At 44.5% G+C, this 144,179-nt stretch overlaps 1 protein-coding gene and 2 long non-coding RNA genes across 5 annotated transcripts; 1 reads left to right on the top strand and 2 right to left on the bottom strand.

Annotated features, from left to right (window-relative positions):
• Nucleotides 1-34,841: 34,841 nt before the first annotated feature.
• LOC120998085 lies at nucleotides 34,842-35,352 on the bottom strand. Its single transcript, XR_005778295.1, has 3 exons — nucleotides 35,262-35,352; nucleotides 35,112-35,177; nucleotides 34,842-34,890 (listed from the first exon to the last, which is right to left on the bottom strand). It is a non-coding gene; the product is annotated as an uncharacterized LOC120998085 (long non-coding RNA).
• Nucleotides 35,353-39,991: 4,639 nt separating this feature from the next.
• On the bottom strand, nucleotides 39,992-47,836 carry LOC120999938. The gene is made up of 3 exons (XR_005778692.1): nucleotides 47,794-47,836; nucleotides 46,509-46,561; nucleotides 39,992-40,063 (listed from the first exon to the last, which is right to left on the bottom strand). It is a non-coding gene; the product is annotated as an uncharacterized LOC120999938 (long non-coding RNA).
• A 3,148-nt stretch (nucleotides 47,837-50,984) lies between these two features.
• On the top strand, nucleotides 50,985-120,153 carry LOC120997373 (WD repeat and coiled coil containing). 3 transcript variants are annotated; one of them, XM_040427426.1, is made up of 5 exons: nucleotides 67,647-68,466; nucleotides 68,515-68,527; nucleotides 97,822-99,719; nucleotides 111,172-111,286; nucleotides 119,438-120,153. In XM_040427426.1, exons 3-5 carry the CDS (start codon nucleotides 97,842-97,844, stop codon nucleotides 119,599-119,601), a joined length of 2,157 nt encoding a protein of 718 aa, XP_040283360.1. In that variant the 5' UTR covers nucleotides 67,647-68,466; nucleotides 68,515-68,527; nucleotides 97,822-97,841; the 3' UTR covers nucleotides 119,602-120,153. The 3 variants fall into 3 exon arrangements, with proteins under 3 accessions (XP_040283358.1, XP_040283360.1, XP_040283359.1); XM_040427425.1 differs by lacking the exon at nucleotides 68,515-68,527 and adding an exon at nucleotides 90,549-90,553 and having other exon boundaries at nucleotides 67,647-68,472; nucleotides 97,820-99,719; XM_040427424.1 differs by lacking the exons at nucleotides 67,647-68,466; nucleotides 68,515-68,527 and adding an exon at nucleotides 50,985-51,117.
• The last annotated feature ends 24,026 nt before the right edge of the window (nucleotides 120,154-144,179 follow it).

The raw sequence follows: 144,179 nt of genomic DNA, 5'->3' as shown, positions 1-144,179 counted from the left end.
TCCAATATAATCAATTTTTTCCAGGAGTAAAACAAGGGTTAACTGCCAAACAACACTCAAAATGGGTTGCCCTGATTCTGTAGTTTGCAAAAACACCCCATATGTGGTCGTAAACTACTGTTTGGCCGAACGGTAGCACATAGAAGGAGGGGAACGCCATATGGGTTTTGGAAGGCAGATTTGGCAGGACTGGTTTTGTTTATACCATGTCCCATTTGAAGCCCCCTGTTGCACCCCTAGAATAGAAATTTCAAAAAAGTGACTCCATCTAAGAAAGTACACCCCTCAAGGTATTCAAAACTGGGTTTACAAACTTTGTTAACCCTTTAGGTGTTCCACAAGAGTTAATGGCAGATGGAGAAACAATTTTGAAATTTCTATTTTTTGGAAAAGTTTCCAATATAATCAATTTTTTCCAGGAGTAAAACAAGGGTTAACTGCCAAACAACACTCAAAATGGGTTGCCCTGATTCTGTAGTTTGCAAAAACACCCCATATGTGGTCGTAAACTACTGTTTGGCCGAACGGTAGCACATAGAAGGAGGGGAACGCCATATGGGTTTTGGAAGGCAGATTTGGCAGGACTGGTTTTGTTTATACCATGTCCCATTTGAAGCCCCCTGTTGCACCCCTAGAATAGAAATTTCAAAAAAGTGACTCCATCTAAGAAAGTACACCCCTCAAGGTATTCAAAACTGGGTTTACAAACTTTGTTAACCCTTTAGGTGTTCCACAAGAGTTAATGGCAGATGGAGAAACAATTTTGAAATTTCTATTTTTTGGAAAAGTTTCCAATATAATACATTTTTTCCAGGAGTAAAACAAGGGTTAACTGCCAAACAACACTCAAAATGGGTTGCCCTGATTCTGTAGTTTGCAAAAACACCCCATATGTGGTCGTAAACTACTGTTTGGCTAAACGGCAGGACATAGAAGAAGGGGAATGTCATATGGTTTTTGGAAGGCAGATTTTGCTGGACTGGTTTATTGACACCATGTACCCTTTCAAGCCCCCTGATGCACCCCTAGAGTAGAAACTCCATAAAAGTGACCCCATCTAGGAAACTATGGGATAAGGTGGTTGTTGTTTTGGGACTATTTTAGGGGTAAATTAGATTTTTGGTTGCTCTATATTACTCTTTTTGAGGCAATGTAACAAAAAAATTAAATTCTAAAATTGTTTCTACATTCGCTATTTAGTTTTGTGGAACACCTAAAGGGTTAACGTAGTTTGTAAAGTAACTTTTGAATACCTTGAGGGGTGTAGTTTCTTAGATGGGGTCACTTTTTTGGAGTTTCTAGTCTAGGCTACATCAGGGGGGGCTTCTAATGGGACATGGTGTCAAAAAAAAAACTGTCCATCAAAATCTGCCTTCCAGAAACCATATGGAGTTCCCTTCGTTCTATGCCCTGCCGTGCGGCTATATAGCCATTTACGACCACATATGGGGTGTTTCTGCAAACTACAGAATCAGGGCCATAAATATTGAGTTTTGTTTGGCTGTTAACCCTAGCTTTATTACCGGCAAAAAGGATTCAAATGGAAATTTTGCCCAAAAATGGGTGTTTTGGCACCGTTTTTATTTTATATTTTTAACACCGTTCATCCGAGGCGTTTGGGCAAAAGTTATTTTTATAGCGACGACTTTTACGCACGCGACGATGCCCAATATGTATGGCTCTCAGACTTTGGAGACACTAAGCAGGCATCCTAAAAACTGCGGCCCTCCAGATGTTGTAAAACTACAATTCCCACCATGCCCTGCTGATGGCTGTAGGTTGTCTGGGCATGCTGGGAGTTATAGTTTTACAACATCTGGAGGGCCGCAGTTTGAGGATGCCTGCACTAAAACTAATATTTTTTTGGGGAAAAAAAAATGTTTCCGTGTCTCCAAAGTCTGAGAGCCATAGTTTTTTATGTTCTCTAGTGGACTGTTGGGGATTATAAAAATTTAGTACTCCATGGAAGTGTGATACTCCCTGAAGCAATCGATAATGCAGAGGCCCGGATGATCGGGGCACGTGTCACACTGAGTGGTGGTGTCCTTCCGTATCCCCCTCTTGTGACACACTCTGCACTTTTTTTGGGTTCGTCCCTTCTTTCCAGTATGGGGGACCACACCTGGAAAGTGTTGGCCAGGGACGATCCGGGCGCCTCCATTTCCCGAGGTACTCCGGCCTGCTCTTTCCCGGTCCGAAAAGATCAGGGCCTTGAGGACTGCCTCATAGAATTGGAGGAATGTCCCTGTGCTGCCAGCGCTTCGGGATAGTACAAAAGAGTTGTACATGGCAACCTGTACCAAGTAGACCGCAACTTTTTTGTACCATGCCCGGGTTTTGCGCATGGCGTTATATGGCTTGAGGACTTGATCAGAGAGATCAACTCCTCCCATATACCGATTGTAGTCGACGATACAATCGGGCTTGAGGACCGTTGCCGCGGTACCTCGCACAGGGACTGGGGTGGTGCTGTTACTGTGGATTGTGGACAGCATAAGGACATCCCTCTTGTCCTTATACCTGACCAGCAACAGGTTTCCACTGGTAAGGGCACAGGTCTCACCCCTGGGGATAGGTACCTGGAGGGGGTAGGCAGGGAGGCCGCGTTGATTTTTCCGCACGGTCCCACAAGCGAACGTGGATCTGGCGGCAAGGGACCTGAACAAGGGGATACTGGTATAAAAGTTGTCCACGTACAAGTGGTAACCGTTATCCAGCAGTGGGTACATAAGGTCCCACACGAGTTTCCCGGTAACACCCAGAGTGGGGGGACATTCTGGGGGTTGAATACGGGAATCTCGCCCCTCGTACACACGAAATTTGTAAGTGTACCCTGAGGTACTCTCACAAATTTTGTATAGCTTCACGCCATACCTCGCCCGCTTTGTGGGAATGTATTGGCGGAAACTGAGTCTCCCCTTGAACGCAACGAGAGACTCATCAACCGCGACCTCCCTTCCAGGTACGTAGGCCTCCATGAATTTGGCCCCAAATTGATCGATGACCGGCCGTATCTTATACAGCCGGTCATAGGCAGGATCACCTCGGGGTGTACATGCTGCATTATCGGAATAATGCAGACATTTCCGGACGGCCTCAAACCGGGAGCGTGTCATGACCATACTGTACAGTGGGGTCTGGTATAGGACGTCCCCACTCCAGTATTGCCTGACACTGGGTTTTTGGACTAGACCCATATGCAGCACGAGGCCCCAAAATGTCCTCATCTCGGCTGCACTGACCGGCGTCCAGCCACCGGGTCTAGCCAAAAATGAGCCTGGGTTTTGAGCGACAAACTGTTGGGCGTACAGATTCGTCTGCTCCACCATCAGATTCACCAGTGGGTTACTGAAAAAAAAACTAAAATAGTCAATTTCAGTAAACCCCACTGTGGGAATCTGGATTCCAGGATTGCCAGCAAAATCCGGAATCTCAGGCTCAAAGTCCACTGGGGGACACCAACTAAGTTCATCGGCAGGGGGCTCCGGTGGACTTATTTGGTGGGCCGGGAAACCAGTACGAACCCCAGGGCGGCTCGTACTAGGGTGGGCCACAGGATCCCTAGCATGTGGGGCCCCTGGCTCCGCCTGGCGGCGTCTCCGCCGCCTCGGTGGCTCATCATCATCCGATGATGATGAGGAGGATGCGGATGACAAAAGGAACGTGGGGCCATCCTCATCCTCACTGGGGCTCTCAGAGTCGGAGGCAATCTGGGCGTATGCCTCCTCGGCCGAGAACATCCGGCGGGCCATGGGTGTGTGTGCGTGTAAGTGTGCGTGTGTGGAAACCTTTATTATATGTGCGTGTGTGTGGGGGCAACGGGTGTTCACGTACTAAAAAAGGCAAAAAAAGAAAGGGCAAGTGTTAGGAAAAAAAAGTTCAAATTTGCTGATCAGCGGTACAACGCTGATCAGCGGTCGGTGGGGTGGTGCGGTGGTGGGGTGGGCGATGCGCTAACAGTGGACGGACGCTAAAAAGTGCCGTCCAGTCAGCGCACGCAGAAAAAAAAAAAAAAGTGGTGGTGAGGGGAAGGGGGGCTGGTGGGGGGTGGGGGGGCTGGTGGGGGGTGGGGGGGCTGGTGGGGGAAGGGGGGCTGGTGGGGGGTGGGGGGCTGGTGGGGGTGGGGGGGGTGCGGGGCTGGTGGGGGAGTCTGGGGTCTGATGGATCAAAAAAAGTTTTGAAATAAAAGAACTTTTTTTTTTTTTCTAACTTTTCCCTAACTTTTCCCTTCTTTCCCTGCCTAACGGTGCCTCTCCCTCACTGACCCTAACCTACCTGGGTGGCGATGGGTGCAGGAGGGTGATGGATGGCGATTAGGGAGACGCAGGAGCGGGTGCCGAACGGTGCTGCACGGTCAGGGTGCTGGACAGGAAGAGGAGGGGAGAGAGGAGCGCAGGAAGTTTGAATCTCGCGCCTCTCTCCCCTGCTCCAATCAGCACCCTGGACAGCGGCGTTCAGCACCAGGGCCAGCAACGCCTCTCCAAATCCTCGGACTGCGATAGGTGGTGTATAATTACGCCACCGATCGCAGTCTTTTTCCGGTTCATCGGGTCACAGGACACCCGAATGGACCGGAAACGCAGAAAACCGCAGGTCTGAATTGACCTGCGGTTTTCTGCGATCGTCGATACGGGGGGGTCAAATGACCCCCCCCTGCATTGTTACGGGATGCCGGCTGAATGATTTCAGCCGGCATCCCGTTCCGATTAACCCCCGCGGCGCCGGAATGCCGATTTTAAGTCAGGACGTACCGGTACGTCCTGTGTCCTTAAGGACTCGGGAAATAGGGCGTACCGGTACGTCCTATGTCCTTAAGGGGTTAATGGCAAAACTTACAGATAAAGGAGACTGGCCACACAGCTTCTGGAAGAAGGATACCCCTGCTAATATTTTAGAGATATGAGACGCAGAAACATTCTTAACTAAAAAAGAAGAAACAAACCTAAACTCCTCACTATGATCCATAGAACTAATAAAACTTAGCCAGCTATCCCATGCAGATGCATAAGCAGCCCTTGTTCTGGGAGCCAAGGAATTCCATAAACTGTCCACAATTAATCCACAACCAGGTCCCATAAATGCGGGGGACAAGGTACACCCACTTCTTCTGCTGCAGGAGCCAACTCCCGAAACCTGAGCCACTGAAATCGAGACAGAGAGTCGGCTATAACGTTAGATTTACCTTCTATGTACTTTGCCTTTAACCAAATATTAAATGATAAACAACACAAAACCAAATGTTTTAATAAATGAACCGTCCTCTCACATTTCGACGACAGCGTATTAATTGCAAATACAACCCCCTTATTATCAGAAAAAATAAGAATTCTTTTGTTCTTGAAAAATTTACCCCAAACAACCATAGCCACCAAAACAAGAAACAATTCCAATAATACAATATTCACTGTAAAACCACCTTCAATCCAAAATGACGGCCTTTTTTCTGCACACCACTTGCCCCAAAACGCACCAAATCCACAACTACCTGCAGCATCCGTGTACAACCTGAGCGCATCTGAGTCTTAAAATTCCTCCTGCCAGCAGCTTCTCCCATAAAATTTTGACAAAAACTCTAACCACATTACCAAATCATCCCTTGTAACCTAATGTGTGCTTTAGGAGATTTCAGACCCCTTCGCAAAATACAGCCTTTTAGAGAATACTTGACCCATTGGTATAATTCTACATGAAAAATTTTAATGATCCCAAATCTGATTGCAACTCTTTTAACGTACATTTAACTTTAGCTAATAATGACACTAAACTAAACCTTAGTGATTCTAGCTTAGCCTCTGATAGACGAAATTCCATCCTTCCACTAGCTATAACAATACCTAAAAACTCTAATGATGAACACGGAAAAAAGTTTTTTTCAACTGCAAACCAAAAACAGATGACATATTAATGAAACCATCTAACAATTCTAAACACAAACCAGAAACCAGCATGACCTATAAACAAAAAATCATCTAGATAATGTAACACTCCACCCTCTGGAACTGAAACCTGCACAAGACTTAAAAAAAAAACACGGGCAAACATTTATCAAAACAGAACTTATTCTCAAAATAAAAACCTAAAGAATTAAAAGCAACTGGATTAACCGGCAACAATCTAAAAGCAGCTTTAATATCGACTTTCGCCAACAAAGCGCCCTGACCGTATTTTCTCAATTAATCTACTGCCTGTTAAAAGGAAGCATAAGCTACAGACGCCTCCTCCTTACTAATGTCATCATTAAGGGAGTTATCTTTAGGGAAAGACAAATGGTGAATTAACATAAATTCACCAGGCTCTTTCTTTTGTACAATGCCAAGCGGGGACACCCTAAAATTTTTAAACGGTGCTCATTCAAACTGACCTGCAATCCTTCCGCTAGCTAATTCCTTATTAATCTTATCACAAACCAAACTAGGAAACATATCAACTGATTTTAAATTCTTAACCAACAAACAACCCTTGGCTTTAAATTCTGGGACAGGAAAACCTACAAAAAATTTACCTAGCTGTCTCCCTGTCTGGATATATTTCATCTTCTTTTTCTTTGGTAAGGGAGCAGTCTTTCCAGCCCTACTGGCGTCAATGCTTTTTGAAAGCTGCTCCCTGGTTGATGGAAAGTTCCCACTACGTTTAAAGCTTTTGGACATTGGGGGCACACCTCCACAAAAGGAACACTTGTGCTTATACCTACAATTCGCTAACCATTTATAGGTATTTTCATTAAAGGCGAAGCAGACTCCTTTCCTCAAATTCTGAGAAGGAGTCTGCTTGACCGGTTTAGATCTCTGAGTAAGGATTAGGTTAATCCACAACCCAATGTCCTTGGTACCCCATTTTAAGGAAGGGTGAATGGCCAACTTCTGTCTGAACATTTCGTCATAACTAAACCATGCCATTCCACCAAAATTCCTATAAGCTTCCAGGATTATATCCAAGTGTTGGCTTGCCTGGAAACTTCCCCCCAAGAACTGCCGCATATATACAGAAAGCCTGCAGCCAATTATTAAACGACCGCAGCTGGCTACGCTTCCTAACATCTTCAACTTTTTCTTCCTTCCTATCCGTAACAATCTGATCCTTAGAAGAAGGCAATAAGGACATCAAATCAATGAATTCCATACGCCAAATATGCTCCTTAATATGTAGTGGTAAATGAAAGAAGTGAGAGAGTCTCCTAGACTTGGGACCATTGATCTTGATCACTTGGGGCAGTCATGTTGGTGACGAACAATCCAAGAGGACATGCTCACTCTCCTGGAACCCATGAAGTCCATTCTGCCCAGCCAGGACAATTTAAAGTTCAAAACCACAGTGTCTCATCTTGACTGGAACAAGCATGCCTTAAAGAATTATACGGGACCCGTGTGTCGTCAAAAGTGGATTGAGATCTCAACTGAGGTGAGGAAGTTCCGCACTCTCTCAGAACTAATTTAAACTGCAGAAGAACATGTGAAGAACCCATATAAAGGGGAAAAAACTAAAGAAACACCCTGAATTCCCCAAGAAGCCCCCCAGAAGAAAAACAGAAGAGGGTTCTTGCAGAAGAAAAGATGGTGGGGCTGAACAATAAGCCCTCCCAAGCATCAAGAGTGACTGCTCAGGATTCTACGAAGTCAAAGAGCAAAGCAGAGAAGAAGGCTCCAGATGAGCGGGGGAATCTCCCAGAAACGCCATAAACAGCTGAAGAAATCTGGCAGCAGAGTGTAATTGGTGACTACCTGGCCCGGTTTAAGAATAACCGAGCTAAAGATATCAAGTGCATGGAGTCCACTTGGTTGAACATGGAGAAAAAGGAAAAGATCATGTGGATTAAAAAAGCAGAGGACCAGAAAAGATTTGAGGGGTTGCTGCAGCTGGAGCAGAAGTTTCAGGGAGAACCCAAAAAAGCCCCAATGAATGGTTGTCAGACGTTCTCACAGGAGCAAAAAGAGAACATAAACCTGAAACAAATTTTTGCTTACACAATAAATCAGACATTGACTGTGTGTTAATTTTCTCACCCCTAGGTGGCGCCTCCTGTCCGGGAACCGCAGAATGAGGAAACTTCAGCTTGATTTTGCCTGGGAATCCTCCGCTGACTTCAGGGACTCCTGCTTGCGCTCCTGAAGGGGGGTCATCGCTGCTGCTGCCAGGTAAGCTGCCCATCCACAGAATGTCCGGATCAGATGACTCCTCATGTCCAGCCACAGTGCTTGCTCCTGCTGATCCATCACTACATGCCACTGCTGATTGAGCCGAAAAGCCGGAAGATGTATCCCACGTCGGCCACATATGACGCTGCCGGGTAATAGAAGATGACGTGCGGCTCACTTCCGGGCCTTCCCTGCTATGCGCCCGCCTACTGCCAGCCCTGGGAGGCGGAGAAGCCGTGTGCTTGGACCGCTTAGGTGTTTTTGAAGGTAGCGCTGGGAACTCCGCCTCCGCTAGTCTCTCCCTTTCCTGCGCCACTTCCGGAACTTCACTTACTTGAAAGCGCCGCTCCTTTTCCTCCAGCGCCGGCGTAGCTTATTCAGGCTGGGTGAGACATCGCCGCAGCCACTCTTCTCCGCTGGTGCAGAACGGCTTCCATCTCAGCGCAGGTCCCTTTCTTCTTCAAACTACAGCTCCTAACAGCCGATACTTCTTCTTTTATCTTCATAGGATTCCCGCCGCTGATGAACTCTGCCAATCAGCTGATTCAAATATTCCCGCCGCTGGACCGCCGACCAATGGGCATCTCACTTTATGACAGCTTTCAATGTATTCCAGGTAATACCTGAAACATAGAAGAGGGGGGGGGGGGGGGGGGGGGAGAATCAGACGCCAAAACATTAAAACACCTGACAGAAAGTGATCATGTCCTCATGTGTCCCCCAAGCTATCCGCTCTGGGGGACCCCTGCATTTTTACTACTGTCACCGTGTTGCCTGAATAGTCGCAGCGGTCCCTCTCCAGCCATTCCTTCACCTGTAAGAGAACATCAAATAAAATCAGATTAGATGAGGCATCTAAGGTTATCTGTCAGTAGACCGTGATTGGAACGGCAGGTCAGTCAGTCAGAATTGTAATAAGAACCTTACCGTCAGGTTTTAAACGGCAGATGGTTTCCTCAGGTGCTTCAGCATACCCGAGGCCTCCAGGTAATAGCAGGCCAGCATCTTTTCCTTGTCATCTCGCACTTGGCCTACATTTGCCCGAGTGAAGAGGTTGCATACCTGTGACCTTGCCACTTGAAGCACCTTGAGGCACTCTTTTGGGGAGCAGGCTGAAACTTGTGTTTGATAAACAAGAGTTATGTTAAGGCACAAACATATATTCAAAACTGTGCACTACTAAACTTAATAGGACTTACACCCTCTTTGGTCTTTTCGCAGACTTTTCATTGATCTCCCCGATCAGCTAATTCAGACTTTACAAAAAGACCTCGGAAGCCTCTCTGGTGTTCTCCTCGTTCTCATGTGGAAAATCAGCAGACACCATGTACCTCCATGGGATATACAGTTTTTTTACTGTTCCGTGCAATACATTTAAATGTAAAAGAGTGCTTACAAACTGTTTAGTTTTATCAGTGTTTTACAGAATGTCTGGTGTGATCTTCTCGGGATCCATAAAATTAATACAACTTTAAACATTCTCCATCTGAGAGTAAACAGGCAGTGTCAACAGTTGAATAAAATTTATAAATAATACATTAGTAAAAAAATGAAGAAAAAAAAATAACTACCATCTGCTCAATGGTAGGATCGGTGAAACGATCCTTCAAGTAAAGCTTGTAGTTCTCAAACACCTGGCATTCCAGGTCGTGAATGCCAGCTTCTGTCAACTTCTTCCAGAGCAGTGGCGCATGGCTTCCCCTAAAGTAAGAAAAAAGTCCAGTCAGTGTGAATACTACAGAAAGTTCTGTAGTCAAAGCCAAAGTAGGTTTATGAGTAGTTTGAACTTAATGTACTGCATGACTGCTTTCACCCTCATGATGTTCCTCTTCATCTCAAAGTAGCCTAGAGACAGAATTAACATATTATCCTAAATATATATCACACACACATACACATATGCTGGTTACTCCATGGGCCATACACAGAACTCATACAAAAAACAACCAGTAGTCTGGGAGATGCAGTATGGCCAGACTCTGTGAACGCTTCCATAATGATCGGGCAGAGCGCACATACAGGACTTTTTCTGATCAGCGAGAGAGCTGGTAGGGAGTACTGCAGCCGCCATTGGGGAAGCTCAGTGAATAAGAATTAATAAATTACAGTGTTTATCTCATGGGAAGGAAGGTAGGTCCTAGGCTGTACTGAGAGCAAATGAAAACTACAAGTACAGCTTAAGGATCTTTGGTGATGTCATCAATGGGCGGGGCAGAACCAAAAGACTATATAGCTAGCACTAGTGTATGAGTTTTTATCAAAGGTCTGTGTGCGTGCGTGATTGAAATAATAAAAATAGTTCAGAGGAGATCTGGGTAGGCTGTCCATAGGAGGGGACTGATGATGGAGTGTTTTCCTTGAGATAGCGTGTTCATTCATAAGTAGAGCAGGTTATTCCATCGTTATAATGGAGCTCAATGGAGGCAAAGGCACCTGGGGGAGGGAGGGGGGAAGGATGTTTGATTTGGGGGGGGAGGGGAGGGAATTTGAAAGTTTTCAACTGTTGGACACTTTCTACATTGTAAACAATGTGTGATAGAAAAAGAAAGCAAGTAAGACTTTAGATCATTTTCATGCTTTATTTGGTCTTGCTTACAATAAACAAAAATTGTTCTATTCATTGCTCGCCGTCGATATTGCGGTGGCGGGAGTAACGCCAGCTCCTTCCATCCCAGACACTAGAACGCAACGGGATAGGAGACTCTGGAGCCACACCTACTCTCTTCTGCAGTAACCACTCAAGAGTCGGGCCCCTGCCAGTCGGATATCGCTGACCTATCGCGAGGCTAGGATATATATCGATATAGGAAAACGGAAAGCTCCCTTACAATCTCGGTACAGCAAGTCAGTTCTAAAAGAACAATTAAAAGGGTTGTCTCACTTTAGCAAGTGGCATTTATCATGTAGAGAAAGTTAAAAGAAGGCATTTACTAATGTATTGCGATTGAGCATATTGGCCTCCTTTGCTGGCTTGGTTCATTTTTCCATCACATTATATACATGGCTCGTTTCCATGCTTATGATCACCCTGTTATCCAGCAGCGATGGCCATGTTTGTACACTATGAGAAAAAGTGCCGTCCTCTCTGGTGGCCGAAACCGCCGGAGCGCACATAGGTAGGTATTTTTTTTACTATAGTGTGCGAGCACGACGACCACTGATGGATTGTAGGGTGGTTGTAACCATTGAAACGAGAGGTGTATAATGTGATGGAAAAATTAATCTAGCGTAAACAAGCACAGTCAGCAGCACTACATACCCTCCCATGGGGCAAACATCCAATTCTTTCGGTACCAGAATCAATGGTCCAAATGTGGTGCTCTCAGATTGGGGTCCAGGCCAAGGGTCCCTTGATGCAATAGTAGTTTAAAGAGATCCACAACACTCTTCCATTATCAAAATCCTGTTCTTTATTTGTCAAGCAGCATACAATTAGGGTCCATTCACACGTCCGTGTGTGTTTTGTGGATCCGCAAAACACAGACATCGGCAATGTGCGTTCCGCATTTTGCGGACCGCACATCAACGGCACCTAATAGAAAATGCCTATTCTTGTCCGCAATGCACGGACAAGAATAGGACATGTTATATTTTTTTTGCGGGGCCACGGAACGGAGCAACGGATGCGGACAGCACACGGAGTGCTGTCCGCATCTTTGTGTCCTCATTGAAGTGAATGGGTCGGCATTCGAGCCGCCAAAACTGCAGCTCGGATGCGGACCAAAACAACGGCCATGTGCATGAGGCCTTAATCACATTCACTGCATTGTTCCTGGGAGCCAAAATTCCCCGTTCACAAAGCCAAGGATAGTAAACCTCCCTCCCTTGTGCAAATATCTGAGCAATGCCAGGAAATACATTGTCTTTTAAGTCAGCAAGTGATGGAACAACGTTGCAGAATTTTACAGGAAATGACACATTTGCACGTGCACCATTGAGTTGGCCGCTTCCAAGCTGTAGCAACATTTGTGCAAATTGCTGTGCAGTATTGTGGCCAGAAGTAAGGGCACGCATGTTTGTACTGAGTGTAAGCCTCTTAACAAAACGCCAAAGTGGTGAAGCTTTCAGGGAATCATTCAGCTCATCAGCTACTATGCCTCTTTGCATGATTGGCAATGTCTGCCCATAGTCTCCAGACAGTAAAAGCAATACTCCTACCATCAGTTTCCGATTTTGTCTGCAGTCCTGAATTGTTTTGTTCACTGCTTCTAAGCCATGCTTGTGTGCCATAGTGCATTCATCCTAGACATTAAATTTGCATTATCTGAGAACATCGCCCATGGCTGATTCAGCATTTAAATTACAAACAGGTGCTTCATCCCTGGTCAAATCAAGGGGCAACTTAAAAGTGGTGTGTGCAGTCCTGCCACCATTCAGTAAAGTGGCAGCTATGCCAGATGAAGCAGTTGCAAGAGCATTGTCACCAGCACTTCGTACTTTGGCAAGAAGCAGATTAAGAGAGAGAAATGTTTTTCCTGTTCCTTCAGGAAGTAGATGCCTCCGGTGTTTCTTTGAATATCTTGAAGAAGAGTTCCATAAACGTTCTTTTGTACTAGCACATTGTCAAGCATGGGCTCATTTGTAGCAACATATTGTGTTAGTTGGTTAATATCATAAGCGGTTTCTCTGAGGAACTAATAGCTCACTTGTTGATAACCATGTCGTCGTGTTGATTGCAAGTCAAACTGTGACAAACATAAACCAGTCATTTGCAAGACTTTGGTCTTCCAATAAAATCGGCGCCTGATTCTCAATTAGAGGAGTCAACTGCAGTGAATTATAATTTTCTTGTATCTGGGCAAGGTGCAGGACATCTTCAGCCATTTGTTGTTTGTATTGTTCCCAGAGCTCCTGAGGTTTGAAAGGATGGCAGCATGTAAGAATGTTAGGATCCCGTATATGACAATATGTCGGGATCCTCATGGGATTATGAGCATCCCAGGTTAGATGGCTATTCGTTTTGGCGGGAATTTTTCCCGCCGAAAGTGGATGGCTAAAAATAGCCATTGTATCCAGGGTAGGGAAGGTGAAGCCGGATTGGACGATATACACTCACCTAAAGAATTATTAGGAACACCATACTAATACGGTGTTGGACCCCCTTTTGCCTTCAGAACTGCCTTAATTCTACGTGGCATTGATTCGACAAGGTGCTGATAGCATTCTTTAGAAATGTTGGCCCATATTGATAGGATAGCATCTTGCAGTTGATGGAGATTTGAGGGATGCCAGGGCACGAAGCTCCCGTTCCACCACATCCCAAAGATGCTCTATTGGGTTGAGATCTGGTGACTGTGGGGGCCATTTTAGTACAGTGAACTCATTGTCATGTTCAAGAAACCAATTTGAAATGATTCAAGCTTTGTGACATGGTGCATTATCCTGCTGGAAGTAGCCATCAGAGGATGGGTACATGGTGGTCATGAAGGGATGGACATGGTTAGAAACAATGCTCAGGTAGCCCGTGGCATTTAAACGATGCCCAATTGGCACTAAGGGGCCTAAAGTGTGCCCAAAAAACATCCCCCACACCATTACACCACCACCACCAGCCTGCACAGTGGTAACAAGGCATGATGAATACATGTTCTCATTCTGTTTACGCCAAATTTGGACTCTACCATTTGAATGTCTCAACAGAAATCTAGACTCATCAGACCAGGCAACATTTTTCCAGTCTTCAACAGTCCAATTTTGATGAGCTTGTGCAAATTGTAGCCTCTTTTTCCTATTTGTAGTGGAGATGAGTGGTACCCGGTGGGGTCTTCTGCTGTTGTAGCCCATCCGCCTCACGGTTGTGCGTGTTGTGGCTTCACAAATGCTTTGCTGCATACCTCGGTTGTAACGAGTGGTTATTTCAGTCAACGTTGCTCTTCTATCAGCTTGAATCAGTCGGCCCATTCTCCTCTGACCTCTAGCATCCACAAGGCATTTTTTCCCACAGGACTGCCGCATACTGGATTTTTTTCCCTTTTCACACCATTCTTTGTAAACCCTAGAAATGGTTGTGCGTGAAAATCCCAGTAACTGAGCAGATGGTGCCAGACGGGCCGGTCTGAGTATTTCACAAACAACCATGCCACGCTCAAAATTGCTTAAATCACCTTTCTTTCCCATTCTGACATTCAGTTTGGAGTTCAGGAGATTGTCTTGACCAGGACCACCCCCCTAAATGCATTGAAGCAACTGCCATGTGATTGGTTGACTAGATAATTGCATTAATGAGAAATAGAACAGGTGTTCCTAATAATTCTTTAGGTGAGTGTATACTGTATAGGGACAGTGAAGGGTATTGAGTGACAATATATGAATAGTATGCTGAAGCAAATGGGTGAACAAAAATATATATCCATGAGGGCTGTTATATCATAGATTGCAAGCCCAAAATGTGAGAATGAGTGCATGGTTTGAAAGGTAAGGGGTGTGTGTGTAAGGAATATATAATATGTAATAATATATAACTATGTGGAGAATGTGACTAATAATATATCAAAAAGATGATACCAAAAAGGTATATATTCTGTGTGACAGGCCTGTAACAACAATTCATAGATCATAACAGTAGGCACAGCGCCATGTACACCTGCGGGTATAGTAGAAGATTAAAAAACGTCTATATGTAAAAGAGATATTGCGAGAAAAATCTCAGGGATAGCTTAAACAACATAATATTTAATATACAGTACAGACCAAAAGTTTGAACACACCTCATTCAAAGAGTTTTCTTCATTTTCATGACTATGAAAATTGTAGATTCACACTGAAGGCATCAAATCTATGAATTAACACATGTGGAATTATATACATAACAAACAAGTGTGAAACAACTGAAAATATGTCATATTCTAGGTTCTTCAAAGTAGCCACCTTTTGCTTTGATTACTGCTTTGCACACTCTTGGCATTCTCTTGATGAGCTTCAAGAGGTAGTCCCCTGAAATGGTTTTCACTTCACAGGTGTGCCCTGTCAGGTTTAATAAGTGGGATTTCTTGCCTTATAAATGGGGTTGGGACCTTAGTTGCGTTGAGGAGAAGTCAGGTGGATACACAGCTGATAGTTCTACTGAATAGACTATTAGAATTTGTATTATGGCAAGAAAAAAGCAGCTGAGTAAAGAAAAACGAGTGGCCATCATTACTTTAAGAAATGAAGGTCAGTCAGTCAGCCGAAAAATTGGGAAAACTTTGAAAGTAAGGGCTATTCGACCATGAAGGAGAGTGATAGGGTGCTGTGCCAGATGACCTGGCCTCCACAGTCACCGGACCTGAACCCAATCTACATGGTTTGGGGTGAGCTGGACCGCAGAGTGAAGGCAAAAGGGCCAACAAGTGCTAAGCATCTCAGGGAACTCCTTCAAGACTGTTGGAAGACCATTTCAGGGGACTACCTCTTGAAGCTCATCAAGAGAATGCCAAGAGTGTGCAAAGCAGTAATCAAAGCAAAAGGTGGCTACTTTGAAGAACCTAGAATATGACATATTTTCAGTTGTTTCACACTTGTTTGTTATGTATATAATTCCACATGTGTTAATTCATAGTTTTGATGCCTTCATATTCATGACAATAAAGAAAACTCTTTGAATGAGAAGGTGTGTCCAAACTTTTGGTCTGTACTGTACATGTAGTAATATGGTAGTGATGTAACATCAAGGGATCCAGGATCCGAAATGGGCCATAGTATGCTTCTAAGGCCCCATTGCGCCAAGCATCTATGGATAAGGTAAACGGCACCAAACAGCAACTTCACTAGTACATGGCCAAGGGCTGAAAAATCATGTTAAAATATGTTAAAATCATAACAGAAAACGTTAAAAAAGGTAATGGAGATACCCCACAGTGATGGTCCTGGTGATCATAGAAATGACAAGAACCCCAAATTCTCATTGAGTCCCCTTGGACGTAAAGTTCCAAGGGACCATATCCACCTGCTCTCTTTTTGGGCTATTTTTTAAATATTACCGGCTCTTAGGTTGGGCCTTATGCAGTCAATCCCTTTCACTTTTAGCAGATTGGGATTGCATGCATGATATTCTTTGAAATGCCGGGCTATGGGTTTTTGGTCCATATTGCTCTGTGTGTCAGCTGCTGAAATGATGTCTTTCACGTGTTCGCGTACCCGAACGTTCAGCTCACGAGTAGTCAGTCCTACATAGATTTTCTTACAGGGACATGAAGCGTAGTAAACCACCTTGGAACTGGAACAAGTGAGATTGTGTCGAATTTGAAATGTCCGTTCACCGGATGAGTTCACAAAATCACTTGGCCGTTCCATGTTCGGGCATGCAACGCATTTCCCGCATGGTTTAAAGCCATGGGTTGGTCTTCCCAGACCAGGAAACAAAGGTACAATTTCTGGCTCAAGGTAGCTTTCAACCAGAATGTCACGTAAGGTATCTGCTCTGCGCTCTGTAATGAAAGGCCTTGGGGGAACAAATTTGCCCTAAACTGAATCAGTGAGAAGGACAGACCAATGTCGGTTCACAGACCTCCTCATTTCCTCCCAACGTGAGTGATATTTTGTCACGTACCTGATGTTATTGTCTCCAGACTTTTCCTTCCTAGGCTGCAGTAAGTCCATCTGTTGATGGCTCTTAGCCCTTTGGTATGCTTTTTTTATTGAACGGTGGCTATATCCCCTTTTTCGGAGACGGTCCCATAGGTCCATAGCCTGTGTTTCGAAGGCTGCATCTGTAGAACAGATTCTGCGTATCCTTAAAAATTGCCCGATTGGTATGGCATTAACCGTGCTCCTAGGATGTGAAGAAGATGCATGTAGGTAAGCGTTGACTGCGGTTTCCTTACGATGCACATCAGTCTCAATATGGCCATCCCTCGTCCTACTTATAGACACATCCAAAAAATCTATGTGATCCCTATTGTACGTGTCCATCTGACATGAATAGGTCCCTCTCCCACAGCCCCAGGAACAGGTTGGCATATGAGGGCACGCAAGCCGCCCCCATTGCTGTCCCCTGGAGCTGCAGGAAAAAGGACCCGTTGAAGGTGAAAAAGTTTTTAATCAACACAAACCTGAGTAGTTGCAATTGGAAAGAAGCTGTTTCCTGGTTGACGTTATTGGCCCTCAGGAAAAACTCTACTGCCTGGAGTCCGTCTGAATGTCGAATGCTGGTATACAAGGACTCTACGTCACATGTTACCAATAAAGTATCCTCTTCCAAACATATACCATGGAATTTCTGCAATAAATCTGATGTATCCCGTGTATATGAGGGTAATAGTTCCACCATTGGTTTTAGGTGATGGTCTATGAATTTACAGATATTCTCTACCATACTTCCCTGACCAGAGATTATTGGCCTACCTGGTGGTATACGTGGGTTTTTGTGAACTTTGGGAAGTAGGTATAATGTTGGGATGGTCGGCTCCCGAATGCTGAGGACATCATGTAATTCCTTGGAGATGATGTTCTTTTCCAAGGCTGTCCCCAAAATCTTCGTTAGTTCATCTCTGAAGGATAATAGAGGATTATAGGTTAGCTTCTGATAGCATGTGTTGTTATTCAGCTGTTTGTACGCCTCTGTCAAATACATTTTACGATGCCATATAACAAGATTTCCACCTTTATCGGCGGGCTTGTATATGTCGTCAGGCATGCTCTTTAATTTCTCCAAGCTTAATCGTTGTGTTTTTGTGAGGTTATCATTACGGACCACCCTAGATATTTTTTCAAAGTCATTACTGACCAGTTTGACAAATGTGTCAATCGATGGGCATAATGATAGAGAAGGGAATTTGTGGGACCTGGGTTTCAGAGTGGGGAGTACATCACCTTTTGTCCCACCATCCTGTTCCAACAGCAGGTCCTCTAAAGTACGTAGGGCCAGTTGTTCAGAAGGTGTGGTAAAGACCTCAGGGTGCTGATCTTTGTGATGCCATCTTTTCATCATCAAAGAGCGTCCAAACAAGTGTAAGTCTTTTATGGCCGTAAATTGATCGAACTGGGGACTTGGTGCGTATGATAGCCCTTTTTCCAATAAGGTAATATCTGAAAGAGAGAAGTCATGCTTAGATAGATTAATTACCTTAAGGTCCTTAGTAGGTTCCATGTTGGCATTTCTCCGATCTTGTGACCTTTTGTTTCCTTGACCGGGTCCGTAGTCCATCCTTCCTTTATTACGGGAAAACCTAGTGGATTGGGCCACATATGTCTGCACCTCATCCATAGAGGCCTGTGAAGATATTGAGAATGATCTGCTTAAAGGTCTTGCTGCCTCCCTGTTTCTCCATCTATATACCCTTTTTTGTTGGGCATCCGTGCTATCCCTAATGAATTTCTTCATCTTGGAAGTCCTGAATTTCCTTTTCCCAGGTACCATATTTCAAGTCTGTTTCTTCTTGGAATTTTTTCAAATTCTCCGCGCTGCAATCCCTAGTAAGTTTCGTCTGCAAGAGGTCGATTTCTGCATCCCTCTGCCCCAGGCTTTTCTTGTTAAGATCAATCAATAGCTCCATGAATTTCATAGAGCTATTGGTGCACGTCTCCTCCCACTGGGAGGTGAAAGATTCATCCTCCACATGGAAGGAAGGAAAGACCTGGATTCTAAGGCCACGTGGTATCAGGCCCCTCTGGAGATATTTCTCCAGAAACGCCTTATTCCACCATATCCGTGTTCTTTTGTGTAAGAGCCTTTGCAATGAGTTTTGGGTCTCCCTAATCATCTCCCCATCACCAGGACCACCAGCTGCTCCCTCAGCCTTGAAGACAGCATCCAATTGAAGAAGCCAGGATTGTTCCCTGGCTTTGTAATCCATGATGGGAATAGGTTGTGAAAATCTGTGAAGAAACCACAGCACAGGCATAAAATAAAAAACAACCATGGGTGTCAATAGCCAATTAATTATGCACACAGTGGTGCGGCTTTCTATAGAAAAAAGACTTCCCAATATTCCAGTGTAACTGGCTTGTCCAAAGAACTGAAAGCTCTTAGATGTCCAATGGTGAAAAAATAGTATGCTTTATTGAAAATTCAAGCAGTGGATGATAAAATGCCATAAAACAGGGGAAGAGGGAGCACAGACGCCATCCCAGCTCTGCAGTGTCGACAAGAGAAGTCACAACAATACATAAACATTGATACAGTTAATATGAGTCCAAATGTAAGGCATGGCAGTACCTGAGATAATATAAATATGGTGGGTAGTGACCAGAAGGTAATCCACACATAAACACAACCCATGGAACAGGCGGTGGTGTAAACCTGCTGGACCTATATCACACTAATGTAAGTAAAGGGACTCACCACAAGTAAATGCAACCTGGATGTCTGGGATGGCATTACCCCGACGCGGGTTTCGGCGTACCTTCGTCAGGGGGTAACGACTGTGGGATTGGCTATTTAACAGCCCCTTGGCCAATCGTATCCCAAGTTTTGATTCTCCCAGCTGAGCATACGTTGGCGCACAGAGCGCAGCGGTCAGGGCTCCGTAATCCTGCCCATGGGCGTCACGCCATGACGCGGCGAGTCACATGACAAACCGAGCCGGCGTAGAGACGCCCAGGGGCAGGACACAGAGTGCGACCCCGCAGCACTGCGCGCACCATGTCAGCCAGGGGAATCGGACACAATATGTATATGAAAATTTAACCATGAATAAGATAATATCTTCTCAATAGATCAGCGCTGCTTCCGCCACTGCATATGTTATTATTGTATATAAGAATATAACAGTACCATAAAATATCTAATTAGATTCATTTTTATCTTACATATCTATATTTAGTGTTATAAATAATCACGTTTTTGTGGCTGTCAAAACTGTCGTCATGTCAATAAATAGTTGGATACAATAAATTAAATTGAGATAAACAATATCATTAAAAGACAGTCATAGGCTCCACAATAGACCGTATACACAGACCAGCAATAACACAGATACGTGATATACAATGGTATAAAACCATGATTGTTAGAAAGCAAGAAAAAACATGATAATAATCTTGCCAAATCAATATGATGTATATCATGTAGGCGAGAGGCATGATTGAGGGGATAAGGTGAAGCATGATAATAAAATTTCCAATATACGAATAGTACCATAATAAAAGGGCATGATAATATGAACAAGAAAAAATAATGATGATAAGGGATGTGAACAACATAATGTGAGAGTGAAAAAAATAACTAACTAGGTAAAGTTACAATCCAACAGAATACTTAGGCGCTAACCTATAGAAGCAATTTAGGGGTTCTTACAGAGAAGATTCCAAAGTATATTGGGGGGGGGGGGGGGGGAAGGAGAGGGAGTACAGAAGTGTAGGAGAAACATGAACAACCAAAAATGGCACAGGCATACAGATTGTTTTTAGGTATTACTCAGTACTGACCAGTATTATGTAGTCAGAGTTACTTAGACTTTAACATATATAACAACCTCTGGTGGTCCACATACTTTTTTGGGGTCAACAGTTTTTACAGAGTGGTTCATATCATTATATTCTTCCCACACAATGTTTTTTCTTTTACAGTAGGACACATAGTGGCATCCTTGAGCATGTATTATAACTGCTCCTAGTGCATAAAGTGTATCGGATATTGTTATTTCACTTGGAAATTCAGAGAGAAAATATTTTGTTAAAGGTAAACCAACACGTGGCTCAATTATTAGATGTGGGCCCGGCCTACTGATGATTGTAGCATGTTGGCCGCAGGTGGGTGAACATGGTCTATTGATGATCATAGGCAAAGGGGGTCATGATCATGCCCCCCCAGCACAACCCCCCCTCTGGCAACGAGCATAATGGGGGTCATTATCATGGACCCCCACCCCACAGGCAGACAGCAATAAGGGGGTCATGATCATAACCCCCCCAGCACAACCCCCCCCCTCTGTTTTTCGAGCATTATGGGGGTCATGATGATGGACCCCCACCCCACAGGCAGACACCAATAAGGGGCTCATGATCATAACCCCCCCCAGCACAACTCCCCCCCCCCTCTGGCAACGAGCATTATGGGGGTCATGATCATGGACCCCCACCCCCACAGGCAGACAGCAATAACATGTAACAGCGTTTTACAACAGTGAGCACTACCTCAAAAATTCACTACATGATTCTACTATAGTTCTGCTATTACAAAAAAAATTAATTGATAAGATGCATTTATTAAAAAAAAAAATATTTTTCTCAGATATGAGAATGGATAATTCGTCAGATGAATTCCCACCAAGTGTTTTTGCGGCAAGATCAGAAAAAGTAAATTCACTAATAAAAAAAATGTTGATAATCATGTATTATCATCCTATCAGGTGGTCATTGTTTATCCAATTATTATTTTATTTTTTTAGAACTTTTTCAAATCAGCGTTTAGTCCTCCGTTCGGCTTTCCGTTATGACTTGCGTCCGTTTCAAAATTGAAACGGATTCATTCATAACGGAACGGACATATTTTGCTACATTTTTAATAGGATACCGTCTAATGGATACGTTAATAAACGGATTAAAAATGTCAGTTAAATGTCCGTTCAATCCGTTTAGTTACTCAGGTAACGGATCCGTTTTCCTTTTTTTTTTCAGTTGTCCCTCCCCTATCTGCATGCTATATAAAAATGGTGCTATATTGTGACATCCAATTGCTGGAAGAGGTACAATGCTGCCCGCTTATGTCCTTTTTTCTGTGGACTATATGATATGGAAACTTCGAAAGATGCGAATGTCATCCATGAAAAGGAGACGGCGATATTGGGTGCATCCCATTACATCATGCCGAATGACACGAGGTGTTTATTCGACCCTTTATCAAGAACTCAGAAAACACCCTGTCAAATTTGCAGAATATCTCCGTGTAAGTGTCGCAAGCTTTGATGACCTTTCCCAACGTTTACATCGCCGATTGAGACGGAAGGATATGAAATTTAATCGAAGTGTAACTCCAGAAGAACGACTCATGGTCACTCTGCAGTATGTATGGTGCAACTTTCCATTATTGCTTCTACTGTGTTTCAGAGCCTTTTTGTTTTGATTATTATTGTGAGTATATGATTAATTTCAAGAGACAACTTTTTATATATAGTAGTTACCTAAAATATGTAAATGCATCCAAATTTTATACCATTTTCCGTTCAACCGCTAGGTAATGTTGATCTGTTTGCTGTGAAGGATCTTGAATTAATGCTTGTGGGACAATCCGAAAAGTTGTTTTGCTGCAGTTTTTTTCTTGCGAATAGTATTTGTGTAACAATTATGTTAAATTTTATTTTATTTTTTTTGTAGGTTTCTGGCTAGTGGTGAAAGTTTTTCTAGTCTTCATTTTCAATTTCGACTAGGAAAATTTACAATATCTTACATTGTTAAAGATACCTGCCGGGCAATTTGGAATCTTCTGTGGGAAGAATTTCTTCCCCATCCTACTTGCCAACAGTGGATCAGCATAGCCGACAAGTTTTATGAGGTGACACAGTTTCCCAATTGTATTGGTGCAGTGGATGGGAAGCATGTGAGGGTCTTGAAGCCCCCACGTAGTGGATCCTCGTTTTTTAACTATAAAAAGTATTTTTCTGTGATCCTCATGGCAATTGTTGATGCAAATTACAAATTTGTGGCTGTTGATATTGGAGCTTTTGGACGAACAAATGACTCACGTGTTTTTATAAATTCTAATATGGGAAGAAGGCTGTACTCCGGAAACTTTGGTATACCAGAGCCCAGGCCTTTACTAGGTACTTCAAACCCTGCTCTTCCATTTGTTCTAGTCGGAGATGAAGCTTTCCAAATGTGTGGAAATTTACTGAAACCATATGCCAGCCGTGGTCTAGACTATCGCAAAAGAGTGTTCAATTACAGACTGACTCGCGCGAGAAGAATGATCGAGTGTGCTTTTGGCATATTGACTGCAAAATGGCAAATATTCACTCGTGCAATACAATTGAAAACAGATACTGTGGACGATGTCATAAAAGCATGTGTTGTGTTGCACAATTATGTACTGACCAAAGAGCCTTTGCCTACGGAGCCACTGTCATTAACCACCTCCCGACCGCCTAACGCACGGATGCGTCCGGAAGGTGGTTGATTCATTCCTCCTGGACGCATCCGTGCGTCATCTCGCGAGACGCGAGATTTCGGGTATTGCCGGCCCGCGCATGCGCATCGCGGGCCGGCAAAAGTTAAAGAACAATTTCGTCACCAGCCTGCCAGCAACGATCATTGGCTGGCAGGCTGGCGATTTTCAAAAAATCCAATCACAAGCCATATAACAGATCATATTAGTAAATATGATCTGTTATATGGCTTGTCTGCTCCTGTGCTGGTCCTTTTCGTCGGTTGGATCCAGCACAGGAGCAGACTGAACTGTGAGTACACCAAACACTACACCTTAGCCCCAGATCACCCCCCTGCACCCCAATTAACCCTTTGATCACCCCTTTGATCGCCCCTGTCAATCACTAGTGAAAGGAAAAAAAGTGATCAGTGTAAACTGTCACTTTTTTTTTTCCACTAGTATTGGCTGTTAGGTTTTAGGGATAGTTTAGGCCCCTTGGTTAGGTAGTTAGCGTCAGTTAGCGCCCAGCCCACTGCACCGCAGTCACTTTTATTCGCTGATTAGCGTATCGCTAATCAGCATTTGTACTTTTATAGTATCTGTAAGTGATCAAAACTGATCACTGTCAGATCTATACTTGTATTAGTGTCACCTTAGCTCGCCCTCCACCCAAAACGCAGTGTTTGCCCGATCAGGCCTGATCGGTCGCCCACACGTGCGTTCACCCACGCCCGCCCCGCCGCAGTGACAAAAAATTTTTTGTTTTTTGATCACTGCACATTCACTGTACACGCACTGCGGCGATAAAAAAATCAGTTTTGATATTTTTTATCAACCGCAGCGGCCTCCGGTACTTCGCTAGCCTCCCCTTTGTAAGACAGGTTTGCTTTTTTTCTTGGGTAGTCTCAGGGAATACCCCTAAATTTAGTAGTCCAAAATGTCAAACAGGGGGTATTCTTCTGAAGAGGCCTACAGGATTCTGACCCAGTCGGATGAGGAGTGGGAACCCTCATCTGACGAATCTAGCGGGTCAGAATATGAACCTGTGGAAAGCAGTGGCTCTCTGACCCAAAGTTCGGACGAGGAGGCTGAGGTCCCTGATAGCACCAGGCGTACCCGGCCCCGTGTCGCTAGACCACAGGTTACGCAGGATCCGCTTCAAGAGCAGCAGAGTGGGGCTGTCGCTGCCGGATCACGTGGTGAGGCATACACCAGCAGCGCAGCCCTTCCTGGACCTAGTACCAGCACTGCCGTACAACATGGTGAAGTAGCGAGCACCAGAAGGGCAGTTGAAGCTGGTACGGTGGCACGTGCAGTAGTTACCCCGTCGCAGCCACCGCACAGACAGGCCCGTAGAGCCCCTAGAGTCCCTGAGGTGCTGGCAAACCCTGATTGGCAGTCACCAACTTCAGCCGCACCTGTAGTTCCCCCTTTCACCGCCCAGTCTGGAGTTCGGGTTGAGACGGCTCAAATCGGTTCGGCCCTGGGATTTTTTGAGCTGTTCTTGACTGCGGAGCTCTTGGACTTAGTCGTGGCAGAGACAAACCGGTATGCCACACAATTTATAACCGCAAACCCGGGAAGCTTTTATGCCCAGCCTTTCCGGTGGAAACCAGTCCAAGTTTCCGAAATTAAAATTTTTCTGGGCCTTCTCCTCAACATGGGTCTAACTAAAAAGCATGAATTGCGGTCATATTGGTCCACGAACCCAATTCATCACATGCCCATGTTCTCTGCTGCTATGTCCAGGACACGATTTGAGACCATCCTCCGTTTTCTGCATTTTAGCGACAACACCACCTCCCGTCCCAGAGGCCACCCAGCTTTTGACCGGCTCCACAAAATTCGGCCCCTCATAGACCATTTCAACCAGAAATTTGCAGATTTGTATACCCCCGAGCAAAACATCTGCATAGACGAGTCCCTAATACATTTTACCGGGCGCCTTGGCTTCAAACAATACATCCCAAGCAAGCGTGCCCGGTATGGGGTCAAATTGTATAAGCTCTGTGAAAGGGCCACAGGCTATACCCACAAATTTCGTGTCTATGAGGGAAAAGATCAGACCCTGGAGCCGGTCGGTTGCCCTGACTACCTGGGGAGCAGTGGGAAGACAGTCTGGGACTTGGTGTCACCCTTATTCGGCAAGGGGTACCATCTTTATGTGGACAATTTCTACACAAGTGTGGCCCTCTTTAGGCATTTGTTTCTAGAACGGATTTGCGCCTGTGGCACCGTGCGACCTAGTCGCCGGGGCTTCCCCCAACGGCTTGTTACCACCCGTCTTGCAAGGGGGGAGAGGGCTGCCTTGTGTAATGAAGAACTGCTCGCGGTGAAATGGAGAGACAAGCGTGACGTTTACATGCTCTCCTCCATTCACGCAGACACGACAATCCAAATTGAGCGAGCAACCCGTGTCATTGAAAAGCCCCTCTCAGTCCACGACTATAATTTGCTCATGGGAGGGGTGGACTTCAATGACCAGATGTTGTCTCCGTATTTAGTTTCCCGCAGAACCAGACGCTGGTATAAGAAGGTGTCTGTATATTTGATTCAATTGGCGCTGTATAATAGTTTTGTTCTCTACAGTAAGGCTGGGAGAACACGATCCTTCCTCAAATTCCAGGAAGAGATCATCGAGAACCTCCTGTATCCAGAAGGTTCCGTGGCCCCATCCACCAGTGTAGTTAGCCGTCTACACGAGCGACATTTCCCCAATGTCGTTGCTGGTACCTCAATCCAACCGTCACCCCGAAAAAGATGTCGTGTCTGTAGCAGGAGTGGAATAAGGCGTGACACCCGCTATTTCTGTCCTGACTGCCCTGACCACCCTGCCCTATGCTTAGGAGAGTGTTTCCGGAAGTACCACACACAGGTACACCTAGCATAGGGATCACATCTCACCAGGACAGGCACACAGGGCTATTAGGGCCCATTCACTCACAGCTGCTGCAAACGTCTCCTTTCACATGGGACAAAGTGCATAACGTACTTCGCCACATCTTTGGGCGATTTGCGCTTTGCACATTGACCCATGGGGAAGGAGAGGTTTGTTCTATAAAGGTAAAAAAAAAACAAAAAAAAAAAAAACACCAGTAAGCAAAAAGGTTAATGTTCAGTTCAAAAAGTTAAAGTTTCTATGTTCTCTTCCAAAGTTAATAAAATTATTGTGTTGCGGCCTGGTTTTTTCTCTTTTTTTTTTTTTTTTTTACCTTCCAGGTGGACCAACCGATCGACTAGCTGCAGCACTGATGTGCATTCGGACAGAAGCATTGCGCTGCTGTCAGATTACACGCAAGTCGGTGTATGCGGCGCTGCAAGACGAGATTTCTCCTCTGCAGTAAAAGATACGTTTGCCGAGGCATATGAGCTGAGGAGGTGGCGGTGTTCATATACTTTGGCAAACACTTTGTATATATAAAAAAAAAAATCCCGGCAATGATTTATTCATCCACATCGATTGATGTGAATGGAGAAATCGGGTTTGCCAGGGCATACGAGCTAAGTGGGCATGGATGTTGGGCGGAGCTCCTATGTCCTGGCAGACGCCTTTCCCCTCCTTTTTCTTTTTTTGGCAGAGATTTTTTCATCCACATTGATCGATGCGAATGAAGAAATCTGTGCTGTTCATTTTTTTCTTTCAGCCCAGCGGCTGAACGGAAAAAAAAAATCTCATTACCTGTATGCTCAATATAAGGAGAATAGCAGAAACTCCTAATGCTGGGCATACATGTAATGATTGCGGAGACCCTCAAATGCCAGGGCAGTACAAACACCCCACAAATAACACCATTTTGGAAAGAAGACACCCCAAGGTATTCGCTGAGGGGCATATTGAGTCCATGAAAGATTGAAATTTTTGTCCCAAGTTAGCGGAAAGGGAGACTTTGTGAGAACAAAATCCAAAAAATCAATTTCCGCTAACTTGTGCCAAAATTTTTTTTTTTCAATGAACTCGCCATGCCCCTCATTGAATACCTTGGGGTGTCTTCTTTCCAAAATGGGGTCACATGTGGGGTATTTATACTGCCCTGGCATTTTAGGGGCCCCAAAGCGTGAGAAGAAGTCTGGTATCCAAATGTCTAAAAATGCCCTCCTAAAAGGAATTTGGGCCCCTTTGCCCACCTAGGCTGCAAAAAAGTGTCACACATATGGTATCTCCGTATTCAGCAGAAGTTGGGGAATATGTTTTGGGGTGTCATTTTACATATACACATGCTGGGTGAGATAAATATCTTGGTCAAATGCCAACTTTGTATAAAAAAAATGGGAAAAGTTGTCTTTTGCCAAGATATTTCTCTCACCCAGCATGGGTATATGTAAAATGACACCCCAAAACACATTCCCCACCTTCTCCTGAGTACGGAGATACCAGATGTGTGACACTTTTTTGCAGCCTAGGTGGGCAAAGGGGCCCACATTCCAAAGAGCACCTTTCAGATTTCACAGGTCATTTACCTACTTACCAGACATTAGGGCCCCTGGAAAATGCCAGGGCAGTATAACTACCCCACAAGTGACCCCATTTTGGAAAGAAGACACCCCAAGGTATTCCGTGAGGGGCATGGCAAGTTCCTAGAATTTTTTATTTTTTGTCACAAGTTAGTGGAAAATGATGATTTTTTTTTTTTTTTTTTTTTTCATACAAAGTCTCCTATTCCACTAACTTGTGACAAAAAAAAAAAAATTCCATGAACTCACTATGCCCATCAGCGAATACCTTGGGGTCTCTTCTTTCCAAAATGGGGTCACTTGTGGGGTAGTTATACTGCCCTGGCATTCTAGGGGCCCAAATGTGTGGTAAGGAGTTTGAAATCAAATTCTGTAAAAAATGACGAGTGAAATCCGAAAGGTGCTCTTTGGAATATGGGCCCCTTTGCCCACCTAGGCTGCAAAAAAGTGTCACACATCTGGTATCTCCGTACTCAGGAGAAGGTGGGGAATGTGTTTTGGGGTGTCATTTTATATATACCCATGCTGGGTGAGAGAAATATCTTGGCAAAAGACAACTTTTCCCATTTTTTTATACAAAGTTGTCATTTGACCAAGATATTTATCTCACCCAGCATGGGTATATGTAAAATGACACCCCAAAACACATTCCTCAACTTCTCCTGAGTACGGGGATACCAGATGTGTGACACTTTTTTGCAGCCTAGGTGGGCAAAGGGGCCCATATTCCAAAGAGCACCTTTCGGATTTCACAGGTCATTTTTCACTGAATTTGATTTCAAACTCCTTACCACACATTTGGGCCCCTAGAATGCCAGGGCAGTATAACTACCCCACAAGTGACCCCATTTTGGAAAGAAGAGACCCCAAGGTATTCGCTGATGGGCAAAGTGAGTTCATGGAAGTTTTTATTTTTTGTCACAAGTTAGTGGAATATGAGACTTTGTATGAAAAAAAAAAAAAAAAAAAAAATCATCATTTTCCACTAACTTGTGACAAAAAATAAAAAATTCTAGGAACTCGCCATGCCCCTCACGGAATACCTTGGGGTGTCTTCTTTCCAAAATGGGGTCACTTGTGGGGTAGTTATACTGCCCTGGCATTCTAGGGGCCCAAATGTGTGGTAAGGAGTTTGAAATCAAATTCAGTAAAAAATGACGAGTGAAATCCGAAAGGTGCTCTTTGGAATATGGGCCCCTTTGCCCACCTAGGCTGCAAAAAAGTGTCACACATCTGGTATCTCCGTACTCAGGAGAAGGTGGGGAATGTGTTTTGGGGTGTCATTTTATATATACCCATGCTGGGTGAGAGAAATATCTTGGCAAAAGACAACTTTTCCCATTTTTTTATACAAAGTTGTCATTTGACCAAGATATTTATCTCACCCAGCATGGGTATATGTAAAATGACACCCCAAAACACATTCCTCAACTTCTCCTGAGTACGGGGATACCAGATGTGTGACACTTTTTTGCAGCCTAGGTGGGCAAAGGGGCCCATATTCCAAAGAGCACCTTTCGGATTTCACAGGTCATTTTTCACTGAATTTGATTTCAAACTCCTTACCACACATTTGGGCCCCTAGAATGCCAGGGCAGTATAACTACCCCACAAGTGACCCCATTTTGGAAAGAAGAGACCCCAAGGTATTCGCTGATGGGCATAGTGAGTTCATGGAAGTTTTTATTTTTTGTCACAAGTTAGTGGAATATGAGACTTTGTATGAAAAAAAAAAAAAAAAAAAAAATCATCATTTTCCACTAACTTGTGACAAAAAATAAAAAATTCTAGGAACTCGCCATGCCCCTCACGGAATACCTTGGGGTGTCTTCTTTCCAAAATGGGGTCACTTGTGGGGTAGTTATACTGCCCTGGTATTCTAGGGGCCCAAATGTGTGGTAAGGAGTTTGAAATCAAATTCAGTAAAAAATGACGAGTGAAATCCGAAAGGTGCTCTTTGGAATATGGGCCCCTTTGCCCACCTAGGCTGCAAAAAAGTGTCACACATCTGGTATCTCCGTACTCAGGAGAAGGTGGGGAATGTGTTTTGGGGTGTCATTTTATATATACCCATGCTGGGTGAGAGAAATATCTTGGCAAAAGACAACTTTTCCCATTTTTTTATACAAAGTTGTCATTTGACCAAGATATTTATCTCACCCAGCATGGGTATATGTAAAATGACACCCCAAAACACATTCCTCAACTTCTCCTGAGTACGGGGATACCAGATGTGTGACACTTTTTTGCAGCCTAGGTGGGCAAAGGGGCCCATATTCCAAAGAGCACCTTTCGGATTTCACAGGTCATTTTTCACTGAATTTGATTTCAAACTCCTTACCACACATTTGGGCCCCTAGAATGCCAGGGCAGTATAACTACCCCACAAGTGACCCCATTTTGGAAAGAAGAGACCCTAAGGTATTCGCTGATGGGCATAGTGAGTTCATAGAACTTTTTATTTTTTGTCACAAGTTAGTGGAATATGAGACTTTGTAAGAAAAAAAAAAAAAAAAAAAAAATCATCATTTTCCGCTAACTTGTGACAAAAAATAAAAAGTTCTATGAACTCACTATGCCCATCAGCGAATACCTTAGGGTGTGTACTTTCCGAAATGGGGTCATTTGTGGGGTGTTTGTACTGTCTGGCCATTGTAGAACCTCAGGAAACATGACAGGTGCTCAGAAAGTCAGAGCTGCTTCAAAAAGCGGAAATTCACATTTTTGTACCATAGTTTGTAAACGCTATAACTTTTACCCAAACCATTTTTTTTCTACCCAAACATTTTTTTTTTATCAAAGACATGTAGAACTATAAATTTAGAGCAAAATTTCTATATGGATGTCGTTTTTTTTGCAAAATTTTACAACTGAAAGTGAAAAATGTCATTTTTTTGCAAAAAAATCGTTAAATTTCGATTAATAACAAAAAAAGTAAAAATGTCAGCAGCAATGAAATACCACCAAATGAAAGCTCTATTAGTGAGAAGAAAAGGAGGTAAAATTCATTTGGGTGGTAAGTTGCATGACCGAGCAATAAACGGTGAAAGTAGTGTAGGTCAGAAGTGTAAAAAGTGGCCTGGTCTTTCAGGGTGTTTAAGCACTGGGGGCTGAGGTGGTTAAATCCACCAGGAGATCACATAGAAACTGGCCCAAGATGAACAGTTGCTGTGAGTCGCATGCACGATCAATTTGCAGAATATTTCATTTCTTCAGCTGGATCTGTGCTTTGGCAGGATGAACATATTTGAACTTATATATTCTTGCGATGTTCTTGCAAAAAAAAAAATATTCTCTATTGTTTGTTACTGTTTGTTTATTAAATATGTACAGTTGAAGGTTGTAATTTGTTATATACATAATAGTTTATTTTATTGTTTGTTCTTAATATATTGTTGTTTATTGTTGAGTCAACCATGATGCATCGGTCTACCTACATTTATTGCCTTAATTCAGCAAAAGGTAAGCTATGCCTCTCCAACCATCTCCATATCCCTTGTTTGTCGTTTTGAGTCTTGACTGTATTAAAACCACTGACAAAGTATATTTAAAATAATAAAAGTATTTATTTAGATAAATACTTTTTTTTAAAATATATTTTTATATTTTAATTATCATTTGCATAAGTTTACAAATAAACTTCCATAAAAGCACGTAGCTCAACACAATGGAAGTAGAATTCACATAAGAAAAGGATAAGATAAGCTCTACCGTACATGTAGGAATAACAAAATGTCCATTGTGAAAAGGTTGTTCTGTCTGTGACTGTGATCCTCCTTTTTACCTGATGCAAGTGTACACCATTTTCACGATTGCACATGCTATGTGATAGCATCATCATACCAAGTTCAGAATCATCACACTACAGTATGCACCGCGAGACATGTCTTCCTTGAGCGGGCCAGAAGTTATATGGTGACATGGAACATGCAAATGGAAGTGCACATTATCAGTTATTTCAATGCTGCTATGCATGTCTTACCAAACACAGGGCTACTGTGCATCATCAATATGATGTAAAAAGTGCTAGACTACAGCCATGTGGGTGGCACAACATGCAAAGAATCAGTGTAATCACTGATGGTGTGTCCTCCAGTACCCCTTTAAATTACATCAGCAGGTACAATTTTTTTTTTTACAAACGCCATGTCTCTGAGTGTTCAGTCTTGTGCTTGAGACATTATATCAAAGAATAAAGTAATGACATATGCCATTTCTATTCTTGTATTTGCATAGTTTTCAAGAAAGTGTACAATGGAGGATCACGATAGCGAGACAATAGCAATGGAACAACAACAGGTGGGAGACTGAAAAAGTCATCAGCTTTGTGCAGACCACGCAAGGTGCTGAATAAGTGACAGTATATGGATTTGTGTACTGTGTCACTCACTCACAAGTGGTAAACAAGAACTATCATCATAATCATTGCAGTCCATTACCGTAAAAGAGTTGAACCAACCTGAGTCTAGTCATGGTAGCTAATCTCTGTGTCTCTGACCCATGTACTGATGAATGGCATTTTTCTATGAGAGGTACTTATTTATAAACTTCAAAAAATTGACACAGTGGTCAATATAAACCTTGTGAGGTACTCATTTATAAACTTCAAGAAAACATAATATATATTTTGGTAACTAGGGTGGTGGTTGAGTGAATTGAGCCTTTCCTGGGGCTGCAGTTGGGAACCCATCATCTTCTGCACTTTGGTCTAGGAGTGATTGCATGAACGAATGTTGCAGTCTGACATTTTCACCCTGTTGTGGAGTATGAAGGGAATATGAATCAGTACCAGATTGGTATGGAACAGATTTGTTTGAGAAAGGGGTATTAAAAGTGGTGGGAGTGGGAAAAACGGAGGTGGAAACACCTTCGTTTATGGAGATTTTATTTGGAGTTGACATAGAAATCACATCTGGACTTGGTGTCTGTAGACGTGTTTGAGAACTTCCAGTGCTTTTGGATTGGAAAGGTGTTTGTGCAGAGATATAGGAAGGTAGCTGTGATTGAGATTGGCTTAAAGTCTCTTGAAAGGTTGATGCAGGTTGATATCTGAGGGATATGCTATGGCTGTGAGACGTTGGGTATTGGTGGGATGTAGGTTGTCTTTGGGACGGTGGATGGCTTTGGGATGGAATAAAGTTGTGGGATGTTGATGGAAAGTTCTGTAAAGCTGGAAAGTTTTGTGCAGTGCCTACGTTTTGGGCCTGTGGGAAGTTGTGGTACGGAGGTAAAGTGTTGGATGGGGGAAAGTTTTGGGACTGGCTAAAGTTTTGTGAATGGGGAAAGTTTTGTGATTGTTGAAAGTTTTGGGATAGGGGTAAGTTTTGGGAGCGATATGTGGCTCAGAGTATGAGTGAGCAGGTGGAGAAGTCATGGATGTTGGGTTGGAGGTGGCTGGGGGATACGACTGAGCCAGAGGAACAAATTGAGAGGGTGCTGGGTGTTTAATATTCCAAACAGTTTTGATCAATGTCACTCGACAATCACAATTCTGCTCTGGACTCATGTTGTCCATCCAATGACTTAACGTTAAGAGAAACTGCTGAATATGGTTAAGGGGTTCTGGACGACAAACTACCTCGACATGATTGATCATGGAAGTTAACTCTTGCTTATACCAAGTTTGCTCCTCCTCTATTTTTAATAAACAATCTCGAAAGATCAGTGCAAGATCCTCAAAGACTCTATGTGGTCTTCGAAGTGGCCTCGGCCTACTTAAAACTCTGTCAAAGGCAGAAGAAATGAACTGTCGAGTATCTTCAATCTGAGCACATGTCTCAGTTTGGCGGCCGCGCGACTCCAGAGCAGAATCCTGTGACTGAGATGGTAACGAAGTTTGATCGGTAGATCGTCCAGACAATTGTTCGGTTGATTCCTCATGTTCAAGAGGTTCTGCTTCAGGAGGGAGTGTGCTTGAATGAGTCCTAAAATAGATAGGGAAATAAAAGGTATAATTTCTATATTCATAATTTTATTTTTTTTACTTCTCTTTAGGATATTTAACTCACGTGCGCTGCTGAAAACAACGTTGAAGAAATTGAAGATGTGGTGCATATTGGTAAGCTTTCCTCCGAGAAGGACCCGAACCACTTGGCGCCGTTCGTTCATGATTGAGGTCACACATAAACCTATCGCGTATTGACCTCCAGCGTGTTGATATTTCAGCTAGAAAATAAAGAACAATTATAATAACGGTATATAATGCTATATATATTCTTTTCTGTTGACATCGGATTGCCCCAGGCAGTCCAACATTCAGCATTGTATTTAACTGTTATTTTGCCCGGCACCTGAATTGGCTGTATCAGTTGTTGAAACCAAGTTTTCCGAACAGAAAACTTATGCTCACTACACTATTCTTCCAACTAGAAACATCACTATCAAATCTTCTAAAACCAAATGATTTAACAAAAGGAATGAAATTAATGTACCACAATTATTTTGAGCCTGACGGCTCAAATCGTTCCATGTGGGAACCACATTGGCATAGACCTCTTGCCATTGTCGACGAGTCGTGTTGTGGTCCGAGTGTTTGGGGTCTGTTTTGTCCCATAGAGCTGGCCTTGCTTCTACTAGCTGTATTAGCAGCTCACAGTTTATGATTTGATAGAAATTGCCTATCTTCCTCGTCCAATTCTTGCTGTCTACCCTATTTGGTTTAATCATTACCTTAAAAAGCTACCTGCAATTCCAACTGCACTTAAGTTTTTTTGTTAAAACTTGTATAGCGAATATGTTGCATGTGCCACCACTGCCCACTGCATCTTTGGTTTTAATAAAAAAATTGTTGGTTTCCTTGTATTTGGTCTTTGGGTGTGAACGGCTATAAAGATATAGACTTGGCGAGCGGGTCATTGCTTTTAATTTAATAAGAGAGTAGCCCCTGTTCATGGTATGTCCATTATGGGATAAGCAACACTTACATTTTTGTTTGGGTAAAACAAATGTCTCCAATCCTCACGGTCATTTGTTCTAATAATAAAAAAAAATTGAGGTAGGATGGCCACGTTATCTTATAGGTGATATAAGATACTGTATACTGGGGGCAGTGTGGACAGCTCACAGCACATGTGCCTACACGTCCACGACGACTGCCACGACCACGTTGTCCGCGACCACCACGCCTGGAAGTTCTTGTTTGAACAGGTGATGGATTTTCACTTTGCCTGTTTGTGTCCTAATAAATAATATAGTTATCACAAAAGACAATTGATTACTTTAGAGAACCTAAGTATAGATACTCACATCCTCGTCATTATGACGTCTACTTCGCAGATTTTCAATGGAATGTGTACCCTCCTGTGTCTGAAAAACAAACACAGTTTTGTATTCATTGAAAATTGCCGTCTGCCTGCCCTGCAGCAACCAAAATGCCATATACACTTTTTCAAATCTTGTTGCCAATACATTGGCCTATCTATCCTTTTGCGGTGTTGGCAAATCATGTACCTTTCGAGTTTATATCCATTGTACCAATTATGGATGTGTAGAAACCAAAAAATCTAAATATAACATTCCACACTTACTGACTCCATTGGTTCAGGAGAAAAACGCAATTCCTCGCCAGCAGAGGATTCAGTGTCGGAGTGTCCCTGAAATATATAAATATGTATTGTGGTTCAAACATATTTATTATTTGGATCATTAATAATTTATTTTAATTTAAAGATTTTTACCTGCATGTGAAAGGATGGAGTACTTCGACTGCCAACCGAAGGAGAAGGCGAAGACATCTGAAAACGTTACAGAACCATTATAGACAAGAGCTTATAGACATTTCAACATATACATTGGCACAAGATACAACAAGGGTTAAAACAGGGATTAGTCAAAACACAAAATTGCTCCTCTGGTCCTTAAAATTATATCAACCCCCTATTGCAATTCGACTTTTGCCAACATCAACAGACCAGACTACATTGTGAATGACCCACACAAAATCAGACGGCAGATTAGATCCTCATGACTCTCATCCGGCCCACGGTAGCCTTATAGCATTCTCCAGTAACCTTATAGCATTCCCCAGTAACCTTATAGCATTCCCCAGTAGCCTTATAGCATCCCCCAGTAGCATTACAGCATTCCCCAGTAGCATTATAGCATCCCCCGGTAGCCTTATAGCATCCCCCGGTAGCCTTATCTGAGTTGAAGCATCCGTGAATTTGGAAATTAGAATTTCCACATTCTCAAATACTTGTTGAACTTGCATGCACGAAATGGATACAGTATGACCACGAGATTCTGTTGGTATAGTTGATTCTGATGATGAAGGAGTAACCGACTGATGGGAACCTGTTGGATTCTGAAGTAGTTTTTTCTTGGATTTTTTGGGCTCTAAAACTTTTCTTTCGTAATCAAGAAAATTTTCAAAAATTGAAGGGTTTGCTACTGGGCGAAGCAAATGTCCGCTAGCGTTGACTATAAAACTATCATCAGAAAAATGTAGCGAACAAATATGATACTTATTGTATCTTTTCATTTTGTAACCTAGAATCTCCTCTGCTAGAGAAATAACTTCTAACTCTTCTGAAGGAATTAAGATTCGAAGCCAATCTAATATTCTCTCCCTAAAGTTGGGAAAGCAATGTAATTTGATTTCGTGGCCATTCAGTATACGGCCAGGCTGGAAAAAACAATTTTTTACCCAACATGAGTTCGGCATTTTGTCAATTCCTGTTTTTTAAAAAAAAGAAAATATTAAAATATGCATATTATTTGGATACATGTTATAAGGTAAACTCAAACTTACCATATTAGATGAAAAACATTGAACGTTTATAAATAGATTTTTTAATAAAAAACGATATTCCGATCGAAATAACTTGGTACATCTTCTTTCTTCAACCATTTTTTTAAAAAGGAAATAAAATTAGGTCTTCCATACTTACCCTGCCTGTATACTTACCCTTGTCGATATATCAAAATTATAAATAATATAATGATAGATGATAAAAGGTTGGATGGTTCTCCAATTGGATAGCGTGGGTGTTAGGAGATGGTTCCCAAACCGGATAAATGTAGTATATAAAGACTCCTGTACTCCACTTGAGTTTCAATGCAAAGCTTTTATTTTAGTGCGGTCCAGTCAAAACGTTTTCGGCTGAGAAGCCTTCTTCAGTGCAACTGGAGAGGCATACAAAGTGTCATAGATAAATATATGGTAATCACAAAGGTATAGGATCAATTAGTGCATATAATATCGCAAATAGGTGCGTCACAGACAAATAACAGGTAGTATATCGAATATATTATACACAAAAAGGGGGACGTGTCGATATGGCACGTGAAGAGAGCGTTTGCTGTCATCTGGGGATCCAGCAGGATCATCATCGGAGTGGTCTGTGGTCAGTAGGTGGTTTGAGGTGGTGTGCTTTTTCCATGGTGAGACTGTGGTGCTTCACTGGTTACAGAGTTGGTCAATGGGTAGCAGTAGGTGGGGTTAAGGAACAAAATTTGCGGAGCAGGACAGAGATTGTGCTAATCCCGTAATCTAAGGACTGCATTGTAGAAACCAAAATTGAACGTGGTGTACAAAAACAAGCTTACATATCATTTGCTCTAGGTTAAAGAATGCTTCATCACAAGTGGTTCGACAGTCTAATTACATGCAGAGTCTGCTGGGCAAGGATTTCACAACACATTGTTAAGTCAGACTGGGTATAGAATATACAACATATTAGGACAGGCTATTGTCTCGAAAAGAATATCATATAGAAAAGTAGTTCAGCATGCGCAACTACACTTGAGAAGCTCCGGACGCCATCTTCACTTTACCCGGAAGTGCGTCAGCTAGGACCCGCCCCTCCAACTACGCTGCGCAGCCGGATCCCACATGAGGGGAACGGAGACACAAGCGGCAGCATGGCATTCCGGAATACAGGCCTCAGCCTCCCGGACCGCACGCCAGATAGGGACACAGAGCCCACACAAAAAGCAGCATCCCTGCCAACCACAGAGGAAATTATTCTCATCCAAGCTTTTTTTCGGATTCGATGCGGCAGTAATCCGGGTAAGATACTGACAATGAAAAAGCAGTAACTGAACTACTTTTCTATATGATATTCTTTTCGAGACAATAGCCTGTCCTAATATGTTGTATATTCTATACCCAGTCTGACTTAACAATGTGTTGTGAAATCCTTGCCCAGCAGACTCTGCATGTAATTAGACTGTCGAACCACTTGTGATGAAGCATTCTTTAACCTAGAGCAAATGATATGTAAGCTTGTTTTTGTACACCACGTTTAATTTTGGTTTCTACAATGCAGTCCTTAGATTACGGCATTAGCACAATCTCTGTCCTGCTCCGCAAATTTTGTTCCTTAACCCCACCTACTGCTACCCATTGACCAACTCTGTAACCAGTGAAGCACCACAGTCTCACCATAGAAAAAGCGCACCACCTCAAACCACCTACTGACCACAGACCACTCCGATGATGATCCTGCTGGATCGCAGACCACTCCGATGATGATCCTGCTGGATCCCCAGATGACAGCAAACGCTCTCTTCACGTGCCATATCGACACGTCCCCCTTTTTGTGTATAATATATTCGATATACTACCTGTTATTTGTCTGTGACGCACCTATTTGCGATATTATATGCACTAATTGATCCTATACCTTTGTGATTACCATATATTTATCTATGACACTTTGTATGCCTCTCCAGTTGCACTGAAGAAGGCTTCTCAGCCGAAAACGTTTTGACTGGAACCGCACTAAAATAAAAGCTTTGCATTGAAACTCAAGTGGAGTACAGGAGTCTTTATATACTAATATAATAATAGAACGTAGAACTAGCAAACAACGCAATACAAACGTGTATTGGTTTTTTGAACTGGGAAACTTCACGCAACATGTTTCTTCTTCTTCCGATGATTGTCGGAATACAACTTACCAGTCAGGGTTGCTGCCCTGAATTGACTAACTGAAAATTTACTGTAAAAAATATATAAAAGTTAAAATTTTACATTGAAAGTTATACACTGCTCAAAAAAATAAAGGGAACACTTAAACAACACAATGTAACTCCAAGTCAATCACACTTCTGTGAAATCAAACTGTCCACTTAGGAAGCAACACTGAGTGACAATCAATTTCACATGCTGTTGTGCAAATGGGATAGACAACAGGTGGAAATTATAAGCAATTAGCAAGACACCCCCAATAAAGCAGTGGTTCTGCAGGTGGTGACCACAGACCACTTCTCAGTTCCTATGCTTCCTGGCTGATGTTTTGGTCACTTTTGAATGCTGGCGGTGCTTTCACTCTAGTGGTAGCATGAGACGGAGTCTACAACCCACACAAGTGGCTCAGGTAGTGCAGCTTATCCAGGATGGCACATCAATGCGAGCTGTGTCAAGAAGGTTTGCTGTGTCTGTCAGCGTAGTGTCCAGAGCATGGAGGCGCTACCAGGAGACAGGCCAGTACATCAGGAGACGTGGAGGAGGCCGTAGGAGGGCAAAAACCCAGCAGCAGGACCGCTACCTCCGCCTTTGTGCAAGGAGGAACAGGAGGAGCACTGCCAGAGCCCTGCAAAATGACCTCCCGCAGGCCACAAATGTGCATGTGTCTGCTCAAACGGTCAGAAACAGACTCCATGAGGGTGATATGAGGGCCCGACGTCCACAGGTGGGGGTTGAGCTTACAGCCCAACACCGTGCAGGACGTTTGGCATTTGCCAGAGAATACCAAGATTGGCAAATTCGCCACTGGCGCCCTGTGCTCTTCACAGATGAAAGCAGGTTCACACTCAGCACATGTGACAGACATGACAGAGTCTGGAGACGCCGTGGAGAACGTTCTGCTGCCTGCAACATCCTCCAGCATGGCCGGTTTGGCATTGGGTCAGTAATGGTGTGGGGTGGCATTTCTTTGGAGGGCCGCACACATCATGTCTCGCTCTATCCACCAACGTCATGTTGCACCACAGCTTGTCCAGGAGTTGGCAGATGCTTTAGTCCAGGTCTAGGAGGAGATCCCTCAGGAGACCGTCCGCCACCTCATCAGGAGCATGCACAGGCGTTGTAGGGAGGTCATACAGGCACGTGGAGGCCACACACACTACTGAGCCTCATTTTGACTTGTTTTAAGGACATTACATCAAAGTTGGATCAGCCTGTAGTGTGTTTTTCCACTTTAATTTTGAGTGTGACTCCAAATCCAGACCTCCATGGGTTGAAAAATTTGATTTCCATATTTTTTTGTGTGATTTTGTTGTCAGCACATTCAACTATGTAAAGAACAAAGTATATCAGAAGAATATTTGATTAATTCAGATCTAGGATGTGTTATTTTTGTGTTCCCTTTATTTTTTTGAGCAGTGTACTATCACCTGAAAAAAGTATTTTATATGTATTTTTTTTTTTACCATTCTATTAATTGTTTACTTACCTATAATAATAATAATATAACTATGTATATTATTTTAGTTTTGGGAAATAACAATATGACACTGATTCTGTGTATATATCCTATTAATAGAAAAGAAACAAACGATAGTAACTAGTTTGCCACAGTGTCCATATTGTACAGTGGCAATTTTAACAACACAGTATAGTGGAGGGTGGAGAATTGAAGGGTACACTTCAATAAAGTGTGTTCAATTACTACTCTGTGTGTGGCGAAATCACTTGCAGTGTAATAAATGTAAAGAAACCCCTATATAACAGGGGATAAACTTAGGCTACTTTCACACTTGTAACAGGACGGATCCGACAGGCTGTTCACCATGTCGGATCCGTCCTGCGGCTATTTCGCCGAGCCTGCGGAACGCCGCTCCGTCCCCATTGACTATAATGGGGGCGGAGCTCCGGCGCAGGACGGCAGTGCACGGAGAAAGCCCGCCGGACTAAAATTACTGCATGTCAGGCTTTTTAGTCCGGCGGCTTTCTCCGTGCACCGCCGGAGCTCCACCCCGTCCCCATTATAGTCAATGGTGAACAGCCTGTCGGATCCGTCCTGCCGCAAGTGTGAAAGTAGCCTTAGTCTTCAAATTTCAAAACAACTTTGAAGATTGTGTACAGATTGGAGATACTTCCTACTAAAATAGGAAGCAGTCGCTTGTCTTAGAGGTTGATAAAGGTGGTTTTAAATGTGTTGTGTAACCCACGGCCGAGTATGATAACATAAGGAGTCACCAGGGTTTGTTTGGCAAGATATTATGAGAATAAAAAAACTAAGGTTCCCCCCCCCCCCCTATTTTCATAACCAGTAGATAATGGCCAAGGAGAGAAAAAGGCGCTCATAGGGTAAATAAGTTAAAGGGAACCTGTCACCGGGATTTTGGGTATAGAGCTGAGGACATGGGTTGCTAGATGGCCGCTAGTACATCCGCAATATCCAGTCCCCATAGCTCTGTGTGCTTTTATTGTGTAAAAAAAACCGATTTGATACATATGCAAATTAACCTGAGATGAGTCAGAGCTTGAAAATATGACTCTTCTCTGGTCACACAAGTAAGATATGACTCTTTTATGTTAATTTGCATATGTATCAAATCAGTTTTTTTTACACAATAAAAGCACACAGAGCTATGGGGAGTGGGTATTGCTGATGTGCTAGCGGCCATCTAGCAACCCATGTCCTCAGCTCTATGCACAAAATCCCGGTGACAGGTTCCCTTTAACCACCTCAGCCCCCAGTGCTTAAACACCCTGAAAGACCAGGCCACTTTTTACACTTCTGACCTACACTACTTTCACCATTTATTGCTCGGTCATGCAACTTACCACCCAAATGAATTTTACCTCCTTTTCTTCTCACTAATAGAGCTTTCATTTGGTGGTATTTCATTGCTGCTGACATTTTTACTTTTTTTGTTATTAATCGAAATTTAACGATTTTTTTGCAAAAAAATGACATTTTTCACTTTCAGTTGTAAAATTTTGCAAAAAAAACGACATCCATATAGAAATTTTGCTCTAAATTTATAGTTCTACATGTCTTTGATAAAAAAAAAATGTTTGGGTAAAAAAAAAATGGTTTGGGTAAAAGTTATAGCGTTTACAAACTATGGTACAAAAATGTGAATTTCCGCTTTTTGAAGCAGCTCTGACTTTCTGAGCACCTGTCATGTTTCCTGAGGTTCTATAATGCCCAGACAGTACAAACACCCCACAAATGACCCCATTTCTGAAAGTACACACACTAAGGTATTCACTGATGGGCATAGTGAGTTCATAGAACTTTTTATTTTTTGTCACAAGTTAGCGGAAAATTATGATTTTTTTTTTTTTTTTTTTTTTTTTCTTACAAAGTCTCATATTCCACTAACTTGTGACAAAAAATAAAAAGTTCTATGAACTCACTATGCCCATCAGCGAATACCTTGGGGTCTCTTCTTTCCAAAATGGGGTCACTTGTGGGGAAGTTATACTGCCCTGGCATTCTAGGGGCCCAAATGTGTGGTAAGGAGTTTGAAATCAAATTCTGTAAAAAATGACCAGTGAAATCCGAAAGGTGCTCTTTGGAATATGGGCCCCTTTGCCCACCTAGGCTGCAAAAAAGTGTCACACATCTGGTATCTCCGTACTCAGGAGAAGGTGGGGAATGTGTTTTGGGGTGTCATTTTATATATACCCATGCTGGGTGAGAGAAATATCTTGGCAAAAGACAACTTTTCCCATTTTTTTATACAAAGTTGTCATTTGACCAAGATATTTATCTCACCCAGCATGGGTATATGTAAAAAGACACCCCAAAACACATTCCTCAACTTCTCCTGAGTACGGGGATACCAGATGTGTGACACTTTTTTGCAGCCTAGGTGGGCAAAGGGGCCCATATTCCAAAGAGCACCTTTCGGATTTCACTCCTCATTTTTTCCTGAATTTGATTTCAAACTCCTTACCACACATTTGGGCCCCTAGAATACCAGGGCAGTATAACTACCCCACAAGTGACCCCATTTTGGAAAGAAGACACCCCAAGGTATTCCGTGAGGGGCATGGCGAGTTCCTAGAATTTTTTATTTTTTGTCACAAGTTAGTGGAAAATGATGATTTTTTTTTTTATTTTTTTTTTTCATACAAAGTCTCATATTCCACAAACTTGTGACAAAAAATAAAAACTTCCATGAACTCACTATGCCCATCAGCGAATACCTTGGGGTCTCTTCTTTCCAAAATGGGGTCACTTGTGGGGTAGTTATACTGCCCTGGCATTCTAGGGGCCCAAATGTGTGGTAAGTAGGTAAATGACCTGTGAAATCCGAAAGGTGCTCTTTGGAATGTGGGCCCCTTTGCCCACCTAGGCTGCAAAAAAGTGTCACACATCTGGTATCTCTGTATTCAGGAGAAGTTGAGGAATGTGTTTTGGGGTGTCTTTTTACATATACCCATGCTGGGTGAGATAAATATCTTGGTCAAATGCCAACTTTGTATAAAAAAATGGGAAAAGTTGTCTTTTGCCAAGATATTTCTCTCACCCAGCATGGGTATATGTAAAATGACACCCCAAAACACATTCCCCAACTTCTCCCGATTACGGAGATACCAGATGTGTGACACTTTTTTGCAGCCTAGGTGGGCAAAGGGGCCCATATTCAAAAGAGCACCTTTCGGATTTCACAGGTCATTTTTTACAGAATTTGATTTCAAACTCCTTACCACACATTTGGGCCCCTAGAATGCCAGGGCAGTATAACTACCCCACAAGTGACCCCATTTTGGAAAGAAGAGACCCCAAGGTATTCGCTGATGGGCATAGTGAGTTCATGGAACTTTTTATTTTTTGTCACAAGTTAGTGGAATATGAGACTTTGTATGAAAAAAAAAAAAAAAAAAAAATCATCATTTTCCACTAACTTGTGACAAAAAATAAAAAATTCTAGGAACTCGCCATGCCCCTCACGGAATACCTTGGGGTGTCTTCTTTCCAAAATGGGGTCACTTGTGGGGTAGTTATACTGCCCTGGCATTTTCCAGGGGCCCTAATGTGTGGTAAGTAGGTAAATGACCTGTGAAATCCTAAAGGTGCTCTTTGGAATATGGGCCCCTTTGCCCACCTAGGCTGCAAAAAAGTGTCACACATGTGGTATCGCCGTATTCAGGAGAAGTTGGGGAATGTGTTTTGGGGTGTCATTTTACATATACCCATGCTGGGTGAGAGAAATATCTTGGCAAAAGACAACTTTTCCCATTTTTTTATACAAAGTTGGCATTTGACCAAGATATTTCTCTCACCCAGCATGGGTATATGTAAAATGACACCCCAAAACACATTCCCCAACTTCTCCTGAGTACGGCGATACCAGATGTGTGACACTTTTTTGCAGCCTAGATGCGCAAAGGTGCCCAAATTCCTTTTAGGAGGGCATTTTTAGACATTTGGATACCAGACTTCTTCTCACGCTTTGGGGCCCCTAGAATGCCAGAGCAGTATAAATACCCCACATGTGACCCCATTTTGGAAAGAAGACACCCCAAGGTATTCAATGAGGGGCATGGCGAGTTCATAGAAATTTTTTTTTTTTGGCACAAGTTAGCGGAAATTGATATTTTTAATTTTTTTCTCACAAAGTCTCCCGTTCCGCTAACTTGGGACAAAAATTTCAATCTTTCATGGACTCAATATGCCCCTCACGGAATACCTGGGGGTGTCTTCTTTCCGAAATGGGGTCACATGTGGGGTATTTATACTGCCCTGGCATTCTAGGGGCCCTAAAGCGTGAGAAGAAGTCTGGAATATAAATGTCTAAAAAATTTTACGCATTTGGATTCCGTGAGGGGTATGGTGAGTTCATGTGAGATTTTATTTTTTGACACAAGTTAGTGGAATATGAGACTTTGTAAGAAAAAAAAAAAAAATTCTGCTAACTTGGGCCAAAAAAATATCTGAATGGAGCCTTACAGAGGGGTGATCAATGACAGGGGGGTGATCAATGACAGGGGGGTGATCAATGACAGGGGGGGTGATCAATGACAGGGGGGTTGATCAATGACAGGGGGGTGATCAGGGAGTCTATATGGGGTGATCACCACAGTCATTGATCACGCCCCTGTAAGGCTTCATTCAGACGTCCGGATGCGTTTTGCGGATCCGATCCATCTATCAGTGCATCCGTAAAAATCATGCGGACATCTGAATGGAGCTTTACAGGGGGGTAATCAATGACAGGGGGGTGATCAGGGAGTCTATATGGGGTGATCACCACAGTCATTGATCACTCCCCTGTAAGGCTTCATTCAGACGTCCGGATGCGTTTTGCGGATCCGATCCATCTATCAGTGGATCCGTAAAAATCATGCGGACATCTGAATGGAGCTTTACAGGGGGGTGATCAATGACAGGGGGGTGATCAGGGAGTCTATATGGGGTGATCACCACAGTCATTGATCATGCCCCTGTAAGGCTTCATTCAGACGTCCGGATGCGTTTTGCGGATCGGATCCATCTATCAGTGCATCCGTAAAAATCATGCGGACATCTGAATGGAGCTTTACAGGGGGGTGATCAATGACAGGGGGGTGATCAGGGAGTCTATATGGGGTGATCACCACAGTCATTGATCACGCCCCTGTAAGGCTTCATTCAGACGTCCGGATGCGTTTTGCGGATCGGATCCATCTATCAGTGCATCCGTAAAAATCATGCGGACATCTGAATGGAGCTTTACAGGGGGGTAATCAATGACAGGGGGGTGATCAATGACAGGGGGGTGATCAGGGAGTCTATATGGGGTGATCAGGGGTGATCAGGGGCTAATAAGGGGTTAATAAGTGACGGGGGGGGGGGTGTAGTGTAGTGTAGTGGTGCTTGGTGGGACTTTACTGAGCTACCTGTGTCCTCTGGTGGTCGATCCAAACAAAGGGGACCACCAGAGGACCAGGTAGCAGGTATATTAGACGCTGTTATCAAAACAGCGTCTAATATACCTGTTAGGGGTTAAAAAAAACACATCTCCAGCCTGCCAGCGAACGATCGCCGCTGGCAGGCTGGAGATCAACTCTCTTACCTTCCGTTCCTGTGAGCGCGCGCGCCTGTGTGCGCGCGTTCACAGGAAATCTCGCCCATCGCGAGATGACGCATATATGCGTGACTCTGCGCAGGGCTGCCACCTCCGGAACGCGATCCTGCGTTAGGCGGTCCGGAGGTGGTTAAGAGCCGAGCCTCCAGAGCAACAGAAAGAGTGGTACTGCTCACCTGTTGTTGATGCACCTATTGTTTGGTGCAACTGGACTGGAGGTGGATAGGACTGATTATGTCTCACTGGTGGATGCTGCCGATTCCGTCCGCGTTCCTCTTTGGCGGGGGCCAAGCTGCCGTCTGGGTCGATGAGTAGGATATATTTCCACTGGACCGGGGGTCGAGTGGAGGGGTGGACCGTAGGCGCAAAAACGCAACCAGAGAATTTTTAGAAACCAATGTTTTTTTTATTATTGTTATTATTGTTAACAATAATAAATAAAACATTGGTTTCTAAAAATTCTCTGGTTGCGTTTTTGCACCTACGGTCCACCCCTCCACTCGACCCCCGGTCCAGTGGAAATATATCCTATTTTCATAACCAGCCAAGGGTTAAACCGACAGCTGTGGGCTGGCGTTAGCAGGGTGAGGAGGTCCAATTTTTTTGGGTCCTTCTCATCCTAATAACAACAGCCCACAGCCGCAACAAGAACAAAACCATTTAAAAAAAAATACATTGTTTCATGCTTGTCGGCAACTTGGGACTTCCCGGCACCCAAAGGGCTTTGAGTGCCGGGCTAATTGTTAGGGGTTTTACTGTCAGCATTGTTGACAATATAAATTCAACGGTGGCTGACAGTCATAGTGATGGGAGCCTCTGTAAAGATTCACCCATTACTACCACTGCAAGTTCATAATAACCACAAGTAGAATAGCCGTGTTTGCAATCACTTTATTGAAATGATCACTCCCCGACTCATGCCCTCGTTGGCCAGTTGATTATATAAATACCAATGGATGATTATAAACTCTTTGTGTCGCTGGTGGGTAGTCGGAGAAACAATCTAATAAACAAAGCAAATAAAAAAAATTAGTCAGTGTTGGGTGTTAGATAATTCATGAGAAGAGAAAGACACATGATTAGACAAAAAAACTTCTTTTGTTGAAATGAAAATGGGAAAGGTATTGACAAGCCCCAGCACGCCAGTTTCCTGGGTGGTGTTTGAGAGGTCTTGGACTACAACCCCCATCACGCCGGTTGCCTGGATGTTGTTTTAGGGGGTCTCTATTTGTGACCCCTATAATGCTTGTTACCTTTTTGGCTAGGGTTTCCTTTGGGGGTTGGTACTGATGTTAGGCATGATTATAACCCCCATAATTCCTCATTGCCTGTGGGGGGTTCATGATTACCACCCGCTATAATGCTCGCTACCTGTGGGGGTCCATGATAATGACCCCCATTATGCTCATTGCCAGAGGGGGGGTTGTGCTGGGGGGGGCATGACCCCCTTATTGCTGTCTGCCTGTAGGGGTGGGGGTCCATGATAATGACCCCCATAATGCTCGTTGCCAGAGGGGGGGTTGTGCTGGGGGGGCATGATCATGACCCCCTTATTGCTGTCTGCCTGTGGGGTGGGGGTCCACATCATGACCCCCTTATTGCTGTCTGCCTGTGGGGGTCCATGATCATGACCCCCATAATACTCGTTGCCAGAGGGGGGGTTGTGCTGGGGGGGGGCATGATCATGACCCCCTTATTGCTGTCTGCCTGTGGGGTGGTGTTGGAGGTCCATGATAATGACCCCCATTATGCTCGTTGCCAGAGGGGGGGTTATGCTGGGGGGGCATGATCATGACCCCCTTATTGCTGTCTGCCTGTGGGGGTGGGGGTCCATGATAATGACCCCCATTATGCTCGTTGCCAGAGGGGGGGTTGTGCTGGGGGGGCATGATCATGACCCCCTTATTGCTGTCTGCCGGTGGGGGTCCATGATAATGACCCCCATTATGCTCATTGCCAGAGGGGGGGTTGTGCTGGGGGGGCATGATCATGACCCCCATACTGATTACATGTGGGGGTCCCTGATCATGAACCCCATTATGCTTGTTGCCAGAGGGGGGGTGGATTCTGCTGGGTCCATGATCATGACCCCCATAATGCTCGTTGCCAGAGGGGGGGTGGATTCTGCTGGGTCCATGATCATGACCCCCATAATGCTCGTTGCCAGTGGGGTGCTGTGGCAGCTACTTGATGCGGAGATTTGCTCGATGTCTAGGGGTTGATTTTCATACTTACCCTGCCGCTCGTGCCGCTGCTTCCTCATCCGTCGCGATCCTCGGCCGGGGAATCCGAGATGTCGCTGGAACAGGATGTTAGGAAGCTCAAGTTCTCGCGAGAACTTTAGCTCCTTCTCCCTGGCTGAGAGACGAGCGCTGTGATTGGCTGCGCTCTCAGCCAAGGAGAATAGCAAAGAAACAAGTTTAGCAACGCCTCATACAAAAAAGCGCCTGAGTGACAGGCGCTGCAGCAGAAGAAACGGGGCTATTATTACTACATTCGGGGGTCGATTTAAAAAAAAAAAAAAAAAGGGGGGGAACATCAGTGGATGCCGGACTATTAGGTAGGGGTGTTAGTTAATTAAAATTATATTGATGAAAGGTCCTCTTTAAGTTTACAATTCCACCAGGAATTTGGACACATGAGTAAATCTCTAGTAACAATTGAGCTCTCTGTTTGTAGACATATTGATTAGGACCATTTTCTACAAAATACTTAACAAAATTGAGAAAAGGTTTTGGCAACTAGCTACAAAGTTTCTGTATAACTCATAATCAATGTAGATGGAAGACAAACTGTGCAGCAGAGAATCAAATGGACAAGTGTTATTTAGCTTATATATAGCCTTGCTTAATTTAATGGGGTTTAAAAGATTTCCATTCCTCAGTATGCCTAATGGCTTTCTTGAGCAAGGTTTGTCAATTATTTGAGTTATGTTTGAGGTGTTAAATATGTCTGTCGTTTATTCAATGGGTCTTCAGAATCTTTGAAGTGACATCATTTTTTCCTTGAGAATTACATTCAGTTTTGTAAGGCTTTTTGTTTTTTTCCCCGCTAGGACTCCTTTTCTTGAAGCTCTAGGACATTCTCCTCCATGTGCTTGATTTCTTCTATAGGCTCCAGGATATTTCCCTCCATATACTTGTTTTCTTCTATGAGCTCCAGGGTATTCTTCTTCAATAGGCTCCATGATATTCTCCTCTATATGCGTGTTTTCTTCTATGAGCTTCAGGGAATTCGTCTTCATGTGCTTGGCCTGTGAAGTAGGTCCTTTCAGAAGTTGAGTAGAGTCCTTCAACACGTGTAACTGTGGACTAACCTCTTTTTCTTCTTCCAGAGGTTTGGTTTGTCCAAACTCATTTATGACATCTCCCATAAACGCTTTGGCACTGATTATTGTAGGAATGGGCCCAGCAGCTGCTATTTTAGAATTTCCAGAAAGAGCTGTTAAATGGCATGCAACAAACTCGTCAACTCGGAGTAGTTTTTGATTGTGCTGAAGAATAGCATTCTTCAGGAGGCCAAAATCACCCTCAACTGATGCAGAAGAGGCTGTTTAATTAGGAGATTGAAATGCCGGTTGCATGACTGATGTCCAGATAGGGAAATACTTGATCAAACGCAGTAGTTTCTGAGTGTCAGAGGGGGATGGGGCGCGTGGCTGAAGGGTAGAGACCAAGGAAACGTGAATGGATCCTTACTAGTAGGACAACAACTTCGGAATGGGTGTAACTACCAAGGTAGCGGGCATTGCAGCTGCTATGTGGGCCAGTAACTAAGGGCCCCATCTCCACTCAGACATACAGAATGTCCAGTTTGCATTATTTCTGTGCTGTGACATCACTGATGTATTCTGCACGTCACCATGCATATTATCATACTGTTGTAATATCACTGTGAGCCTTACCCCCAATTGCGCGCATTATGTGACATCATTGTGTGCATTATCCAACAACTATGACATCACTATCTGCATTATCCCATTATTGTGACTTAAAGGGGTTGTCTCACAGACAATGAGGGCATATCACTAGGAAATGTCCCAATTGTCTTATAGGTGCAGTTCCCACCTATATAGTATTGCACAATCCTTAGGGTGCACCCCAACGAGGAACTCGTCCAGGAACATACAAGTGCAGCTAGGCTGCTTAATGGACTTTTGGGGAAAACATCACATTTACTGGATTATTGTTAGACAGTGTTACATTTACTTTTGGTTTATTCTCTGTTAGTGTTGAGCGAACTTGTGTTTTAAGTTCGGCGTCTAAAATTCGGGCTCGGGTTATTGAAGTATTCCGTTATGGCCCGTGGTAGCGGAATCCATAACGGGATACTTTGATAACCCGAGTCTGAACTTAAAACACAAGTTCGCTCAACTCTATTCTCTGTGTACCAATCTGTTTTATATATTCTCAGCTTCTTGTTCATGTACTGTGCTGTAGGATGTGCTTAAGTCCCAGCGCCGTACAAAAAAATCAGCAGCAGACTTATTACTTGCTACATGCAGTACCCAATGCACACAATGGCCGTGTGCATGAGGCCGTAATCTCATTATTCTACCATATTGCCTGGCTTCAAGAACTCCTCCCGTGTCTTCACTGCTGCAGTGCTGTTACAGTTGCATTGCTTTCATTATCACATTGCAGGAATTCCTCCCGTCTCTCCACTGCTGCAGTGCTGTTACAGTTGCATTGCTTTCATTATCACATTGCAGGAATTCATCCCGTGTCTCCACTGCTGCAGTGCTGTTACAATTGCATTGCTTTCATTTTTCGCGAAAACACCTATGCGACAAAATGTTGCGTTTAAGAAGTCGCAAAAAGGGGTCTTGTGACTATTTTTACGCCAAACCCTGGCGTAAATCTGTGTTTTCCTCAACTCCTTTCCACTTTCTCCTGGAAGTCTACATATGGCCACTGGAGCGCAGCACAGACACAGAGAAGATCATAGATTACATTTATACATTCTCCCACAGTTCTAGAATAAAGGGGTCAGCGGGTGGACTATATGTAGCACACCGCCTCAGGTCACATGAGGTGCAGGTGATCTTCCAGTCATCACATCATCCCCTCTGCCTCCTTCATCACTGTGTGGTCCAGCCCTGCCCCCTCTCCTCCTCATGGCTCAGTCCGAAGCTAAACAGCCAGGGGCTTCCTCTGGGGGATTAAAGGGAAACACAAGAACTCCCGGAAAAGGTGACAACTGAGTGACTGTTTACTACGTAGGACAATGCGTATTCCAGCTGCTCCAGGGGCACTGCTGTTACACTGGAGCATCAGCCAATCACAGGAGGAGAGGCAGCCGGCCAATCCCGTCGCTCCTTACAGGGGCCTGCACGAGCAGCAGTTTACTCTGCACATAATCCCCTGTCACTGAGCGATGAGGCTGCAGCCACTGATCCCAGTCACTCAGGAATGGGGCAGAGCGCTCTCCGTCTGAATCCCCTTTGTGTTTGGATATTACGGCACAGTACGCGGCGTAGATAGGAGCCCGCCCTGTGGTGCACATCTGCAAGGAGCTGCTGAGCGTGCCGCTGTGGACGTGCTCAGTGCACAGCAATAGGTATGTGTTCGGCGTCTCATCCCAGTCACTGGCATGCATTATTTATCACCCTGCTCCTCGTGCTTCTGTGCATCCTCTCCTCATGCACCCCTAGGGTGGCCACTGGCTTCTCCTGATACTGCTGGACATCACAGGCCACACCCCTGACTCTGCTAAACCACACCCCTGATTCCACTAAGCCACGCCCCTGGAAGAAGGAAGGTGAGATGGGGGCAGCCGGGGTGCTTCTCTCACCCTCAGTCAGCCACAGAGAGCCATGTCGGAGGACTCTAGTTCCTGACGGAGGGGGAGAGAAGCCTCAGTAGTTGCAGCTCATGCTCAGATAGCACAATGCTACTGTCTGAGCGTGAACTACTGAGAAAGGAGGATATCCCTGCATCCGTCCGGGCCCTGCACCAGACGGAGGAGAGGGAGCCAGGAAACCGGACGTCTGGCCACCCTATGCATCCCCCATACACAGAGTCTGCACCCATGTATTACATCCAGGCTGGGGTGCCCTCATTCAGACACCTGGAACAGATTGCCTACGGAATAAGCCTCATCCCTCATGTTATTCCTCCTCTCAGCCTGCATGCAATATATGCGACAGGGATTTCCATCATCTGCTCCTCACATTCACTTCCCCCCCCCCATGCTACGTGGATACGGTGTTGCAAACAGCTGGCAGGTAAATGGTTAATTGCCAACCTATGGGGAATACCGGACGCCCGCTGTAGGAGGGCCCTGCTCTGACATATAAGGGGTTTCCCCAGCAAAGTCTCCGTTCACATGCGAGAGGAGAGCTCTTCTCATGGATCAGTTTTCTTCAGCACAAATATGCCACCTGGCCTTTTCCCAGGTTGGAGGGGGGTCCAGATGGGAGCCCCCCAATCATGTCCTGTTTACATGTCTTTGGTTGTAAGAATTGTGCCTTGTTGTGACTGGAGCGCTCCTGTCATGCCACCATACCACGATATGTAGAATATCCTCGCTCGTATGTCATTCCTTAGGGCACCAGCGCTATTATAGCCCTGTGTTTGCATGGAGTTTGTATTTTGTCCTCACCATTTGTATTGGTTTCCCCTCGAACTCCAAATACATAGGTAAATTGCACGCCTTTTATAATTAGAGAAGTACCCGAAGATGGGTGTAACAAAGACCCATAGGGCCCCATAGCAAGACTTGGAAAGGGGCCCCACTCCACCACAACCAGATTCAGTAGCAAGTTCAGAACATGAGAAGCTTATGATTGTGTTGTTTTCCCTAATGCACAGGGATAATGCACACAGTGATGTCACAATAGTGGGATAATGTGCACAGTGAAAGGGGTTGTCTGATCACAGACAATGGGGGCATATCGCTGGGACCCGTGAATACAAGTGAATGGGAGCGCACCACACATGACCAGCCATTGCTCCCATTCACTTCTATGGGCCCGACGGAAATAGCCAAGCCAGTCCTATTTATGGCGGCCCCATAGAAAATGAATGGAGGGCGGCTGTGCATGCGCAGTGCACCCTCCAACACTTTCGGGGCTCTGTTCTCGATATAGGTGTTGGTCCCAGCGGTGGGATCCGCACCTATAAGAAAGACAATTAGGGCATTTCCTAGTGATATGCCCTCATTGTCTGTGATGAGACAACCCCTTTAAGTCACAATAGTGGGATAATGTGCACAATGATTTCACAATAGTGGGATAATGCAGATAGTGATGTCATAGTTGTTGGATAATGCACACAATGATGTCACATAATGCGCACAATGGGGGATAACGTACAAAGTGATGTGACGGTACAACAGTATGATAATATGCATGGTGACGTGCAGAATACATCAGTGATGTCACAGCACAGAAATAATGCAAACTGGACATGGGATTATAAATCATACCCAAACTCCATAACCAACACCAATACAAAATACACGCGGACACCTTAAATGGGTGGAATAAATAAGGCCACGGCCACTTTATTAAAGATTAGCTTAAAGTTAATTAACAATAAATCATCATAAAATAACTCATCAATGAATTAACACATCATCAATATCTTATTAACAAACCAATTATTAGACCAGCCATAAGCTCGGCCTAAACTACTGACTCTACTTGTCCGCTGACCTTATCAGTGAGCGACTTTTACCCTCCTTCTAATAAAGCAGCTGTGACAAAATAAAATAAAAAAAGGGAAGGGCGGGTGGGGCAGCAAAACTTCCCTCAGGTACTTGTTTCTGGCAGCACACAGCTCAGACACCTCTTCTTATAACCCTAACCTGGTTCCAGCCTAGAAATCCCACCCAATCCCATACCTGTTGCTGGGCATCCCTACTTCATTCTGCCCAACAACGCAATTCCATAGGTCCCTCCCTGACCCAATCACTGACCTCTCCCACTCTGCCCGGTAACCTACCTATTCCTAGCCTTGAACCTCATTTTCTTGGCAGGAAAAATTCCCGCCAAAAGCTCCTAATGTAAAAACTCTGGGATGATTATAATCCCATGTGGATCAAAAATATAAAATAATATCACCATCTCCTGCACAAGTCATATGTACCCCCAAAATAGTAACTGTGAAAATTACAACTTACCCTGCAAAAAAGGAGGAAAAATATTAGTCATGGTTGTCAGAATGTTGAGACACAAAAACTAAAAATAAATTGATTGTGACGATACCAAGTACGTTATGGTGTTAAGCCGCGGGTGCACGAGATATGGGACTTCCCAGGCCTGAAGCTTGCCCTGAGGTACGGGTACCAGCACCCACACTTTTTGACCCAACTGACAGGTCCTCTCACAAGCATTCTGGTCTTACCATTGCTTCTGGTCGGCCTGTGCCTGCGCCATATTGTCGTGCACCAGCCGCGACAAGGCCTGCATCTTTTCCCAGAAGCACATGACATACTCGATGACTGTCACCCCAGGGGTGGCTACGCCTCTTTCTCAGTGACCCCTAGGTGTCCAGCCATCGGAATCTCATGTGAAACCCGCAACAACAGACAGGGTGCCACTACCTGTCGCAGACATCCCAACCTGCAAAACCTCATTTCAGGGAGGTGCACTTCTCATTTCAGGGAGGTTATCTTTTTTTTTCTTTCACAAACTTTTTATTACATTTTCCAAACATATACAGTATCTGCACACTTTGCTCTATGGTGTGGAGGACGGGGCTCATTACCCTGCCACAAATTATCCTATTTATGTATATAATTAAAGGGATTCTGTCACCACCTTTAAGCCCTGTGAGCTAAACATCTGCTCATGTCCAGGGTAGCATTCTGATTTTTAAGATGGCCTTATAAAAGCTATTTGTGGCTTTATTCTGCGGAAAAACAGGTTTTACTAACCTGTCAATCATTGAATTAAGGTGCCCAAGCAGGGGAGGTCTGTGGATGCATGGTGCTTGGCCGCACGTATCGCCGTTCGTGCCCAGCGCTGCCTTCTAGTCCTCAGTGCCACCTCTCCCTCCCCCTTTGAGATCCCGCGCGTGTGCACAGGCTCAGCCTGATGCGCCGTTGCGGACTGGCATTGGCTTCTTCTTGCACTGTGCGCACGCGCTGAGAATGGGACGCTGCTACAGGTTCCCGGAAAGGTTTACAGTGAGTAAACTAGAGATGGGAAGTTCGGATCTTTCACATGAATCGGTTCATTCACTGAGCCGACAAGAAGCAAGTGAACAGAAGCTTAGGTTGCGCAATGCGCATGCGCGGATGCTTGGATTCACTTGCTGAGTCGGCTCTTGGTCTGAGTCAGGAAGTTCATTCTTTAAAACCCTGTGTGTAATTATCTACCCCACTGTAGGAAAAAAACAAGCATCCAGGAGGGTGTGAATTTAACACTGGGGTAAATAATATAATTAAAATGAAGGTTTAAATGTATTTAAAAAAAATACATCTCTGTCAATAATTCTAGAGCTACTGAATGAGACAGAAGGAGGGATGCCTTTAACATATATATCTTCTTGAGAAGCCAATTTGACCCTAAAGGGTTAATTCAACCTGTAATCTAAACTCTGTGTCCTGTCACTTCTCTTATCTCTCTGCTCTGCTATCTATATTGTCTCACATGCGGGTGTCAGGGAGCCGCTATCTAATAGCGGGAGACTTGAGATCCCTGCTGTCGGTCTCTAGGCCACATCTCCAGTGAGCCCTGCTGGACCATGACCCGCTCCAGCCGCCCTTGGTCCCAGATCACCTGCTCAAGGTCTGAGTCCGAGGGATTCTGTGCTGCCTGCTCCTTGAGGGCTTTCAGCTTGGCGTCAGCCGATAACTCCGCCTGAAATCTCTGACTGGACGTGGCCAGAATAGACGAGACTGCCATGTCCTCTGTCAGTTCCCCGGGACCTGTCTCCTGGCCTCTGTCTGACCCGGCAGCACCTGCTTCCCCTTGGCTTCTGACCAAGTCGCCAGTCCAGACGGACTAACCCGGCCCTCTGACATGCCCGAGACAGCAAGGGATTTCCTGTGCAATAAATCTTGTGGGGCCACTAGTTCAGGCCGTGCTAGTGTCCTGAAGTCCCATGTCCACGGCCTGGCCTTCTGTGATGGGTTGAAAATTATCAAGGGACCCACCCACACACAACACAGTGGACAGTTTCTGGGCTGGGTTCCACTGGCACTGGGGACATATGGCCTTGAAGTTTCCTGGATACTTGCAAAGTCAGGGTTTCCCCACGACTTGAAAAGCGAAGCAGGGGCAGGTGCCCACTACGGGTAGGGGCAGCAGGCACCGCATGCGTCTTACCCCCTCTCCAGCCAACAGGTTTCCGGGCTTTTGAAGTCCTGTTGTTGGTGTTGGACAGCTTTTTAATGGAAAACTGAATAGATCAGGCATCCTCAAACTGCGGCCCTCCAGCTGTTGTAAAACTACAATTCCCACAATGCCCTGCTGTAGGCTGATACCTGTAGGCTGTTAGGGCATGCTGGGAGTTGTAGTTTTGCAACAGCTGGAGGGCCGCAGTTTGAGGATGCCTGGAATAGATGATCGCAAACACTCAAGGCTACTTAGGTCTCTTCTTCAGGCAGGGTACAGGACAATATCTAATGAGTCACATATTTATATAGGAACAGTATAGTAATAAGACAAGTCATTGTGAAACAACTATCACTATGGGGAGAGGAGTAAAGAGTAATACCAGTAAATATTACAGCAGTTCAAAGATAAGGAGTGTTAAAGATTTATTGTACTCTGTCCTACTCACTCACATGGTCGCACATGCTCAGTTCCATTCTTCAACTGCCAGCAGCTGCAGCAGAAAGGACACGTCCTCTGAGCTGGCAGTTTGAAATCAATCTAGCAGAGCAATTGCAGCAATGAATAGGGAGATCTTTGGCTCCATGTGAGGTACAGGGCTGGTTCTAAGTTTGTTAGAAAGAGCCTCTGGTGTACTATATGATATTGGGTTTTTATTTTTTATATTACTCATGGGATAACCCCTTTAAGTAGATCACACTTGGTTTGGTGCAGTGAAGGTAATGGGGATTCTGTATTCCTGGTGTTTCTTGGGAATCTTTATCTTGTCAGTGGTCATTGTGTATGGATAGGCTGAAAGAGGCTCTGTCAGCAGGATCATCCCTATTAAACCTGGCATACTGCCTGGTAATGCTAATTAAAACTACACCTTTCCTTTGTCTGTATGCTAAACAGCTGCAGAGATATCTGTGGTTTTATTCATATACAAATGAGAAAGCACCAGGAGGCGGGCCTGAATCCTTGGAGCACTGGTTTCTTACACCTCCTGTGCTCTGCACACTCCTCCTCTACTTGATTGCTAGGGCTAGACGTAAGCATGCTGAGGGCAGAGCTGCGTCTTAGCATCTACATATCTTATACACTACTTACTGTAGCCTTACCACGTTGTGATAAGCACAATGTATTATTATAAAGACACCAGTATATGTGTCAGCTTTACCAGTATAGAAAAGCCATCCTTCTCTATGTGTAAATCCTATAGTTTAGTGATAAGTGCTAGGTTTTGCATGTAGAGACTCCAGGTTTGAATCTTGGTTTTTTTTCTTACACATTTAACCCATAAAAAAAATTCTATATCCATTAAAGGGAACCTGTCACCGGGATTTTGTGTATAGAGCTGAGGACACGGGTTGCTAGATGGCCGCTAGCACATCTGCAATACCCAGTCCCCATAGCTCTGTGTGCTCTTATTGTGGAGAAAAAACTATTTGATACATATGCAAATTACCTGAGTCCTGTACGTGAGAGGAGTCAGGGACAGGACTCATCTCAGGTTAATTTGCTTATGTATCAAATCGGGATTTTTACACAATAAAAGCACACAGAGCTATGGGGACTGGGTATTGCGGATGTACTAGTGGCCATCTAGCAACCCATGTCCTCAGCTCTATACACAAAATCCCGCTGACAGGTTCCCTTTAAGATATTGAGAATAATGTTTTTAAGCTTAATAAGCTAATAAATATTGCTGGTTTCTTTATAATCATAATTGTGCCTGTGAATAAACCAGTAATACGTTTCAGGTTTCTAAGAAAAAACATTCTCAATACAGTAAGGCCTTTTATTGTTATTATATGATTATAGAATATTTATTATAGCCTTTTATTACAGATTACCGTATTTTTCGCCCTATAAAACGCACCTAGGTTTTAGAGGAGAACCATAAGAAAAAAATATTTTTCATTAGCCCTCAGGTCAGACCCCGAATATTATTCAGACCTCAGCTCAGAGCCCCTATCGGACCGCAATGTGAATGACCCCCAATCAGACCTCAGTTAAGAGCCCCATGCCTCAGAAAACTTAAAATAAAAAAAATCACTTAACTCTCCTGCTTCGCTCCTCACCTACATAGCGATCCTCTTCATCCTGCTGTGAAGGCTGCGCACAGCGTGAAATCACCAAGCACACTCGCGCTGTGCGCAGCCGAGGACCAGGAAGGGGTGAGTACAGAGACTTCACCGCTTCCAAAATGGAAGTGCTTCATTTGTATTCGCCCCATAAGACGCAGGGGCATTTTTTCCCCCACTTTTGCGTCTTATGGGGTGAAAAATTCACCAAAGTAAAAAACAAAAATTATATAGCTTTAACCAATAGGTGATTTTCTGATGACACATTCCCTCTAACAACACCTTCTACACATACTGACATTTGGTCAGTCAGGGCGCCTACACATGGGATGATTTGTCTCCCTCGATTTCCCGGGTGCTGTATAATGTCCCTATTCGTGGACTTTCTGGAAGCCGTCTCGTTGACAGACCAGCAGTAATCTTTTTCAGTACCTTGGTGTATTCCTGTGTAGGGTCGGCCTCCAGCTTTAGGAGTACTGTAGTGTGGGTCTGTCCGTTGTCTTTGTGCTTCCTTCAAGTGGTCCGATGCGTTTATCATGACTACTCCGCCACCTTTGTCTGCTGGATTTATTATAATTTCCTTATTGTTTTTCAAGGATCGTATTCCCGTTCTCTCTCCCGGGTACTGATGTTTCTGATTTGTGTCCCGGATGGTGGATTTTACCATATGTCTAAGGGCCCATTTCTGTCCACATATCTATTCATTTCAGTGGAGCCGCAAAACATGTGGATAGCACACCGTGGGACAGCATGCTATTGGTTCACTATAGCGGAGGTCATGGGTGGCAGAGGACACATCTCATGAAACCATATTAGGCTACTTTCACACCTGCGTTAGGTGCGGATCCGTCTGGTATCTGCACAGACGGATCCGCACCTATAATGCAAACGCTTAGATCCGTTCAGAACGGATCAGTTTGCATTACCATGAACAAAAAAAAATTTTTTTTTTTTTTTTGTTCATGATAATACAAACGGATCCGTTTTGACTTTACATTGAAAGTCAATGGGGGACGGATCCGTTTGAAAATTGAGCCATACTGTGTCAACTTCAAACGGATTCGTCCCCATTGACTTACATTGTAAGTCTGGACGGATCCGTTTGCCTCCGCACGGCCAGGCAGACACCCGAACGCTGCAAGCTGCGTTCAGGTGTCCGCCTGCGGAGCGGAGGACAAACGGTGCCAAACTGATGCATTCTGAGCGGATCCGCATCCACTCAGAATGCATTAAGGCAGTACGGATCCGTTCGGGGCCGCTTGTGAGAGAAAATCCTACAAAACAGCATCATTAACAGAAACCTTACAATTGAAATAAAATAAAATTCAGTGCCCCTGCCACCATGTGTCCCCCAAGCTATACGCTCTGGGGGGGCCCCTTCATTATTCTAACTGGGGAGGGGGCACCAAGAGGGCATTGGTAATACAGGCAGCTTCTTTTTTTTACTGGGGCACATTAAGGGTACTTTCACACTAGAATCCAGAAGGCAGTTCCGGCAAGCCATATACAAACGGATAGCTTTTTTTCCTGGATCCAGTGATAACAGATCTGGTATTCAAATATCAAAAGTAAAACTAGGTCCTGCTATAGCCTGCCACATGCGCAGACCGAAAAACTGATCCGGCTATTTCCAGAACACTTGGTACTAGATCCAGCTAGTGTGAAAATACCCTAAGAGGCCTTTATTAATACTGGGGGCATTAGTACTACTGGGGCAGTATAGACAGGCATTATTACTTCTGGGGCATATTATGGGGGGTTTATTTCTACTGGAGAGTACTATGGTGGGTGTAATTTCTACTTGTGCGCATTTTAATGCTGCTCTAGACACTATAACAGGGGCATATTTACTACTGGCGCAAACTGTGGGGGATGTAATACTACTGGGGGCATTATAACTACTGAAGGACACTGTGGAGCTTTATTTCTACTGGAGGCACAATAGGTGGCCATGGAAAGAAAAAAAAATATATATTTTTTACAAAGTTTTATTTATTATTAAAACACAAGAACAACTTGGTATCGTTGTAATCGAACTGACCCAGAGAATTAAGATAACTTGGTTTTACTACATAAGAAATGCTGTAAAAATAAAACTGGTGGAATTGCGTTTTTTTTCCCCCATTAACACATCATTTGGATTTTTTTCAGCCTTAGGGCTCATGCACACGGCCGTTGAGTGCATTGGGGACTGCAATTTGCTGTCCCCAATGCACGGGCACCATCTGTGCGGCTGCCGCAACGGATCCTGACCCATTCAACTTAAATGGCTCCGTGATCCGTCCGCAGTGCAAAAAAAAAAAATAGAACAAGTTCTATTTTTTGATGGTGTGGAGGCACGGACAGAAACCCCACAGAAGCAATCCGTAGTGCTTCCGTTCCGCACTGACCTTCCGGATTGCTGACCCATTCAAGTAAATGGGTCCGCATCGGCGATGCGGGGTGCACATGGCCGGTGCATTGCAGACTCGCTATACGGGCATGGCTGGGCAACGGCCGTGTGCATGAGCCCTTACACTTCATTGTATGCAATAAAAAATGGGGCCATTAGAAAGCATAACTTGTCCCAAAAATAACAAGCCTCATACGGGTATGTGAACAGAAAAATTAAAAGGTTATGGCGTAAATGACCTCTCAGTATTCATAGAAAACAATTCCTTAAAGAATCTTTGGCTGTTCTTTTTAATTTCGGCAGTATTATACCATTGGAAATTAAACATGAAATATTGCCCTTCTGCAGCAGTGGATAAATAAACCTGTAATATAGAGAGGGAACCCACTGGCAGTTTAATACCGCTGTGAGGGGAAGATTGAAAATCACAGCGAGACATAGAATATTCACATATAGCCTGTCAATATGTGGTAAAAAGGTTGATTGAAGCATCCCTCTAACAATATCAATAATTTCAGTGTTATAGAGGGAGCTCACCTCACTTTCATGGAGGCTCTATGGTGTCCACTATTAGGTATACTGACTTCATACATGTATTCTCCGTATATGTTTCCCATGGCAACACTGCAAGGGGAAGTCACTGATTGGCCACCAGTTATTTCATGCTGGGAGTTGTAGTTTCCCAACAGCTGGAATGTGGGAGGTTATTGACCATTGCTTTAGAGTCTTAGCTCCTTGGGCAAATTATACACCCCTGTAAATCACAGTTTGATTTGATGAGAGCCCCATAGCTGACCCCCCTCCAAATATATAAAGTATATGTTATTCACAGCATAGGAAAATAGCCAAAGGGGGTTGAGTCTGACCCAAGGCAGTGTCACAAGCTGCTACAGTGTAGAAACCATACTGTAACAGAGATGCAAGAAGCTCCCCGCCCCCCGGCATGCCCCCTGTAATTCCTCCCTGGCTGTGTCCACTGCCGGCCTCTCAGTATTGTTCTCAACTTCTCCCCCTCCCCGAGAGGAAAATCCCCAGATGGCCTTAAGAGTTTAAAGCGTCCTTCTTGCTGGGTGATAATGCAACAGACTTATCGCCTGCCATGAGAACCCACCTGTCTGTGACTGCTGGGATAGACCCAACTTATACCTGCAGTGCCGTAATATGTACGGGGAAAAAAACTCACAAAACCATAGTTGGAGTAAAGGGGAGCGGCCACAGCTTTATTTTTTAACTCCGTTAAACCAATACAGTTACCAGTGACTGTCGCTCTCTTTTCCTCCGTTTCTTGCTTGCTAACGACACACTGACCAACAGCGAGCATGTAGGATCCCAGACCAGAACCTTCAGGGGCAACTCCCCGCCAGCTGTGACATCTGGAAAACAAACCAAAAAAAATGGCCAGGCAACCAAAAACATTGCACCAAACAATTGGGAAGTGGTGGGGATGTTTCTCACCCCTATCTGTACCGCTTAAAAAAATGAGCCAGTACGGCTCTTGCATTCGCCCGCTTAACTACCTTATTCAAATTGCTTAATCCCCGCAGTCCCTGCCACCTTCCCTATGCGGTTCAGTGGCCACACTACTGCTGGGATAGACCGAACTTAAACCTGCCATATTTTGGACAAAACAACCACAGAAAAACCATAGTTGGAGCAAACTTACAAAAAGATTGCAACAACATAAAAGACACAGGCCGACGACAATCCCGAGACGTGCTCCTTCCTCCAACATTTGACCACCTGCTGGACAACAAAAGCCTTGGTTACATTGAAGTGACCAATTTTAACGTGAAAGCGATACCAGAGAAAGATTTAACCACAGCCGATGCAGAATACTTAGACATAAATGAGCCGATTAATCCAACGTCACCTGCAAATGACGGGTATCATTGAAGGGGAACTGCGATCTGGCAAAAAGCAACCAACCTTCCCAAGCCTAGCAGTGACTCTTCCACGTAGAGCAGGGGTACTCAACTATTTTTGTTAAAGGTCCACATACCTGGGTCTGCAGTCAGGTGAAGGTCCGAGCTGAACGCCAACAGTAAAGATGCCATGTGATCCATGCGCGTGGGGCGCTCTGAAGTTATAGTGGAGCGCCCCGGATAAGTCCCAGAATTAGTAATGGCCCCATTAGTGCCCCAGTAAGAATAATGTCCCCATTAGTGCCCCCAGTAAGAGTAATGCCCCCATTAGTGCCCCCTTCTCTGCTTTTGCAAAAAAATAATGAGCATTCACCTGGCTGCGGTGAACATTCGCTGCTGACTGCAAGCTCAGGACCGGTGCTCCAACGTGATGACGTCTTGTAGGTCCTGTCCTGAGCTTCTAGTCAGCAGGGAGTGTTCTCCACAGCGTGAGCAAATGGAGGTGGAGGTGCCGTAATTTTATTTATTTCTTTACTAGCACAAGTAGCGGTGGAGGTAAAGGCTGTACTAATGGGCGTTCCATGATGGAAGCGCTCATTAGTAAGGGTACTTTCACACTTGCAGCAGGACGCATCCGACAGGCTGCTCACCCTGTCAGATCCATCTTGCCACTACTTCGCCGTGCCGCTGCTCTGTGCCCATCAACTATAATGGGGATGGGGGCAGAGCTACGGCGCAGCACGGTGAGAGGCCGCCAGACTAAAAGTACTACATGTCCGACTTTTTCGTTTGGCAGCCTCACGCCGTGCACTGCCATGCTGCGCCGTAGCTCCACTCCCGCTATAGTCAATGGGGAGTGGCAGTCCAGCGAAATAGCGGCAGGACGGATCTGACAGGGTGAACAGCCTGTCGGATGCGTCCTGCCGCAAGTGTGAAAGTCGCCTAACAGTCCTTACAGGAAAATTCTGGCACCGGCAAGGGAACTAAAATACCAGCCTTGCTGGTGAACTACTGGCCGGGTGGCAACCCAAGCCACAGAACAGACATATGATAGTTTTGTTCCGCATCCAATTCTCATTGTTGGGGGATTGGATGCGGACCCCTTAATTACAATGGGGCCACAAGAGATGCAGACAGCACACTGTGTGCTGTCTGCATCTTTTTCCGCTCCATTGAAACTAAGGGGTCCGCATCCAATGCCCCAGGTTACCTTTAATTTTAAAGAAGATGCCCCAGGAGAGATGGGAACACGACACTGACTGGAGTCCTTTCCTGCAATCAGTGACGTGTTCCCGCCTCTCTGTAGCCCTCTCCACGCCCCCCTTCCTTCCCAAATGTGACATTTATTTCATTGGTGGCAGTGGTGATGTCCCTCCCCTCTCCAGCAGCACGTAAGTGTCCTCTGGAGCTTGAAGCTCCCTTACGTGCTGCCGCCGCTGCAGGGGAGGAGGGACCTGTGAGCGCACTGAGGGAGAAGGCTCCCTCCACCTGCAGGTGCCGGATGAAAGCGCTGGTGCCTGCATGTGGAGGGAGCCGTCTCTCACTGCGCCCCTGGGGCAGGAAGAAGTGCGCAGGTAAGCTCCTCCTCCTGCACGTACCAGAGTGTGCAGGAGAGGAGGAGCGCTACATGCGGAGGGAGCCCTGTCTCACTGCGCTCTGGGACAGGAGAAAGTGCGCCGGTAAGCTCCTCCTCCTGCACGGTACAGTGTGCAGGAGAGGAGGAGCGCTCTGAAGGATGGCCGGGGTCCGGACAACTGGCGGCCGCGGTCCGTATTTGGACCGCGGTCCGCCAGTTGAGTACCCCTGACGTAGAGAGTGCCACTAAACGCTCAGACTGACAAGTGTGTCTCGACTACCTCCCACAAGTATTCCGGGCAGGATTCTTCTACTGCACGCACTGTTGGATGCAATTCCTGAAACGTAAACTATGTAACACTAAATGACGCAACAAAGCCAGCACTGGCAAAGAACTGGAAGTCAAAGGCCCCTTTCACGCAAGCGAGAATTCTGCGCGGGTGCAACGCGTGATGCAAACGCATTGCGCCCGCATGGAATACGGACCCACTCATTTAAATGGGTCTGTGTACATTAGCGGTGGTTTTCACTCATCACTTTTGCTTGCGATTTTCACGGATGGTTGCGAAGAGATGTTTTTGTAAACGCACGTGCAAGACGCAGTAAATCGCATTGCACCCGTGCGATAAAAACTGAACGTGATCGCATTAAAAACTGAATGGCTTTGTTTGCGAAATTGCATAGTTTTTAATGAACGCATCCGGACATAATCTAGACACGCTCTTCTGCAAAGGGCCAAAGAGTTGATGGCCTGAACAACTGCCAAATTAGGCTACTTTCACACTAGCGTTCGGGTGTCCGCTCGTGCGCTCCGTTTGAAGGGGCTCACGAGCGGCCTCGAACGCATCCGTCTGGCCCCAATGCATTCTCAGTGGAGGCGGATCCACTGAGAATGCATCCGCCTGCCAGCGCTCAGCCTCCGCTCCGCTCAGTGAGCGGACACCTGAACGCTGCTTGCAGCGTTCGGGTGTCCGCCTGGCCGTGCGGAGGCGAGCGGATCCGTCCAGACTTACAATGTAAGTCAATGGGGACGGATCCGCTTGAAGATGACACTATATGGCTCAATCTTCAAGCGGATCCGTTCCCCATTGACTTACAATGTAAAGTCTGAACGGATCCGCTCAGGCTACTTTCATACTTCGAAAATTTTCTAAGTTTTAATGCAGACGGATCCGTTCTGAACGGATGCGAACGTCTGCATTATCGGAGCGGATCCGTCTGATGAAACATCAGACGGATCCGCTCCGAACGCTAGTGTGAAAGTAGCCTTATCCGACCAGAAATGGATACGCTGATTAGCCGTACTAGATCCCCAAAGCTCCACTACAACAATAGGAAACATTTCCAAGAGAGTCAGGTTCTTGGTCGAACCCAACTGAAACCAGCCAAGGGATATAATGCCAGTCGTCCCAAAAAATTAGACCCAAAGCCGACGCTCCCGGCCACATCAGTGAAAAATTCAACGCTAGAAACCTCCATCTCCTGACACACCGCCTGACCGTTGAAAGAAGCCAGAAAAGACTGCCACACTAACAAGTCATCTCGCATACTGTTAGTCACCCTGATAAAATGATGCGGAGACCAAATCCCTTGCGTTGCAAAATGCAAATGTCACGAAAAAACCCGACCTATGGGAATGATCTGACGTGCGAAAAGCAGCTGAAGTTGTTTCAAAGTGATCTTTTTTGCCACCACAACCTGACTGATATTAATCCTCAAACGCTACAAATTTATCAGTCGGAAGATGAAAAACCATATCAGAAGAATCGATCTCAATACTCAAGAAGGACAAACTGGTGCAAGGGCCCTAAGTCTTGTCCTCAGCTACTGGTACACCAAAACGCCCCATCAACCAACGAAAACACTGCAGCGCAGACACCCGTCTTCCGAGGGCCCATGAATAAGAAATCATCCAGATAATGAATAACTGAATGAACCCCCGATTCATAACGCACGACCCACTCCAAAAAGGAACTAAATACTTCAAAGTAACTACAAAAAAATAGAACAGCCCATGGAAGACAGGGGTCTACATAAAACTCCTATCTAAACGACAACCCGACAAATGGAAACAACTATGATAAACTATAGCAAACGGAAGGCAGATTCTATGTCAGATTTGGCCAACAACGCATGATTGTACTACGGACCAACTAATACCGCAACATTGAACGAGGTCTAAGAAACTGCCACAGCATCTTTTGGGATGCAATTATTCACCGATTCCCCTTTGGGAAACGACAATTGATGAATCAATCGAAATTTGCCCTCCTCTTTCTTAGAAACAAGCCCAAGAGGAGAAACACACAGATTAGGATATGGCAGCTCCCTAAAGGGGCCCACCACGCGTCGACACAAAACCTCGTCTCACAACTTTTCTCAATCTCAATATGCTTGTTGTCAGAACGTAATTATCAGATAAAAACCATGCAACTGACGGCTCATGAGGGATAAAAAAAAAAAACACATACTAAACCCTTCACGTAAGAGCCCTGCCTCTCGCTTCCAGGGGTAGACTTTTAACCACGGCTCCATTCCGAGAATGTTCACAGGCGTTCTCTGTCCTATTCATGCCGCCCACTTTGGCAGATTGCCTAGACCGTCAGAAACAACACACAGAGGAGTGAGTGCCTCCACAAATGGAGCACTCGTGTCTAAATTTACAGTTTGCCAAGAATCGGCAATGACCTTCATTGTAGAGCCAGCAGGCTCCATTTGGACGATGGGCCACAGCCCCGGGAGACCCTCCCGAGACCATGGCTCCCGACTTAAAAGGACAGGATGGTTTTTGAGGTAAAATCAACTGCAGCCAGACATCAGTTACCTTGACGCCCAACCAATCTCACGTGACAAAGCCAAACTTCTCCAATACTCCTAGTCATAGCACCAGCATGCAGTGCCACCATGCAGCTTGTGGGCACCAAATATGTTGTCCAGGTAAACAAACAAACCCCCACCTTTTTCCGGAAAACGCTTGCAAATCACATGCGTCAGGGTAGCAAAACCCTGTAACCAGTTACCGAACTTTCCGCTGGCTTCTCTGTCTTATCAGACCCTTTCTCAAAGGAGCGCTCCTTGTCAACAGTCGCCTGGTCAACCGAAATCAAAGACCAGATATGAACAAACTTGTTTTTATAAATCCAATCCCTGATTTCAGGAGACAAGCGAGTACCAAGAGGCGACACACCACAGAACAATGAATCACGAATGGACAATCCGGCGGCAGACGGGGTATTCTTCGTAAGCTGTGGCAAAGCTGAAAGGGGAGGTGAAGGTACCACACCCATACTCCCTTCCAACCACCATTTATAACGCCGACACTAAGGCCTTCTGCACACGAACGTGTGCGCCCCGTAGTCGTGCTGCACTGCACGAACACCGTCCGTGGGGCAGCCGCTGCGGTTCGCGGACCCATTCACTTTAATGGGTCCGCGATCCGGCCATTCTGCAAAAAGATAGGACATGTTCTATCTTTTTGCAGAATGGAAGTACGGTACGAAACCCCACGGAAGCACTCCGTAGTGCTTCCGTTCCGCAACATTCCGCATCTCCAGATTTGCGAACTTATTCAAGTGAATGAGTCCGCATCTGTGATGCGGAATGCCCACGGAACGGCACCCGTGTATTGCGGATCCGCAAATGCGGTCCGCAATATGGCAACAGTACACCAAGCATGTGCACAAGACAACTCACCGACAGATGGCGTCCCTGCGGACTCCAGGGGTACCTCGGCTGAGAAAACGAGGAATGCCAGCCACAGGAAGATTACAGTAGGACTTTGCCAATCGCTGAGCGGCTCCCCGTACTCCACCTTCTCCAATTCCTGCTACTAGAAGCTGAGCCAGAATCTGAAGAAGAGGACGAATCCCCGAACGAAGATGATGGAGACCTCCTGCGAGAAGAACTGTGATGACTTCCACGTCAACACTGCGGGAACTACTATGACGGCTTCTTCTGTGATGACTTCTCTTTTTCTCAGCTCGCTCAGATCCTACAACACAAGAATTGAAAAGGGGACGGGAACTACCTGCGCTGCCTACATCATGGGCACCAGTACCAGTCAGTCCTCCAAGTGAACCAGGCATAACATAAGAATGATTAGCCTGAATTGGTGCAGGGGGGCATGCAATAACCTGTGAGCCAGCAGGGGGCTACCTGGACAGCCTGACTGTGCAGCCACACTTTATCTGAGGCTTCCCAACACAGGCTCCACAGTGGAAAACAGCCCTCCCCCATATGGCTCTGCACAGCTGTTATAACAAGGGTTAATTCCTCGACACGCCCCCCACTGCCCTCAGGGGAAATATCAATCAAAGGAGCTGTGAAGACAGCCTGCACACTGACAGGCAGCGGAGAGCTGGAGATCGGTGTAGGAACAGAGTCACTGAGGTCACTGTGGAGAGGGGGTTGGGCATCACTAGATACAACTGAAAGAGTCTCACAACTTGTTGCACTTACCAGCACAGGCTGCAGCTTGTATCGGGACCTCTCCTGCTGAGCAACCAACCAGCTCTCACAGCAGAGAGCACAGAACCAGAGGAGCTATGTGCTTGCTGCTCCATCTGTGCAGGACGGGCAGGCTTTCCTGAGCACTCTGACCGAGGTTCAGGGCTAGGGCTGAGTCTATCAGGCAGGCGAACAGCCGGTTGTGGCCTACCTTGTTGTGTAGGAAGCAGAGCCATACTAACAGGATCTCCAGCACCTGGCGCTAAGACTTCCTGTACCCACCACTGCCACACGTCTCAGAAGGTCATCTGCCATGAAGCAAGGAGACCACACTGCTGCTGAGGTAAGATGCCCACCCTCTATCTGTACTGCTTTACTGTAACCCGACCTCCATCAAATGAGCCAGTACATCTCTTGCATTCTCGCTCAACTACCACATTCAAATTGCTTAACCCCCGCTGTCCCTGCCACCTTCCTCATGCGGTGCAGTGGCCACCTCTCTCTGCAGCAGCCGGTGTTCTGAGATATTTTCCTACCCGGCGAACTGAGTATGCTCAGTACAAGTGAAGTCCCCGCCCATTCTTCCCCCCCCCCCCCCAATTATATTTGGTAGGAAAATAGCATAGCTATACATGTGGTAAATTGCTGCCTATGATATTTTCCTACACTTACTATATTGGAAGTATACCAATAATCTGAACTTCTTCAGTAGCCTTTTTAATAATGATCTCTACTTTTTTTCATAAGTATAGTAATGATCGCTCGCGATCCGATTCTATTACATGGGTTCCTTTTACGATCGCACCGAGATTTACCAACCGGCCCAATCTCGGTGCGAGAGATTTCTCGCTAAAAGTCAGTCAGATGCAATCGCATGCGATTTTTCTTTTTGCGTTCCGATGCGATTCCATTACATGGGTTCCTATTACGATCGCTCCGAGAGTTACCAACCAGTCCGATCACGGTGCGAACAATTTTTCGCTAAAAGTCTGTCTGATGTGATCGATTGCATCCAACGGCACTTGCCATTTTTCTACGATCGAGCGATTATTCACTGAACTAATCACTCGGTCGCACGGGGAATGTACTGTGTATGACTAGCCTATGTAGTATCCTACCCTGTGATATTTTGCTACCCTATTGTGATATGTTCTTACCCTGTGATGGTGGGGTAGGAAAATATCTTGGCATGTTATATAGATTTCATCCTGTGATATTTTCCTACCCTTATCTCATCCCATGATATGTTCCATGAAAGGTGCATTTCAGTTATCACATCAACTCATAAGTTTTCTACATCCTGCAAAACATTTTATATGATTGAAATTAATTAGGACACATGTATCTATAAACTTTTTCTTTTATTACAAATTCCCATAACAAATAACAAGTTAAAAGTAAAAAATTAGTTTGGCCATGTGCAGAGTCGTCATGATGGGTGGGGGTGTCTTGTAGGGCAAATGTGCCTTCCTTATCTGAGGCAGAGGCATGGAAACTGTCAGAGGGAAGATCTGTTCGCAGAGTCCTGTCCGATTGCGTCCCTTACTGAGGACCATGCATGCCACACCTCAATTACATTTCTCACAAAAGAAGAGATGCTCTGTGTCCTTTAGTGCAGGTGCACATTCAACATGGGTCCATCGATTGCACCTAAGGCCTCTTTCACACTTGCGTTGTTGGGATCCGGCATGCACTTCCGTTGCCGGAGGTGCCTGCCGGATCCGTAACAACGCAAGTGTACTGAAAGCATTTGAAGACGGAACCGTCTTCCAAATGCTTTCAGTGTTACTATGGCACCCAGGACGCTATTAAAGTCCTGGTTGCCATAGTAGGAGCGGGGGAGCGGTATACTTACAGTCCGTGCGGCTCCCCGGGCGCTCCAGAATGACGTCAGAGCGCCCCATGCGCATGGATGACGTGATCCATGTGATCACGTGATCCATGCGCTTGGGGCGCCCTGACGTCACTCTGGAGCGCCCGGGGAGCCGCACGGACGGTAAGTATGCTGCTCCCCTGCTCCCCGCTACACTTACCATGGCTGTCAGGACTTTAGCGTCCCGGCAGCCATGGTAACCACTCTGAAAAAGCTAAATGTCGGGTCCGGCAATGCGCCGAAACGACGTTTAGCTTAAGGCCGGATCCGGATCAATGCCTTTCAATGGGCATTGATCCCGGATCCGGCCTTGCGGCAAGTCTTCAGGATTTTTGGCCGGAGCAAAAAGCGCAGCATGCTGCGGTATTTTCTCCGGCCAAAAAACGTTCCGTACCGGAACTGAAGACATCCTGATGCATCCTGAACGGATTACTCTCCATTCAGAATGCATTAGGATAATCCTGATCAGTATTCTTCCGGCATAGAGTCCCGACGACGGAACTCTATGCCGGAAGACAATAACGCAAGTGTGAAAGAGCCCTAAAATAGAAAAAGGAGATCTATAATAGGCTTTGAAACCATGCACAGACACATTTGTTACATACAAATGCAGCATTGATTTTACAACATTCTCAAATCTTACACTTTAAAAGAAAACAAGTACAACTGTTCATTCTGAGAATTGTTGTGGAGTGATGTGAAGACTAGTAAGTATTTGGTCAAAAGTTGGCATAGCACACAATTAGTTTGAATATATTTACTAAAACAGTGGTTTTAAGTACCCTATCCTCACACATTACACACACTCAAACTTGGTAAGGATCTTTGTATCCTGTTCTGACAGATTGAACACATTCTCTAAAATATACGGGTCATGAATTTATAAACTTTTTTTCACAAGGTTTTAAGTTACCCCCTTTTTTGGATTTTATAAAAACAAAGTTCATTTATGAAAACTGTTTTTGAGTACTCTTTTCCTGGATGATGACTGACAAATGTTTAAATGTGCATGACGGGGGTACTGGTTATTTTCACTCGACCCTTCACCCCCCTTTATCTCAACTCACCCACCCCACTATATCAGCATCCCCACCTTAACACAATAATGACACAGACACCACATTTTGGATTAATTTGGCCACAGCAGCCTTTTATTAACAAACATACAAAAATAACCATTTTACAGATACCAACATTACAAATGTTCAGTCCCCGAGGGGGAGGTCCTTGAAGCCCCAAACCCACTGAATAACCATATTGGGGTGAGCCAACTTACCTCCAGCCGTTGACCGCTGGCTCGGAGGCACCCCTACCGGCTCACCCCAACAATTCAGCCACAGCCGCCCACCAACCAATGGGAGTCCAGCCCCCACCATGGGACCCTCCCATCCTCATCACCTGATAAACTCACCAACTCCAAGGACCTCCCACCGCCACAGACGCACCGGCTTGACCCCTTAAGCCTGTGCGTCCCTCCACACACGCACAGCAATCTCCATTCCCTCCTGCAACGCGAAGCACCACATGTCCAAACCCAGAGCATTAAGATGTACCCCGTCACTACGCCAAAAAACCCCAACTCCTTTCTCAAGCTCCCTGTGTCAAATTGACAAGGCCCCATTCCTAAACATAAACCGACAAACAGCCCTATTAACTTTCACCCTGGCCTTGTTAATACCATCAACAGACCGCGCGCCTCGCCACACCGTTCTCGGAACGATATCCGACCAGACCGTTACCATCTTTGGAAACATCGCCCATAACCGCAGCAAGTCAAATTTCACGTCCCGTACGAGCTCCCTAAACGGCCGGGCAGCCAAATCATTCCCTCCTACATGCAAGACTAATACGTCCGGGGCCCTATCCTGCTTGACATACCTGTGAAATTCCGGTAAGGCCCCACTCCATATCATGCCCCGCGGACCTATGCATCTCACCACTGCCACCCCCCGAGCGAAACCAAGCTGCTGACCATCTGGCCTGACCGCTGCCCTGAGAGCACCCCAAAAAACATATGAGTGTCCTAGAACCCAAATCAACGCCGGCTCTGAACCTGGAACGAGAAAAACACTAGGAGTAAACCCACACTCCACCCCCATAGATAAATAAACATCCCTGACCAACCTTAGTTACTCCCCCCCCCCCCCCCCCCCTCCACCTAACAGCCTCTCTGGCCTGACGTATGACCGGAACCGTACAGATTCCCACCGCCTGTCACGAGGGTGTCAAGAACCACGCCTGACTCCGTTATACCCGGGGTCAGGAAGTCGCAGCGGTTGGCTGTGCGCTCTATGTAAGATAGGGCTGTTTCCTTATGGTAGCTTTCTGAGTTTGCTTTGCAACCCTTTTTGGCTCACTCAGGGATCTGTAGCCCTTTCTCCTCAGCTGTTCCTTGTCCAGCACTCCCAACCTCCTTATATTCCCCTCTCACACTTCTCTGGTTGCCAGATATAGAGCTTCCTGCCTGGACTTCTATTCTGAGCCTCTGGAGCTGTGTTGCTGCGTTCTCTGGTAGTTGGTCCAGAACATTACCCTCCGAATCCCTGTTGGACCTTTGTGGTCTGCTGTGGTCGCCCACCTGGGTGTATGTGTTTGTCTGTATTGTCTGTCTTCTCCCTGGTGTTTCCCTCTTAGTGTCAGTGGTGCGGACTAGCGATCCCACCGGCCCGTTCACTATCTAGGGCTCATTCTAGGGAAAGCCAGGGTTTAGGCACGTGTTCGCCGCACGGGTGAGGAACCCGTCTAGGGACGTCAGGGCAGTCAGGTGCCAGCCGCAAGGTGAGTCAGGGGTCACCACCTTTACCTTTCCCTTTTCCCTCCCTGTGTGTGACGCCGGTCATTACACCGCCCAATCCTCCTGATAACGTCATCTGGCAGCCTCGGTTGCCGCCCCTATTCTAAATGAATGACCCGAGTACCCCTCCCCCCCCCCCATTCCTATTTTATCCAAGCACTGTCTAAACAAAGCTGTAAACTGATAATGCCAGAGGAACGACCCATCCTGATGAACCAACAACGGAGCCCACCCTGTTACCACCTCCGGACAGTACGCCCTCATGCAACGCACCGGACACATTAAACAATCCGGAATCTCAAACAACACTACTCTACGACCTCTCCCTTCCACGTCTGTTTTTGATTGTCTAATCACAAATTCAACCCTGTCCGAAAAAATGTCGTCATCATCTCTCAATAACCCTCCCACTCTATGACCCGAGGGACAAACTATCTCCCCCAACCGCAACGCCCCAAAAAACGCCAACGAGAAAGCCAAGCGAAATAACCTCGCCTCCCTCACTGAACTACAGACCCCGTCCAACTGCTCCCCTAACTGCAACAGTAATGTGAAAGATACCGGCCGCCGATCATCACCTCCCCCTTTATCCCGGCGCCAACCCTTTAAAGCCCTCGCCACCAAGAATTACTTTGTTAAATCCACAAACTTTCTGACCCGAAAACCAAAAGCTAACCCCCCCCCCCATACAGCCATTCATTTTCGCGACAGACCAACCCTCATCCCTACAGTGGCCTATAAACAACAGCGGAGCAATCTCCCCATCCCTCTCACCAGCCCCTAAGCTACCCATCCACTCCTCCCACCGCTGCCAAGCTTTCAAATACAGCTCCCACGTACCAGGCGCCAATGAAGACTGGATAAGACCCGCTACTGTCACTCCGGCACTTCCCAAAGACAGGTTGGACACTCAAGCCCCACTTCCGCTGCCCCCGGAGCCAGCTGACGGAAACGGTCCCACTGCGAACGAGAGAGAGCATCAGCAATGCAGTTGTCAACCCCAGGCACATGAACCGCCACTACCCGTGCGTTAATTGACAAACACTCCAACACTAATTTCTGCAACAATCGAACTACCAATGATGACGAGGCCGACAAACCATTAATCGCTTGCACTACCCCCAGGTTGTCGCAGTGGAACCGAATTTTCTTATTCTCAAACACCTGCCCCCACAACATCACCGCCACCACTATCGGGAACAGCTCTAACAACGCCAAATTTTTAACCCAACCCCTCAGAACCCAACTGTCGGCCACTTCCCCGCACAATAAATCCCAAAGCCACAACCCCCCGCCGCATCTGAAAACAGGTCAAAATCGAACGAATCCACCATTTCGTCCATGAACAAAGAACGGCCATTATATTTTTTCAGAAATGCCCCCCAAACCAACAAGTCCCCCTTTAGCTCCCGCCCCAACCTGAAAATCCTGCCCATGGGCATAATGCGACACGCGAAATTAAGCTTTCCCAGAAGCGACTGAAGCTCCCGCAACTGAATCTTCCGTAACCGCCCTGCCCGTGCCACTTCCTGTTTCAAGTCCACTAACTTATCGAGACGAAGCCTACATTCCATGTGTTTAGTAACAATCTCTATACCGAGAAAGCTCAATTTAGTCGTGGGGCCCACCGTCTTCTCCCTAGCCAAAGGAACCCTGAACAACCCCTCTAACGTATGCAACAAAACCGAACAAACCCTCGACTCTTTAGGGTCGACGCAAAGAAAATCGTCCAGGTAGTGGATAACCGAATCACACTCAGCCGAATCCCTAACCGCCCACTTAAAAAAGGAGCTAAACATCTCAAAATATGCGCAGGACAATGAACAGCCCATCGGTAGACACCTATCCACAAAAAAAAAAAAAACATTCCAAAAACAGCCCAATAGGTGCAGACTATCGGGATGTACAGGCAAAAGCCTAAACGCCGCTTCCATGTCGGTCTTCGCCATTAGCGCTCCCTGACCGAACCGTCTCACCCATGCCACTGCCGTGTCAAACGACGTATAGACCAAATAAAGCCGGGTCAATGCCGTCGTTAACCGACGTTCCCTTAGGGAAGGACAAGTGGTGAATCAGCCGGAACTTATTGACCTCCTTTTTCGGGACCACCCCGAATGGGGACACGCGCAAATCCAACAAGGGGGGGGGGCCCTCAAAAGGGCCAGCCATCCTCCCTAGTCTAACCTCTTATTCCAACTTTTCCGTAACCACCCCCGGGTGCTCAACTGCCGAACGCAATTTTTTTGTAACCAACCAAGCGCCAGACGGAATAAACGGGATCCGAAAACCCAACGCAAATCCCTCCCCTAGCATCTCCGCTGCCTTTCTGTCGGGATACCTATCGAGATATGGCCGAAACGGAGTCTCCCCCTTTTCCAGAACCCTCTCCGCCTCTTTGCCTACCGCTCCTAAAGCACCGTGCAGCCCCATGCAATCCCCCGCAGTTGGAGAATTTGTGCTTAAACTTTCACTTGGACCCAAACTTGCATCCACCCTCATTGAACAAGAAGCACAGTCCTTTTGCGGAAGCTGCCGCAACACCGGACTGTCCTCCGCCCCCGGCCTCCCCCCGAAAGGACTGTCCTGACCTAACCGGTGCCGTCCCTTTCAACCACAAGGCAATATCCTTTTGATCCCATCTGATACCCGGACGCACTGCCTTCCACTGCCTGAATTGCTCATCATATCGCAGCCACGCTAAACCCCCATATACCCTATACGCTTCCCCAACAGCATCCAGGTAGCAAAAAAGAGCGGAACAACATTCCGGCTCTTTTTCCCCTATCACGCTCGCCAGTATCGCGAACGCCTGTAACCAGTTTGCAAACGACCTCAGTATCAGCCCGTGCCTGCGCTTCTCCTCGTCCTCCTTTTTGCTCCCGTCCTTCTGAATTTTATCTAAGTTAAACTTCTCCAAAGGGAGCAAGGAAAAAATATCTACGTACTCCCCCTTCCATATTTTTTCCCTGACCTCCTGCTTAAGATGCGCCCCCAGGGGACCCTCAAAACATACATATACCTCCCCTTTCGCCCTGTCGTCCAACCGCGTTACATCTTCCTGCCCTGCGCACCCCGCCTGCGTCTGGACCGACACCGTGCTGGCCCTCACCGCCGGCACAGTGCCCCCAACACCACCAGAGCCCCCCCAACACCCCACGCCGGTAACGGGGACGCCCCTCCCATGCCCCATCCTGCTACCAAACCAGCTAACCCCCCCAACAACTGCCCCAAACCTTTACTCAGTTCTGTCTGGGGCCCCCCTCCCCCGCTAAGCTAGCACCCCACTGCACTAAAGGTCCCCATTGCTGCTCACCTGGCTGCGTGGGTGCTGTGACCCCACCAGCCGCAGATCCTGTATCCCGACCAGTCCTCTGCCCGGATCCTTCTTGACAGACTTCTCCTATGAGTCCCCTGGTTAGGCTGGAGCCAGGGACGTCAGCCGGCACATCTTCTCCTGCATCTTCAGGGGAGGCGGAGCCAACCCCCTCTTGCATCCTGGCGGTCCTGGACAAGAGCCTGCTGCCTCCTGCCATGCGGCCTGCAGCAGCTCCGACATCTTCTCCTCCTCCTGCGTGCTGAGGGGCCCCAGCCACATCTCCCATGACTGGTCCCGCTAAACCTGGTCCCGACTCCCTGCGCTGCGACACTGGCCAGGCAGACCTGGCACGGCCTGCATGGGGGCTCCGCCTACTAACCGGATTCCTTCCACGCCTGGGCGTTCGGGGAGGAACGGGGCCCGCCGCCTGCAGGCGTGGAGGGTCCCTGTTGGGTTTCTGTCTCCGGCACTGAGCCCGAGGGGGTCCACTGTCTGGGCTAAGGTGCGCCGGCGGAATAGACCTCCGCCGCCCCTCTCAGCAGCTCCTGCACCCGCTCCTGGAGCCATCCCTCGCCACGCTCCGCTGCTGCCGCCCGTAACTCTGCCAGCAAGGCCTCCATCTCCGGTAAGCGCAGTTGTGTCTAGTTGTTCCTGCTTCACAAAATGGCCCCTCTTACCGGCCGCACTCTTCATTTAACCCCATAACTCCTCCCCGACCCCACAAATCCCCCAATCCCCACCCAGGGTCTCCTTAAACCGCCTCCCCCTAGGCTATAGCCCTCAGTCCGGCTTTTCTTGAGACAAACTTGTTTTTACACATTGCTCGCCATATATATTGTGCTTGTTCTTGTTAGCAGTTTTGTGTTGCACTTAGTACTATAGTCTTCAACATTTCATATGAAAGTAAGAGATCAAGTTGATTTTGAAATCATAACATATTTTTCCAGGATATATATATATATATATATATATATATATATATATATATATATATATATATCTCTTATCAATATGGTACTGACCTGTGTATGCCACTAATGTACAGGCAATCTGCATCCTCGCTTCCATGATCTCTTCTGATGTCAAGAAAACATACACAGCCACAAAAAGTGTATTTTCCTCCAAACACAGTTGAAATAGGAAAAGATTGATATTAAGGTTTATGAGGTACAGAAAGTCACGGACACAGGGTATTTGACAGGAAAGTGAAGGAGAGAGGAAGGCAAGATGAAAACAAAAAAAAATACAGAAAGCATTAGTAAAGTAAATTATTGTAAATGCTGCATAATGCACAGACAATAAAGACAATACAGATGAATTAATTTTAATATTTATTACATTTAAAAGCAAGAAGACTTCATTGCCTTTAGTATTAAGACACCACAGCTACTGCCATCTATTTGCAACTCATGCTCCAAAGTATTACCTGTCCATTTCTTCCCCGTGCTTGGACAGCCTCTATTTATTAGAAAGTTCCTGGACAAATCATAAATATTTTAAGCACGTCTAAAATAAAAATTCTACACGGCAAATACAATTTCACTTACCTCCAGTTACAGAGAAATCTCCTCTTGTATTTGTCCTCGTTTCCTATGGGATCCATTAGCAATAACGTTTTCTTTGTTAAAAGAACGATCTGAAGATATAAAGCAGTTCAAGCATGGTTAGATCATGGAAATGTGATTTAGATGCTAAGGTTACATTTTAGAGGCCAAAAAAGAGCAGAAAGAACAGTTTCAGCTAAAGGGAACTTTGTCAGTTCTGTAGGAGATTGTAGACTTAATACAATTATCCAGTGTGCTGTTGTACTAACAGGGCAAATCCAAATGGATTCCTCTGGTAACTTCATCTGAGGGTAGGAATTAACAATTTTCAGATATTTGTCACCTTCACCTTTTTAAGACAATTTTTAGTAGTTAAAAATAAACCTAAATAGATCGATTTATTAAAATAAAATTACTACAGCTCACCTTTCCAAAACACCTGAATTGCCCAGAAAACAATGCGGTCGACACACATGCGCTCATATGGTAGATGGTTTTCTGTGAACGAAAAAGCACAACAAATGTTCAGAAAAGGCATCCTTACTTTGGGTTAGAAAATGCAAAAAATAATTGCAAAAACAATATAGTTAAGTACTGTAAGCCCCCCTCGGTGAAGGGCCTATGGTTGTCATGTTATTTGGGTCACAACGTCATGAAGCCAAACTACGTACAAACAAATTAGGATCATAGGTTGTCTATATATGATTGAACAAAAGATGGGTGATGCAGAGGCCAATACAATATGTCAGACATTGTGCAGTAAGTAAACCAGTATTTGACATGGGTTGTAATTGGAAAACAGAGTGGCATAAAATGCATGTACAGTCGCTGAATCCTGAGACTAGAAGATGTGTGGTATTTTTACGGGTTTTTTCTATTAAATGTGACAGATACCCATCTATCACCTAGGAACAGGTGAAAAAAAAGAAAATAAATCTTCCTCAAAAAAGGCACAGATGCTGAAAACTTTTAATACAGATAAAATATAGGTCTACTGATAATCATACTGTCCGCAATTTAGTGACATTTTACCCTATGATCCTCTTCTCCCACTTCTTTGAAAATTCTCTTGTTATTGAAAAGTATAGCAAAAATACATACTACAACCTTTTGCAGTGAAATAGACACTGGGGTGAAGAGTGTACATTGCATAGAGTATACATAACAGCTTGACAGACTGGATATTAACCTGAGAAGAATTCTGTATACAAATGACAGGACAATAATAATTTCCATTGTTCAGATATAGACAGAGTAAGCATATCCCATTATTCAAGTATTATGCAGAGGTTACGGGTGTACCACTCAAATATACAAAGACCTTGTAGTATGACTAGTGAACATAATGGAGCAGAAATAGAGGAAAAAAGGGAGGTGAAGGATATGGGATGAAGGACAAGGAATAAGAGGGAGGGAAGGAGGGAGAACAAAAACAACAACCCATCCATGACACTCGTTCATATGTAGCATATCAGATAGATAAAGTGCATATTAAAAGTATTTGCATTCACAGGTAGTATTTTGTCATTTACACAGACTTGTTCTATAACACTGGACATTAGTGCGCAGATATCCCATCTAACAATGAGCTCACAATGTACTACTGCTAGAGGTCACGTGTGCCGTCTGATTACTCGGTTGGACATCCCTAAACATGAGTCAGGGTGTCCAAAGCTTCACATTTATTGTGATTCCTGTCCTCCCAACTTGCCAGTTCCTCCATGCGACAGATATGGTCTACTTTGTTCAGCCATGCCTCCACAGTGGGGGGTTCTGTGCGCAACCAGTGCTGTGGGATGAGCAGTCTGGCAGCTTGGAGTAATTGAGTGGTTAAGCATCTTTTTGAGGGAGAGAAAGAGGGAGTCGGGAGCCACAGGAGCACAAGAGTAGGGGGCACCTCTACGGTGACATGCATTATCTTCTGAATAGTGGATAAGACCCCTTCCCAGAATGGACGGATCCTAGGGCAAAACCAGAAGATGTGAGACAGAGTGCCTGTGTCCTCCAGACACCTCCAGCATTTGTCATCCTGTCTCATACCCCTGATAAACATTTGCTTCGGAGTCAGATACCACTGGGTAAGGACTTTGTATGTGTGTTCCTGTATCCTGGTGCACCTAGAGAAACCATGGGAATGCGCATGGATGCGCATGATATCTGTTTCATCCAGCTCCACCTCTAGTTCAGCAGCCCAATGCCTCAGGTATTGCAGTGTTCCAGGGTAGCGGGGACTAACCAATGACAAGTAACACAGGGAGATCAGTTTGCGTGGGATAGACTCAAATGTTAAGAGTTTCTCAAACCAAGACTGGGTATGTCTGTGTCTATTACTCTCTATTAGTGGCCTGGAGACTGAGTTAAGCTCAATCAGTTCCAGAAAATTACACGATTTTATAAGATTGTGTAACGGGTGCTGGTCAGAGAGATCACCAGAGGTTGCCCCTAGGAATTCCTCTGTCTTAAACTTACGTAGTCTAAGCCAGGTCGTAGCTGTTTGTTTGGTATTTGGGCGTGTAGCGAAGGGGAGAAGGTCCGCTGGCATAGATGGGGAGGGGTTATTCAGGATGTTAAGTTTGCCGTTTAACTGCTTAATTACTGAAGCAGTTCCCCTAGGCAGAACTTGCGACCTGAGATTAGAAGTAGTAAGACCCGCCCTCTGAACAGATGAGAGTTGAGCAAGTTCTAAGTCGCTTCCCCAAGTTTGGTATTTAGTGGCATGCAATTGTCATGCCTTACTCTGACGATGTGCGGAGGTCAGCCAGGATTGCAGCACGAGTCTAGTATTTGTTTTGATGCTGTGCTGGATCCGCCTCGCATCAGGTGCACTGGGTGGAGTCATTAGTTTAAATAGTCTCCAGCTAAAGTGCTCTGAGCGGATTATACTCATCATTGTGGTCTTGGAAGCTAGGAAGGAAGGTTGGCTGTTTGTTCCTGCTCTCAGCAGATAAGTGTCTTTTCTTGTTTGGTTGTTTATGTCAACTTACCCATCCAGGTTCTGTGCGAGCTGGCAGCTCCTTTCTCCCCACTTCACCATCTCAGGGAGTTCAGGGTTCTGTTAGTATAGGCTGGTGGACACAGCAAATCTACCATCAAGATTTGTCTGTGGGCTGAGCATTGTAGGGAAAGAGGTCAGGGATAAATTAGGTGACCCTTCCCCTGTCTCTCGTCCAGAGCCTGGTTGGTGTGTTATCTGTTTAACTGTGCACGTCCGCCGTGACAGTAATTGAATCCATCTTTTTAGATGAATCGCTTGATAGTATAGATGTGCGTCTGGTAACCCAAACCCCCCCCCCCCCCGTATTCCTCCTCTGTATCAGCCTGTTATGGGCTAATCTAGTGGACTTCCCACCCCACAGGAACGTTCTAAATAACCTCCTAACCTGGCAAAAGAAGGACATAGGGAGAAAAATGGGCAACATCTGAAGTACATAAAGGAGCCTGGGCATGATGAAGGCCTTTAAAAGGTTCTTTCTGCCCATCCACGAGACATATGGGATTTTAAGAGAATGAAGCTGCCTCTGTACATCGTTCAATAGGGGTTTAAAGTTCAAAATGAAAATTTGGTCCAGATTAGCTGGTAACTTAATCCCCAAATAGGAAAGGTGAGATCCCTGCCAAATGAACGGGGTTGTGCCCTTTAAAAAGGATATCATTTTACTTGTCGCTGAGACGTTCATCGCCTCTGATTTCGTATAATTAACTTTAAAGTTAGAGATCCTCCCATACAATTCGAAAAGGGATAGAAGATGCGGAAAGGCCTTGACAGGGTTTGTGAGCATGACCAGAAGGTCATCAGCATAAGCTGCATTTATAAATTCAGCAGAGCCATCGTTGACTTTGAGGCCCTTTATACCAGGGTGTTCTCTTATAGCTTGCAATAATGTCTCCATTACCATGACATATAATGTGGGTGACAGTGGGCACCCCTGACGAGTCCCGTTTGTAATCGGGAATGGTTGAGATAGTGTACCATTCACCCTTATATGGGCACTAGGTTCATGGTAGAGGGACATGATGGCGGTTTGGAATTGCTCTGGATTGCCAAATTTATGTAGGGTTTTCCTCATATAGCTCCAGCTCACCCTGTCAAAGGCCTTTTCCGCATCCACACCCAAAAGGACCAGTGAGGCCTTCTTTTTCCTAGCTAATTGCATCGCTGAGAGAACCCTACAAGAGTTCTGATTACCTTCTCGTCCGGGCACAAACCCGGCTTGGTCCGGGTGAATTAGTTTCGGCAGAAGGGGAGCAAGGCGGGAAGCCATCAATTTGGCCCATACTTTAACGTCCACGTTGAGAAGTGAAATCGGCCTATAACTGCCAATGCGGTTAGGGTCTTTACCTGCTTTAGGGAGAATTGTAACCGTTGCTTCCAGAGATTGCCTATGGAGAATAGAACCGTTTAAAAGGGAGTTACACCAAGTGGCCATACGAGGGGTTAAGATAGTTGATAACTTTTTATAATACCCCACCGAGAACCCATCAGGTCCAGGGCATTTCCCCATTGGCATAGAGCTCAGTATATTTGCTATTTCTTCTATTGTGACTGAGGCAAGGAGCTGTTCCCTATCCCTGGTCTCCAGTTTGGGTAAATTGAGATTCATCAGGAACTTATCAGCTGCCTCTTCTATGTTTGCTTCTGTATCCCCATCTGGGCATTGGAGACCATAAAGCTGACTATAGAACTTATGGAATTCTCTCGCAATATCTGACGTTTTATGTAATAGCCTGCCATCTTTATTTTGAATTCCGGATATATAGGAAGCGGCTTTTTTCAGTTTAAGGAGCGAAGCCATAAGCCTCGTCCCCTTGTCCCCATGAGCATAAAAACGGAACTGGGCATACTGATAAGACTTGGCCTGGTGATAGTTAAGGTGATCCTTTAATTTTTTCCTAGTCAGTGTTAGTTCTTGTTGGGCTTCTATAGTTTTGGATTTCTTGTGCAGAGATTCTAAAGCAGAGATCTTTTCTAGCAATGAATGAAAGGTTTTTTGTCTTTCTTTTTTTTTCCGACTACCCAGGGCAATCAGCTCGCCCCTGATGACCACCTTATGCGTCTCCCAGACAGTCGTGACAGAGACGTCATCCGTGGTGTTCTCCTTGAAGAAGTGTTGTAGCTTGGCTTCTATGTCTCTCATTCCCTCCACAACATCCAGCAGAATCTCATTTAATCTCCACTGTCGAGATTGCTGAGGCAATTCAGAGAACACCACGGATGTCGTGACAGGAACATGATCTGATACTGTCATAGGATCAATGGTGGAATTATTCACCAGTTCAGCATGGGTATCAGAGATGAAAATATAGTCTAGCCTAGAATAGACATTGTGCGGAGCTGAGAAAAATGTATAATCCAAATCAGTGGGATGAGTCAGGCGCCAAGTGTCTAGTAAATGGGCCCTTGCTAAGTGCTTATTAATCCTGCCAATAGCCGCTTGAGTCAATTGTGAGGAATGATCTGAAGCGTCCAAAAGTGGGTTTAGAGCAACGTTAAGATCACCCCCTACTAACCAAATGCCTTCTGCAAATAAGGTAAGTTTAGACAGTGTAGCCTTCAACCATGAGCCCTGTCCCCGGTTAGGACTATATAGACTTGTCAGCGTCACTAGTACGGTCCCTATCTTGTCCTTTACAAACATAAAACGTCCCTCTGGATCGGTCAGAGATGCAATAAGGGAGAAGGGAACCCTCTTGGATATGGCAATCCCCGCACCCCTGGAAGCCTTGGCATGGGTGCTGATGAACCAGTGTTGAAAGTAGGACTGGGAGAGTTTAGGAACATGTCCTAGTTTAAGATGTAACTCTTGAAAAAAAACAGACATCTGTGCGTCTCTTTTTTTAGAAGTCTTATCACCTATGAACCTTTTTGGGGGGTGTTAAAACCCCGTACGTTAAATGAAGTGCAGTTAACTGCAGCCATCAGTATAGTGATGCACGCATATGCGTGCAGACAATGACATATGTGAGCATGGACAGGGAAACAAACAAGGTAAAGCCTTGCCTTGGACAAGGTCCTTTGATCCCTTTAGCCAAAACCCTGCTAACAAAAGCAATACATGCATTCTTGCAAGCAAAAGGGGGTAAAAGGATATAAAAGAACTCCATGCGGGAGCACAGTAACCACCGGTGGCAAGGTGGGAGCAGGCTGACATACTCGGTGTCAGACAGTACTGCTCCTGGCCACAAATCAGGATTCCATACCCCTACAAAGTGTGCCAAAATTATTATACATGTGTAAACATAGCTACTCTCTTAACCGCCTAAAAGAGTCTAGCTGTCCATAAAAGGGAAGCACAATATACTGTATGCAACTTCAGTATGCCATTATGAGCGAATGCATTACTTAATTAACCTCCATAGTAATTGCCTAGAACACCATTAAGTGAATGCAGCTTCACATCTTTCATACAGAGATCACTGATTTCCCTCATCATAAATGCGCTCCTTAAACATAATAAACATTAATTTAGGAGCCTGCATTCTAACAGCCCACATACGACCTGTGGAAAATGTTCAGGTGATTCTTTGTTTTGCTCCTGAACCTTTTCTTTGTGGCACCTTAGACCATCTGGAACTATCAGGAAGTTCTGGGAGCTGGACGCCAGTGTCCGCCGAGGGCAGCCATGATGTATTATCTTGTGGTGTAGTATTGAGCAGCTCCCACGCCGCCGGCAGATCACTGGGGGTCCGGATCGTGCACCTCTTGCCTTTCTTAGAGAACATAAGGCCAAAGGGGAAAAGCCACTTAAATGGGATCTTGCTCTGGCGCAGTATCTCGGTGACAGGGCGCAGGGCTCTTCTTTTACTAAAGGTTGAGGGCGCGAGATCTTAGAACAGCAGGATCTTGGTTCCATCATACTTTAGATCCCCTTTCTCTCTGGCCGCCTTAAAAATCGCATCGGTATCTACGTACCGAAGAAGTCCACAGACCACATCACGAGGGGGTTCTCCATCCCTGGGTTTAAGCCGCAGGGAGCGATGGATGCGCTCAATTGTGACTGCAGATGCACCTTCAGGGCCCAGCAGGGAAGCGAAAATGGCGGACGCTGCTGCAGGTAGCTCTTCATGCGACACCACTTCTGGCAGACCTCTGAAGCGCACATTCTTTCGTCTGCTTCTGTTTTCCTGATCTTCAATCAGGGCAAATGCGTGATCTAGGGAGGACAGGTAAGCAGAACTATTGTCCCCTATCGTGCGGGCGTAATCCAGAATGTCCCCTTGCGTGTTTTTGAGCCTCTCGACTCTATGGCCAATGTGTTTAATGTCCTCCTTTATTTCAGTGTGCTCCTGCATCACAGGTTTGTAATGCTGACAGGAGCGCCTGTTGTAGGAACCTCTTTAAAATAGGTTCAGAAGCTTCAGCATGCGATCCCTGAGAGCCCTCAGTAGACGGGCTGTCTGCTCTTTCAGCTTCATCAATGCCATCATTAGGGTCCGGCGGTGCCATCTTAGGTCGCTCTGTTACCGGAGCTGCAGACCGCTTGTTGAAATATTTCTCCATTTCGGAGGGTCCCCGATCTTGCTTGAGGGGTTCAGGTCTGTCTTTGGGCAAATATTTGCAGATTTTTCCCATATTTGTGCGGTTAGGACACAAAATAAACCACTTTGTGAGGCAATGGAGAAGAGAGCTCTCTTCACATGCGGCCGGTCAGGACGACGGTCAAGCTCCGCCCCTCTCTCCTCCCACTTCTGCACAGGTACGCACACAATCGCACATAAAACTTGTACATACAAGTTTTATTAATGTCCTCCAGTCTCCACTCCCCTTACCTTCATTATGCGACCCTTAAACAGCAGCTACTCACGAGCACAACCATGTTAGGCTACTTTCACACCTGCTTTAGGTGCGAATCCGTCTGGTATTTGCAGAGATGGATTCGCACCAATAATGCAAACGCTTGTATCCGTTCAGAACGGATCCGTTTGCATTACCATGAACAAAAAACATGATAATGATGTTCATGATAATGCAAACTGATCCGTTTTGACTTACATTAAAAGTCAATGGGAGGCGGATCCGTTTTCAATTGCACCATATTGTGTCAGTGAAAACGGATCCGTCCCCATTGACTTACATTGTAAGTCAGGACGGATCCGTTTGGCTCTGCATCGTCAGGCGGACATCAAAACGCTGCAAGCAGCCTCCAGAGCGGAATGGAGGCTGAACGGAACCAAACTTATCCATTCAGAATGCATTGGGGCTAAACTGATTTGTTTTGGGGCCGCTTGTGAGAGCCCTGAAACGGATCTCACAAGCGGACCCAGAAACGCCAGTGTGAAAGTAGCCTTAATACTAAAAATAACAATATTTATATTAATTTCTTACTTCATTGGTCAACCAGTTGCTGTTTTCAAGGGCTCTAAAAGATTTATCATAGAGCTTATACCGGCAAATTATTGTCTCCAGGCGACCTGTATCTTTCTTGCTCCAAAGACTTTTTACTTTAAAAAAAATATATAATATTAAGTTAGCATTGGAATGCTGTCATGTTCACATCAAATCATTTTCAGGGCCAACACCTAATGCTGTGTACACACGGGCAAAAAATTTGTACGTATTTCTACTTTTGTCTCAAAACTATGTGTTATACAATGTTTATTTTTCTCACCTTACCGAAATTTGTATGCTCAGCTCGTTAAAATTATAGGGTTTGTAAAGAGCGCGTGAAATTCTGCCAAGATTATCAGTGCGCATGCTCACATTATCACTTTACTCAGAAGAGAGAGCTTGTCGTATTCTGGGTACCACATTTCGAAAAGCGGAAGAAACTCGTGCACATTATATTGCCACTATATAGGAAAAGTTTATACGATTCTTTTTCCACACGTGTGTACGAACCATAAGTTCTCTTAAAAAGCAGGGCCAACGGGGCCTCTGTTCATGAAAATAAAACACCTTCGGCTTCTCTCTGGTCACACTGATCCACCAAAGCTTTTTTTTCCTCCATGTCACAAAGAGGTAAAACCTCTTCAAGATTAGTTGACGTTATCTCAGAAGACCTTTCTTTTCTCAACACACCACTTATTTCTTCCAGTTTTTGTTCGGGGATGTCTTTGTCATTCTGGGGCAGTAAACATCTTTTATAGGGTTTCAGATGTGAAATGTTAAATGAAGTCTTCAATTCTTCACCACTTTCATTGCACAGTTTAACAATTTTGCTCTTGATTTCTGTAATTGTATATGAGCCAGAGAAGTCTGCCTCAATTTCTTCCACCCTTTCTCCCCTTCTTCCTCATATTGTAAAGGAATACTTCATCCCCAATTTTGTACATTTAGATTACTATATTTTTTAAGAACCTTCTTTATATGTGCCTCATTTTGTCTTTCTTGGGAATATTGCATATTGTAATCAACTTTGGCCCTGACCTGTTTATTTTGTTCTAATTTTGACTGAACAAAACCTGTATAATCTTGCTCCTTTGGCAAAATAATTGAAGCAAGCTAAAATCAAAGAGAGAGTATTTATGTTTTAAATTGTAGTCAGGACAAAATTAGGGGAAAAAATAAGAATAAAGATCTCCATTACATGTTGCTAAGCACAATAGTTATGAACATTCTGAAGTATACTAAATCTTTTAAGTTCTATTCCAGAAATTGTATATTTTGGATAATAAATAACCTATGGATGGATATACCAACACCTTTCAAAAACCATTCTATATTATCCTTTGTGGATCTTTACTTTGGGCACAATCTGAAAGGACTATCTCCAAAAAAAACTGTGTTTGCATTGAACTGTCCTGATGTGGCACCTTTCCATAACTACTTATGCAAGTGTACAACACCACAGTCCGCTTTCCTTCAGGGTAATCCTGCTGTATGACTTACCCATTAATGTGAATCTGCACTCACCGCATGTTCAATACATCTGGGTCTCCACAGACTTCCCCTATGGCTACTGATTATGCTCGGACTCTGGTGCTTGAACTCTCCTTTAATCCATCTCTCTGTGCATCCCTATAGTCCATACGAAAGTTTCGCACAGAGTTTTGTTAAAGTCTAAAAAGTTTATTATCAAACCATCACATACAACTCCATCTGACTCGGAGGTCCCCTCTTATGCGTTTCACCTACCTGGTGGGCTCAATTGTAGAGCAATACATAATCGTGCGGTAGCTGCATTCTCTCAGAGTGTGGTCTCAATGAGAAAAGGAGGTCCGTGCCTACTATAGCTATGTTTCCTCCAAATAGCAGGGACCAGAAGGTGACTGTTGGCTGGGAGCAGTCCATCCCCTCTCCACAGTGACAGCTGAGTCCGGACAACTTCCATAAGACATCAGAAGTTGATGAAGCCACATTCAGAAGCCCACAACCTGATATCATGTAGGCCATTTCGAGGGGTGGTGGGTGAGAGGGGAAAAATGAGCATGGGTAGGCTTCTGTTAATTGTCATTAACATAGGCCTCTGCTCGTTAACCTTAACAAAGATTAATGAAGCCCCTACAGGATTGGTCAGTGGCCTTGTCCCTTTCTTGCCCTAAGGGAAATCACTTGTTGCCTTGAAGCAGAGAAGGTTTGACTTGCAGGTGCACATCATGGAGAAATAAAAGTTGTAGATGAGAACTCACAGGAAAATAAGGACCTACCCACACATCAAGAACTCAGGACTTGAAAGTACAAATGTGATTATGGTTTTCACCAAAAATAAAAAAAAAGTCTCCTTTATAAAGGTAATTGCTCATAGCAATTACACTAAAATGGGCTATGTTTAAATGTCTTTACCTGAGATCAAAGTCGCAAGGACGAAGGAAAATTTGAATAGAACTATATTTTAAAGAAATATGTCAGAGTCTAGAAGTCGTGTTGTGTTTTTTTTTTTTTTTTTAATAAAAAATGTATTTCTTACCGGAAGTTCAGTTGATACTTCAGAGGGGAATACTGCCTCTCTCCCATAGAGCAGAAAAAATTTACTAAATTTGGTCCCTGTATGGATATTTTGGATCGTAGTGAAAAAAGGGTGGCATCTAGAAACACATCCCAATCATTTTGCTGATTGTTCACTAATTTTAGAATGGCTCTAAAAAGGCAAATAAATATAATCGACTATACTGATGGATAAATAATTTCCAAAGGTTAAGTTAATGTAATATTTTTACCGCTTTATATTATCATTAGTTTTTTCATCCAAGCCATTAGTTTGGGGATGATATGCCGCAGACATACAACGTTCTATTTGCAGAATTTTGCATAATGTAAAATTGATCTGGAAAAGACAAAATGTAGTAAATAACTTTTTGAGGCTCTGAGAGCAGGTTTGAAAAGAACAAATACAATCAGTATTTATGGAAGAACTACAATGTTTCTAGGGCCCTCTCTCCTTCTGTACCAGTTTGTAACTCGTCTTGGTTATGATTAGTGCAATTGTCTGTATTATGTATGTATACCTATTCTCATATGTACAGCGCTATGGAAGGAATGGCGCTTTAATAATAAATAATAATAACCTAAATCCCCCATTCAAAGCAGTAACTTCATTAACAAATTCTCTGCCTTGATCAGATAAAATCGTCTTCGGGCATCCATGCCTATAGAACATACTGCATAAATTCTGAGCCACTTCCACAGCAGATTTAGTTTTTAAAGGATATGCTTCAACCCATTTTGAATAATAATCCGTTGCAGTCAATATGTATTGATTACCATTCGAAGTTACTAGGAAAGTACCTGTTAGATCTATCCCAATAAGTTCCCAAACTTCGGAAACCTGCAATCATAAAACATTTGTATTATCTTTTATAACACTTTAATAATGCAACTAGATCTGCCTTCCAAATTGTCTTAAAGGGCACCTAAAAGTAAAAATAAAACATTATATAACACACACACACACACACATAAAATTCATATAAAACATACCTGCTTGGTCTCTATTTTCCTCTGCCCCCTCCGTACTGTCCGGTCTTCGTGCCCCTGGACGACGCCATCTTGGATCCATCAATGTGTCACTCTCCCGTTGGGGTCGGCCTCTTAGTCTTCAGCTTTTTCCATGGTCACTGCTCACCATTCACTGTGAATGGGCGGGATCGCGAGGTAAACACTCTGCGATCCCGCCCCTTGCCATTCATGGTGAGTGGTAAACCACGGGAAAAGATGAGGAGGCGGGACCCCGACGGGAGATTGACAGGCTCATCTCCCATCGTGCCTTGCAAAGGTTCCCAGAAACCTTTTGAAAGGGCCTAGGCCGCTCGAGATAGAGTGGGTGGGGCCAGCAGCTAAAAAGCTGCATATCTCGATCAGGTAATATTTTTTTTTTTTTTTTATGTATAAATTTTTTGCTTCTATAGCTTTAGGTGCCCTTTAATTTTCACACAGACAAAATGCTACCAAAAACAGAATTTTTTTTTATAGGGACTATCAAAATATTTTGGCACAATATATCTGTGTTTGAAGATAAAACTCTACAATATAATGTAAGTATTATTATAGTATAGTGTTGTTGTAAATTATTTTAAACCTCTTCTCGAGCAAACCATATTAACCGCCTCACGTCCGCCCATAGACTATAAACGTCCTATGGGTGGACGTCTATTTCTGACAGCACGTTTTAAAACGTCCTGTCAGAAATAGCAGCTGCACGCTAATCGTGCAGCTACTGATCGGGTTGCCCGCTGTCAGTGACAGCAGGGCAACCCTAAGACAAGGCAGGGACAGTGCCCAGGTGTCCCTGCCTTCCGGATCGCTGCAGACACAGCGCTCACCGAGCGCTGTGTCTGCAGAGAAGGAAGCGCTATGCGCTTCCTGTTCCGGCCCGGTGGTCATGTGACCGGAGAGTGCAGGAGCTGTGTGAGGTCTCTCAGAGACCTCGATCAGCCCTGCTCTGAGGCTGTACAGCGCTGGATTGCTGCTGTACAGCCTCTATAGGGGTGTATTTGTCCTGTAACTGGGGCTACTATGTCAGCCCCAGTTACAGGAGAAATCAACAGTGAAAAGAAAAAGTGAAGTAAATGTCCCCCAGAGGTCTTGTATGACCTTATGGGGGACGAAAAGTGTAAAAAAAATAAAATTAAAATAAAAGGTTGAAAATAAAAAAATTAAAAGTTTCACATGTAAAAAAAAAAAAAATTCCCCAAGTAAGGAATGAAAAAAAAAAGTTAAAAATAGAAAAAAGTATACATATTAGGTATCGCCGCGTCCGTATAAACCAGCTCTATAAAAATATCACATGACCTAACCCCTCGGGTGAACACCGTAAAAAAAAAAAAAAAAAAAACTGTGTCAAAACAAGCAATTTTTGTCACCTTGCATCACAAAAGGTGCAACACCAAGTGATCAAAAACGCGTATGTCCCACAAAATAGTACCAATAAAACCGTCACCTCATCCCGCAAAAAATGAGCCCCTACATAAGAAAATCTCTCAAAAAATAAAAAAAACTATAGCTCTCAGAACATGGACACATTAAAACATAATTTTTTTGTTTCATAAATGCTATTATTGTGTAAAACTTTAATAAATGAGAAAAAGTATACATATTAGGTATCGCCACGTCCGTAACAATCTGCTCTATAAAAATGTCACTTGACTGAACCCCTCAGGTGAACGCTGTAAAAATAAATAAATAGAAACTGTGCTAAAACAACCAATTTTTTGGTCACCTTGCCCCATAAAGTGTTATAATGAATGATCAAAAAATCATATGTACCCAAAAATAGTACTAATAAAACTGTCACCTTATCCCCTAGTTTCCAAAATGGGGTCACTTCTTGGGAGTTTCTACTGTAAGGGTGCATCAGGGGGCTTCAAATGGGACATGGCATCTAAAAACCATGTGGAGTTCCTTTTCTTCTGCGCCCTGCCGTGTGCCCATACAGCAGTTTATGACCACATGTGGGGTGTTTCTGTAAACCGCAGAATCTGGGTAATAAATATTGAGTTTTGTTTGGCTGTTAACCATCGATGTGTTAAAGAAAAAAATTGATTAAAATGGAAAATCTGCCAAAAAAGTGAAATTTAAAAATTTGATCTCCATTTTCCTTTAATTCTTGTGGAATGCCTAAAGAGTTAACAAAGTTTGTAAAATCGGTTTTGAATACCTTGAGGGGTGTAGTTTCTACAATGGGGTCATTTATGGGGGTATCCACTATGTAGGCCCCACAAAGTGACTTCAGACCTGAACTGGTCCTTATAAAGTGGATTTTGGCAATTTTCTTAAAAATTTGAAGAATTCCTTCTAAACTTCTAAGCCTTCTAACGTCCTAAAAAAATAAAATGACATTTCCAAAATGATGCTAACATAAAGTAGACATATGGGGAATGTTAAATAATAAATATTTTATGAGGTATCACTTTCTGTTTTAAAAGCAGAGAAATTGAAATTTAGAAAATTGCGAATTTTTCAAATTTTTGGGTAAATTTGGGATTTTTTCATAAATAAAGGTGAAATATTTTGACTCAAATTTATGACTATCATGAAGTACAATGTGTCACGAGAAAACAATCTCTGAATGACTTGGATAAATAAAGGCGTTCCAAAGTTATTACCACATAAAGTGAGATATGTCAGTTTTGCAAAATTTGGCCTGGTCAGGAAGGGGGCAAAGGGCCCAGATGGGAAGTGGTTAAAAAAAGCCACAAAAAAAAAAAGTACCCATTTTTTTAATATCCAAAGTCATTAACGGGTGGTTAAAGCTATTGTGGTCTTTGTAACGCCACAGTGTCCACCTATAGGGGATGCATGAAATTCTTTAAACAATTTCATTGCCTCTATTTGGGTTCTTATAACTCTCCTCTTGGATCCATAATGGAGTTCATCCCCTGCATTATGACCGCATACAAATATTGACCATGATTAACAAATACTCACACCCCCAGCCTGTCCACATCTTAAACAAGTAATTGAAATACAGACCTAGGAGGTGAAATTTTGATTCATGACATCTTAGATTCTGTCGCTGTGACTTAAATCCTTGTGGATATGAACCGCTCAGAAGCAGATTGTAAACATCATACTTCTCCATGGCTGCAATATAACAATATTTTTATGACAAATATAAATAGCTAAAGTCAAATCAATTTATTTACGAATACGCAATATATTTTTATGCGTTTGTTTTTTCACTCCCTAAATTACAAACTGTATTTATTGTAGTGCAGTGTTCCTGTGGGTGTGAGGCTATTGTATTTTATATACTAAGCGCCAACATATAACGGAGCGCTGTACAATAAAATGGGGCTTACAATGTAAGAGGTTGGGGAAGAGAGTATACAATGGGTAGGGGAGATAGGACTGGCGAGCTGGTAAAGTTAAGCTCCTCTGCGACGCTTCCCTCGCGACGCTCGCGCGATTCCCCCCTCGCACGATGACAAGTCGCGCGCGCCACAACCATGGATCTCTCCGGTGTCCGCGATCCCTAGGATATGGTCCCACGCTATTGCACGAGTGATGGCTATTGATGGCCGTTCGCTGTCCTCCACGGACAGCGAACAGCCACACCGCTTACCTGTCCCTAGGCACGTCATACCGATGAATACAGATATAGAGACGGGGAGCAGGCAGTTCCGAGAACAGCCGCCGGGGGCCTTCATCGGGATGACACTCCTTACGTGGTCATCGCAGTGTCTGAATTCCGGCAGCCGGTTTTCAGACCGGCTCCCGGGATAGGCACAGGTAAGGGCTCACCTGTGCATCGCCGGACGGCTTCACACAGGTGAGTCTACCTTACTAAAGATGGCAGCCCGCATGTGTTCGACTGGCAGCGAACACAGATGTTCACTGCGGACCGACCGATACTAGTGATAGCGTGGGACAATGCGTGAGCCACGCGCAACAGTCGTTTGTCGGTTACAGGTCACGTGATCATTGCTCCGTCTGTATGGAACTTTAGAAATGAGAAGATGAGTAGGGCAGACTGAGGAGGGGGTTTTCAAGCTTCAAGCAGGGTGAGCCGCCCCATCCAGATTTTTTGTGGTTTTTAAGCTTCGTTGGAAGTTTTTGAAAGTGGGAGTAAGTCTAATTGGACGAGGGAGTGACTTTCAGAGAGTAGGGAGGGCCCCAGAGAAGTCTTGAAGCTGTGCATGTGATGATGTTATAACCCGGGACATCATTAAAAGGTTGGTAAAAGAGCGGATGGCTCAGTTAAGGGTATTTTTATTTACAATGTTGGAGATGTAACAAGGACAGGAGTTGTGGATTGATTTAAAAACATTTGGGAGCCAGTGTAGAGATTTACAGAGATGAGCAGTAGGTGAAGAGGAGTAAACAAGTCTCGCAGCAGCATTCATGATAGACTGGAGTGGTGAGAGTCGAGTTAGTGGAAGACCAGATAGGATGGTGTTGCAGTAGTCAAGGAACATGGCATATATAAAGGGGGAATCTGTGGATAAGAACATGGCATATACTTTAATACTTTACAATATGTTATAAAATCAATAAAAAGATTTTTAAAAGAAATAACATGGCATATACAGTCAGGTCCATAAATATTGGGACACCGACACAATTCTAACATTTTTGGCTCTATACACCACCACAATGTATTTGAAATGAAACAAACAAGATGTGCTTTAACTGCAGACTGTCAGCTTTAATTTGAGGATATTTACATCCAAATCAGGTGAACGGTGTAGGAATTACAACAGTTTGCATATGTGCCTCCTACTTGTTAAGGGACCAAAAGTAATGGGACAGAATAATAATCATAAATCTAACTTTCACTTTTTAATACTTGCCTGAAGTCTGGAACGCATAGACATCACCAGACGCTGGGTTTCATCCCTGGTGATGCTCTGCCAGGCCTCTACTGCAACTGTCTTCAGTTCCTGCTTGTTCTTGGGGCATTTTCCCTTCAGTTTTGTCTTCAGCAAGTGAAATGCATGCTCAATCGGATTCAGCTCAGGTGATTGACTTGGCCATTGCATAACATTCCACTTCTTTTCCTTAAAAAAAAAACTCTTTGGTTGCTTTTGCAGTATGCTTTGGGTCATTGTCCATCTGCACTGTGAAGCTCCAATGAGTTCTGAAGCATTTGGCTGAATATGAGCAGATAATATTGCCCGAAACACTTCAGAATTCATCCTGCTGTTTTTGTCAGCTGTCACATCATCAATAAATACAAGAGAACCAGTTCCATTGGCAGCCATACATGCCCACGCCATGACACTACCACCATCATGCTTCACTGATGAGGTGGTATGCTTAGGATCATGAGCAGTTCCTTTCCTTCTCCATACTCTTCTCTTCCCATCACTCTGGTACAAGTTGATCTTGGTCTCATCTGTCCATAGGATGTTGTTCCAGAACTGTGAAGGCTTTTTTAGATGTCGTTTGGCAAACTCTAATCTGCCCTTCCTGTTTTTGAGGCTCACCAATGGTTTACATCTTGTGGTGAACCCTCTGTATTCACTCTGGTGAAGTCTTCTCTTGATTGTTGACTTTGACACACATACACCTACCTCCTGGAGAGTGTTCTCGATCTGGCCAACTGTTGTGAAGGGTGTTTTCTTCACCAGGGAAAGAATTCTTCGGTCATCCACCACAGTTGTTTTCTGTGGTTTTCCGGGTCTTTTGGTGTTGCTGAGCTCACCGGTGCATTTCTTCTTTTTAAGAATGTTCCAAACAGTTGTTTTGGCCACGCCTAATGTTTTTGCTATCTCTCTGATGGGTTTGTTGTGTTTTTTCAGCCTAATAATGGCTTGCTTCACTGATAGTGACAGCTCTTTGGATCTCATCTTGGGAATTGAAAGCAACAGATTTCAAATGCAAATGGCACACTTGAAATGAACTCTGGACCTTTTATCTGCTCATTGTAATTGGGATAATGAGGGAATAACACACACCCTGCCATGGAACAGCTGAGAAGCCAATTGTCCCATTACTTTTGGTCCCTTAACAAGTGGGAGGCACATATGCAAACTGTTGTAATTCCTACACCGTTCACCTGATTTGAATGTAAATACCCTCAAATTAAAGCTGACAGTCTGCAGTTAAAGCACATCTTGTTTGTTTTATTTCAAATCCATTGTGGTGTGTATAGAGCCAAACATGCTAGAATTGTGTCGATGTCCCAATATTTATGGACCTGACTGTATAAAGGGGGACTCTGTGGATAAGAACATGGCATATATAAAGGGGGACTCTGTGGATGAGAACATAGCTGCCATAAAGGAGGGGGACTCTAGGTATAACAGGCAATAGAAAGGGCAACTATGGGCAGAAGTTGGACAATATAAAAGGTGTGTAACGTACACATACATTGGATCCACGCATTAAGCAGGATACCTTAAGCTCCGTATAGAAGGAGCAAGCTCCTTTGCGACGCCCCCTCTCACGCGATGATGTTAACAAAAGTCGCGGGCACCGCGGCCATGGCTGGGATCGCGCTGCCGGATCTCTGATTGATCCGGCATATGCAATCCCTAGGATATTGTCCCGCGCTATCGCACCTGCTAAACTATGCCGCTGGGATCTTTCTGCCGTCACAGTACCTTTTTGAAGGGGTTGTGTCCTCTCAGATAATGGAGGTATATAGCTAGGATAGTTGCGGGGCCCAGAGATGTTGTAAACGGAACCAGCAAAGCTCCTGGGAGCGCACCGCACATGCACAGCTGCCCTCCATTCATTTCTCTGGAGATGCTGGGTTCGGCCACCATTTTGCTGGCCGTGTATTAGGCTTTGTTTTAGAAATAAATGAGGGTCCCCCCTCTGGGACCCACACCTATCAGACAATGGGTGCATATCCTAGCAATATTCCCTCATTTTCTGAGATGGGAATACCACTTTAATTCCTCCGCCCTTCTACTAATCAACTGTACCCAGGAATGGACGGAATATTGTTCTGTTTAGGAGCTTATCCTAAATTAGCCCCCAGATGTCCCAGGTGCAGCAAACAGAAACCAAAATGTTTTAGATGATAGTTTTTATTTAATATTTTTCTCTTCCTCCGTCGTGTGAGTAATCAGCTTTGTATGTATGGATGGCTCCTCACCTGAGGCCCCCGGGTAGATGTGTCCTTTTAAATAATAATCTTTATATAGAGCCAACACATTCTGCAGCGCCTTACAATCTGGGGTTCATGTACAAACAGTCATAAATCGCATAGCAACAGACAGGTCAATAACTATAACAAGAGGAATGAGAGCCCTGCTCGCAAGAGCTTACAATCTGAGTTTTAAATGCATTTGGTGACAGTAATGACCTCAGCTCTTCACTAGTAGTAGGAGTAGCAGCACCGTGACACGCTTATCTTTTCTGACTCCTCTAAGCTGCCACTAAGTCATATACCCAGTGTTGCGTGTGCGTTACTTAGTGCGGCCGTTGCAAAAATGATCTGTCTTGGTGCATTCCTAGGGGGGCAAGTGACCCACGTCATCATGAAACTTTGAAAGGTGAGGCTTAAAAAGTGCTGACGTGTTATCTGAATATAGCGACCACACGTTATACTAGTAATGAGCTGGATTGTAGGTTTGGAGGACAGACAGCAGCCCTGTATCCTTCCCCCACAGAGACGTAAAGAAGTTGTGAAGGTCTGTACCTGTATAGTGTGTGGACACCTGACATCTCGCCTCGATGAGACATTCCATTCTGATGCGGTGGAGTCTGTCTCCTTATGCAGACTCAACTCTCTTTTTTTAGAAGGGTTTTCATAAGAATTTAAAAGCTGTCTCTAAGAATGTGTGAGGTCAGGGGCTGATGTTGGGTGAGAAGGTCTGGCCTGTCCGATACCTAAAGTCATTAGACGAGTTGAGGTCGGGGCTCTTATCAGCTGCACAAACTCCTTCAATCCAACTCATTTCCACATGTCTTTATGGAGAACATCCTGCACGCAAGGGCACAGTTCTCCTGGAACAGGAAGGAACCTTCCATAACAATGTTGTCATAGATGGATGAATCTGGGTTTGGCACATGTCCTAAAAGCACTATTTATTGAAATACATAGTACCGACTGTAAAATTTGATGGAGGAGGAGGATTTGGTAAGGGGCTGTTTTTCGGGGTAAGGCCTCTTATTTTCCAGTGAATGTTATTTTATGTTGATGATCTATCTTCAGGTCAGATATCTGCCACTGTTGTAGAGTAACAGTGGCAGATACTGTACGTTGTTCACCAGGGTGGAGCATTCGTTTTGTAGTGTGTTTTTTTAACATGATTTAAATTTTATTTTTTTTTCTATTCACAGATGTTTTGCCCAAAGAAACAATGGAATTAGGAAAGGGTAAACTTCTCAGAAGCGGCCTCAACGCCTTGTACCAAGCCATACATCCGATACATGGCTTAGCCTGGACAGATGGCAAACAGGTTATTCTAACAGCCTTGCACCTTCATAATGAAGACCCAAAGTTTGGCAACTCCGTAGTGATTGGGCAATTTGAACACGTTCATGGCCTCTACTGGGGTACAGCTCATGCCAATGACCTACCCGCTCTCCTGGCCGTTCAACACAAGAAACATGTCACTGTCTGGCAGCTGTATTACAACAATTCAGAGAAGAACAAGTTGGTGGTTTCTCAGACTTGCGAAGTCGGGGACCCCCTGCCCGTTCTCCCACAGGGCTGTGTGTGGCATCCAAAGAAAGACATCTTGGTTATTTTAACCAAACGCGATGTGTCTGTCTTGTATTCCGTGCGCTTGGACAATTCTAGTGTTAAGGCGGACATTAAAAGCACGGGGGTTGTCCATTGCGCTTGCTGGACCAAGGATGGAAGTCGGTTGGTTGTCGCCATCAGTAGCGCACTTTACTCCTATATTTGGGACGGGAAGCACAAAATGTTAAATCCCTGTACTTTTTGCCCTATATTCGACGTCGGTGGATACATTTGTGCAATTGAATCAACAGTTGACTCTCAGGTGGCTGTTGCCACCGAGCTTCCCCTAGACAGGTTATGTGCATTGAATGCCGGCATTGCATTCGACGTGCCAGCAACCTCCGAAATAACTCCCTCCGCCCAACCAGCCTTGCTGCTCATGGATGAAGAATTCTCTCTAGATGTGGGGCGAAAATCAACTGATTCCGGCACTACCATCTCCACAGATTCCCCAGTTACTTCCCCTGGGACTATTGACCTAACCCATATCTTGATCAACCATTCGAAATCTGATCTGAGCCCGCTTCTTAACTTAAAACCCAAGGACTACATAACAGGAAGTGGTCAAGACTCCTCACATCTGATCCTTGTGACCTTCGAGAAGAAAGTGACGTCCACCCGGAAAGTTAGCATCCCATGGATTTTAGTTCCGGACATCTTGGCATTTGATCCTGGTGCACATATCGTTGCCGTTGCTTCAAACACATGTAGCCATGTTCTAGTTTATTCATTGACTTCTACAAACATGCCCAATATTCAGCAAATCCAACTGGAGAAGAATGAGCGGCCTAAAGGCTTGTACTTCCTGACAGATAAGATGTTGTTAGTGTTGGTTGGGAGGCAGAAGACATGTGACCCAGCGTTCCTCCCTTCTTCTAGCTCTGATAAATACATAATCCGTTTGATGGTGAAGGAGGTTATGTTTGATGAAGACTCTGAGATTCCGAGTGCACACTCGAGCTTCGACTCTTCAGCTATATTACATGGGAGGAAGAAGTATGTGGACTCCTACAAATATGAGCAGTCTCCTGCTTGTCGTGAACTTTTGATCCCAGGAAGTTCCTCGGGACGTCCATCTTCAAGCAAAAAGCGACTCATAGAAGAGATTCGAAGCTATAACTGCGATCAAAGCCCAACATCCAGCGCTAGTGACTTTGAGGAGAAAAAGACTACAATGACTTTGCACCACTTAGACGCTGAACCGAAAAATAGGTCTGTAATACTAGGTTTAGAGACACATCGTAAACCTTCCAGCAGACCAACATCTCCAAAACTGCAATCCCAGGCGTGTAACAACCTGACAAGGAACACCACTGCTGTCCCGGACCATGATTTCCTTCACGTGTCCCGGAATCTGGAGCGACTTTGCTGCAACATGTCCAATTTACAGCAACGCCTATCCGATCTAACAGAAATGGCGCAAAACGGAAGGAAGTCTTATCTGTCCTATGCATCCTCCAGAGATCCTCCATATGTTACCATCATATGCCAGGTATTTCACTTGATTCTAACTTAAAGGGGTTATCCGCAATTTTTTTTATATTTATTTATTAAAGAGTACCTTTTACCACTTTATACTTTATTAAATCAATAACTCAATCTGCAGCTTTTAACCACCTCCGGACCGCCTAACGCAGCATCGCGTTCCGGAGGTGGCAGCGCTGCGCACAGTCACGCATATACGCGTCATCTCGCGAGACGCGAGATTTCCTGTGAACGCGCGCACACAGGCGCGCGCGCTCACAGGAACGGAAGGTAAGAGAGTTGATCTCCAGCCTGCCAGCGGCGATCGTTCGCTGGCAGGCTGGAGATGTGTTTTTTTTAACCCCTAACAGGTATATTAGACGCTGTTTTGATAACAGCGTCTAATATACCTGCTACCTGGTCCTCTGGTGGTCCCCTTTGTTTGGATCGACCACCAGAGGACACAGGTAGCTCAGTAAAGTAGCACCACTACACTACACTACACCCCCCCCCCCGTCACTTATTAACCCCTTATTAGCCCCTGATCACCCCTGATCACCCCATATAGACTCCCTGATCACCCCCCTGTCATTGATTACCCCCCTGTCATTGATCAACCCCCTGTAAAGCTCCATTCAGATGTCCGCATGATTTTTACGGATGCACTGATACATGGATCGGATCCGCAAAACGCATCCGGTCGTCTGAATGAAGCCTTACAGGGGCGTGATCAATGACTGTGGTGATCACCCCATATAGACTCCCTGATCACCCCCCTGTCATTGATTACCCCCCTGTCATTGATTACCCCCCTGTAAAGCTCCATTCAGATGTCCGCATGATTTTTACGGATGCACTGATACATGGATCGGATCCGCAAAACGCATCCGGTCGTCTGAATGAAGCCTTACAGGGGCATGATCAATGACTGTGGTGATCACCCCCCTGTCATTGATTACCCCCCTGTAAAGCTCCATTCAGATGTCCGCATGATTTTTACGGATGCACTGATAGATGGATCCGATCCGCAAAACGCATCCGGACGTCTGAATGAAGCCTTACAGGGGCATGATCAATGACTGTGGTGATCACCCCATATAGACTCCCTGATCACCCCCCTGTCATTGATTACCCCCCTGTAAAGCTCCATTCAGATGTCCGCATGATTTTTACGGATGCACTGATAGATGGATCGGATCCGCAAAACGCATCCGGACGTCTGAATGAAGCCTTACAGGGGCATGATCAATGACTGTGGTGATCACCCCATATAGACTCCCTGATCACCCCCCTGTCATTGATCACCCCCCTGTCATTGATCACCCCCCTGTAAAGCTCCATTCAGATGTCCGCATGATTTTTACGGATGCACTGATAGATGGATCGGATCCGCAAAACGCATCCGGACGTCTGAATGAAGCCTTACACGGGCGTGATCAATGACTGTGGTTATCACCCCATATAGACTCCCTGATCACCCCCCCTGTCATTGATCACCCCCCTGTCATTGATCACCCCCCTGTCATTGATCACCCCCCTGTCATTGATCACCCCCCTGTCATTGATCACCCCTCTGTAAGGCTCCATTCAGATATTTTTTTGGCCCAAGTTAGCGGAATTTTTATTTTTTTTTCTTACAAAGTCTCATATTCCACTAACTTGTGTCAAAAAATAAAATCTCACATGAACTCACCATACCCCTCACGGAATCCAAATGCGTAAAATTTTTTAGACATTTATATTCCAGACTTCTTCTCACGCTTTAGGGCCCCTAGAATGCCAGGGCAGTATAAATACCCCACATGTGACCCCATTTCGGAAAGAAGACACCCCCAGGTATTCCGTGAGGGGCATATTGAGTCCATGAAAGATTGAAATTTTTGTCCCAAGTTAGCGGAACGGGAGACTTTGTGAGAAAAAAATTAAAAATTTCAATTTCCGCTAACTTGTGCCAAAAAAAAAAAAATTCTATGAACTCGCCATGCCCCTCATTGAATACCTTGGGGTGTCTTCTTTCCAAAATGGGGTCACATGTGGGGTATTTATACTGCCCTGGCATTCTAGGGGCCCCAAAGCGTGAGAAGAAGTCTGGTATCCAAATGTCTAAAAATGCCCTCCTAAAAGGAATTTGGGCACCTTTGCGCATCTAGGCTGCAAAAAAGTGTCACACATCTGGTATCGCCGTACTCAGGAGAAGTTGGGGAATGTGTTTTGGGGTGTCATTTTACATATACCCATGCTGGGTGAGAGAAATATCTTGGTCAAATGCCAACTTTGTATAAAAAAATGGGAAAAGTTGTCTTTTGCCAAGATATTTCTCTCACCCAGCATGGGTATATGTAAAATGACACCCCAAAACACATTCCCCAACTTCTCCTGAATACGGCGATACCACATGTGTGACACTTTTTTGCAGCCTAGGTGGGCAAAGGGGCCCATATTCCAAAGAGCACCTTTAGGATTTCACAGGTCATTTACCTACTTACCACACATTAGGGCCCCTGGAAAATGCCAGAGCAGTATAATTACCCCACAAGTGACCCGATTTTGGAAAGAAGACACCCCAAGGTATTCCGTGAGGGGCATGGCGAGTTCCTAGAATTTTTTATTTTTTGTCACAAGTTAGTGGAAAATGCTTTTTTTTTTTTCTTTTTTTTTTCATACAAAGTCTCATATTCCACTAACTTGTGACAAAAAATAAAAACTTTCATGAACTCACTTTGCCCATCAGCGAATACCTTGGGGTCTCTTCTTTCCAAAATGGGGTCACTTGTGGGGTAGTTATACTGCCCTGGCATTCTAGGGGCCCAAATGTGTGGTAAGGAGTTTGAAATCAAATTCTGTAAAAAATGACCTGTGAAATCCGAAAGGTGCTCTTTTGAATATGGGCCCCTTTGCCCACCTCGGCTGCAAAAAAGTGTCACACATCTGGTATCGCCGTAATCGGGAGAAGTTGGGGAATGTGTTTTGGGGTGTCATTTTACATATACCCATGCTGGGTGAGAGAAATATCTTGGCAAAAGACAACTTTTCCCATTTTTTTATACAAAGTTGGCATTTGACCAAGATATGTATCTCACCCAGCATGGGTATATGCAAAAAGACACCCCAAAACACATTCCTCAACTTCTCCTGAATACAGAGATACCAGATGTGTGACACTTTTTTGCAGCCTAGGTGGGCAAAGGGGCCCACATTCCAAAGAGCACCTTTCGGATTTCACAGGTCATTTACCTACTTACCACACATTTGGGCCCCTAGAATGCCAGGGCAGTATAACTACCCCACAAGTGACCCCATTTTGGAAAGAAGAGACCCCAAGGTATTCGCTGATGGGCATAGTGAGTTCATGGAAGTTTTTATTTTTTGTCACAAGTTTGTGGAATATGAGACTTTGTATGAAAAAAATCATCATTTTCCACTAACTTGTGACAAAAAATAAAAAATTCTAGGAACTCGCCATGCCCCTCACGGAATACCTTGGGGTGTCTTCTTTCCAAAATGGGGTCACTTGTGGGGTAGTTATACTGCCCTGGTATTCTAGGGGCCCAAATGTGTGGTAAGGAGTTTGAAATCAAATTCAGGAAAAAATGAGGAGTGAAATCCGAAAGGTGCTCTTTGGAATATGGGCCCCTTTGCCCACCTAGGCTGCAAAAAAGTGTCACACATCTGGTATCCCCGTACTCAGGAGAAGTTGAGGAATGTGTTTTGGGGTGTCTTTTTACATATACCCATGCTGGGTGAGATAAATATCTTGGTCAAATGACAACTTTGTATAAAAAAATAGGAAAAGTTGTCTTTTGCCAAGATATTTCTCTCACCCAACATGGGTATATATAAAATGACACCCCAAAACACATTCCCCACCTTCTCCTGAGTACGGAGATACCAGATGTGTGACACTTTTTTGCAGCCTAGGTGGGCAAAGGGGCCCATATTCCAAAGAGCACCTTTCGGATTTCACAGGTCATTTTTTACAGAATTTGATTTCAAACTCCTTACCACACATTTGGGCCCCTAGAATGCCAGGGCAGTATAACTACCCCACAAGTGACCCCATTTTGGAAAGAAGAGACCCCAAGGTATTCGCTGATGGGCATAGTGAGTTCATAGAACTTTTTATTTTTTGTCACAAGTTAGTGGAATATGAGACTTTGTAAGGAAAAAAAAAAAAAAATCATCATTTTCCGCTAACTTGTGACAAAAAATAAAAAGTTCTATGAACTCACTATGCCCATCAGCGAATACCTTAGGGTGTGTACTTTCAGAAATGGGGTCATTTGTGGGGTGTTTGTACTGTCTGGGCATTGTAGAACCTCAGGAAACATGACAGGTGCTCAGAAAGTCAGAGCTGCTTCAAAAAGCGGAAATTCACATTTTTGTACCATAGTTTGTAAACGCTATAACTTTTACCCAAACCATTTTTTTTTTACCCAAACATTTTTTTTTTATCAAAGACATGTAGAACTATAAATTTAGAGCAAAATTTCTATATGGATGTCGTTTTTTTTGCAAAATTTTACAACTGAAAGTGAAAAATGTCATTTTTTTGCAAAAAAATCGTTAAATTTCGATTAATAACAAAAAAAGTAAAAATGTCAGCAGCAATGAAATACCACCAAATGAAAGCTCTATTAGTGAGAAGAAAAGGAGGTAAAATTCATTTGGGTGGTAAGTTGCATGACCGAGCAATAAACCGTGAAAGTAGGGTAGGTCAGAAGTGTAAAAAGTGGCCTGGTCTTTCAGGGTGTTTAAGCACTGGGGGCTGAGGTGGTTAATTAGGACTTTTTACCTGTAAGAGGAATTATGTATATGTAGTGTGTGCTATTATATTCACATGTGTTTTATACTACATAGGGAAAATAGTCAGGGTGATGCAGGTTCGCTTTGGCGAGCATTCACGCTCACTTAGGACTAAGGTGGGAGCACCGAGATTGATACACCACATGTACAACAGGTAACTAGGAGGAGATAGAGAATTTTTTTTTACTGCAAAACGACGCAGAAATTATCAAAAAAGCAAGGGCTTTGGGTCCTCTAGGGTTAAAGGGTTTCTATCACTTCATATGACATAATTAGCTGGCAGACACTAGCGATCTGCTAGTGTCTGCTCTGGCCAACCATCCTACTATAATCACTTGTGGGGCAGCGGTTTTGCTAAAAAACTAACTTTTATAAATATGCTAATGAGCCTCTAGGTGCTATGTGGGCGTCATTAGCACCTAGAGGCTCCGTCTACCTTCATACACAGCGGCCGCCCAGCACGTCCCTCCAGCCCGCCCATGTCCTCCTCCGTGTGACGCAGCGGCCGAATTCTCGCGCATGCGCCGTCCGCGGCTGTATTCGGCGCATTAGAGATGTCTGAGCTCGGAGCGGTCAGACATTCAATGCGCATGCGCCGAATACAGCCGCGCATGCGCATTGAATGTCTGACCGCTCCGAGCTCAGACATCTCTAATGCGCCGAATACAGCCGCGCACGGCGCATGCGCGAGAATTCGGCCGCTGCGTCACACGGAGGAGGACATGGGCGGGCTGGAGGGACGTGCTGGGCGGCCGCTGTGTATGAAGGTAGACGGAGCCTCTAGGTGCTAATGACGCCCACATAGCACCTAGAGGCTCATTAGCATATTTATAAAAGTTAGTTTTTTAGCTAAACCGCTGCCCCACAAGTGATTATAGTAGGATGGTTGGCCAGAGCAGACACTAGCAGATCGCTAGTGTCTGCCAGCTAATTATGTCATATGAAGTGATAGAAACCCTTTAAATAATAGTAATGATCTGTGTGTTTTTATGAAATATTTCTCCTGAGGGATCACGATATTGTAAGGTCAAGGTGAAGTTCCCGGTCTCTTAGGTACACCTTTTTACCCTTATTTTTAGCACTGTGATTTGTATCGTGTTGTATAATGTGAAGGGGAGTGCCACAGTTATGTAGAAAGGCCAGACGTGCCCGCAAACAGCCGTCGCCTTGATGTTCATGTCTATGTTTATATATACCTGCCTGAAGCAATAGACAGAGAGGATTCTTTTACTCTGCTATATGGAGTTCACACGGCCAGTGCCCGTGTTTTGTGGACCACTTCTTGCAGTCTGCAACACTGGCACGGTGGCCCATACGGTCGTGTAAATAGACCCTTAAAGTGACTGCAGAAGACAGTTGAGAGTAGGAGGTGGCCTAGGTAACTATATAATGTTGAAAGCCTCCCCAGCAAAATGAATCGACTGAATTGGGTTGTATTGCAGTTCTCTGCATAGCGGGTTGTTAGGAGCACCACTGTGTAGGTGAAAAGAGGAACATAAAGAGCATTTGTCAGCATGGTCAGCCCTATAATATAGCCTGGCTGGGTTGATCATGTTGGTAAAAACGATACCCTGGTTATGTATCTCTTTGGTCCCATTCCCCAGAAATTTATGTTTTTACTGATATGTTACTGAGCTAACTGGAGCACCGTGGGTCTGGCTAGAGCCCTCGGAGCACCAGTTAGTAACACCGCTACAGCTTTAGTCCCTCCTCCGTTCCCCTGGATTGACAGGGCTTGACATCTTGTCTAAACAGCACAGATTCCAACTTTCAGAAGGTGAGCCCAAAAACAGTGGTGGACTCAGCGTTGGAATGGGGGGGGGGGGCGGAACTAAAAAAAGTGCTCGCATATGTAGGGGCCGCCCTATCTGGTAAGCATACCAGTTTCTAACACACAATCCCATGAAAGGTCCTCTTTAATTCACTTTTATAATTTTGATTTTGTATTTTTAATTTTCCATGTCACTTATATTTAAACTAAAACCAAAAATCCTGCAGTTTTCGCACTTTTCATACTGGTTACTTTACTGCAATTAACTCATTCTTACCCTGCCTGTAATGATTTCACCTCTGTGTATAGTTAAGACAGGATTCACAATTCACCATAGGTGATGTCACAACTTATCTCCTCTCTCCTGACCTCTGCACAGGTCACAGAGCATGCCCAAAAAACTCCCCCATAGAAGTCAATAGGGTCCCCTCCTGCCCATTGTGTCTTTGGCCCATGGGGCTGCCGTAAAGCAATTTTTTTTTAATGCTTTGTAAAAGCTCAGGCAATAACCCTGTTCAGGAAATATAATAAAAAAATCTACAATCAGAAAGTAAAGACAGATTCGAAAAAAGGAGACGTGTCACTATCTGGTTTTAACCGGCAGATAAAATTTTTGGTGACCTTTCCATTAAGCCTGTATTAGACAGGCGTTTGTCGGGAGAAAAGTGCTCCATCCCGGGAACCGCCTGATAGCTAACGGAGGAGACCACTGCTATTACATGCATCGATCTCCTCCACAGCATGGGGAAGAGCGATCACACCAAGGTATTTCAGGTAGCTCAGGACCTAACGCTAACCTACCTGTGCCATATGGGCAATACTAGGAGCCAGTGGGCGAATTACAGGAGCCTAAGGTCCGACTCACAGCAAACTCCCAGTTACCTCCTGCATGCAGTAGGATGTCTAGGGCTGTCTTTGTGGTATTTGTGGTCAGCTGCAGGCGTCCTCCACTGTATGCATTTTTGCTGGTGATCACCATTACCAACGAGCCACAAGTGCAGGATCTGCTCCCCTGGGTATAGATACACAACTGCACATGGGGTTGAGCACTTCCTGCCTTTTGACACCACACCATTTTTTTGTAGTTTATATACAGATATGTTTGGAGGTGTATATACTCCATATTTAAATGTGCCTTATTTTCATCCACAGGCAACATTTAGGTGCACCTGTGAGGCCTGGGCCATATCAGCTAGTCTTGGGTGGGACTCACAGCCTCCTCCCATTGCAAGCATGGCTGCATGCTCTAGGTAACTGGGAGTTTGCTGTGAGTCGGACCTTACGCTCCTGTAATTCACCCACTGGCTCCTGGTATTGCCCATACGGCATAGGTAGGTTAGCATTAGGTCCCGAGCTACTTGAGATACCTGCAAGTGATAGATAAGACACATATCATAAGGGCACCAAGATAAAAAGGACCGCACCAGTGATGTTACTATTGTTTCCTTTTATAGGCTATATTGAAAACCGCGTGTCTGACGTCACTTTTGGTCATGTGGTCAGCCGAACATTATGTTGGTTTTCAATAGGTATATGATTTTCCATTCAATATCATGCACACCCAAAGTGATAAAGGTAGCAGCGATACTAGTTAAAAAAATTGCAAGCGCTGTATCATACATACTGGTTCGGGCGGATGGGACGTCAGCTAGGCGCTGTGAAACGCATCTAGGAAGCGCCGACAGACGGTGGAACGCATTATGCGTTCCACTTACCGGAAGTAAGGTACGCAAGACCGGATACGCCTCATACAAAGCAGCGCAGATACAGCACAGCGCTAGCATGGTTACCAGACACAATCCCCATGCCCCGATACTTCTTAATACACAACAGCGCTATCTATTTGGGTAAATCACAGAGCAGCCAATTATGGTGCCCTAATGGGGAATAGAAAAAGGGACAAATTAAAGGTAACAACCCCTGGTATCTCATCCATGATAAGGTGGTCCAGGGTGTCCCTAATAGAATTGTGTACGTTTTTTTGGCCCGTATTTTTGGCTATTATACATAGGCAGGATCATAGTCTGTACACTGACTTGGTACCCGGATACTTTTTTATATAATCAAAATACTGTTTTGGGAACTACATGAACTACAGAAACCAAGAGTAGGAGATCTGTTCGTTGAGACCCATTGGATTCACAGTTTTTAACCAATGATTCTTCTGTACGAAGAATCATTTTGTCCCAATCCCCACCTCTAGGGGATCTTCGCACCACCTCAATGACCTGAAAACGTAGGGCACTAAAATCACCGGAATGATACTCCAAAACATGCCTTGCTACCGGTTTGTCTCTCCGATGTTTTACATCACCAATATGGTCTCCCATCCGTCTTCTAAATTCTTTTTTTTTTTTTTTTTTTACATTCAATTTTTTATAGAAATTTTTAACGGGTGAAAGAGAAAAAAAATGACTACCCGCTGGAAGCGGGAATACATGTAAATGCATTGATAGGTAATACAAGTGAGTTACATGAGAGCACTCATAGTCTACAAAGGAATAGATCACATAGGAATGTTTAAATTTTAACAACTGGATTAATGATGACGATCATTAGAGGAAAAAGGTAGTATAACATAGAAATGATACAATTTGTTCATTTTATATGTACCAGGGTGTTATAAGGTTGATAATGGGTAATAAATATCTCAAGCATGAAGAGAGAAAAAAGAGGGGGAGAGAGGATTGATTTAAGTGGGCTAGAAAAGTTTGTCCGGGAGTATTTTTCCCACATAGTTAAGTGGGCAGGGGCAGGTACACAGGTAGACGACTCCCTCAGTTCTAGAATTGGCAAAGTCTCTCATAACGTAGCTTATTCCGGTGGCGACGCTATAGAATTTTTTAGACTTCAAAATGAGCGGGCCGCAGATACAGTCACTTCCACATCTGAAAGTCTCACAGACTTTCCGACTAAGCCAATTTCCGGTCTGAGGGGGTGCTTTATAGTGGCTATGAATTAACCTATCCCTATGAAGGGAGAATGGGAAAGCTTCTTTTAAAACCTCGGGGGGATAACCCAGTTGAATAAACCTATTTTGCATATCCTTGCCCTGTACCCTGAAGGATTCTATAGATGAACAATTCCTTCGTGTCCTCAAATATTGTCCTTTGGGGATCCCTCTTTTTAGACTCCTGGGATGGTAGCTGTCCCACCGTAAGGTCTCAGCACCGATCTCTACGACATATCAAAAGTTTTATAAAACTCTGTGACCCTTTAACTCCTGTCCCCCCCCCCCTTCCCCCAGGTGATCTTATGGTGGGGGACAAAATGGGGCAACAGCTCTGTTTGCAGCTGGATGAATGATGGATGCAGAAAGCCATAGAGTTAAATTCTGTCTTAGGCCCTATTTTATTTTCCAGTTCTGTAGAAAATGTACTGCTGGGCCCAGTGGCTATAAAGTGACTGCTCCCTGGGTGCCATGTTCTGGTGTCCAGCGAGGTTTCAGACCAGGAGATAAGTTCTCTGGGTCCAAGAAAACACCACAAGGAAGCCTTTTCTGATCACCTCTATTGCCGTCTAAAGTGATCACCTATGACTGACTTCCTCCACGCTGTGGCTCGCGGAGTGTACGCAGCCAGCATCCGTGCTGTAGGCCCCCTTTTAAAAAATAAACAAAACATTTTACAACTTTTTCCCTTTTTTTTCCTGCCTTTTGAATTGCTCAGCACCTTCCCTGGTGATCAAAGAAGTCATCCACTAATCACTCTAGTTCTGACCAGAGACATTCGAGGACCGGCCATGATAGGCCAGAAGGTAGGAGGACGCTCAGCCGGAGCTCCGTCTGGCTGAGTAGTTCTGTCAGTAAGTGGATTTGGCAGCTCAGGCTTTTATGTCAGACTGAACAAGATTCAGCTGCAGCTCTGGGATCTGGACAGCAGAGAAGGAGAGGAGCCGCCCTGTAGATATTGGAGCGTTTGGCCACCAGCAGTCAGGAGAAATGTGCTGCATTGATTTCTTTGGGACACCTGCAAAGTTTTTTTGTTTTTGTTTTAAATAGAAACCCCTTACCCTAGATGTTTCTGCAAACAGACTCCAGCTGAGCTCCTTTAAGGCAGGGAGTGTATAAAGCCTGCAGACTCTAAGGCTGGGTTCAGACCTGAGCGTATTTGATATGCGCGTTTAACGCGCGTTTTTGTCGCACGTTTTTATGCGCGTTTTTTGCAATAGTAAACGCGCGTTTGTGTGATTAACTGCAGTGTCCTATGGCCACAAACGCGCGTCAAAACGCCCTAAAGAAGCTCAAGAACTTGTTTGAGCGTAGGGCGTTTTTCAGCGCGTTCAAACGCGCTGTAAAACGCTCAAGTGAGAACCAGGGCCATAGGGAAGCATTGGTTTTCATGTGTTGAGCGTTTTACAGCGCGTTTGAACGCGCTGTAAAACGCTCAAGTGTGAACCCAGCCTCAAGCTGCAGCAGAAAGGACACTTCTCCTGAGGTGCCGGCATGAAATAAATGTAGCAGAGCAATTGGAACAATGACTGGGGAGATCTCTGGATCCATGTGATGTACAGGGCTGGTTCTAGCTCTTTTAGAAAGAATACTAAATTGTGTCCGATTTTCATTTTTTACATTATTCATGGGAGATCCCCTTTAATATCAGATCAGCCCGGTGGGGACAACACCAAGCACCCCAGTCGATCAGCTGTTTGAATGCTTTCCTGTATGCCATCTCCTTTGTAGAGGTGTTGAAGTATAATTGCAGCTTTCTCTGACGTTCATTGAATTGTAATAGCATTTGTAATTACACTACACCCCTTCAAACGGCTGGGGAGGTGCTGGGGGTCGGACCCCTGCCGATGTGCTGGTGACCTGCCCTGAGGATAGGTCATCAATATCTGTAAACTGGACAACCCTTTTAACGGGTGTAATGAGAGTCCCCTCTAAAGTCTCTCCTTATTTCTACAGAGGAATCACTCGGACAGTTCGTCGGTGAAAAAGTCGGTTTTGCTGTGTGAAAACAAGCTGCGTCTCGGGACCATCCAGGAGCTCTTCTGTCTGTCGCTGGTGGAGATGCAGCTGGGTGAGTGAAGAGAATCCCGTTCACAGCGCCACTTAACCCCTTAAGGACTCAGCCCTATTTCACCTTAAGGACTTGGCCATTTTTTGCAAATCTGACCAGTGTCACTTTAAGTGCTCATAACTTTAAAACGCTTTGACTTACCCAGGCCGTTCTGAGATAGTTTTTTCGTCACATATTGTACTTCATGACACTGCTAAAATTGGGTAAAAAAAGTTAATTTTTTTGCATAAAAAAATACAATTTTTACCGAAAATTTTGAAAAATTAGCAAATTTCAAAGTTTCAGTTTCTCTACCTCTGTAATACATAGTAATACCCCCAAAAATTGTGATGACTTTACATTCCCCATATGTCTACTTCATGTTTGTAGCATTTTGGGAATGATATTTTATTTTTTGGGGATGTTACAAGGCTTAGAAGTTTAGAAGCAAATTTTGAAATTTTCACAAATCTTCAAAATCCCACTTTTTATGGACCAGTTCAAGTTTGAAGTCATATTGTGAGGCTTAGATAATAGAAACCTCCCAAAAATGACCCCATTCTAGAAACTACACCCCTCAAGGTATTCAAAACAGTTTTTTCAAACTGTATTAACTCTTTAGGTCTTCCACAAGAGTTAATGGCAGATTGAGAAACAATTTCGAAATTTCAATTTTTTGGAAAATTTTCCAATATAATCAATTTTTTCCAGGAGTAAAACAGGGGTTAACTGCCAAACAAAACTCAAAATGGGTTGCCCTGATTCTGTAGTTTGCAAAAACACCCCATATGTGGTCGTAAACTACTGTTTGGCCAAACGGGAGCACATAGAAGGAGGGGAACACCATATGGGTTTTGGAAGGCAGATTTTGCAGGACTGGTTTTGTTTATACCATGTCCCATTTGAAGCCCCCTGTTGCACCCCTAGAATAGAAATTTCAAAAAAGTGACTCCATCTAAGAAAGTACACCCCTCAAGGTATTCAAAACTGGGTTTACAAACTTTGTTAACCCTTTAGGTGCTCCACAAGAGTTATTGGCAGATGGAGAAGCAATTTAGAAATTTAAATTTTTTGGAAAATTTTCCAATATAATCAATTTATTCCAGGAGTAAAACAAGGGTTAACTGCCAAACAAAACTTAAAATGGGTTGCCCTGATTCTGTAGTTTGCAGAAACACCCCATATGTGGTCGTAAACTACTATTTGGCTAAACGGCAGGACATAGAAGAAGGGTAACGTCATATGGTTTTTGGAAGGCAGATTTTGCTGGACTGGTTTATTTACACCATGTACCCTTTCAAGCCCCCTGATGCACCCCTAGAGTAGAAACTCCATAAAAGTGACCCCATCTAGGAAACTATGGGATAAGGTGGTTGTTGTTTTGGGACTATTTTAGGGGTAAATATGATTTTTGGTTGCTCTATATTACTCTTTTTTGAGGCAATGTAACAAAAAAAAATTGTTTCTACATTCGCTATTTAGTTTTGTGGAACACCTAAAGGGTTAACATAGTTTGTAAAGTAACTTTTGAATACCTTGAGGGGTGTAGTTTCTTAGATGGGGTCACTTTTTTGGAGTTTCTAGTCTAGGCTACATCAGGGGGGGCTTCTAATGGGACATGGTGTCAAAAAAAAAACTGTCCATCAAAATCTGCCTTCCAGAAACCGTATGGAGTGCCCTTCGTTCTATGCCCTGCCGTGCGGCTATATAGCCATTTACGACCACATATGGGGTGTTTCTGCAAATCACAGAATCAGGGCCATAAATATTGAGTTCTGTTTGGCTGTTAACCCTTGCTTTATTACCGGCAAAAAGGATTCAAATGGAAATTTTGCCCAAAAATGGGTGTTTTGGCACCGTTTTTATTTTATATTTTTAACACCGTTCATCCGAGGCGTTTGGTCAAAAGTTATTTTTATAGCGACGACTTTTACGCACGCGACGATGCCCTATATGTATGGCTCTCAGACTTTGGAGACACTAAGCAGGCATCCTAAAAACTGCGGCCCTCCAGATGTTGTAAAACTACAATTCCCACCATGCCCTGCTGATGGCTGTAGGTTGTCTGGGCATGCTGGGAGTTATAGTTTTACAACTTCTGGAGGGCCGCAGTTTGAGGATGCCTGCTCTAAAACTAATATTTTTTGGGGGAAAAAAAATTGTTTCCGTGTCTCCAAAGTCTGAGAGCCATAGTTTTTTATGTTCTCTAGTGGACTGTTGGGGATTATAAAAATTTAGTACTCCATGGAAATGTGATACTCCCTGAAGCAATTGATAATGCAGAGGCCCGGATGATCGGGGCACGTGTCACATTGAGTAGTGGTGTCCTTCCGTATCCCCCTCTTGTGACACACTCTGCATCTTTTTTGGGTTCGTCCCTTCTTTCCAGTATGGGGGACCACACCTGGAAAGTGTTGGCCAGGGACGATCCGGGCGCCTCCAATTCCCGAGGTACTCTGGCCTGCTCTTTACCGGTCCGAAAAGATCAGGTCTTTGAGGACTGCCTCATAGAATTGGAGGAATGTCCCTGTGCTGCCAGCGCTTCGGGATAGTACAAAAGAGTTGTACATGGCAACCTGTACCAAGTAGACCGCAACTTTTTTGTACCATGCCCGGGTTTTGCGCATGGCATTATATGGCTTGAGGACTTGATCAGAGAGATCAACTCCTCCCATATACCGATTGTAGTCGACGATACAATCGGGCTTGAGGACCGTTGCCGCGGTACCTCGCACAGGGACTGGGGTGGTGCTGTTACCGTGGATTGTGGACAGCATAAGGACATCCCTCTTGTCCTTATATCTGACCAGCAACAGGTTTCCACTGGTAAGTGCACGGGTCTCACCCCTGGGGATAGGTACCTGGAGGGGGTGGGCAGGGAGGCCGCGTTGATTTTTCCGCACGGTCCCACAAGCGAACGTGGATCTGGCGGCAAGGGACCTGAACAAGGGAATGCTGGTATAAAAGTTGTCCACGTACAAGTGGTAACCGTTATCCAGCAGTGGGTACATAAGGTCCCACACGAGTTTCCCGGTAACACCCAGAGTGGGGGGACATTCTGGGGGTTGAATCCGGGAATCTCGCCCCTCGTACACACAAAATTTGTAAGTGTACCCTGAGGTACTCTCACAAATTTTGTATAGCTTCACGCCATACCTCGCCCGCTTTGTGGGAATATATTGGCGGAAACTGAGTCTCCCCTTGAACGCAACGAGAGACTCATCAACCGCGACCTCCCTTCCAGGTACGTAGGCCTGCTGAAATGTGGCCCCAAAGTGATCGATGACCGGCCGTATCTTATACAGCCGGTCATAGGCAGGATCACCTCGGGGTGGACATGCTGCATTATCGGAATAATGCAGACATTTCCGGATGGCCTCAAACCGGGGACGTGTCATAACCATACTGTACAGTGGGGTCTGGTATAGGACGTCCCCACTCCAGTATTGTCTGACACTGGGTTTTTGGACTAGACCCATATGCAGCACGAGGCCCCAAAATGTCCTCATCTCGGCTGCACTGACCGGCGTCCAGCCACCGGGTCTAGCCAAAAATGAGCCTGGGTTTTGAGCGACGAACTGTTGGGCATACAGATTCGTCTGCTCCACCATCAGATTCACCAGTGGGTTACTGAAAAAAAAACTAAAATACTCAATTTCAGTAAACCCCACTGTGGGAATCTGGATTCCAGGATTGCCAGCAAAATCCGGAATCTCAGGCTCAAAGTCCACTGGGGGACACCAGCTAAGTTCATCGGCAGGGGGCTCCGGTGGACTTATTTGGTGGGCCGGGAAACCAGTACGAACCCCAGGGCGGCTCGTACTAGGGTGGGCCACAGGATCCCTAGCATGTGGGGCCCCTGGCTCCGCCTGGCGGCGTCTCCGCCGCCTTGGTGGCTCATCGTCATCCGATGATGATGAGGAGGATGCGGATGACAAAAGGAACGTGGGGTCATCCTCATCCTCACTGGGGCTCTCGGAGTCGGAGGCAATCTGGGCGTATGCCTCCTCGGCCGAGAACATCTGGCGGGCCATGCGTGTGTGTGCGTGTATGTGTGCGTGTGTGGCAAACTTTATTATATGTGCGTGTGTGTGGGGGCAACGGGTGTTCGCGTACTAAATAAGGAAAAAAAAGGGGCAAGTGTTAGAAAAAAAAAAAAAAAAGTTCAAAGTTGCTGATCAGCGGTACAACGCTGATCAGCGGTGGGGCGGGCGATGCGCTAACAGTGGCCGGACAAAAAAAGTGCCGGACAGTCAGCGCACGCAGAAAAAAAAAAAAAAAAAAGTGGTGGTAAGGAGGCTGGTGGTGAAGGGGGGGGGGGGGGGGCTGGTGAGGTGGGGGGGCTGGTGGTGGGGGGGGGGGGCAAGTGGCAGGGGGGGTCTGATAGATGGATCAGAAAGAAAGAAAAGTTTAGTGTAAAAGTTTTTTTTTTTTTTTCTAACTTTTCCCTTCTTTCCCTTCCTAACGGTGCCTCTCCCTCACTGACCCTAACCTACCTGGGTGGCGATGGGTGCAGGAGGGTGATGGATTACGATTAGGGGGACACAGGAGCTGGTGCTGGACGATGCTGCACGGTCAGGGTGCTGGACAGGAAGAGGAGGGGAGAGAGGAGCGCAGGAAGTTTGAATCTCGCGCCTCTCTCCCCTGCACCAATCAGCACCCTGGACAGCGGCGTTCAGCACCAGGGCCAGCACCGCCTCTCCAAATCCACGGACTGCGATAGGTGGTGTATAATTACGCCACCGATCGCAGTCTTTTTCCGGTTCATCGGGTCACAGGACACCCGAATGGACCGGAAACGCAGAAAACCGCAGGTCTGAATTGACCTGTGGTTTTCTGCGATCGTCGATACGGGGGGGTCAAATGACCCCCCCCTGCATTGTTACGGGATGCCGGCTTAATGATTTCAGCCGAAATCCCGTTCAGATTAACCCCCGCGGCGCCGGAATAGCAAATTTAAAGCCATGACGTACCGGTACGTCATGGGTCCTTAAGGATTCGGGAACCATGCCGTACCGGTACGTCCTAAGTCCTTAAGGGGTTAAAGTGTAACTCTATTCTTTTTTTTATTCTTTTTTTTTTATTTGTGTAATGTATAGGGGCAGTGATGTTGACCATTTTTGTAATATACTTTAATTACTGAAATCACACATTTATATTGGAAAAATAGCTCTAAAGTACGGGTAGCCCATTTTAAGCCTTAGCAACGCTCCTCTGTCTTCTGTTTACATAACTGTGGAGACTTGCTCAACACTGACTGTTCTGTAAACAGAAGACAGGAGCGTTGCTAAGGCTCAAAATGGGTGACTTTAGAGCTATTTTTTCAATAGAAATGCGCAATTTCAGTAATTAAAGTATATTATTACAAAGATAGTCAGTATCACTGCCCCTATACATTACAAAAAAAAATATTTGTTACACCTTAAAATATTACTAACAAATGCACCATTTCAGGTTCAGATGCTGTTCAGAGAGACTACGGACACCACTTTAGGAATAGTAAAATAATTAAGTTAATTTATTAAGGGAATAAGTATAATTAGGCAAATATAGGTCCTTTTTTAGCTAAATTGGGTAAGAACAACAAATAGAAAACTTGCAAACAATCAAGGTTAGATAAAAGACAACACACAACTACTAATTGCATACTTACAACCACACTTCATCTAGAGTCCTGACTACATCCATCACCAATTGAGTAACACGTCAGCTGCGGAGCCCCGTTCAGCGAAAAAACGTCGGAGAATCGATTCGGAACTACAATTTTCTACACAGATATATCTATCTCCTAGATGAATTCCAACTTTTTAACTGAAAAGGTCCAGCTTTATTATTTCGGACATTGGACAGGCCAATTCTCAGTTCCACAATAAATGAGAATCCCAAAACAAACTATGCAGACAATGCTAACTCTTCTTGTACACATATTTCCAAGCAAGTCCTTGTTCATTTACACACCATGAAATACATAGGATAGTACCTTGTACACATGTTTTCTGTGTCCAGTCTATCACATAAAATGAACAAAGCTTTCCACACCAGTTTCTTTGCCCATTTCCATTTCTGATGTGAACGCTTTGGCAAAAGGAGCCTTGACTAAATAAACATTTTTTCCGGAGATCGTCCTGAGGATCCCCGCTTGCCACCACCATACACATGCCATACAGCTCCCATATAGATATAGTGTTCGACGGGAAGAATTTATGCGACTTGTGATAGTTTGGTGGCCTGTAATTAATGCAAGTTTTTTAATTTTATGCCACCCCTGATTTTTTTTGTTTGTTTTTTTGTCAGTTGTGCTTGACTCTAGGGATGCAGTCAAACACATTTACTATAATTCACACCAGACACTTGCATAGTTATGGTGCATCTTATTCCATCGCTGGTGTGTAAAATCCAGTTTTAATAAATTTCCCTCTCAGTGCCCTAATTGAATCTGCCGTGCCTCAAATTATATATCTTGGTGAGCAGGGGCACCGTATGGCAGCACGCTGAGCATATCATGGGCCTATAGGGACGGGTGGCACTATATAGACAGGCTTTTGTCTATGTTATTTCCTCAAAGCAGAGTGAAGATGAGTGGCTGCCACACACCACTGGTGTCACTTATCTCCAGGGAACACTCCAGGGTTTGGGACATGAAACCAATCAATCTGGCATCGTTTGTAGCTGCAGGAGCTGACGACTAAAATGTAATGTCTATGGGCGGTTTGAATCCGATAAGAGTAGGGCTCTTGTATCAAGAAATGCTGCCTTAAAGGGGTTGTCTCGCCTCCTGATTTCAGTCCTCAGTGCACGGCTCCCGGGGCACTTACTGAGCTGTAGTGGCGGCGGTGCCTCTGCTGGGAGTGATGGAGCAGGCAAGCGGTGCTAAGATAATATAATCCTGCCTCTTGCAGGTGTGTGCGCTCCTGAGGCTGCTAGTGTATCAAAATCACTAGCAGTCTCAGCCGACCCTGTACAGATCCTGAAAGCCGATGGTAAGTGGTTGCTGCAATCTGTTTCTTACAGGAGAGCATGACCGTGGAGATTGAGAGGCCACTTTTTTTTTTTTCTTGCTGTGCACAATCGTGGCCATCGCTGCTGCATTGCAATGGTGGCCGTAACACCTAGAGACAAGCAGTCTATAAAGAGAAAGAAGATAGACTGTTAATGAATCTACATTAATAAGTTACTTATATCAATGTTACCCATAATAAATATAACTTCATGAGGTGAGACAACCGCTTTAAAGAGGTTCTCTCACTCAAATGGTATTTATTATGTAGGGAAAGTTAATACAAGGCAAGGTATAATGTATTGTGATTCTCCATATTGCCTCCTTTGCTGGCTGGATTCATTTTTCCATCAACTTATGCACTGCTTGTTTCCAGGGGTTACGACCACCGCTGCAGGACAAATACGATGTAGCCAGGACAGGAGCTGCTGCGTATGCATGCGTATGTGCGCTCCCGCAATCCCACCCACCAGGGAGCCCGGCTCTTTTTCCTATAGTGTGCAAGCACGACGACTGCTGCTGGATTACACAGTGGTTGTAACCCCTGGATATGAGCAGTGTTTAAAGTGATGGAAAAACGAATCAAGCCAGCAAAAGAGGCAATATGGACAATCACAATACATTAGTAAGTGCCTGCCAGGGATGGACTAACAATTTACTAACCAGTAGGCAGGGCCAGCCATGCCATCTGCAGAGCAGGCCACATGAGGCCTTAGATGCCTGCTAATCTGTGTCATCTGTACACTGCTTCAAGCCCCGAGCCTATTTCCTATGAGGGTGAATGACATGGCAGGAAGCTATGGGCTCCTGTGTCTGCCACAGTGTTCTACTGTATCACCTGCCTGATGATGGTGATACAGTTGAATTGAGGAGGATGCCTGTGGTACCCGGCCAGGTACATAGGTACCTGATCCTCCCATCATTAATTAACGCTAGGACTATCAGATCATTACGTACCCTGTGGTTAGAGAAGGGCTCAGGTGGCCCGCTGGGCATCGGCCCACTAGGAAATTGGGGTCTATGGCCAGTCTGCCCCTGGTGCCTGGTATTGCCTTTCTCTACATGATAAATGCCATTTGCTGAAGTGAGACAACCCCTTTAAATGTATGTAACCCCCCCCCCCCCCCCCCCCCCCCCCCAAGAAGAACGCTAACCCCATTCCTTCTCTCTTTCAGGACCCTCTTGTTGGATTACTCTGACAACCGATAACGAAGGCTTCATCCCATTGACATTTTCGGCCAATCAGGAACTCTTCATCAGAGACGCCAGAGGCCCTCCAGCATCACCCTTGAGCTCCGACGGAATCAGTCCAGCACAGCCCCCCAGCAGCATCACATAATGTGCGCTGTCCGCTCGGGGGGCTGTTCTGTTTTCCATCTTACCGTATGCACTGGGCTTGGGGGCTCCACCGCTCCACAGTACCCTGTTAATATCCATTTATAGGCAGCTTCAGATTGTTGTAAGGATTCCTTACTTACCTTCGGTGCTTACGGGATAGGATCCCAGTATTTTGTGCAATATACGTCCTACATTTCTAGGACTCCCAACGCCCTGGACCTCAAGAGTAATACATTTGAGGGTGTCCAGTACCAGACCCTTGATGCTGCTGGAACATCCATAGATTTTTACTAGACGGTGATGACATAGAGAGAGAGAGACTTCCTTGTTATCATAGTGACGTGATTGTGCCAGCGCGTTTCAGTATTTGCAGTATTTATTGCTAGATATTAAAGTACTGGTGGACATGCATGAGGAATGTATTTTTTGGTAATGCATGTTCCTGCCCTGATCGTATCTATAGTATGTGCGCGGCATATTCGATACCTGCGGGACAATCTTTGTTACCATTGAATGTATAGTAAAGGCCACCATTATGTCGGGGGAGCCAGTGTTATATCAGTGTGTAAGTGCTGACAGATGTGCATTTCATTTGCAGTGATGTCCATGTAGTAGAGAGATTCACCGCCTAAAGCAGGGATGGCCAACCTGCGGCTCTCCAGCTGTTGCAAAACTACAACTCCCAGCATGCCCAGACAGCCTACAACTATCAGCCTACAGCATGGCATGGTGGGAATTGTAGTTTTACAACAGCTGGAGAGCCGCAGGTTGGCCAGCCCTGGCCTAAAGGTTTTATTAGAAAAAATCTGATTAATAATGCAGGCTGAGATAGGCTGAAGTCAACACCTACAGTCACTGGCTGCAGCAGTAACACGGCCATCTTGCGTCACGTGACCAGTTGATCTGAGGCAAAGGTAGAATGTCACCACTGAGGCCAGTGATTGGCGGATGTTGACAGTGGGGTACCCAAGCGAAGGAGCCAGGACCCAGCAGCAGGGAGAAGGTATTTTTCCCTTTAGTAGGTCTGCCCAGGAGGGGGTTTGGCCAAAAAAAACTAAACAAAACGGTGGCCATAGACACTACAGGGATATTTCCCAGTGGGCCAATGCCCAAGGGGCCATCTGAGCCCTCGTCACGGCCGGGCAGTGGAATTTCTTGGGGATGTATTTTGTGATGGACTGTGGCATTAGGCTCTGTTGAGGTGGTATAATGTACTACAATATGGTATTGCTGGCCTCGCTCTGCTTCTATCAATTTGGACCCGACTACAAAACGGGGACACTTTTAGTATTTTTTCCACGGCCACTTCCCAGTCGGCCCCTGCCCTAGTTTAAATGGAGCAGTGGTTGAGTATATGTTCCGCCACGGTATTCAAAATCTATGCGACTGATGTAGATAGCAAATAGCCAACCAGAGCACTCGCTATCCCCATTAGCCCCATAGACTTTTATGGGGAGGGGGGCAGGGTGCTCAGGACCCCCCATTTCTGGAATTGTTGGGGTGCCAATGTTGGTTCAGGCGAGAAATATCATATGTGAGAAAACGTTTAAAGGAATATTCCCATCCCGACAGTAACTGCTGTATGCGGCAGTCCGAAGTTGTTGGGTTTCCGTAGAAATAGTCTCCCATAGAAATGACTGGCTGAAACGAGAATACCTCTTTAACATTGATGGCCATTAGAACGGGCTCTCCATGTTTGGTCAGTTGTGGTCCAACATCCACATTTCCCTATAGATAAGTCTTCTTGTTGCCTGTATACCTTGACACATGCTCACTACTGCTCCACTATGGCACCTCCATGCGATGTATGATGAAAGTCTGTCAGTGCTTAGGATAGGCCATCAATGTTTGGTTGGTGAGGGTCCAACCACAGGGAAAGGGCTGCAGTGTGCATTGGATGAGGAGTTGACATGTAGCTGTAGAATAAAGCCATGCAAGGTGGGGGAAGATGTACCACAGCAAAAAATAAAAAAATTTACATAGCAAAGAGAAAAGTGCCCTAAATCTTAGGATATTTAACATTCCAGATTTTTTGCAAAGTGCGTCATTTTTTAAAATTTAAGATGCAATAAAAAAGCACCATTTTAGAGCTCCGATTCCTCGTCACTAGGCGAGTTACTAAGCTCGTCTGCAATCTCATTTTTGGACATCGTACATAGTCTAGCTTTATCTTTGGAGAGAACATGGAATCCTGCTCACAATGTAGCCTTGTCACAACTAAACAACTTTGACTCTGTATGAAGCGATCTGGATTGGCATGTGTTACGTGTCCTAGTACATCTCGTGTGGTGGGTGTGCTTGGCTGAAACTGACTTGCAGATGGTTCCTCGCCAAATGTCACATTCTGCAGTGACAGTTCCGTTCCCATTCTCAGATATCTTCATTGTCACAGTAACAATAGATATGGGACTAATAGCAACAGGAAAACATGAAGTTAGTGACTTCAGCCTTCGCTTGTAAATCTGCAAAAGATTAGGTCTCTGAATTTCGATTTCGAAAACTGTTATGGTGGATCTGTGGATGATGCACTGTTATGGGGGATCTGTGGATGATTTGATTACACAGGATAAGTAATGTATGTACACAGTGACTGCACCAGCAGAATAGTGAATGCAGCTCTGGAGTATAATACAGGATGTAACTCAGGATCAGTACAGGATAATTAATGTAATATTCAGAGCATTCTGAAAATTTTCAAACCCTTTCACTTTGTTTCACCTTTTGTTATATTGTGGCCTTGTACTAAAATTAGAGAGTTTTCGATATCAATCTGAACTCAATACCGGATAATGAGAACAGAATGTTAGAAATGTTTGCATATTTATTAATAAGGAAAAAACTAAAATTTTGCATTGACCTTCCGACCCTTTCCTATGACGCTTGACATTTAGCTCTGGGGCTTACCAGTTCTTTTTATCATATGTGGGATGTTTCTACATCTTGCTTTGAGTCTACCTGTGGCAAATTCAGTTGATTGGACATGAGTTGGAAAATCACAGCCCTGTCTATAGGATAAGGTCTTGCAGCTGACAATGCATATCAAAGCAAAAAACAATTTGTGAGGAAGAAAGAACCACCTGTAGAGCTCAGAGACAGGATTATGTGGAGGCACAGATCTGGAGAAGGATGCAAAAATCCCTGCTGTATTGAAAGTTCCCAAGAGCACAGTGGCTTCCATAATTCTTAAATGGACGAAGTTTAGAACAACCAGGACTCTTCCTAGAGCTGGTCGCCACACCAGCCGTATTTTTCGCCCTATAAGATGCACCTGCCTATAATACGCACCTGCCCATAATACGCACCTAGGTTTTTGAGGAGGAAAATAGGAAATAAAATAATTTGAACCAAAAGGTGTGCTTTTTGTGGGTTTTGAACTAATGGTGGTCTGTGAAAGACACTGTTATGGGGGATCTGTGGAGGACGCACTGTTATGGGGGATCTGTGGATGACGCACTGTTATGGGGGATCTGTGGATGACATATATCGCATAAGATGCTATATATGTGTCATCCACAGATTCCTCCCCCCCATAACAGTGTCCCTGTGTAAATAGTGAATGACCCCTAATACAGGGGGTGGGGGCCGGCATCTGGTGTAGTAATGGCAGCGGGGCCCGGTGCAGTCACTGTATTCTATTACACCAGGCCCCGCTCACTGTAGTATTCATATCTAACGTGTAGGCGTGGGCACTTTGTTAAATTATAGCAATTCTTTGCAGCAGTAGAGAAATCCACTGTAGTACTCACTTGAAATTCCCGTAGCAGGCAGACCGGGCGGCAGCGCAACGTCGCTTACTACGTCACATGCCTGCTCATCCTGCTTAATTCATAAAGTGGGAGGAGCAGGCGCGTGACGTTACGCTGCCGCCCTGCCTGCCTGCTACGGGAATTTCAAGTGAGTACTACAGCGGATTTCTCTACTGCTGCAAAGAATTGCTATAGTTTAACAAATTGCCCATGCCTACACGTTAGATATGAATACTACAGTGAGCGGGGCCTGGTGTAATAGAATACAGTGACTTCATCGGGCCCCGCTGCCATTCCAATATCAGTTGCTGTCCCCCAGCCCCTCCTCCCTCTCCGCTGATACATCGCGGCCGGCGATGTATCAGTGTTAAATGCCAGCATTCGCTCCATAAGACGCACTTTTTTTTGGGGGGGGGGGGGCGTCTTTATAGGGCGAAAAATATAGTAAGTAGTTATGGGAGAAGGGTCTTGGTAAGAGAGGTCGCCAAGAACCCAATGGTCACTCTGGCCGAGCGCCAAAGATCATGTGTGCAACCATTATTGCAGCACTATTCCAATTTGTTATTTTGACAGAATGGCCAGAAATAAGCTTTTCCTCAGTAAAAGTCACAATAAAGCTCACCTGTAGTTTGCCAAAGGGCTCTCAGACTGTGAGAAACAAGATTCTCACGTCTGATGAAACAAAGATTGAACTTTTTGGCCTCAATTCAAAGACTCATGTTTGGAGGAAACCAGGCACTGCTGATCATTTGCCTAATGCCAATCCTACAGTGAAGCATGGAGGTGAAAACGTTTTTTAGCGACTGAGACAGGGAGACTGGTCAGGGTTGAGGGAAGCTCAGTGGAGCAAAGTACAGAGATTTTCTTAACAAAAACCTTATCCAGAGTGCCTCAAACTGGGTGGAAATGTTCACCTTCCAACAAGTCAATGAGCCTAAGCACAGAGCCAAGACAACACAGGAGTGGCTTATGGACAACTGTGAGTGTCCTTGAGTGGCCCAGCCAGAGCCCTGACTTGAACCCAATTGAACATCTCTGGAGAGACCTGAAAATGGCTGTCCACTGACTGTCCCCATCCAACCTGTCAGAGCTTAAGAGGATCTGCAGAGAATGGCAGAAAATTCCCAAATCCAGTTGTGCAAACCTCGTGGCATCATACCTAAGAAGACTGGAGGCTGAAATAGCTGCCAAAGGTGCTGTAATTAAGTCCTGAGGAAAGGGTCTGAATACTTATGTCAATGCAAGATTTTAGTTTTTCCATTTCAATAAATTAGCAAATATTTTGAATATTCTGTTTTCACTTTTTCATTATGGGGGAATGATTGCAGAATGATGGGGAAAAAACTAGAATTTTTTATATTTCTGTTCTATACGTAGATAAAGATAACTAAGGGTACTTTCACACTTGCGTTAAAGTTTTCCGGTATTGAGTTCCGTCCTAGGCGCTCAATACCGGAAAAAAACTGATCAGTTTTATCCTCATGCCATCTGAATGGAGAGCAATCCGTTCAGTATGCATCAGGATGTCTTCAGTTCAGTCCCTCTTACGGTATTTGGCCGGAGAAAATACCGCAGAATGCTGCAGTATTTTATCCGTCCAAAATTCCGGAACACTTGCTGGAATGCTGGATCCGGCATGATTTTTCTATTGAAATGTATTAATGCCGGCACCAAGTGTTCCAGCAAAATGGATCATGTTTTCCGATCTCCGCATGTGCAGACCTTTCAAAATGCAAAAAAATAAATACCGGATTCGTTTTTTCGGATGACACCAAATGCTATCCGTTTGCACACGGATTTCAAGATCCGGCAGGCATTTCCGGTGACGAAACTGCCTGCCAGATGTTCACAACGCAAGTGTGATAGTACCCTAAAGCAAGCAAATGAGTCAAAAATATTAGACCTGGTCATTTATTTACTGAGGAAAATAATCCAATATCACATGTCTATGAATAGCAAAAGTATGTGAACCTTTTGCTTTCAGTGAACCCCCACTTCCCCCTTCCCCTTGGACAGCAATAACTGCAACTAAATGTTTCCGGTAATTGGTGATTAGTCCTGCGTATGAACTTGAATTAATTTTCCATCCGTTTCACTCTGTTATGTTAGTGGTTTCTTCCCACAACTGCTTGCTTCAGGTCCTTCCACAACATTTCTATTAGATTAAGGTCAGGACTTGGTCATTCCAAAATGTTAACTTTTATTCTTGTTAAATTATTCTTTTGTAGAACGACTCGTGAGCTTACTTTCGTTGTCTTAACTGCACGACCCACATTCTCTTGAGATTCAGCTCACGGACAGATGTCCTGACATTTTCTTTTAGGATTTGCTGGTATAGTTCAGAATTCGTTGTTCCATCAATGATGGCAAGCCATCCTGGCCAAGATGCAGCATAACTGTCCCAAACCATGATACTACCGCCACTGTGTGTCACAATTGGGATGAGGTTTTCAACAATGGAATGCAGTGTTTTCCTTTTTCCAAACACAAGCATTCTCATTTAACCCCTTCCCAACATGGTCTGTACATGTATGGCACATATTGGGTCTTTAAAGGTGGCACCCTCTCCAGAGTATAGTAGACGCCATAGCCACCAGGTGCTGGCTGTTTTACACCCGGAGCTAATGTCTGTGGTAGGCAATAATGCTAATCACAGATGTTTAATCCCTCAAAAGCTGTAGTCACTTGTGCCCATGGCATCTGAGGCAGCTTTCCCAAGGAGCACTGTGTGGCCAGGGCATGAATGGCTCCCCCGTGCTGAGATCCATTGCCATCTTGCTGTGAACTATGATGACCTTTAAGAACAGAGGTGTGAGATCAGCGGAACATCTGTAGCTGGACGTCTGGCTCATAGTCCAATGCAAACGCCTTCTGATGGTTTCTGTAGACACTGTTTGCCGTCTTAGGCTTGGGATGTGAAGTCCACGTTCACTTGCAGTACAGAATGGATCATCATGTGGCATTCTTCTAATCAGATGATCCATCTGTGCAGAGGTTCACTTTCGTGCTCCTCTTGCTGTCAAGTGCTGACATTTCAGCATAGCCCGTCTTTACCTCTCAGTTCAAGGATTCTGTCCCTCTCAGTTTGTGACAAGTGGGGATAACTGGCAAGAACAGGAGGCATTGTACAATCATCCCACATGATCCAATTTTTGAGGTTTCATTTGCTTTCAATATGGCTTTTATGCCCCTCCCCATTGGAGCTAGGTGCTTGAAAATTTGATAAACTGCAGATATTAACGACACCTGCAAACCTCCCCTTAACTCAAGATATTTATTCATACTTAGGGTTGTCCGGGATTTGGGACATTTTGTTTAAGTGGACTTCAGTCACCTAAATAGTCCATACATGCGTGTGCTACCTTTTTTATATGCCTTTTGTGATGCCCCGTTTTCAAATCCAAAGATTTTCTCCAAGTGAGTGACATATCTGGCCCATTTGTCGAGAGCAAAGCCTCTTCTTCCGCTTCGCAAGGAGCCCAGTGATGTCACCGGCAGCCACAGTCATTATACAGAGCGCACGGAGGGCGGTAACTAGGCGTCAACACACAGCGCTAAGCCATACCCCTCTGGTCCGGTGATGTCACCGGCACAGAAGCTAACTATGCAGAGCACATGAAGGGAGGGGTTGTAGGCAGTTACAGGCATCAGTACGGAACGCCCCTATGGTCCGGTGACATCACCGAGCATTGTGCTGTGTTATCAATGAAGGAGGCAGAGAACTATGCTATTTAGCATAGTAAACGCCTCCAATGTAAAATACAGGAAAATGGGGCGGCAGGCTTGATAAATAAGCAAGTACTTGCACCTAAGCATGTCTCATAAGAGTACATGGCCATGCTAATTGCCTAAATTGCATCTAGACAATGGCATGTTGATTAACATACAATAAAACAATTGTTTAGTTGCAATAAAAGGTAATATAATTTATGTAATCAGTCTGCTTTTGTTTAGCTGAAAATAAATATTTTTAGCACTATACTGTGTCTTGGACTGAATCTTTTTTGCTTATTCTACTTTGGGAGTCGCAATGTGTGCATTTCGATTTGCTGTGGTTATACATCTGTTCCAAGGGATTGCCAGGTCAGTATATTTGGGTTACCTTAAAATATTTTAAAAATTCTTTATTCACTTACATTTTTTTTTTTTTTTTTATTAAAATCACTCAGTCCCCTTACAGCGGAATACAAATAGTGTTCCCCAACATTCGTGCACTGGTAAGATGGATGCAGACACAGGAACGGACATAAGAGGCACAAAAATCACTTTAGTAGGCTCTCCATTAGTTCTTATACACACCAACAGTGATGGCCAGTTCGCAGTGTTCGCCGACGAACACATGCGATCTGCCATCTTTATTCCCAAGTCTGGCGATGCAGAGGTAAGTCCTTACCTGTGCCTGCGCCGTGAGCCGCTCTGAAACACATGCGGTCACCGGGAGCAGGCAGTTCCAAGAACAGCCCAATGAAGGCTGTTCTTGGAACTGCCTGCTCCCGGTGACCGCATGTGTTTCAGAGCGGCGCAGGCATAGGTAAGGACTTACCTCTGCATCGCCGAACTTGGGAATAAACATGGCAGATCGCATGTGTTCGTCGGCGAACACTGCGAACTGGCCATCACTGCACACCAAGAGATTGAATAAGTCTAGTATTTATCCCGTGATCAGCATCCATGATAGAAAGTGCACACGGCCAATCTACATATATTGTGGAACGTTATTGGATGCACGGCCACTAATCTGTTTTGTATTCTTGAATTTTTATGGATACATGTGGGAGCGTGCCCCTCTGAATGCGATGCAGTCTGGTATGTTTATGGATACATGTGGGAACGTGCCCTGCTGAAGGCAATGCAGTCTTGTATGTTTATGGATACATGTGGGAGCGTGCCCCTCTGAGTACGATGCAGTCTGGTATGTTTATGGATACACGTGGGAGCGTTCCCCGCTCAAATCTGTATCCCTTCTCTGGCTCCTCATCCTCTGAGTCACTAAATCCTGGACTCTGCCCACATTTGAATTGTGGTCCAAAACTGCAAGCGTTGTTCGAGCAACCATGGCATCATAATAAAAATGTACCCGTTTTGGCCGGTACTTGATTACACTTGAATGGAAAGCCTCTAATTCTCCGGTATGGCAAAAAAAAAATAAGATGTTCAATATCCTTCAGAAGTGATTGATTTATAACCATACTTTTTAATTTGTCATATGCGGTGGAGTTGGCACTGAGCCACTTTGTATCCTGTATTTTGGTTTGATGATAGCACCTTGAGTAGTCATTTTCAGATTCCCATTTATGAATGTTTAACACGGGTTTTAAAACGGACTTCCATCTTACTACTAATTCAGCTGGGTCCGCATCACCGTTTCTTGAGCACCACCAAAGAGGATTTTTTATGGATGGTATCAATGGCACAATGTTTGCTTTTCTAAGCAGTTAGGAGCTTCTGTCCAACCGACTTGGCCAGATGACATACATCGAATTGATGCCTGATACAGGGATATTCTTCTTTGATTATTTTTTGTATGCCTACATGCCGATCAGTTGCCACTATTCGCACATGTACCTTGCTTTCAATAATTCGGTCAATAGTATCTTTGAAACCTTGTTTTTCAAGGCTTACAGAAGTGGCAGGTGGAATTACTTGTTGAACACTGAAGTCCAGTATTTTTCCACGGTCTGTCTCCATTATTGTGTAGATGCACTATTTTGCAGAAAAACCAGGGCTGTCGAATTGACCGTCCCCTGACATGCATACCTGTGTTCTTCCCAGTGTGGATATTATTTGGGCACGTTCTTTTTGCCATTCTTCGCTTATGATCGGAAATATATACTTGGGCTGGTGACGGTAATTAGTTGACTTTGATATCATCAACACATTGATTAACTCAAAGAATTTTTTTTTTTTTCAGGAAATGGCTACCACTTAGAACAATTGCACTGGACAAGATAAGGTTGCCAGCCGCTATTCAATTTACTCACGGCTGGCTGGTCCACAGTTGTTGAATGTGTCCCCTTACACATTTTACATGTTTATCGCTGATCCTATCTGTCTGATCTTCATATGTGTTAGTTTTGTCCCAAAGGTTTTTCAGTACTGGCATGGTATCATAGAGATCAAACTTTCTAGGCAACTTTGAAAGACAATACATTTTTTTTATCTGCAACAGGGTCTTTTATATCGCCACCTATAATATCCATTTGATGAGGATCTGTAGTGACTTCCTCTAGCGGTAAAAGTCATCAATGAATGCAGATAAATCCTCATCTTCCTCTTCTTCCGATTACAAAATGTCAACCGGAGTAAACTCAGGGTCGTCTTCGATGTAATTTTTTTCATCTTGCCCTTCATATCTCTATTTTGGAATGTTCAAAAAATAGATGTCTTTCAATCTCCAACACGGGTGGCATCTTGATTGCTTATGCCCCCATTAGACCATAGGTGTGGTTTTTGCATCTATAAAACCACATATCCATCTGGTAAACAGACCAAGTAAAGTCAAAAAGTGCAAACTCTGCTTACGCAGCCGCCCTCCGTTCACAAAAATTAGGATATTGAAAATAGGCAAGCTGTGTACGTGGGCCGCAACAAAGTACATGGCGGTGGCATCCGCACAAGCCATCAAAACCACACCTATCATCCAATGGGATAATATCCTAGGAATATATTTGATAACGTAATACAGATTTTCATTATTTAGTTTAAATATTAGCAAAATGATTAGGATCAATTACAAAAATTATAATCAATTACCGTTTTAAAGCAGGCACCAGGCGTACTGATTTCTAGAACAGATGTCAGCTAGTGGATCGGTTTTACGACTCAAGACTATGACGCACTGTAATTCGAGCAGGAATCACAGCAATGTGGTACTGTATTATAAAAAAAAAATCAGTGTCTCTACTTTGTATGGTTTCCAGCACTTTACATTGTTATCAATCATCTCACTGTATTTTGACATACTAATCAAATATTTTGTAAAGAAACACTTGTAGAGATGTGTTACTTATAAAAAGTAAATTTACTGTATCTGACTGCAGCTTCAAGATAATCAATTACAACGATATTGCGACAAATACACCGATTGATCCCCAGACTGTGCAACACGTACACATAACGTTTAGATAGTTCAATGGTAAAAGGTGAATTGCGTTATGAATTCCTTTAGCAGGGACCATAACACAATTATATGACGGAATGCCTTTAAAGGCATTCCGTTATTCATTCCATCATAATAGAATTCTATGGGCTGAAAAACGGATTTTCGCCTGTCATTTTGTTTTCACTGTTACATGTTGTAATTGAGCTCCTTTATTTCTCCTGAAGAAGAGGGCCTCAGACCCTCAAACGCATTGAGCCACGTATTATTAATAAAGCGATTGACCAGAAGCCACTCTGTGTAGGCTACGTTCAGTCACTTAGATTCCTACATGCGATCCTGGCCGGGGGGGGGGGGGGGGGGGGGGGGTTACTAATCCCAGGTGTCTTGAGCTTATCCTGGTGACTACCCCCCTGTGAAGTGAGTGTATTTGATTTTATTACCTCCATCTCTAACACCAATAGTGGAGTTATTTTTTTTGCACTAAGTTTTCATCTTCAAAAAGACCTGGGTGAGGGTCAGAAACAATTGAATATAATCTTTATCACTAATAGCGATTAAGGGATTTGGCGCCTATTACGTGTTTCCTTTTTCAACGGTTGCAAAGGGTTCTTCCCTTATCTTACCTTTCCCCTTTCTTATTTCCTGCACGGCCTCCTTTTCTCTTTCTTGTCTATCCATTCCATAATGTCCACCATCTGCCCCACAATATACCCTCCATGTGCGTCCCTCCATTCCATAATGTCCTCCCCTGTGTCACTCCATTCTATAATGTCCACCATCATTGTCCATCTCCCCAACAATATACCCTCCACCTGCGTCCCTCCACTCATAATGGCCTCCCCTGTGTCCCTCCACTCCATAATGTCGTCCCCTGCGTCCCTCCACACCATAATGGCTTCCTCAGTGTCCCTCCACTCCATAATGTCCTCCCCTCTGTGTCCCTCCATACCATAATGGCCTACACAGTGTCTCTCCATTCCATAATGGCCTCCACAGTGTCCCTCCACTCCATAATGTCCGCCATCATTGTCCATCTCCACCACAAATTCCCCTCCATCTGCATCCCTCCACTCAATAATGTCCTCCCCTCGATAATGTCCTCCCCTGTGTCCCTCCACACCATAATGTCGTCCCCTCTGTCCCTCCACTCCATAATGTCCTCCCCTCTGTCCCTCCACTCCATAATGTCCTCCCCTGTGTCACTACATTCCACAATGTCCGCCACCATTGTCCATCTCCCCCTACAATATACCCTCCATCTGCTTCCCTCCACTCATAATGGTGTCCCTCCATTCCATGTCTGCCATCATTGTCCATCTCCCCCACTATATACCCTCCATTTGCGTCCCTCCACTCCATAATGTCCTCCCCTGTGTCACTTTATTCCACAATGTCCGCCATTATTGTCCATCTCCCCCACAATATACCCTCCATCTTTGTCCCTCAACTCATAATGGCCTTCCCTGTGTCACTCCATTCCATAATGTTGTGCCCTGTGTCCCTCCACTCCATAATGGCGTCCCCTGTGTCCTTCCACTCCATTATGTCGTCACCCTATGTCCCTCCATTCCATAATGGAGTTCCTCCTGAATTCCAGAGGAACCCCTTTATTGTCCTATAGTATAATATCGTTGGTGCCATTTATATATGTAAAACAGATACTTACCTCTTTTGAAGTTGTCCGGGTCCTCCGATAACTCTCCGGAACGTCCTCTCTCTCAACTTCTGTCTCCGAAGTCTGTGCTACTAACAGAGCATGCGTGGCTCTGTTTTAGACGTGGCACAAAGGAATAAAGATCAGCGCATGCGCGTCTGCCTGGTGCCGTGCGCATTCATGAATGCAATAAGAGGCCAGTTACTGGATCGATGTGGTTCATCTGCGCAAGCGCGGCCCATGCATTAGGCAGGCGAGCGGTGGCCGTAACTATGGGAAACCAAAGGACAACAATGAGGTTGGAGGGAAAGTATTTGCTCAAGAAGGGTGGGTATTTGCTAATACCATATATTTACAAAAATGATCACTGGCACCCTATTAACAGATTAAACTGTGATAATTGTGATGGGAATATCCCTTTAAGGTGAAAAGTGGCTTGGTAGTGAAGGGGTTAAAATTAACTTATTTGATTTCATACTGACCATGACATTTTTTTTTTCTATCAGAATGCCGTCTTGACCGTTCCATCATCCTCTTTTCATTTTCTCGTGATGTGGAAATACGCCAATGGCTTTGTCAAACAGGACAGTACCATAATAATTTTGAAGAAATGGTTCTAAAAGTCATGGAGGGCACACTGTATGTCAACTATCGGATGTGTTCATTACATTTTTCAAACTATGCGTACACTCATTATGAAGACCGTTGAAGATTCCAGGAACAGCCAAGTAGTAGCCGGCAGACAGTAACACAATCTATGTTCCTTGCCACAAACACAATTCCTTGTGTTAGTGGTAACACTGGCTCAACTACTACAATGACGGTAACTAGAACCAACACAGTCACAACGACTACATCATCGGTTTCTTATTACCAATTCATGGAACAAAATTTATTACTAAGAAGTATAACCTTTCCGTATAGTGCTTCCAGAAAACACGCGACAGATGCCACCATAAGAAGCCAGCCTCAGGACGAGGCACTACGAAAAAGGAAAATTATTAGACAAAGCCTATTTGATCCTGCCACCACCAGCGAAACTAGTTTGTCCCCTGTAGTCACCACCACAATGTCTTCTGAACAGTACGTTGGTCAATATCAACAAGGAGGAAAACAGTTTACCAATATAAACGTTGGTTGCCATTCTAGAGACAAAATAAGTGAGCATTCTCTATCAACTCAACCAATTTCAACACAAACGCCAAGCATCAGCTCAAGTTCTTCGCAACAAAGTCTAATACACTTCGAGCATGACTATTACTCCAGAACTGATGAAATAGTTGGCCTTGTAAGAAAAAAACTAAATCTTCCAATCAATATCCAAAAGGTCAAACAAAAAGATTGTCTTCATCAACTACACCCTTGCCAAGGAATATGCCGACGATGGAAGAAATTACACTTGAGCCGAGAACAGCAACTGGCATAACAAGTTCTGAGTTCTTGAGTACGTCAACGCCTTTGAAAGCAAAACCACTGAGAAATGTATCCTCTAACGTCCAAGATATAAATCTCACCGGTGATGCCTCTGAATTTGAGGACAATGAACAGCTATCCACTATTTTTGAAGACTTAGAAGAATTGTCACCTATAATGATTCCCGCGGTGGTTGAAGAACATAGAGTGGCAGACAGAGGAAAAAACAGTTGAACCTACAGCTACTACTATTGTGGACCCAGAGGACAAAACTTTCCACCCATCCGAATCTGAAACAGAGTTAGGCGAAAGTTTTGTGGTCCATAGCGACGAGGATTGTGGTCCATAGCGACGAGGATACAGCTGGTGAAGAAGAATTTGAAGATCTGGAGCATGACTGTATTAGCCATGCGAAGGAGGATAAATATCTAGTTTTTGATTGTTCTTCACATCTTCTGTTATTACTAGTACCTTGTCCCCAGCAACCAAGGTAGTCTGAGCCCTGAGCTGGGCAGTATTTAACAGGCAGCCTGCTGGCCACAGGTTGCCTGTTATTAGTTTCCATTTGCGATTTTATATATTACCTGGCTTACTTATCCGCTGCTATTTTCCCTGACGATCCTCTGCCTACTCCTTGTGTACTTCGCTGCTCTCCTGGTATTCCGACCCCGGCTTCCTCCTGACGATTCTCTGCTGACTTCTTTGGTACTTCACGACTCTCCTGGTATTTATGACCCCGGCTTTACCTGACTACTCTCTGCTTGCTCCATTTGTACTTTATTGCTTTCCTGGTATTGACTCGGTCCGTTCACATTCTGTTGTTTGTCTGGTCTGTCCTCCCTGCACTTATTTCAAGTTAGGGATTGCCGTCCAGTTGTCCCCTGTCATTTAGGACTTGCGAGGCAAGTAGGCAGGGCAATGGGTGAGGGTGGAGCGCAGTGGTCACTTCCCTCCCCCCTGTGTGTGTGTGTGTGTGTGTGTATGCGACCATTACAGAATAACAGGCCCTACTTAATCACTGTATCATGAATCCTCTGGTGACCCTGACAGATCACGTTTCTAACCTGACACAGATGGTACAGGAGCTAGGGGAGAAACTCTGTTCTTTTGAGTTAGGACAAGGCTCTTCGACCCCTTAGGCCTCCAGTCCGCATATGGAGCCGCAGATTAAGCTTCCTGAACCCTTCTCTGTAGATCGGAGGAAGTTTCATTCTTTTAAGGAGAATTGTAAACTTTATTTTCGTTTGTGCCCCTTGTCCTCCGGCTCTGAGAGTCAACGCGTGGGCAGTGTCATTTCCCGGTTACAGGGTGATCCTCAGGAGTAGGCGTTCTCTTTACCAGCTGACGCCACTTGTCTAGCATCTGTAGAGGTTTTTTTTCAGGCCCTGGGTACCCTGTATGATGAACCGGACAGGGACCTGGTAGCCGAGACCGCTCTTAAGGCATTGGTTCAGGGCGATCTACCCGCGGAGGAGTATTGCACCCAATTTAAAAGGTGGTGTGTACCCTCAGGTTGGAACGAACCTGCCCTAAAGAGTCAGTTCAGGTCTGTCTGATAACCTGAAAGACCTTCTAGTAAGTCATCAGCTTCCAGAGACTCTAGAGCAGTGGTCCCCAACCTTTTTTGCACCAAGGACCAGTTTCATACAAGTCAATTTTCCCGGGGACCGGGTGGGTTCTGGGGCGGGGCTTAGGGGTGGGCGGGGTTGACTGATTCACGCGCATGACAAAACACAAGGTGCATTTTAAAATATATAACACTATGTAACGAATACACTTATTATCACCATAATGCTGAATCAGTGGGACCACTGGGCTTGCTTCTGTGCAACGAGACAGTTCCATCTAGGGGTGATGGGCGACAATGACACCCGAAGTGTGTTCCTTATGTCCAGTCTACTCCGTAATCTTGTTTTGGTTGCTGTGACTGCAGAAAACCCTGCTTCACAAAGATAGGATGTTGGAAATGGCAGCAGAGTCTTCAGCGCTTTTGTGGAGATCTCAGTATGTTCTGCCTTGACTTTTATCCAGAACGTTGCGAGATTTGACGTCTCAAACATACTTTTCAGGCCGCCATCATTTGCAATCTCACGCAGTTGGTCTTCTTCTAGCATGGATAAGGTTGCCTCACCAGGCTTGTTCACAAATGGGTCACGGATCCATTCCTTCCTGGTTCGAGGGTCTTATGTGGTTGGAAAATAACGCTCAAACTATTTTAAAAGCTGAGATAGGTTAGCGTGCAGCAATTGGGAGAATGAAGGTACAGGCTCGGTCTCTTCCAAAATCCCTGCTAATGTTTGAAACATGTCAAATATCCCTATTTTGACTCGCCGTCCCCACAATTCCAGTTTCGCTTTGAATGCAGCCACTTTATCTGCCAACTTGAAGACAGTTGTCATTCTCCCCTGAAGTGACAGATTGAGGTCATTGAGCAAGTTGAATATGTCACACAAGTAAGCAAGTTTTAAAACCCATTCTTTACTACTGAAATGTGCAGCAAGTGGTGATTCTTTTTCTAAAAGAAATCTATGAAGCGGCTCTCGTAACTCAAAAACTCTTGCCAGAGATCTACCTCTAGAAAGCCACCTCACTTCTGTATGTAACAAAAGACGTTTGTGCTCAGTGTCCATCTCCTCACAGAGCTGCTCAAACAGACGAGAGTTAAGGGCATGTACTTTGATGTAATTTATTACTTTAATCACATCTTTCAAAACGCTGTCAAGTTCGGGTGACATTTTTCAGCTAGCCAGCATTTCTCTATGGATGACACAGTGCGTAGACTCACATTCAGGCGCAACCTCCTTGACCCGAGTAGTTAAACCAGAAAGCCGTCCAGTCATGGCAGCGGCTCCATCTGTGCATACACCGACACAAAATGACCAGTTTAGTTTTCCTGTTATGTAATCATCCAAAGACTTGAATAGCTCTGCAGCTGTGGTGTTGGTTGTCAACAATAATGCACATAACATATCCTCATGCACATCCTCCTGAAATATATATCGCACAAAGACAAGCATTATTGCCTTGTTGTCAACGTCAGTAGACTCATCAACTTGAATTGCGTACCACGGTGACTCCTTAATCCTCCCTAATAATTGTACCTCAATGTCCTCTGCTATTTCATCAATTTGTCTAGGTATAGTGCTAGCCGAAAGAGGAACCTGTGCTATCTTTTTAACTGCAGCCTCTCCTAAAAGCTCACGGCAGATGTCCTTAGCGGCAGGCAGGATCAGGGCCGGCCTTAGGCCTTTAGGCGCCCTGTGCGAGAAAGCTTTACAGCGCCCCATAGTGACCACGCCCCTCAGTAACCACACCCTTTCAGTGGTCACACCCATTTCTCCAATATCGGCTCCATTTAAAACCTTCCATTCCGTTAAGTCCCCAAAAAACAGATTACAAGCTATGATAAAAATACAACTTTTATTCAAAAGGTATTAAACTTGTAAGCACAATATAATCATTCATATTAAATAAAACAACAGTAGACAATCAAGTGGTAAACAATAAATGTCAAACTAAAATAGAGTCTATAAAAGAAAGTGTCAGGTTGCCCCGCAGACCCTTTTTTTCAAGTGCATCTAGAAAAGTAAAAACAAAAAACAGAACACAAAATCTAGACTAGATTGTTACTATAACAAAGTGCACCACGTGTAACAAAGTAAAATGTAAACTAGAACTCCACAAACTCAAAATGAGTACTAAGACACCCCTTGCAGATCCTCATCACTTGGTATTTATTTCCTGCACTAATACTTTGAAAGAGGAGTCTGAAAGTGCAATAATCCAGAGTATAAAACCTACAAAAGTGCCAGCTTTTCAAATAAAGCTTTAAATGTAAAAGTGCCAAAAAAATAGGTACAATTTAACTGTGTACGCAAGTGATTACACATGCACAATCTCAAAACACAACTTTACGTGCTTTTGCCTTTGCAAATTCATCAATGGTTCTGTTAAGATCCAATGTTTTGAAAACGTCATTTTCAATGGACAGCACTGATAACGATGTTAGTCGTTCATCACTCATAGAGGATCTGAGGTAAGTTTTAATCAGCTTTAATTTAGAAAAGCTGCGTTCTCCCGATGCCACAGAAACAGGGATTGTCAGTCGTATGCGTAGTGCAATCCAGATGTTTGGGAATGTGTCAGTGAGTCTATTCTTAACAATGAAGTTAAGTACATTCAGTGGCGTTGTTGATTCTTGGGGAATAAGGCCTTGAATGTGCCAAAGCTCCTCTGCTAAGTCGATTCCACTGATAAGAGATTGGCTGTCTTTCTCTAAAGCCTTCTGTAACATCAAGCAGCATTCCTTCAAATTTTCCCTTGCTGGGAGACACTTTATGGCATACAGGAATCCCCAAACCTTGCTATGATTTTTCAGCTGGTCAAAACGCTCATCCAATGACATAATTGTTGTATCCACTAAAGCATAGAAGAATTCAATTTTAAATCTCTCCTTTGGATTAGTTAAAGGTTCATCTTTCCCCTCATAATTGAATAAAGCCTTCTTCCTTCGAATGCGAGCAGATGATAAAAAAACAGGCTCAACTTCAAGCTTTTCCGCTATTTCCTTTGCAATAAGGAATGCACTTTCAAATCCAGTGTCTCTAAAGATTTGCACAGAGTGTTTACATTTCTCTATTAACTCTGTAACCAAAATCAAGTGCGCTGTTTCGCGCTGCATTGCCTCACTGACAATATTGACTTGGTACAATATCTCATACCAAACACATAATGCCATAATACATTTGAAATTGCCAACCTGCTTAGACAATGTCAGAGCTTCGTGACAGACACTTGGTTCTGCGTGTTCTTCCTCTGACAATGCAATCAATGCATCCTGTATCTCAACAAGATTATGCCTGAAAGGTTTAAGGCAGTTGATCCGACATTCCCACCGTGTAGTGCATAGAGGCTTTAACGTGAGGCCAGATACATGGTCTGTCAAAATCTTCCACCTCTTTACAGATGCATAGAATAAAACATAAATGCGTTGAATTACTCCAAACAGCTCTACTGATTCCTTGCCTGACCGTGCTGCATCACCAATGACGAGATTAAGGCAATGACATCCACATGGTACAAATATGGCTCTTGGGTTAATACTTAAAACTCTTGACTGGACACCACTGTTTTCCTGCCATATTTGCCCCATTATCGTACCCTTGTCCACAGCAATTATCAATATCCAGTTTTTTTTTCAGATAGAAATTGAAGGAGGAAGTCAGCCAGTCCCTTTCCAGTTGTGTCATCTACTGTTTGAACCCAATAAAATGTTCTTTTACTTTCAAATCCCCAGTGCTGTTATCCAAAAATCTAACTGTAAATGACATCTGTTCCTTGTGGCTAATATCTGGGGTGCAATCCAGGATTATTGAGTAATATTTTGCTTTTCTAAAACGTTCCAAAATGTCCTCAAGTACCTGTTTTGCCATTAGGTTTATTATTTCATTTTGAATTGTTTTTCCACAGTAGTGGTCTGCTGTCTCCTTTGAGGCCACACGGCGTAAGTGCTCTGCCATCACATTGTCATATTTTCACAGTAATTCCACAAGCCCAAGAAAATTGCCATTATTGGGTGTAAAAAAACGATCTGAAGATCCTCTAAATGCCAAGTTACGCTCAGTTAAAAACTGAACAATGTTTAGTAGCCTCTCCATTACTGATCTCCAATGTTTTCTTTCTTGGCTCATAAGAGATTGTAAATTGTGATCAATTGCACTTTTGGACTTCAATCTCAGTTGTGTTTCCATCCATATCTGTTGAGCTAAAAAGTGACTGCTGGAGGTTTCATGAGATTTGAGAATATTTGCCATATGTCTCCAGTCTTCTGACCCTCCTGAAGCAAAAGAACTTTTTGCATTCCAGTCAAATAACTTGCAAGAAAAACAAAAAGCTTTATTTGCAAATGGAGAGTACACCAGCCATCGCCTTGTCTGCTCTTCTCCACTTTCTAACTTTCGCTTATAGAATGTAGCAGAGAAGTGGCGATTATGAACATCTTTTTTAAACTCCATATTTGTTACCTGCACACGGCCAAATTCCAAAATACGGTCAACATTCTTGGAAATTAATTTCGGCCATAAAGCAGGATCTGATAGACTTTCAGATGTTGTCTCAGAAGACACTGAGTCAGGGGGACTATTAGAAGACAGTGGGTTAGAGAGAGCACTTGAATCCAGATCTTGTAGACATGAACTTGATGTTGAAGGTTCATTCTTCTCAAGATGGACATCATCAGCTTGACTGCTGCAGCTAATGTCATCTAGTTTTTCTTCTTCAGTTGCTTCGGAAGCACTATGTGCTGATCTTCCCAAGAACTTTTTTAAAGCCCCTGCACTCTTCTGGTCCTCTAAATTCATAAGCACCTTACGTTTTCGATTTTGGGAACCGGAGAGTTTTTTGGGACCCATGATGTCACTAGGTAAGGACAAGGTACAATCAGTAATGCAAATATTAAACATACTAATCGTAAATAACAATGGCAGTTGAACAAAACCAGTTGCAAAATGTATCAGAATATACATTTGTGGTCTTCATATTTTCATGGCGAATATCATGCCTCCATTTCCGTAATGTGGAAGTAAAAAATTATGTTTTTTGACTCTTCATATTGATCCATATCGGATAATTCCTATTTTAAATGAGATGGAAGAGACCATTGTGGCATTCTATTTGGTGTAGCCAGCTGCTCAGTCGTAAATAATGCAATGCTGAGTAGTAATGCAAAGTGCAGAGGTCAGTAGTAACACACAGAATGTGTAAAGTGCAGACGTCAGGAGGAAGTAACGCACAGAGTGCAGACGTCAGGAGGAAGTAACGCACAGTGTGCAGACGTCAGGAGGAAGTAACGCACAGAGTGCAGAGGTCAGTCGTAATCAGGGCCATAGGAAGGGTAAGGCGAGTGATGCACTCGCCTTGGGCGCAGCTGTGAGGGGGCGAAGCCAGGATTGGACCTGTATTGAGTAAACACAGCACCAATCTCTCCTGTTTAGTAGTGCTATTATAAACACAGAGCTCCCCTCTGGGACTAGTAAGCACCCTCACTTGGTCTAATGATTATGGTATAATAATGCCACCTATACTGTAAATCACGCGGTATAATAACGCCACCTATACTGTAAATCACACGGTATAATACCGCTACCTGTAAATTTACTATCAAATATAATTAGAATAAAGTATTTTTTAACTTTCGTATTTACTGGTCCTTTAACCACTTCAGGGCCGGCCGTTGTAAAAAAAACGGCCGGCCGAGAGGTCTCTAGATCTGAGCGGGCGTCTTTAGATGTCCGCTCAGACACGCCCCCTAGTGATGCCTGTTACTATACAAGCGATCCGCCGGCTGTAGAGCCGGGCCGATCGCGTGTATGGGGTGCCGATCGGGGGTCCCCTCAGGTACACGAGCTCCCTCCGGTCCCCTCTCCTCTGCAAAAATGCGGAAGTGGTATATATGACATCACTTCCGCATTCTTGTATCACTCTCTAGCTTCAGAAGCTGGAAAGAAGTTGATGGAGCAGATCTGTGCTTCCTCAGCTTCTTTTGGGGGGTCTTGGTGACATTAGGTGTCCTGGAGACTCCTGATGTCCCCATAAAGAGTACCTGTCATATATTTTGCTATCACATAGGGGGAGTTTAATTAGCCCCCGTATGTGATAGCAATAAAGTTTAGTGAAAAAAAAGGAAAGAAAAGTTCTCCCCCCAAAAAAATTTTTAAGTTACACATAAAAATGAATAAAAAAACAATTTTCTTTAAAAAAAAAAGTCCCCACCTATACATACACGCATGCAAACATGCGTCGGGGGCGCATACGTGCAAAAAATACGATTGCGCCCATTACGCCGCACATGTTACATATCGCCGCGAACGTTGGAGTGAGAGCAATAAGTCTAGGGCCATCAATCACTGATAACACTAAACTGATGAGCGGTAAAAGCTTTTAAAGCGTCGCTTAAGGCCAATTTTGGGTATAGTAGTTTTCTGCGATTTCGCGGGTGCGCGCAATTTTAAAGCTTCCCATGTTTGGTGTCTATTTACCCGACGTGACCCCGACTTTTATATTTTACCAAAAAACTGGGTAATAATAAATGTTTTCTAACATAATGTTAACCGCTTCACGTCCGCCCATAGACTATAAACGTCCTATGGGTGGACGTCTATTTCTGACAGCACGTTTTAAAACGTCCTGTCAGAAATAGCAGCTGCACGCTAATCGTGCAGCTGCTGATCGGGTTGCCCGCTGTCAGTGACAGCAGGGCAACCCTAAGACAAGGCAGGGACAGTTCCCAGGTGTCCCTGCCTTCACGATCGCTGCAGACACAGCGCTTACCGAGCACTGTGTCTGCAGAGAAGGAAGCGCTGTGCGCTTCCTGTTCCGGCCCGGCGGTCATCTGACCGCCGTGACCGGAGAGTGCAGGGGCTGTGTGAGGTCTCTCAGAGACCTCGATCAGCCCTGCTGTGAGGCTGTACAGCGCTGGATTGCTGCTGTACAGCCTCTCTAGGGGTGCATTTGTCCTGTAACTGGGGCTACTATGTCAGCCCCAGTTACAGGAGAAATCAACAGTGAAAAAAAAAAGAAAAAGTTAAGCAAATGTCCCCCAGAGGTCTTGTATGACCTTATGGGGGACGAAAAGTGTAAAAAAAAATAAAGGGTTGAAAAAATAAAATAAAGTTTCACATGTAAAAAAAAAAAAAGTTCCCAAGTAAGGAATAAAAAAAAAAAATTTAAAATAGAAAAAATTAAATAAAATAGACATATTTAGTATTGCCGCGTCCGTAAAAACCAGCTCTATAAAAATATCACATGACCTAACCCCTCGGGTGAACAAAAAAAAAAACTGTCAAAACAAGCAATTTTTGTCACCTTGCATCACAAAAGGTGCAACACCAAGTGATCAAAAACGCGTATGTCCCACAAAATAGTACCAATAAAACCGTCACCTCCTCCCGCAAAAAATGAGCCCCTACATAAGAAAATCTCTCAAAAAATAAAAAAACTATAGCTCTTAGAACATGGAGACACTAAAACATCATTTTTTTGGTTTCAAAAATGCTATTATTGTGTTAAAGTGAAACAAATAAAAAAAAGTATACATATTAGGTATTGCCGCGTCCGTAAAAACCATCTCTATAAAAATATCACATGACCTAACCCCTCGGGTGAACACCGTTAAAAAAAAAAAAAAAAAACTGTGTCAACAAGCAATTTTTGTCACCTTGCATCACAAAAGGTGCAACACCAAGTGATCAAAAATGCGTATGTCCCACAAAATAGTACCAATAAAACCGTCACCTCATCCCGCAAAAAATGAGCCCCTACATAAGAAAATCTCTCAAAAAAATAAAAAAACTATAGCTCTCAGAACATGGACACATTAAAACATAATTTTTTTGTTTCAAAAATGCTATTATTGTGTAAAACTTTAATAAATGAGAAAAAGTATACATATTAGGTATCGCCACGTCCGTAACAATCTGCTCTATAAAAATGTCACTTGACTGAACCCCTCAGGTGAACGCTGTAAAAATAAATAAATAGAAACTGTGCTAAAACAACCAATTTTTTGGTCACCTTGCTCCATAAAGTGTTATAATGAATGATCAAAAAATCATATGTACCCAAAAATAGTACTAATAAAACTGGCACCTTATCCCCTAGTTTCCAAAATGGGGTCCCTTCTTGGGAGTTTCTACTGTAAGGGTGCATCAGGGGGCTTCAAATGGGACATGGCATCTAAAAACCATGTGGAGTTCCTTTTCTTCTGCGCCCTGCCGTGTGCCCATACAGCAGTTTATGACCACATGTGGGGTGTTTCTGTAAACCGCAGAATCTGGGTAATAAATATTGAGTTTTGTTTGGCTGTTAACCATCGATGTGTTAAAGAAAAAAATTTATTAAAATGGAAAATCTGCCAAAAAAGTGAAATTTAAAAATTTGATCTCCATTTTCCTTTAATTCTTGTGGAACGCCTAATGGGTTAACAAAGTTTGTAAAATCGGTTTTGAATACCTTGAGGGGTGTAGTTTCTACAATGGGGTCATTTATGGGGGTATCCACTATGTAGGCCCCACAAAGTGACTTCATACCTGAACTGGTCCTTAAAAAGTGGGTTTTGGCAATTTTCTTAAAAATTTGAAGAATTGCTTCTAAACTTCTAAGCCTTCTAACGTCCTAAAAAAATAAAATAACATTTCCAAAATGATGCCAACATAAAGTAGACATATGGGGAATGTTAAATAATAAATATTTTATGAGGTATCACTTTCTGTTTTAAAAGCAGAGAAATTGAAATTTAGAAAATTGCGAATTTTTCCAATTTTTGGGTAAATTTGGGATTTTTTCATAAATAAAGGTGAAATATTTTGACTCAAATTTATGACTATCATGAAGTACAATGTGTCACGAGAAAACAATCTCTGAATGACTTGGATAAATAAAGGCGTTCCAAAGTTATTACCACATAAAGTGAGATATGTCAGTTTTGCAAAATTTGGCCTGGTCAGGAAGGGGGCAAATGGCCCAGATGGGAAGTGGTTAAAAAAAAACTTTTTTTTTTTTCAACATTTTCTGTAATTTTTCCTAATTATAGTAAAAAATAAAAACCCCAGTGGTGATTAAATACCACCAAAATAAAGCTCTATCTGTCCCCAAAAAAATAGTATAAA

Source organism: Bufo bufo, chromosome 4, assembly GCF_905171765.1.
Source record: "Bufo bufo chromosome 4, aBufBuf1.1, whole genome shotgun sequence".
NCBI lineage: Eukaryota > Metazoa > Chordata > Amphibia > Anura > Bufonidae > Bufo > Bufo bufo.
The sequence above is the reverse complement of the archived record's forward strand: the minus strand, read 5'-3'. Positions and strand labels throughout refer to the sequence as shown.

Coding starts and splice junctions, on each gene's coding strand:
- LOC120997373 (XM_040427424.1), top strand. CDS start 97,842: ATGGAATTAGGAAAGGGTAAACTTCTCAGAAGCGGCCTCAACGCCTTG. Junction 99,720..111,171: donor ATGTTACCATCATATGCCAG/GTATTTCACTTG, acceptor TTATTTCTACAG/AGGAATCACTCGGACAGTTC. Junction 111,287..119,437: donor GCTGGTGGAGATGCAGCTGG/GTGAGTGAAGAG, acceptor TCTCTCTTTCAG/GACCCTCTTGTTGGATTACT.